Source organism: Microcaecilia unicolor, chromosome 7 (assembly GCF_901765095.1).
Source record: "Microcaecilia unicolor chromosome 7, aMicUni1.1, whole genome shotgun sequence".
NCBI lineage: Eukaryota > Metazoa > Chordata > Amphibia > Gymnophiona > Siphonopidae > Microcaecilia > Microcaecilia unicolor.
Window position 1 is genome coordinate 101082023 of NC_044037.1, and position 105370 is coordinate 101187392.

The 105370-nt window shown below is 42.5% G+C and overlaps 1 protein-coding gene across 1 annotated transcript; it reads left to right on the forward strand.

Annotated features, from left to right (window-relative positions):
* Window positions 1-17515: 17515 nt before the first annotated feature.
* Window positions 17516-97487, forward strand: LOC115475058 (trichohyalin-like). Its single transcript, XM_030210796.1, has 7 exons — window positions 17516-17622; window positions 44061-44293; window positions 56178-56256; window positions 56472-56646; window positions 57351-65275; window positions 70982-71340; window positions 96966-97487. The coding sequence occupies exons 1-7, from the start codon at window positions 17566-17568 to the stop codon at window positions 97033-97035; spliced, it is 8898 nt and encodes a 2965-aa protein (XP_030066656.1). The 5' UTR covers window positions 17516-17565; the 3' UTR covers window positions 97036-97487.
* Window positions 97488-105370: the final 7883 nt, after the last annotated feature.

The window sequence follows — 105370 nt, forward strand, 5'->3', positions numbered from 1 at the left end:
TCTTACCTGCTATCCGGTTTCTTCATTCCCTTCTTATATTTGTCCCTTGCGCTTGTTCTTTTCCAGTGCCTCTCAACCCTTTTCAACCTCCACCAGGTCCTTCACCCCTGTCCTGTTCTCACCCTCTCCCTCCAGTCTTCCTCGTACTCATCCCACTCTTTCCACATTTTCCCCTTCATATCCCCTCCATTCTGATCTCTTCTCACCACTTTCTTCTTTCCTTCCATTTTGACCCCTTCTCTCTGGTCCATGCCACTCACACTCTCTTCTTCCTTCCTATCTGCACTCTGGGCCCCTCCTCACCGTCTGCCTTCTTCCTTCATCCATCCCCAGTCTCTGCATTATCCTCTAGCCCCCTCCTCCCAGCCCCAGTATCAGACCCATTTCCAAGTCCCAATCTCTTTCTCTCACCTACCCAGCCTCTGGGTCAGGGCAATGGAAATGATAAAGGGGATGGGATGACTTCCCATGAGGAAAGGCTAAAGCAGCTAGGGCTCTTCAGCTTGGAGAAGAGACGGCTGAGGTGAGATATGATAGAGGTCTACAAAATAATGACTGGAATGGAATGGGTAGATATGAATTGCTTGTTTACGTTCCAAAAATACTAGGACTAGGAGGCACGCTATGAAGCTACTAAGTAGTAAATTTAAAACAACCAGAGAAAATATTTCTTCACTCAACATGTAATTAAACTCTGGAATTTGTTGCCAGAGAATGTGGTAAAAGCAATTAGCTTAGCAGAGTTTTAAAAAGGTTTGGCTAATTTCTTAAAAGTTCATAAGCTATTGATAAGATGGACTTGGGAAAACCCACTGCTTATTTCTAGGATAAGCAGCATAAAATCTGTTTTACTGTTTTGGGATCTTGCCAGATACTTGTGCCCTGGATTGGCCGCTGTTGGAAACAGGATACTGGGCTTGATGGATCTTTGGTCTGTCCCAGTATAAGTACATAAGTACATAAGTTTTGCCATAATGGGACAGACCAAAGGTCCATCAAGCCCAGCATCCTGTTTCCAACAGTGGCCAATCCAGGTCACAAATACCCGTCAAGATCCCCCAAAAGTACTAAACATTTTATATTGCTTATCCCAGAAATAGTGGATTTTCCTAAAGTCCAATTTAATAATGGTCTATGGACTTTTCCTTTAGGAAGCCGTCCAAACATTTTTTAAACTCTGCTAAGCCAACCGCCTTTACCACATTCTCTGGCAACGAATTCGAGTTTAATTACATGTTGAGTGAAGAAAACTTTTCTCCAATTCTTTTTAAAATTTACTACTTTGTAGCTTCATCACATGCCCCCTAGTCCTAGTATTTTTGGAAAGCATAAACACATGCTTCATATCTACCTATTTAACTCCACTCATTATTTTGTAGACCTGTATCATATCTCCCCTCAGCCGCTTTTCTCCAAGCTGAAGAGCCCTAGCTGCTTTAGCCTTTCCTCATAGGGAAGTCATTCCATCCCCTTTATCATTTTCGTCGCCCTTCCCTGCATCTTTTCTAATTCCACTATATTCGAGGTGCGGTTGCACCATGGAGTGATACAAAGGCATTATAATGTCCTCATTTTTGTTTTCCATTCCTTTCCTAATAATACCTAACATTCTATTTGTTTTCTTAGCCGCAGCAGCACACTGAGCAGAAGGTTTCAACGTATTATCAACGACGACACCTAGATCCCTTTCTTGGTCTGTGACTCCTAACGTGGAACCAGAAGTAACAAAACATCTGTTTACTCACAGTTTGTAGTTAGATTATAATCAGACAGGCTTATATATACATATTACTATACATTTGTATTATCAGCTCCTTCCATGTGCTTAGATGGTAATGGATGCTCACACCACCATAGATCCTCTCAGGTTAGGAGAGAACATGAGCTCCATGTGCTCCATGTGCTGCATCTGCTGTGTCTGCCCCCACAGGAAGTTGCATAGCAGTGTGACCTCTCTAAGTAATTCACATCAGAGGTCACAGAGTAATCACAGAGAAATAATAGGTGACAGGCAATGCATGTAAAAATACAATTACATTCCAACAAACCCCTTCTCATGCATAACTGTCATGCAATTATTTATTCATACAAAGTCCAAGCTTTATACGCAGATTCACAAAATGTTCTCTGGGTAACGGTTTGGTCATGATGTCAGCTGTCATCTCACTGGTGTGACAATAGTGTAGACTGATGACCCCTTCTTTCGCCAACTCTCGCACGTTGTGGTATTTCGTTGCGATGTGCTTGGTGCGTGACTGAACCTTGTCATTTTGTGACAGTCTGATGCAGCTCTGATTATCTTCCATTATCTGGATTGGTCTCTTTTCAGCTATTCCGAAATCCAGCATAAGTTTTTCAATCCACATCAGTTCTCTGCACGCTTCCGATACAGCCACATATTCAGCTTCTGTAGAAGACAAACTCACAATACTTTGTTTATGACTGGCCCATGAAATTTGTACATTTCCATACATAAACACATATCCACTTGTGGATTTATAGTTAGAATGATCCCCTGCCCAATCTGAATCACAGTAACATATTAGTTTTGGATTACTATTGGCTGAAATCTTTAATTTACAATCAATGGTACCCTTTAAATACCTTACCATCCTTTTAACTGCAGTCCAATCTGATTTGGTAGGTGAGCTGACCCTTCTGCTCAAAATTCCTACTGCATTTGCTATATCAGCCCTGTATGTGGTAGCTAGATATAAAAGCTTACCTATGGCTGATCTATATTGGATGTTATCTGGTAAAGGTTCTCTTACTGTTTCATCCTTCAGAAAATCAGTGATCATGGGAGTGCTTACAACTTGGGCATCTTGCATACCTAAACTTTCAATAAGCTCATTTATTTTCTGCTTCTGGCTTAGAAGATAAGAACCATCATTTTGTTTCTCAATTTCTATACCAAGATAGTATGACACATTACCAAGTTCTTTTATCTCAACATTGAGGTTTAAATATTTTACAATGTCCTTGTACTCTTGCTCACTTTCGCTTGCAATGAGCAGATCATCAACAAAAGCTAAAATGTATGCATATTGTCCATTTGTGCACCTAGTGTACAAACATTTATCTGCTTCACCTTGCTTAAATCCTAAATTTGTCAATATTTCATGCAATTTGTCATTCCAACATTCTGCACTTTGCTTTAATCCATAAAGACCTTTGTTTAATTTACACACTAGCTGTCTTTGTTTTGTATTTATGAAACCTGTTGGTTGTTCCATGTACAAGTCTTCAGTTATTTCTCCATGAAGAAACGCTGTTTTCACATCAATGTGTTTGACTTGCATGCCTTTTGAGACTGCAATGCTCAGAAGTGTTCTGATTGTCGTGTGTTTCACTACAGGTGCAAACACTTCATCAAAATCTTCTCCATATTTTTGAAGATATCCCTTTGCCACTAATCTTGCTTTATACCTTTCCACTTTTCCTTGTGCATTCCTTTTTAACTTGAATACCCATTTGCATCCTATAGCTTTCTTGCCAGGAGGTAATTTTGTAAGAATCCAAGTATTATTTTTATCCAATGCATCAATTTCTTCTTGTGCAGCTTTATGCCATTCAGCAGCTTCTTCTGCTGGCATTTTCTCAATCTCATCCCATGTTAAGGGCTCTTGAGCTTCTGCTGACTTTGTTAGGTAAGACAGTCTTGGGGGTGGAACACCTTTGTTTTCCCTGGATGAGCGTCTGACTACAGGTTGGTCTGACCTTTCCGCATCCTCTAAATCTGAGAGTTCTTCTCCAATTGATTCCCCTTCTCCAACTGTACTGTCTTCTTCAATGATCCTTTCTGTGTCTGCTTCCTCTGCCTGTTCCTCGTTAGATACAGGTGAGTTGCTTTCAGACATCTGCCTTGGTATGGCATTTATATACACTGGCATGTCTATTATGGTTCTAGTTTCATATTCTGGATGATAAGGCTCATCTGGGATAATCCAGCCTTTATCAACCCTTTTGTTTTCATCAAAATATGTAACATGTCTTATGCCAACAATGCCAGTTTTCAGATTCAAAATTCTATATCCTTTGTGTCCTGGAGTATAGCCAACTAAAATGCCCCTTTCTGTTGTGGAATCCAGCTTATGCCTTCTTTGCTTTGGTACATGAGCATATGCTGTACTTCCAAATGTTCTTATGTGTGACAGGTTTGGCTTCCTACCATGCCATGTCTCATGTGGTGTGCGCTCAGCGCCTTTAGTTGGCATTCTGTTTTGTAGGTACACTGCTGTGAGAATGGCTTCCCCCCATAGTCTTTTAGGGAGATTGCTATCTGACAGCATACATCTGGTCATTTCCACAAGTGACCTAAATTTTCTCTCTGCAACAGAATTTTGCTCTGGTGTATAAGCTACTGTTGTGATATGCTGAATGCCTTCTTGTTCTAGAAATGTGCGCATGCTTTGTGAAGTGAACTCACCACCATTGTCGGTCTGAAGAACCTTTGGTTTTCTTTCAAATTTATTGCTCACCATGGCTACGTATTTCTTCAGCATGTCTGTGACTTGACTTTTTTCTTTCAGCAAATAGGCCACACAATATCTAGAGAAATCATCCAAGAATATTAGCACAAATCTGTTATTTCCCAATGATGGGATATTAAACGGTCCACATAAGTCACTGTGTATTAAGTCCAGTACTTTATTACTCCTATTTCCTGTGTATGCAGGAAATGAGGGTCTCACACCTTTTTGAGTAACACAGTCTATGCATTTCTCCATTTTACCAGCATCTGCACTTATCTGAATGCCAGTGGCTAGTTGCTTACTGTAAAGATCCTGGATCACCTTAGAATCACGATGTCCCAGGCGGCGGTGCCAGATTTCCAGACTACATTTACCATCATTCTTCCTTACTTGCGCCATATGTGAGGCTTCACCTGAAATGTTCAGCTTATAAACATCATTATGCATAAAAGCTTCAGCATACACTTCATCATTTTTAGAGATTGTGCACTTACTGTTTTCAAAATGAATCACAAATCCCTTCTTATCTAATGTAGATACACTAAGCATATTGCAAACTGCTTGGGGAATATACAAGACATCACTTACAGGAATTTCTTTAACTTCATTAGACACTTTGCATTTTAAGAATCCAATGCCTTTTGCTTGGATCTTAGCAGTCCCTGCGTTTGCAGTTTTAAGAATACCTTCCTCTGGACACATTTCCTGAAAGAAATCTTTACAATTGGTTAAATGGCATGTACTCCCCGAATCCAAAATCCAAGTACTTTCATTTGAATTATTATTTACCATAGTCAAAGATTTTTCTGTCATTAGAAAGCCCTTGTGTTTATCTTTGTCCTTCATACATTTCCTGGTTTGAAAATTCTTTAGTTCCATTGGCTTAGGTGAGCTAGAGGGAGTGTTTTGTGTTTCCTTACACCATTTAGATACATGTCCCTCCTTTCCACATGAGTAGCAAATCAGCTTGCCCTTGGGTGGAGTTTTCTCATAGCTCCGCCTTCCTCTGTTCTTTGCCAAGAAATTTGTTTCATTTCTCTCTGACTTGCTTTGAGAACATATCTCCTCAGAATCATTTATTATGCATTCCTGCCTTAGTTTTGATGTTGCCTGTTCAAAAGATTGCCCTTCAATGGCCTCATTTACAGACCTAAAAACATCAAACTTCTTTGATAGTGAGGTAAAAAGAAATGCTCTTTTCAATGCATCACACATGGGAATTCCAGAAAGTTCTAGCTTTTGAAATGAAGACATAAGATGCATAATGTGATCATTACATTTACTTTTATCCCTTAATTTGGTTTCATTCAACTCTGCCAACCAAATTGGTTGCTGCTTTGCATATGTAGTTGCATACATAGTTCTCAGTTTATATAAAATGTCCTTTGGTGTATCTTTTCCCTCCACTAATATGGCTTGTTTCTCTGAGAGAGCTTCCAAAAGCATGCACTTCACATAATAGTTTGCATTGTCCCATTCAGCCATATTTTCAGCTGTTCTGTCTTGGTCTAAGCATATATTTAATCTTTTTGCTCGAAGGAGACATATGAATCTTAATTCCCACTGCCGATAATTAAACTCAGTTAATCTAGGCACCTTGAGAGAATAGAAAAATGGTGAATTTCTTCCCTCAGCCATTTTCTTAGCCTTCTGTCTGCTGTGTGGGGGGGAGAGAGAGACAGACTGAATCTTTCCTTTAAAACTTAAGAGAAAAATGTGGCCTTTTTTTCTGCCTGGTAATATTTCTCTTCTTTTTCAATTCCTGGACCCTGGGCCCATAACCCTTTTGTTGGATTATTTGTAGTAAATAATTAGCAGATTTTAGTATACACAGCTTCAGCTTTAGAAATGTTAATTTCTTTCTTCATCTCTCTCTCATTCACCCCAGAATAATTCACTGCTGAGTCACTTTAAAGTTGAAGTAACAAAACATCTGTTTACTCACAGTTTGTAGTTAGATTATAATCAGACAGGCTTATATATACATATTACTATACATTTGTATTATCAGCTCCTTCCATGTGCTTAGATGGTAATGGATGCTCACACCACCATAGATCCTCTCAGGTTAGGAGAGAACATGAGCTCCATGTGCTCCATGTGCTGCATCTGCTGTGTCTGCCCCCACAGGAAGTTGCATAGCAGTGTGACCTCTCTAAGTAATTCACATCAGAGGTCACAGAGTAATCACAGAGAAATAATAGGTGACAGGCAATGCATGTAAAAATACAATTACATTCCAACAGAACCTTGCATGACGTAGCTATAATTCAGGTTCCTCTTTCCCACATGCATCACTTTGCACTTGCTCACATTAAAAGCCATCTGCCATTTAGAAGCCTAGTCTCCCAGTCTCGTAAGGTAATTTTTCACAATCCTTCCACGATTTAACCACTTTGAATAACTTTGTGTCATCAGCAAATTTAATTACCTCACTAGTTACTCCTATCTCTAGGTCATTTATAAATATGTTAAAAAGCAGCGGTCCCAGCACAGACCCCTGGGGAACCCCACTAACTACCCTTCTCCATTGAGAATACTGACCATTTAACCCCACTCCCTGTTTTCTATCTTTTAACCAGTTTTTAATCCACAATAGAACACTACCTCCTATCCCATGACTCGCCAATTTCCTCTGGAGTCTTTCATGAGGAACTTTGTCAAACGCCTTCTGAAAATCCAGATACACAATATCAACCGTCTCACCTTTATCTACGTTTGTTCACCCCTTCAAAGAAATGTAGTAGATTAGTGAGGCAAGATTTCCCTTCACTAAATCCATGTTGGCTTTGTCTCATTAATCCATGCTTTTGAATATGTTCTGTAATTTTGTTCTTTATAATAGTCTCTACCATTTTGCCCGGCACCAACGTCAGACTCACCGGTCTATAATTTCCCAGATCTCCTCTGGAACCTTTTTTAAAAACCGGCGTTACATTGGCCACCCTCCAATCTTCCAGTAACACGCTCGATTTTAAGGATAAATTACATATTACTAAAAATAGCTCCGCAAGTTCTTGTTTTTTGATTGTACCACAGAAAGGCTGAAAATGGGTACAGCATTGCTCCTTCTCTCTCTCTCTTCCCTCTACTTCCAACGTTGCTTCCTCTTCCTCCTTCCCTTACGCCTCCTTCATTGCTCCTTCTTCCTCCCTCCCTCCCCTCCACCTACGGGTCCAACATTGCTTACATTTTCCCCCTCCCCTCCACCTCTGGGTCAACATTACTCCCTCTTTCTCCCTTCTCTCCTACCCATACATCCCAGTCCAGCATTGCTTTGCTTCCATCCTTCCCTCCCATTATCCAGCATCAATCTCTCTCCCCTCCTCCCCCGGTGCACAGTCCGGCTTCTCTCCCTCCCCTCCCTCCTCCAGCCCACAGCTCGGCATCTCAATCTCCCCCATATACCTCTAAACTTGTCCCCTATAGAGCAGCGGCAGCACAGCAACACACCTAGGTGGCCCGCTCCACCACACTTATGTTCTTATGCCCTCAGACCCCTTCTCTGAGGCTCAGCATTATTTCCCTTCTACACCCTACTCTTAGCATCTGCCCTTTAGTCCCATCCCCATCCCCTGTGTTAGCACCAAGCCCCTTTCTTCTAGCCCTAGAATGAGCTCCTTTCTACCACCCCATCTGCCCACATCCTCTTCCTTCTGCCACCCCTACCATTAGCCAACATCATCCCTCTTCTGTCAGCCCCAAGCCCTAGTCTCAGCTTCAGTTCTAGGGCAATAGCTTGGGGACACCTGGCATAGAAGGCAAAAGTCTTGTAACTCACCTCTCTCTCTCCTCTCCGTGGTGCAGCATCTCTCTGTCTCTCCTTCCTCCTGCCCTCCTCCATGGTCCAACATACCTTCTTCTTTTTTCCTTCCCTCCCTGACACCTGTGGTCCAACATCTCTTACATATAAGTAGTGCCATACTGGGAAAGACCAAAGGTCCATCTAGCCCAGCATCCCGTCACCGACAGTGGCCAATCCAGGTCAAGGGCACCTGGCACGCTCCCCAAACGTAAAAACATTCCAGACAAGTTATACCTAAAAATGAGGAATTTTTCCAGTCCATTTAATAGCGGTCTATGGACTTGTCCTTTAGGAATCTATCTAACCCCTTTTTAAACTCCGTCAAGCTAACCGCCCGTACCACGTTCTCCGGCAATGAATTCCAGAGTCTAATTACACGTTGGGTGAAGAAAAATTTTCTCCGATTCGTTTTAAATTTACCACACTGTAGCTTCAACTCATGCCCTCTAGTCCTAGTATTTTTGGATAGCGTGAACAGTCGCTTCACATCCACCCGATCCATTCCACTCATTATTTTATACACTTCTATCATATCTCCCCTCAGCCGTCTCTTCTCCAAGCTGAAAAGCCCTAGCCTTCTCAGCCTCTCTTCATAGGAAAGTCGTCCCATCCCCACTATCATTTTCGTCGCCCTTCGCTGTACCTTTTCCAATTCTACTATATCTTTTTTGAGATACGGAGACCAGTACTGAACACAATACTCCAGGTGCGGTCGCACCATGGAGCGATACAACGGCATTATAACATCCGCACACCTGGACTCCATACCCTTCCTAATAACACCCAACATTCTATTCGCTTTCCTAGCCGCAGCAGCACACTGAGCAGAAGGTTTCAGCGTATCATCGACGACGACACCCAGATCCCTTTCTTGATCCGTAACTCCTAACGCGGAACCTTGCAAGACGTAGCTATAATTCGGGTTCCTCTTACCCACATGCATCACTTTGCACTTGTCAACATTGAACTTCATCTGCCACTTGCACGCCCATTCTCCCAGTCTCGCAAGGTCCTCCTGTAATCGTTCACATTCCTCCTGCGACTTGACGACCCTGAATAATTTTGTGTCATCGGCGAATTTAATTACCTCACTAGTTATTCCCATGTCTAGGTCATTTATAAATACATTAAAAAGCAACGGACCCAGCACAGACCCCTGCGGGACCCCACTAACTACCCTCCTCCACTGAGAATACTGGCCACGCAATCCTACTCTCTGCTTCCTATCTTTCAACCAGTTCTTAATCCTCTTTCTTTCCTCCTATTATCCAGTATCTCTCCTTTCTTCCTTTCCAACCATGGAGTCCAGCATCTCTCTCTTTTTTCTCTCTCTCTCTCTCTTACTGGATCTGGTATATCTTCCTCCACTCCCCTCTCTCCACCTGCTATCCAATATCTCTCCCTCTCACTTAACCTCCTCCTCCTCCATCTACCTTCAAATGTCTTTAAGGCACTGACCGTTACACTACTCTGGGGACTACTCCGGGGACCTGCTTTCTGCTCTAATAGGACTGGCTAAAACATAACATAAGAATAATATAACATAAGAATAGCCATACTGGCTCAGACCAATGGTCCATCTAGCCCAATATCCTGCTTCCAGCAGTGGCCAATCCAAGTCCCAAGTACCTGGCAGAAAACCAAATTGTAGCACCATTCCATGCTTCCAATCCATGCAGTGGCTTCCCCAATGTCCATTTCAATAACAGACTATGGACTTTTCCTCCAGGAACTTGTCCAAACCTTTTTTAAATCCAGATATGCTAACTGCCATTACCACATCCTCTGGCGACGAGGTCCAGGGCTTAATTAGTCTTTGAGTGAATAATTATTTCCTCTTTTTTGTTTAAAAGTATTTCCATGCAATTTTATTGAGTATCCCCTGGTCTTTGTACTTCTTGAATGAGTGAAAAATTGATTCACCTCCACCTGCTCCACACCACTCAGAATTTTGTAGACCTCAATCATATCCCCCCTCAGCCATCTCTTTTCCAAGCTGAAGAGCCCTAACTTCTTTAGCCTTTTCTTATATGGGAGCAGTTCCATCCCCTGTATCATTTTGGTCACTCTTTTTTGAAGTTTTCACATTCCACTTTATCTTTTTTTGAGACACAGTGACCAGAATTGAACACAATACTCAAGGTGAGGTCGCACCATGGAGCGATACAGAGGCATTATAATATTTTTGGTCTTATTTTGCATCGCTTTCCTAATAATTGCTAGCATTCTGTTTGCTTTTTTGGCCCTTACTGCACACTGGGCAGAAGATTTGTCTACAATGACACCTAGCTCGTTTTCTTGAGTGCTGACTCCTAAAGTGGACTCTAGCATCAGATAACTATGATGTGGATTATTCTTCCCAATGTGCATCACTTTGCTGCCATTTGGATGCCCAGTCTTCCCGTTTCCTAAGGTCTCCCTGCACTTTTTCACAACCTGCATGCATTTTGACAACTTCAAATAGTTTTGTGTCATCTGAAAATTTTACCACCTCATTCGTTCTGCTTTCCAGATAATTTATAAATGTGTTAAATACCACCGGTCCCAGTACAGATGCCTGCGGCACTCCACTATTCACCCTCTTCCACTGAGAAAAATGGTCATTTAAATTTACCCTCTATTTTCTGCCCAGGAACTAATTCTTAATCCACAGAAGGACATTGCCTCCTATCCCATGACTCTTTAATTTTCTCAGGAGTCTCTCGAGGTACTTTGTCAATAGCTTTCTGAAAATCTAGATACACTACATCAACTGGTTTGTCTTTATCGACATGTTTATTTATGTCTTCAAAGAAATTAAGTAGATTGGTGAGGTAAGACCTCCCTTGTCTGAATCCATGCTGACTCTGTCCTATTAAATGTTTGTCTACGTGTTCTGTAATTTTATTCTTTATAATAGTTTTCACTATTTTGCCCGGCACTGATGTCAGGCTTACTAGTTTGTAATTTCCTGGATCACCCCTGTAACCCTTAAAAAAATGAGCATCACATTGGCCATCCTCCAGTCTTCAGGTACTGAAGCCGATTTTAATGACAGGTTACAGGTCACTAGCAGCAGATCAGCAATTTCATTTTGTGTTCTTTCAATACCTTGGGGTGTATACCATCCAATCCAGGTGATTTATCACTTTTTAACTTGTCAATTTAGCTTAGTACATCTTCCAAGTTCACTGAGATTTCTTTCAATTCCTCTGTATTGCCACCCCTGAAAACCATTTCCAGTATAGGTAGATCTCTTACATCTTTTTCTGTAAAGACCGAAGCAAAGAATTAATTCAATATATCCGCTATGGCTATGTCCTTCCTAAGTGCTCCTTTTGCTCCTTCCTGATCTAATGGTTCCACAGATTCCTTCAAAGGCTTCCTGTTTCTGTTATACCTGAAAAAAAGTGTTACTATGAGTTTTCATATTCTCTTTTAACCTTCTTTATCAATGCTTTGCATCTGGTTTGACAGTGGTTATGTTGCTTCTTGTTTTCTTCATTTGAATCCTTTTTCCATTTTTTGAAGGACATTCTTTTGGCTCTAATAGCCTTTCTTACCTCACCTTTTAACCACGCTGGTTGTCATTTGCTCTTTTTTCCACCTTTGTTAATACGTGGAAAGAAATACATCTAGTCTGGGCTTCTACAATGGTATTTTTATACAACATCCATGCCTGACATCTGTAGCTGTCATAGAGGCTAGTAAGTAATATTTTTAATCACATCTTTGGGGGTGGGGGGGTGGGAGGGAGTCAGTGATCACCAGGGGGAATAAGGGAGGGTCATTCCTGATTCACTCCAGCAGTCATTTGGTCATTTAGGGCACCCTTTTGTGCCTTATTTGTTCTATAAAGAGGTTTAGATCAAAATGTTGATGTTTTAGCCCTAGATGTTTTCATTTTGTTCCGTTATGGCCTGCCCTAATCCCACCCCCAAAATGCTCCTGACATGCCCCCTTGTGATTTGGACACACTGCAGATAATTTGCATAGATAAATATCTGCAAAACAGGGTTAGAAATATACTGATTTAAACATTTTGAAAAAAAAAAATCCATCCAAATGCTGTTTTATGACACTTTTTGGATGTTTTTCTCTTTCAACAATGAGCCCCCAAGTCAGTGATTTGGTTGAATTTAATCATGAGTATTGGCATTCATCAAATCTGGAGATGCTAGCTATTCATCTTTCTGTAAGAATGGTAGGATAGAGCTTAAAGAATTCATCTTGAACTTCTTTTTCACCATGAATTTGTTTAATTCTCTGAGATCCAGAATTAGGCGGAGCCCCTGATTTCTTGGGAATGAAGAAATATTTGGAGTAGAAACTCTGATTCTTCTTATGATGAAGGACTTCTAAAGGAAGAGAAAGTTTTGAGAATGTTCCAGACCACTCACAATTCCAGGAGATTGATAAGATGTCATCTCTTCTGTGTATGGAGACCATTGAGATGAGCACCTCAACCTACCATGGAGGCATCCATTGTGAGGGCTTTGTGATGTGGAAGGGGCTGAAACGGAAGTCCTCGGGTGAGATTCTGGGGAATTATCCACCATTGTAGAGAGTGGCTTAGCTGTGGAGTAACTAAAATATAGGCTGAGAGCAATCCCATGATTTGAGGGTTACCATATGGCTCCAGAAAAAGGAGGACGGATTGAGCCAGCCGGGTTTTACTTCCATTGCTTTCCATTGAAAACAATGAAAGTAAAACCCGGCTGGCTCAATTACTTCCATTGAAAGCAATGGAAGCAAAACCCGGCTGGCTCAATCCGTCCTCCCTTTTCTGGAGCCATATGGTAACCAAACAGAGCACCCTCTAGCTGTGCTTCTTCTCTTCAATGCAGCTGTAAGCAGTGCTTAATATGATCTCACTTCCAGTGTGCTCTGTGCACTGGAAACAAAATCAAATAAGTGCCACACAAAGCTGGGATGCAGGGAAGGAGTAAAGACCTTAAGAAATTAAAGCAAAGTGCTACTGCTTGTGGGGCTGTGTCTTTTGCCTTTGTGCTTTCTGCTGCTGCCACTTCAAAGCCATTGCCCTGATACACATCAGACTGCTGGGGGTTGTAGGATCCATGTCTATATTGCTGGTGGGGGGGAGGGGGGGGGGGAAGGAGAGGGTAAATGCTGAACTGTAAGGGGGAGGGGAGAGGGAAAATGCTGCCCTGTGAAGGGGAAATAGACAGGGAAGAAGGAAGATGCTGCCCTGTGTGTGTGTGTGTGTGTGTGTGTCTGTGTGTGTGGGTGGGTGGGTGTGGGTGTCAGTGGACAGGGGAAAGGGAAAATGGTGCACTGTGAGGGGGGAGCAGACAGGGGAAAGGGAAGATGGTACACTGTTGGGGGTGCAGACGGGAGAGGGAAGATGGTTGACTTTGGGAGGGCAGTGGATGGGGAGAGGAAAGATGGTTGACTGTGGGGGTGGTAGACAGGGGAGAGGGAAGATGGTATGCTGTGGGAGGTGTTCAGGGGAGAGGGAAGATGGTGTACTATGGGAGAGAGGGATGATGGTTCACTGTAGGGGCAAACAGGGGAGAGGGAAGATGTGCACTGAGGGGGGCAAACAGGAGAGGGATGTTAGTACACTGTGAGGGGGCAAACAGGGGAGAGGGGAAAAGACAAACTGTGTGTGTGTGTGGGGGGGGGTGGACAGAAGATAGGGAGGATGGTGCATAGTAGGGAGGACAGAAAAGAGGGAGGATGCTGGAAAGTGGAGGAAGGAGGACTGGGGAGAAGAAAGATGCTGCATTATAGGGAGGAGGACAAGGGAGAGGGAAGATGCTGCTCTGGGGGGTCAGAGAAGAGGGGAGCTGTTGCACTGTAGGGGGCGGACAGGGGAGAGGGAAGATACTTGGAATGGTAGAACCAAGTAGGAGAGGCTATATGGGGTTGTCAAGGAGATGCGTGAGAGGAAGATAGTGAATACAGAGTGGGGGCAGGGATGAAAGATACTGTAGAAGGGACTAGGAGGCAATGAAAGGAATGAGAGAGGGGAAATGGGAGAGTTATGGGGTAAGAGAATAAAATGTAAAGTGTATAGGTAGGTGAAAATTAAAAGCAGATGGCAAACTGGAAGGTGAGCTGAAGGATGCGAAAGAGGGTGACATTCGAGGGGAGAGAGACAGAAAATTAAAAAAAGGGATGAAACAGCTAAAAGATCAATATTTCATACAGAGGTGCAGGGGGAATTTAAAAGATAGGAAAAGAGAGAAGAAATGAGAAATGAAAAGCAGAAGAGAGAAACTGGGACTAACATGATTGAAAAATAAAATGTCCAGACAACAAAGGTAGGAAAAATGTTTTATTTTAATGTATTAACTAGAATATGTTAGCTTTTGGAATACATGTCATAGCTGTCTTTGTATTGTGTTCAGTACAAAAGGAAATGCATTTATTTTATTTTATTTTTTTAAATTTCTCTAGTGTTGCAGAATATGCCAAGTTTGACTTCTTGGGGTTTCCAGTTCAATTTTTGTCTTCATATTCCTATTTCAAATTTGTGATCTCTTGATCTGTATTTGGGACAGGTCTGGCTGTGTTTTGTGTGGGACTGAGATGCAATATTCTGTTTGCATGCAGTTTTGTGTAGAAATCTGTAGCAGTTCCACTTATTCTGTTTTACTAGTAGTAGGTGTATTGGTGTTCCAGGGTTCAGTGTAGTATTTGTAGTGCTGCCTATTCATAGGTAGGGTTCTTGCTGTTTGAATCATAGGAATTAGTGCTATTGTTGTATGGCAGGTTTGCTACATGTATGTTAGGATTTTTTTCAGTTTTTGTATTTTACAGTGTACCTGGTAGTGGAGAGATTTATGATGCTATTACTCAGATGGCATGAGAAGCAGAATATTTTTTATGTAATGACTTCTATGGAGACATGTTCTAGAGGGGCATAATTGAATGGGCCGGCCATCTATATGGGCGGCCATCTCCAAGGCCGGCCCCAGAAAGCAGCATACCAGACCGTATTATCGAAATAAGATGGCCGGCCATCTTTCGTTTCGATTATACAGCCGGAGCCGGCCAAATTTCAACATTTGGGCTGGCGTTAGAGATATCCAGTGTTAGAGATTGCAGCCATTGGTTTTCCGCCGATAATGGAAACTAATGGCGGCCATCTCAAACCCGGCCAAATCCAAGGCATTTGGTCATGGGAGGAGCCGGCATTTGTAGTGCACTGGTCCCCCTCACATGCCAGGACACCAACCGGGCACCCTAGGAGGCACTGCAGTGGACTTCAAAAATTGCTCCCAGGTGCATATCTCCTTTACCTTGTGTGCTGAGCCCCCCAAATCCCCCCCAAAACCCACTACCCCCAACTGTACACCACTACCTTAGGCCTTAGGGATGAAGGGGCACCTACATGTGGGTACAGCGGGTTTTGGGGGGGGGGGGGGGTTGGAGGGCTCCCATTTACCACCACAAGTGTAAAAGGTAGGGGGGGATGGGCCTGGGTCTACCTGCCTGGTGCACTGCACCCACTAAAAACTGCTCCAGGGACCTGCATACTGCTGTCATGGAGCTGGGTATGACATTTGAGGCTGGCAAAAAATGTTAAAAAAAAGTTTTTGGGTGGGAGGGGGTTGATGACCACTGGGTGAGTAAGGGGAGGTGATCCCAGATTCCCTCCGGTGGTCATCTGGTCAGTTGGGGCACCTTTTTGAAGCTTGGTCCTGATAAAAAAGGGACCAAGTGAAGCCGGCCAAATGCTTGTCAGGGCTGGCTTTGTTTTTTCCATTATCGGGCGAAGATGGTCATCTCGTAACCACTCCCCTGTCCCGCCTTCTGTACCCTGCCGACACGCCCCCCCTTGAAGTTTGGCCGGCTCTGCGACGGAAAGCAGTTGAACCCGGTCAAAATCGGCTTTCGATTATACCGGGTTTAGGAGATGGCCAGCCATCTCCTGATTTGTGTCGGAAGATGGCCGGCATTCTCGTTCGAAAATAAGCAGGCTAGTTAAGATCTGCAACTGTTGTTTGGAGGAGGTAGTTTGTTTTTTTTTGTAGCTGTGGAGTATGCTTACATTTAATTCATAAGAACTGATATACGGTGTAAGTCCAAAGGTCCGTGAGGGTCATGGATATAGTGTATCACATATGCGGGCACTGTCCATCAGATGTGTCTCTACTGAAAAAAAGGTTGTGAACCACTGTTCTAGAGCATTTTCTTTAAGGGTTAATTGATTAAGATAAATTAAAATATCAGAAAGTCAGATGTTTTCTGTGTGAGTGGAACAGAGAAGCCACAGCTTCCTCAACATAGCAAGATGCCATTTCCTATTAGGACATAAGCTGAGTCATGCTGGGTTTATGTGTGTATACACTTAGAAAAAAAACAATGATATACATCTGATATCCATCTGTCACTACATTATTTCTCTCCAAATTATAAGCTTATCTATGCTGTATGTAGTGATGCTGATATTCAGAGGCCTATTGTCTGGCTAAAGTTATCTGGATATTCAGAAGATTTAACTGAATATAACTGGTTACAGTGATCTGGATATCTTTAGGACAGTTATTTGTATGATTGAACTTAGATATCAGTGTTGTCTGGTTAAAATGAAGCTGTACCCCAAGCACACCTATGCTTCCCTGGATACATTTTATGGGCCACAGTATAAAATCTAGGAAGGTGGGGGGTGGGGGGGGGGGTAGGGGAGCAATTTCCAAAAGAAAAATTTTATTCTGGCAACTCATGAAGTTAACCAAACAAATGTTTTCATTATCGGCTTCAGTATGTCTACTTGAAAGGTTTCTCAATTCCAGTCCTTCAGGGCAAAAACACAGGTCTGGTATTCAGACTAACTAAGCTGTACAAATTTGCCTTGTTCTTAGATCAGACATATGCAATACATCTGATGATTCCTGACAAACAGACCTGTTTTGTAGCCCTCAGTGAACAGGTGCTTCTCTAGTGTCACTCTGTAGTATCTATCTACATTAGTTGTATACCTTCAGTTTCTGAATTGTGTCCACAGCTACCATTCTATAGATCCTACCTATATTAAATACAATACCTATCCATGATGATTTGCAGTGTATCTACAGAATCTCTCTTGCATGCATCTATCTATATTATCTGTCTACAGTATCTTTGTTTGTAATATCTACCTTTCACTTTGTCTCACTCTCTTTTTAGTTTGGACTGTGTTTCTGCCTCCTCTTTCTCTGTGGTTACTGATGACAAAAGAGGCATCACTTCCTATTCAAAAGCAGTAGAAAACAGAAGCTGTGACTGGACTTAGGGGAGAGGAGAGGCTGCACTGGACAAAGACGGGGTAACTCAGACTGAACATCAAGAAACAGAATGGACTTTCTACAGAGAAACTTTCCACGCATTTTTGTGACTGTACAGAATGCTCTGGTAAGTCAGCCCTTGTTTCATGCACGTAGAGGACTCCATGGGAAGAGGAACAGATCCTAACTCTCCAGCTTATACAGGGCTTGGCTGTCAGTGGCAGGGGAACCAAGATGGTACAGAAATACGTAGTGAATTAATTTCACAGGTACCATGTGAATCTAGCACAGCAAATGGGTCACTGTCCTGGAGTCCTGGCTGCTTGTTCAGCTCCTAGGAGAGGAAATAAAATGTCAATATGAGTGAAGACTTTCCATAAAAGAAAGGCTTAACACACTTAAAATATGCTTCCTGGAAAAAGGAGGGATATGAGAGAAACATTCAAATATTTGATAGGTTTCGATAAAGCACAGAAGGATGTTTGGGTGCACAGGGATAGCAATGGCCAGCAGGATAAAGGAAGGGGGAGAGCATCTTTATTTCTCTGGTGAGACCTTATTTAGAGTACTGTGTACAATTCTGGAGACCACACCTTCAAAAGCATAGAAACCAGATAGAGACAGTCCACAGGATGGCTACTAAAATGGTCAAGTGATCTTTGTCATAAAGCATATGGAATTAGACTTAAAGATCTCACTATGTATACTTTGGAAGAAAGGCATAAGAGGAGAGATGAAAGAGACTTTTAAATACCTCCATGGTGTGAATGCACAGGAAGTAGGCCTCTTTCAGTTGAAAGAAAACTCTGGAATGAGGTGGCATAGGATGAAAGAGAAATGGGATAGACTCAGGAGTAATCTAAGGAATGGTGGATGCATGGAACAGCCTCCTAGTGGAGATGATGGAAATGAGGACTGTATCTGAATTCATGAAAGAAAGGGACAAATGCAGAGGATCTTTAAGGAGAGTTAAAAATGGTAGAGTTTAGTAGCTGGTATGGATGGGAAGATTGGGTAGATTATATGGCCTTTATCGGCTGTCATTTTTCTCCAACTTTAACAGATTGCTTGGTGTTCCATATAATTTCACAGGGTTACAAATTAAACATTTTCAGTTTACTATCACAATGACTTCCGGACAAAAACCTATCGCCTTCTGCTGACATCACTGATCTAGAAAGGAGATAAACTCTATTTTACAAGTGGGAAAGCGCGGGGTACAAATGTAACAATTTCCAACATATCTCCAAAATCAAGGCCTCTTACTCAAGATTCTTCCTCATTTCAAAAAAAAAAAAAGCAGGAGGTTAATGTCCCATCTTGGACCTTTGTGATTTGAACAGTACGTCATAAAAGAACAATTGTAAATGAATTCCTTAGCCACCATTCTCCCTCTCTGAATCAAAATGACTGGCTTGCTGCCCTTGATCTCAAGGATGCCTACACCCATATCCAAATCATGGCAATTTCTGAGAGCCATATTCCTTTACCATTTCCAGTACAAAGCATTTCTTTCAGGCTTTCCTCTGCCCTGTGAGTTTTAACAAAATTAGCTGTCATTGCCGTGGACATCCAAAGGCAACAGCATTATACTACATTACATTATAATCTCATATCCCATAATAACCAACAAGTTCAATGCGGGTAACAAGCAAGAGTCTGAAGAATTCTACATATAATTTACAATTCAGCAAATAACCTCAAAACACAGTAGCCAAAATAGTCAGTAATTCTCTATTTGTCTAGGGGAAGGAGGTAAAAGGTTCCAACAAGATGCTGTTTGATATGGTAGGCCATATAAGGTTGCACAGTAGGTCATATAAGATTGCAGAGCCTTAACATTTCGAACGGAGGAGAAACCTAACAAACAAGAGTTTCTAGCAGATCTAAAATAACTTCCATTCAGAAAAGAAAAGTGAGCAAATCAGGTAAGCTCGAGTATCCCCATGAAAGGTCTTAAAGACCAATACAGATACTTTGAATTGTAATCTGGCCTACAATGGCAGCCAGTGTTAATTGTGATAGAAGAGGAGTAATGGGTTCATATTTATCTACTGCAAAGATTACTCTTATTGCAGCATTCTGCACTCTTTGAAATTTTACCTTCAAAGCCTTTGAACAACTAATATTCCAGGACCCTCTACTCTTTCAGCTAAGACATGCTGTTTGCCGAGTCTTGCAAACTAGATGAAATCAGGTGGGGGGGGGGGGGGGGGGGGGAGGGGGCTGGATAGAGAAGTGATGAAGGTAATTACTATTTATATATATTTAGGGGTTTAAAAAAGGATTTATCTTATGGTGTAGGGAACAAATGCACTTGAATCCACTTGTTTGCCTGTTGTCCAATAAAGGGTTAACCCTACCCTGCATCGTGCACCTCCCACCCTCTAATATCTGCCTAATGGTTAAGCCCAGGGCTTAACAGTTTATGGACTTTTCTTCCAGGAACTTGTCCAAAACTTTTTAAAACCCAGTTACACTACATCCTCTGACAACAAATTCCAAAGCTTATTTATATATTGGAAGAAAAACTATTGGTATTTATAATATACTACTTAGTAACTTATAGCACCCCTAGTCTATATACCTGGGGGTGGATTAATACAATATGCTACTGAGGCGAAGGATGAAATGACTGCATCCGTCCAAAAAACCCAAAAGAGAGGGCCTCCTCAGAGCCATCCAGCCCGAGAGCAAGGTGAGGAGTGGGGTCCCCTCATGCAGAACACTGGTCAGGCTGTGTCCCCCTTAAAAAAAATGCAATTTATATTCCCAGTCACTGGTTCTACTTAGCAAAACTTGTAGCAGTTAAATAATGTATACTGGGAATATAATACAAAAATAGTGACCCCCCCTAACTTTGTACTCTGTGGGGCTCATTTTCAAAAGAGAAAAATGTCCAAAAAGTGGCATAAATCTGTATTTGGATGTTTTTCTCACAAAAAAAACATTTTTTTCGAAACCAATTTTTGGGCGTTTTTCTATGAAGTCCGTCAGAAGTGCGTTCAAATCACAAGGGTGTTTGTCAGGGGTATGTTAAGGGCGTGATCTGGGCATTCCTAACAACTGGAAGTTTTCCTTCCATTAAGGAGCAAAACAAAAACATCCAGGGCTATAAGTTGGATGTTTTGGTCTAGACCTGATTTATTTTCGAATAAGCTACAAAAAAATGCCCTAAATAACCAGACGACTACTGGAGGGAATCAGGGGTGACTTCCCCTTACTAACCCAGTGGTCACTAACCTGCTCCCACCCCCCAAAAATGTAATTAAAAACATTACTTGTCAGCCTCAGATCTTATACTCATTAGAGCAGCATGCAGGTCCCTGGAGTAGTCTAGTGGTGGGTGCAGTGCACTGCAGACAGGTGGACCCAGGCCCATATCTGTTACACTTGTGGTGGAAACTGTGAGCCCTCCAAAACTCACCAGAAACCTACTGTACCGACATATAGGTGTCCCCTTCACCCATAAGGGCTATTTTAGTGGTGTATAGTTGGGGGTAGTGGGTTTTAGGTGGGTTTTGGGGGCTCAACAGACAAGATAAGGGAGCAACAATGAGATGTGTACCTGGGAGCATTTATTTGAGGTCCAAAAGAAATCCCTAGGGTGCCCCATTGCTCTTCTGGGATGTCTGTGTGGCCAGTCTACTAAGAATGCTGGCTCCTCCTACATCCCAATGGCTTGATTTTGTGTGTTTTTCACTTGAACTTTTTTTTAATGAAATAAAAAGATAAATTCAGAGAGCACATAAACATCTAGCAAATAACCATTAAAAAAAAAAAGGGACATTTTTCTGTTTTGAAAATGGCTATATTCCCCACTTGAATTTTGGACATTTTTTGCAAAACATCCAAAGTTGGACTTAAACGTAACATGGTAACATAGTAAATGATGGCAGATAAAGACCTGTATGGTCCATCCAGTCTGCCCAACAAGATAAACTCATTTTACATGGTATGCAATACTTTATATGTATACCCGAGTTTGATTTGTCCTTGCCATTCTCAGGGCAGATCATAGAAGTCTGCCCAGCATTCTTCTTGTACTAAAAGTTATGAAGCTAATGTCGAAGCCTCTTAAAATTTATACTCAAGCCCATCTATATCTATTCAGTCACGATCAAGGCGTAGACCGTAGAAGTCTGTCCAGCACCGGTTTTGCTTTCCAATTACTGGCATTGCCACCCAATCTCTGCTAAGATTCCGTGGATCCATTCCTTCTAAACAGGATTCCTTTGAGTTTATCCCACGTACGTTTGAATTCCATTACCATTTTAATCTCCACCACCTCCCACGGGAAGGCATTCCATGTATCCACCACCCTCTCCGTGAAAAAATACTTCCTGACATTTCAACCTCAATTCATGTCTTCTAGTTCTACCACCTTCCCGTCTCCGGAAAAGCTTTGTTTGCGGATTAATACCTTTCAAATATTTAAATGTCTGTATTATGTCACCCCTGTTTCTCCTTTCCTCCAAGGTACACATATTCAGGGCAGCAAGTCTCTCCAGATTGTAAGCTCTGTTGAGTAGGGAATGTCTCTTCATGCTCATTTGTACAGCGCTGCGTAAATCTAGTAGCGCTATAGAAATGTTTAGTAGTAGTAGCTTTTCTTTGCACCGCTTCCAGTCTTTTTACATCTTTAGCAAGATATGGCCTCCAAAACTGAACACAATACTCCAAGTGGGGGCCTCACCAACGACTTGTAGAGGGGCATCAACACCTCCTATCATCATATCGAAAATGCCCCTCTGTACTGTCATAATGTTAAAATGTACAAATACATCCTGCATCCTCAGAAGCACCTCATCAACAATGGTGCAAAGCACAGCTAAGACATTTCCCCACTGTACCCACCTTAAAAATTCAGATTCTGGCATCATCTGAGTAACATTAACATAATAAACCCTCTCCAGTACAAAACCCTACAAGTCACTCAACCTATAGAAAACATATCCCAGTCCTAGTTTATAGAATTACCCCCTAAATACAGACACACTATTACAAAATTACCCTGTAACTCCCTGAACTCACATAACAAGGGCGCTGCCTAGAAAAAGATAGTACCATAAATATTGCTCTGGGCCTAGATCATTAATATGCCTATTGGGAAAACTGAATGAGATGGATTATTACAAATCCCTACATATAAACCACATGCTAAAAGAATACCTCTTCGCAGTCACACATGCAGACACAAATAGACCCTTACCAAATAAGGAATAAGTTACCACAAATAAAAATAGAAATATGTAGACAAAAATTAAAATTGAAACCCTGAGAGGCCACACTCAGCATGCAGTGCAAGACATGAGAATAGCAGATGCATTTCATCCAGTACTGTGCAAAATATAAAGACAGCAGATGTAATGACATATTCTAATCACTTAAATAAAAATACAGTTTAGTATTCTACCTTTCATGTCTGGTGATTTTATTTTTCTGATCATACTACTACTACTACTACTACTAATTATTTCTATAGTGGTACAAGGTGTATGCAGCACTGTACACATTATATGCAGGTACTTTTCTCTGTCCCTAGATGGCTCACAATCTAAGTTTTTATGTACCTGGGGCAAGTGAGGGTTAAGTGACTTGCCCAAGGTCACAAGGAGCTGCAGTGACCTAATCATTAGTTCTGGATTCTACTTTCTTATGTTTGTTTCCTCTTAATTCTGCAGGGCCTTCTTCCCATTTCATATTTATTTTCTTTCCTCTTGCTCCCCTGCCCCCATCTCTGACACTGAACTGTCACATTCAGCTTTCTTCTATTTACTTTTGTGCATTTCTATCTACTCGTATTTTACCCTCTTCTCACCATCCAGTCTTTAGGCTCCCTCTTTTTACTGCTATAGCTTTCTCTCTCTCTCTCTCTCTCTCTCTCTCTCTTTCTTTCTCTCTAGCTTTCTTTGATTCTCCTCTCTCTTTCTGTCTCTCTCGCTCTCTCCCCACCCTCATGTCTAGCATCCCTCATCTATCTCTCCCCCTTTATCTTCTCCCACCTCCTGTGTTCAGCATTTCCTCTATTTCTAGCTCTGTCCCCTCATATTTAGCATCTCCCTTCTCTCTCTATCTCCCCACCCTCTATGTCCAGCATCTTTCCCTTGCTTCCCTTCCTCCCTTAGCCTGAGTGTCTTACACTCTCTTCCCTTCCCCCACCACTGGTCATGCATCTCTCCTCTTTTCCCTCACCCCCAGTCCAGCATCTCTCATTTCTCTTCTTTTCACTCAGTTCAGCATCTTTTCTTTCCCATCCCTCCCCCCCTCCCAGTCAGCATCTCCCCTTTCCCCTCACTACGACTACTGAGCGGTCAAGAGTGTGAAGGATAGATTTAGTCTGCATTGGATGAGGGGGCAGAAAAAATGCCAATACATTTATAATTTGGTTCAGATGAAAGGATATTATCCTCGATAGGAATTTCGGGTGTTCAGAGAAGTAACCTGTTATGACAAAACTGGGGATATGGTGGATGATGAACAAGTGCTTGAAGTTCACTTCTCCTTGCTGTGGTTACTGCTACCAGAAAAAACATTTTTAAAGTGAAATGATTTAAGGAGGCTTCTCCTAGAGGCTTGAATGGCTTTCTATCAGCTTGGACAAGATGATATTGAGGTTCCATGGTGATGGAGGGGTCTGCAAAGGTGATTTGATATTCATGAGGCCTCTCATGAATTGAAAGATAAGTGGGAAATGTTTTGCAATGAAGGAGACAATAAGCTGATATGGCTGCCAGATGGAAGCATGCCAATAAAGTCTTGAGGTCTTGATTTGAGAGGTGCAGCAAATATGCCAGGGGAATGAGATGAACTGTTGCCATCATGTGGCCCAGAAAAATGTGAGCTGAAGCTGTGTGCATTTGAGAGAGCTTGTTTGTTAGAGTTTGAAGAGTCTGTAGTTTGTCTTCCAGAAGAAAGGCTTTTGCTACTGTGGTATCTAGACATGGTCTGATGAACTGCAATACTTTCATGGGGGTAGTGTAGACATAACATAACTTAAGAGTAGTCATACTGGGTCAGGCCAATGGTCCATCTAGCCTAGCATCCTGTTTCCAACAGTGGCCAAGCCAGGTCACAAGTACCTGGCAGAAACCCAAATCATGGCAACATTCCATGCTACCAATTCTAGGGCAAGCAGTTGCTTCCTCATGTCTGTCTCAATAACAGACTACAGACTTTTCCTCCAGGAACTTGTCCAAACCTTTATAAAACCCAAATACGCTAACTGCTTTTACTACATCCTCCGGCAAAGAGTTCTAAAGCTTAACTATTCATTGAGTGAAAAAATATTTCCTCCTATTTGTTTTAAACGTATTTCCATGTAACTTCCTTGAGTTTCCCCTAGTCTTTGTACATTTGGAAAGAGTAAAAAATTTATTTACTTCTACTCTTTCTACACCATTCAGGATTTTGTAGACCTCAATCATATCTTCCCTCAGCCATCTCTTTTCTAAGCTGTAGAGCTCTAACCTCTTTAGTCTTTCCTCATATGAGAGGAGTTCCATCCCCTTTATCATTTTGGTCGCTCTTCTTTGAACCTTTTCTAATGCTACTATCAGGCTTATTTTCGAAAGAGAAGGGCACCCATCTTTCGACACAAATCGGTAGATGGGCATCCTTCTCCCAGGGTCGCCCAAATCGGCATAATCGAAAGCCGATTTTGGGCATCCTCAAATGCTTTCTGTCGCGGGGATGACCAAAGTTCACTGGGGCGTGTTGGAAGCATAGTGAAGGTGGGACTGGGGCATGCCTAACACATGGGCGTCCTCAACCGATAATGGAAAAAAGAAGAGTGTCCCTGACGAGCACTTGGGCGACTTTACTTGGTCCATTTTTTGTTACGACCAAGCCTCAAAAAGGTGCCTGAACTGACCACATGACCACTGGAGGGAATCGGGGATGACTATCTCTAAGGTCGACCTAAATTTCTCGATTTGGGCTTCCCCGACCATATTATTGAAACGAAAGATGGACGCCCATCTTGTTTCGATAATACGGGTTTCCCCGCCCCTTCGCTGGGACATCCTGCGAGGATGTCCTCAGGAAAACTTGGGCACCCCTTTCGATTATGCCCCTCATTATCTTTTTTTGAGATACTTTGACTAGAACTGAACGCAGTTCTCAAGGTGAGGTCACACCATGGAGCGATACAGAGGTATTATAGTATTTTCAGTCTTATTCACCCTTTCCTTATAATTCCTAACATTCTGTTTGCTTTTTTGGCTGCCACCGCACATTGAGCAGAAGATTTTGGCGTATTATCTACAACAACATCTAGCTGTTTTTCTTGGGTGCTGACCCCACAAGATGGACCCTAGCATCAGGTACAGTAACTATGATTTGGATTATTCTTTCCAATGTGCATCACCTTGCATTTGTCCACATTAAATTTAATCTGACATTTGGATGCCCAGTCTTCCAATTTCCTAAGGCCTTCGTGCAATATTTCACAGTCCGCACATGTTTTAACAACCTTGAATAGTTTTGTGTTATCTGCAAATTTAATCACCTAGCTCGTCGTTCTGATTTCCATATCATTTATAAATATGTTAAATAGCTCCAGTTCCAGAAATCCAGGGTTTGAAGGATGTTGATAGCAGCATTTAAAATTTGAAGCACAACAGGTTATGAAGGGGTCACATGTAAGGAAAGATCAAAGGTAGTGTCCAAGAATTAACTAATTATAGACCGAAGGCATCCATCCCATTGCTTGTTAAGGTAATGGAGGGATAGGTGACAGAAAAATTGGAATCTTACTTGAATACTTTTCTGCTGTTACATAAGTCTGTCAGATTTCCAAAAAGGTTTTAGTACAGACTATGGTCAGCTTGTTGATTACTTCTGGACAAAGGTTGCTGAATTAGGGTCAGAGCTCTCTTATTGTCCAGTTTTACCTATCCAGTGCCTTTGGCCTGGAGGACCATGGGATTTTACTATTTCTTTTGGATTCTTTTGGGCTTCATGATCCAGAGTATTTTATTTATTTATTTGTTGCATTTGTATCCCACATTTTCCCACCTATTTGCAGGCTCAATGTGGCTTACAACGTTCCGTCATGGCAATTGCCATTCAGAGTAAAAGATACAATTGGTATTACATAAAGAACATGGATAACATACTAGAATTAAGCAATCAGGTATAGAGAGATCACATTTGGGATATCAGGTAAGCGGTGATGTGTTACAGTTCCTATGATGGTTCATTGTGGTATGCCTTGTTGACGAGGTAAGTCTTCAGTGGTTTCCGAAAGTTGATTAGGTCGCACATTGTTTTCACGTCAAATGGCAAAGCATTCCACAGCTCGTGTAGGAAAAGCTGGACTCATGTGTTAATCTGTATTTTAGTCCTTTACAGTTGGGAAGTGAAGATTCAGGAATGTGCTTGCTGATCTTTTAGCGTTCCTGGGTGGCAGGTCAATAAGGTCTGACATGTAGGCCGGGACATCTCCATGAATGATTTTATGAACCAGAGTGCAGACCTTGAACGCGATACGTTCTTTGAGTGGAAGCCAGTGTAGCTTTTTTCTTAGGGGTTTGGCACTTTCGTATTTTGTTTTACCAAATATGAGTCTGGCTGCAGTGTTTTGGGCTGTTTTAAGTTTCTTGATGATTTGCTCTTTACAGCCAGTATAGAGTGCATTGCAGTAGTCTATAGCTATGACTTAGCACCATTGATTGTACCAGGCTGTGAAATATATCCCTTGGGAAGAAAGGTTTTACTTTTTTGAGTTTCCACATTTTCTTTGTTGTATTCTTCACATGGCTTTCAAGTGTGGGATTTCGGTCAATGGTAACTCCAAGAATTTTCAGGGTGTTTGAAACGGGAAGGGAAAAGTTTGGTGTGATTATAGTGGTGAATTTACTTCTGTTATGTTGTGATGAGAGTATAAGACATTGTTTTTTTTCTGCATTAAGCTTTAATTGAAATGCATCCGCGACAGACTGCAGTTGGAGGTGCCCAAAATCGCCTTTCGATTATACCGATTTGGGCGCCCACGGGAGAAAGGTGTCCATCTCCCAATTTGGGTCGAAATATGGGTGCCTTTCTCTTTCGAAAATAAGCTGGTATGTATGTTACTATGATACGTTCTTTGATTGGAAGCCAGTGCAGTTTTGCCCGGAGGGGTTTGGCTCTTTTGAATCGTGATTTACCAAACATCAACCTGGCTGCTGTGTTTTGAGCTGTCTGGAGTTTGTTTGTCAGTTGTTCTTTGCATCCTGCATAGATTCCGTTGCAATAGTCTGTATGGCTTAGTACCAGGGGCGTAGGCAGACAACAGATTTTGGGTGGGCCTAGGCAAGAAGTGGATGGGCACCAAGTGTTGTCGTCCCCCCCCCCCCCCAACTACCACCAAAATAATATCTCAACTGATGGGAAAACGTTTCTTTCCACCTTGGCAGTCTGCAGCAGGCATGCGCTGAAAAATGAGCATGCACAGGTGCCGGTATTGTGGAGAGTAGCAGGCCAAGTTTGGGATCCTCACCAGCTACCACTAAACGTGTGCTGCTTTTGGGTGGGCCTGAGCCCTAAATGGGTGGGCCCCGGCCCACCCAGGCCCACCTGTGGCTAAGCCACTGCTTAGTACCATTGATTGTACAAGGTTGCGAAATATTTCCCTCAGAGTATCTGGAAAACCAGATTAGAAAACATAATTTGAGACAGCTAAATTTCCCCAAATCTCCTCTTATTTCTGCTGTTGATATGTTTAAAAAATATTTGGTTGAGGTTCTCAAAATACCTGTGGATTCATTGCCCCCTTTTACAAGAGCCCAATATATTTTGGGTTCTGGAAGACCTGAAGGCAGAGATCATCAAGGCCAAAAGGAAGAAAATATGAATCTAACTTCATTTTTTGATTCATCTTTGGAAGTTATTATACAGAGAACTACGTTGATTATGTCTTTTGCACTTGAGTTGGACCACAACTCTGTATTGAGACTTTCCTTCAGGCATTTAGAAGAGTTGTTTTTGAGATATAAAATAAGGATTTTTCCAGACTTGGCAAGAGAGACACAGAAGAGACACAAAGCATTCAAGCTTTGGGTGCCAATTTTGTTTTGAGATTTCCTTGCTTAATTACCTTTGGAGAATAAACAGTTTCATTTTTTTTATTCTAAAGAACTGAAGGATTTTCTTAAGGCTAAGGAAAATGCAAATGTTATTGTATAATACCCATATGTTCACTGCTAGGCTGGGTTGGGGTGGGTGATTAGGGGAATTGTCCCTTTAGGGTGACATTTTATTTTCTATCAGGTTGCCTGTTTATTGGATCTGTTTTCCAGAAGTTACACTGTTTTCTAAAGAGGCTGTGGAAATCTAAGCAGGCACCCATACTGCAAGATTGTAACTGCCCTACATTTGAATGTAACTCTCCTTGAGCTTCCAATGGAAACATGTGAACTAAATAAAAATAATCACACCCTTTTATCCAATGTAGAACTGAAACTGCTGTTCCATCCTACTTCTAGGCTGTTTTTTGGCCAGTGGAAGAAAGTGTTCCAAAGTACCAGAAATTTCATCCCTCGGTTTCATCCATATCCACATGTAAACATTTACTAGGGAGCTTTGCTGGGGTCAGGGGCATAGGTGTAGTCAAATGGGAAATAGATTTTGATAAAGTGCACACATGTCTCCAACTTGCATTTTGTGTTCAGTTTTTGAGTAGAAGGGGATTCTATGCTTTCTTTTCCTATAACCAAGGCCAGCCCTACCATTAGATGGACTAGGCATCTGTCTAGAGTGACAGAATTTGGATGACAGTGGTATGCCTCTGGTGTGGAAGGAAAGCTAATATCAAAAATCCTCTTATCTCTGGTACACAAAGTCAATGCAAAAATATCCAAACCAGATCATGAAATTGCCAATCTTCAAATTGTTGTTTAACACAAATTCAAGGTTACTAGTAAATGAAAAGATTTTTTTTATGTATATATATTTTTTGATTGCCCTCAGATTTTACCACTCTTAGCTGCCAATGATAACACTGCTGCTTGGTGGACACTTCATTCATCGGGTAATACTTTTATAAATATTTTTTATGTGCTGATCAGGTGATGAAAACCTTCCTTCATCTGTGATTAACTGTGAATTGTCTTATACACATAAAACTAGTAACCAGTGCTGCTGATATAATAAACAAATCCACTTCCACTTATCGCACTTATCTTTTAATCCATGGAAACTCCTTCTTTAAAATATCAGAAAATGTTCCATAGTCTTCCCCTAAAAAAGACGCCCACAACAATTTGTGGAAGGAAAGCAGCATCATAAAGCTTCTGTGAGCTGGTGCAAAGTCTTTCAGCAAAGGTCCTTATCCAAGTCCTTCCGCATCCCACCTCCTTTGACAGGAATTCTGGGTTGGGGAGGGGGGGAGGCATGGCAGTGCTTGAGTGTGAACTTATGTTCAAGGCCCCTTGCTTTCATTTTGGTGCAGTCTCTGCCAGAAGAGGTAGGGTGATGGCAGGCCTGGCAGGGGCAAGGGAAGAGGAGATGAAATACTAGACATCTTGGGGGATGGGGTAGGAAAGAGAAAGGGAGATGAGGTGCTAGACATTGTAAAGTGTGTGTGTGGGGGGGGGGGGGACGACGACTAGATAACCAAAGACATGATGCTGGACACCTTGGAGGAGGGCCTAGGGAAGGAAAGGGAAGGGGAGATGCTGGCAACAAAGGGGGAACAGGGAAGTAAAATGGAGATGCTGGATACAAGGGATATAGGGCCTTGAGCTGCCCTGGGAGAGGGGGTGGGGGTGGAGGACATAGCTTAAGGTTCACCTAGGGTGTCAGGTACCTTTGAGCCAGGCTGGCCCTGCTTATGCCACTCTTGATTAAAAGTTGCATAATCAATAGTCATATTGCTTTTATAGCTATCCTTTGTCCTAATTTAAGTAATTTCAATTCCTGTCTAGAAGCCATTGCTCACCAGCAGGCTTAGGAGCTCTCTGTAGCATGGGGGCCTAGGGAGATCACCCTGTTTGTACTCCCCTAACACCGGCCCTGCTGGCTATTTGAAACACAACATGTGGCCATATCCACAAAAATCGGAGGCAATTTGATTTAGCTAGAGGAAGTCTGTCACAGTTAATATGTTTCATTCAGGATAAGTCTATTACCCTTAAGGAATAGGGATTGCATTGCAAATTGCACTGGACTCACATCTGGACTTTCAAGCATAGTTTGGAGGTTTTTCTTTTTATGCAAAGTGCATTCACTTGGCAGCTCCTCAGTACCTTATCTCTCTCTACACTTCTCATCAGGAACGCTGTTCATTGGGTAAATATTTCTGATCTGTAACCCTCTCCTCTACTGCCAATTCAAGAGTCCGTTCTTTTTATCTTGCTGTACTGTATGCCTGGAAGAGACTTCCTGAGTCAATGCATCAAGCTCTGTCTCTGGCCATATTCAAATCTAGGCTAAAAGCCCACCTTTTTGAGGTTGCTTTTAACTCCTAATTCCTATTCACTTGTTCAGTACCCATGTCTGTTTTAATCATTCCCACCATAAGTAATTCCTTTATCTCTCATTTGTCCTCTTTGTCTTGATTAGATTGTAAGCTCTGTTAAGCAAGGACTGTCTGTTACTGTATGTACAGCACTGTGTATGTCTAGTAGTGCCATAGAAATGAAAAATAGTAGTATGCCTTCTCCAGACGATTTTAGGATTCAAAGGACATTCAGGTCCTTCTCCATGTTGTTGTACTTGCTCAATTAGATTATAGTATTACCCTGTTCCAACAGTTACTTTTATATAATGGCTACAGCTCATTCAAATTCAGCTATTAAGTTGCTTACCCATTCTGGTACATTTGATCAGATTACCCCTCTATTTGCTGACTGTAACTGGCTACCTGTTCACTGCAAAATCAAAATTCTTAATTGTACTTTTCTGGCAATTTATTTTGGGACACCAATATATCTCTCCAATTTCTTGATCTTGTATTCTACTACTACTCCCCATGCCTTGAGATCTGCTGAACACAGTCTTTTAACTATTTCTCCACTATCAAAGAATGAATTGGAAAGAACAGGCTCATCTGCTTCCATTTATTTTGCTCCTGCTCTCTGTACCACAGGGCAGAGCATAATTACTTCTCATTTACAACCTGCTCATTATTTGGCAAGCAGAAGCTGTCTTGTGTCATGTGCACATCCTGTCATACTAGCAGAGTGTGGTTTGTTTGGTCTGTGCACTTTTCTACAGTTTAGCTGTTGCAGCTGTTTTTTTCTCTGAAAGGCTCTATCTCCTTCTTTTATTATATCAATTTGATTGTTGACTGTTGCTTTTACTAAAGGAGGTTCTAGTTTCTTTGAGCGTATAAAAAAACAAGTATTAACCTTACTGAGTGTAGTAAAACTAGAAAGAAATGCAGTGCTGCTTGCTGTGGGAATCAAGCAAATCCTGCAGGCAGTTAATGGTAAAACCTAGATTAGATTCATTAGACCAGTGGTTCCGAAACCTGATCCTGGAGGCACCCCAGCCAGTCAGGTTTTCAGGATATCCACAATGAATATTCATGAGAGAGATTTGCATGCTGTGGAGGCAGTGCATGCAAATTTCTCTCATGAATATTCATTGTGGATATCCTGAAAACCTGACTGGCTGGGGTGCCTCCAGGACCATGTATGGGAACCACTGCATTAGACCCTGGTTGTGGAGCTCACAGGAAGTTGCTGGACTCATTCTACCTCTGCTAGCAGGATGAGGTTAACTTTGATAATCTGCTAGACCAGGGGAAGGCAAGCACGGTCCTCGAGGGCCACAACCCAGTTGGGTTTTCAAGGTTTCCACAATGAATATGCATGAGATTGATAGGCACTTACTGCTTCCATTGCATGCAAATAGATTTATTTATTTATTTGCTGCATTTGTATCCCACATTTTCCCACCTATTTGCAGGCTCAATGTGGCTTACATTATGTCGCAAAGGCGGACATCATTAACAGAATACAAAATATTGTTGCAAATAAGGTACAAAGAAAAACAGGTAAATTAGAAGTAATAAGTAAGTAATGCGGAATATGTGAGTGGGGGTAAGACAAGGTATAATGTTCAGTAATAATAATGTGGATTAAAGTGTCTTAATTTAGAGAGTTCAATATTGGCTAGTACTGATGTAGATTAGTCAAGACATTATGGAGGATTCTCTTTGTAAGTCTCTTTGAACAGGTAGGTTTTTAGTAATTTTCGGAAGGTTGCCAGATCATGCGTTGAATTTATGGTGTTAGGTAGTTTATTCCATAGTTGCGTATAGGTATAAGAGAAGCTAGACGCATGTAAAGATTTGTACTTAAGACCTCTGAAGTTGGGGTAATGGAGGTTCAAAAAAGTGCGTGATGAACTAATTATATTTCTCATGCATATTCATTGTGGGGCCGGGTATCCTGAAAACCTAACTGGTTAGGTATGCCCAAAGACTGGGTCGAAAGAGAGAGAGTGTCAGCCAAGACACAGACCGGAGGTGATGTGGGGAGTTGGGCATCACCTATCTATGAAAAGCAGTCCTTGAATTCCTGGGGCTAAAACAATCTGGAGGATTTCCAACAAGGAAAGAGGAGCTGGATTGCCATAGAGCCATAGCTGCCAAGTTATTCATTCTAGGAGGTAGATTTTTGACCATTCCTGGATTTCTACCAACATCATCCTGGTGTATTATGAGACCCGTGGCCCTGATTTCAATGGATAGAATCATGGACTACAAATATTATATGGCTTTGAGTTGTAAATTTAAAACCAGGACCAGCCAAAAAATTTCACTCCTGGAATAGCTAACTTGGCAGCTCTGCAGAGCTTCAACATGTCTATTGAGATAAAAATGGGGAAGACACTGCATGCCCAGGGATTGGTAGCATGGAATTTTGCTACTATTTGGGTTTCTGCCAGGTGTTTGTGTGACCTGGATTGGCCACTGTTGGAAGCAAGTTACTGGGCTAGATGGACTATTGGTCTGACCCAGTATGGTTATTCTTATGTTCTTATGTAGAAATTAAAAAACAAAAAAAGGTATTTCTCTCTCTGCACAGAGTTAAGCTGCAGTCTTCCTGAGAGTAAGGACAAACACAGAGGATCATCCAAAGGACAACAAATCCTTACTAATAACCAGGGGTAACCTGCACAGATTTTACTCAGTAACTGGAAGGAGGTGAACTGAATATGGAGACCAGAATAGTTCTGGGGCCAAGAAGAATTCAAGCCAAGCAGGGCTCTGAAAATGTTTCTAGCAAAGAGCACATAAAGACACCATGGCTGGGAAATTTCTCAGCCCATCTTAAAGCTGTATCCATCAATAGTGTTCGAGGAACTGCATAGAGGAGTTTGAAAAATAACAAAACCTCACAGTGGCCACCAATCGGACTGTGTGCACACCTTGCACACAATGAATGAGCAGGACTTTTTAAAATCTGTTTTTTGAACAGTTTAGCCCTTTGGGGGGGAGGGGAGGAGTGGTAATATGGCCTCCGATTGCAAATGTAGTCTTATCCTAGTGTTGCTTCACCAGTTTCCTTCTGTTTGCAACTACTTTGAATGCTTTATGTTAATTTCTCCTTAATGTTTATCCTGATAGTTTATTTTCTTGTAAATATCATTACGTGATACTGTGTACAGTACAATTAGCTAACATGTGCTAGTAAAGTTGATTGTTGTTGAACACTGTTTGTTCTCAGGTGAATTCTAGGATGCAAAGGGAATTATCATAGGGCACAGAGAGCAACTGTCTCTTTGGATACAAACCTTCCACACTTTAGCTGGCACAAGTCCCAGAGCCCTGATTGCAGGTCCTGGAGGGCTCAAAAAACTCCAGAAGCAGCCAGTCTCCTGCAGTGTATATGTAGCTGCAGGGCAGTTAGTGCAAAGCCCCCCCCCCCCAAGTAATATTAGTCTTTATTGTTACTCAGTTTTTAATATCGTGTTTCCCCGAAAATAAGACATCCCCCGAAAGTAAGACCTAGCAAAGTTTGTGTTTGGAAGCATGCCCGCTGAACAGAACACCAGAGCATGCAGCTGTGATTCTTTTTAGCCCGCCGCCGTTGTCCCCTACCTTCACCGTCTGTTGCAGAGCAGCTGCATGCAGGACATGAAGACTGTCACCTGCCGCCAACCCTGATGTTCCCTTCCGCGGCCGTCACTTGTAAATGTGCAGGCAAGGCATCAAGAGGCCTGTCGCCTGCCGCCATCCCCGTTGTCCCCTACCGCCAGATGTAGAACTGCACACAGTCTGCCGTTATCCTGTCGCCTGCCGCCATACCGTACGCTGTCCCTGCTGTGTGAGTCTGCTGTGATGAGCTCCCCCTGGTGGCTGGAAGCTGCAATACCGTCACTGCTGTACAAGTGTTCCAGGAACTGCTGTGGGAGATCGTTACAGTCTCCAGACAGTGTGTGGGAGCCAGGTAATTTACAGCCCTTGTTTTTTGTGGCCCTGTGTGTGAGTCAGGCAACCAGTGTGTCACTTTGATTCTTTAGGGGGTGTCTGCTTTTCTGCTGAAGGATCTAAAGTACAAGAAATGTACAGTACCATAGATTGTTGTACATGGAAATAATGGTAGTAACAAGAAATTCTTGATAGGATTCACAGTTTGTCTGGTTATGCTGGTTTGTGATGACAACTACTGTACAGTATATAATAAATGTTCATTTTTTTTTGTTCAACAATAAATGTGAATTCTTCTTCATGGAAAAATAAGACATCCCCTGAAAATATGACCTAGCGCATCTTTGGGAGCAAAAATTAATATAAGACACTGTCCTATGTTCGGGTAAACAGAGTAGCAAAGCAGTAATTTACAATGAATTGCAAACTTATCAAATGAAAGTTGGTATAGCAAGTGGTTAAACTATACTAACCAGGATTTCACCGATTCAATGTTTGCATTCAGACCAGTCCCGGAACTTTCTTGGAACCACCACAATGTACGGCATGTAGACTGGTTAAAAATTATAAATCCTTGTGAGGATATTTGTCTGCTCTTCCTTAACTCCTTTTGGATTCTAAGCAGCTACAACTTAAAAATTAGCGAAGACCATTACTCTATAGAGAGGGAGAGGGTGAGATGGGAGAAAGAGGGACGAAGAGGATGAGAAGGGGAAAGAATGTCAGGAGGGAAGGCAGAGTGAAAAAGGATATTAATGCCTGCAGGAAGGGATAGAGAAATGATATGAAAGATCTGCAGGGGCTGGGAAGGGGTTGAGAGGCAGTTTCAGAAGACAGAGAACCGTGGAGGGGATGAAAGACAGGAGGGACATGGAGACTGGGAAAGGGAGAAAGAGAGAGAGATCAATGAAAGGGCTAGGGAGGGGAAGAAAGTGGTAGGTAGGAGGAAGGTGAAAAGAAGAAGATTGAGGACTAGAGGGTGAGAAAATGGAAGAATGAGGGGTAAAATCTAGCTATGACTGGAGAAGCAGAGAAAAAAATACAAAGGAAAGTGAATGTCAGAGGCAGATGTGCAGAAGGAAGAGATATAAGATGGGAGAAGACAAGATAAGAAATGGAAATGAGGCACTGAAAAAAAAATACAACACAAATGTACATTTATATTCCACAAATAACCAACTCTTTTGATGTGGATCACAATCATTTGTATGAAATACAAATAAAATATAATATATAGCTAACATTAAAAAAAAACTTTTCAGCTGCTTTCGAAAAGACACCCCGCCCCCTTTTACAAAGCCAGGCTAGCAGCTGCTGGTGCAGTAATGCTGACAGCTCATTCAAAATGATTGGGCTGTGTTGGCATTACCACATGGCTTTGTAAAAGGGGGGGGGGGGGGGGAATAATCTGCTGAGGAGCTTAAATCCAGAGGCAAGGAATTCCAATGTAAAACCACTTGATATGCAAATAATTGTTCCTATAATTTATTAAACTGAATGGTTTTGCAATAGGAAAGTGTAATTTCAGCTGATGATGTTGCCAAAAAGATCTGAAGCAAGATGAAAACTCTATTAATGATGTCATATAAATTGCAGCTTGACCGTGTAGAATTCTAAATATGAGCATACCTACTTTACATTTTATACCCAGGAAAAGACTGACACAGGGAAAATGAAAAAGAGAGAGTGGGATTAACCCAATTAGAAAAATGAAATGCCCAGACAACAAAACCAGAAAACAATATTTTCAGTTTTGGGGGGAATGTGATATTTCAGCAATTCCTTTTTTAGTATTTTGCATAAAGCAGGAGGAAATGCATTTATTTTTCCATTATTGTTTATAGAGTCTGGTTTATTTTTGGGGGTTTCCGTTCCTAATATGTGGTCCCTTATGACCAAGGCGAAAGATTCTGCTAGCATGTATTTCCTGTGTAGTGATCTGTAACAGTTCAGTTTGTTCTGTTTTCACAAAAGAAGGTGCACTGGTATTCTAGAGTCCATAGTAATTTATTCTTTTATCCCACAATTATCCAAAAATGAGTTTCGGTTCAATGTGGCTTACATATAATAGTTAGTAGAAGTTATAGTAATACCAGTGGCGTACCAAGGGGGGGGGGGGCGGTCCGCCCCGGGTGCATGACACTGGGGGGCTGCCGCGCGCCTGTCGGCTCAGCTCGTTCCCTGTTCCCTCTGCCACGGAACAGGTTACTTCCTGTTCCGGGGCAGAGGAAGCAGGGAACGAGTGAAGCTGACAGGCGCGCGGCACACCCCAGCAGGTAAAAATGCACCCGGGGGGGGGGGTGTCCTTTCGCCGGGGGTAGGGGGGTCGTGGTGCACCCGGGGGGAGGCGCATCGGCGATCCGCCCCGGGTGTCAGCCACCCTAGGAACGCTACTGAGTAATGCATTGCAGTGGATTACAGTTGGCAGTTGTTAGGAATTACAGTGATGTATTTCAATTACATCGTAGTGTGGAACATTGTTATTACATAATAATTATGGGGCATCAGTTGACCTCATGATTAGCCATAACATTTCTTGAAAAGGTAGGTTTTTAGTTCTTTTCTGAACTGGAGATAGTTTGTGATGTTTCTTGTGACCTTGGGAATTGAATTCCACTGTTTGGATCCCAGATAACTAAATCCAGCCATATATGTGGTTTTGTATATTGTGTTTTTCAGTTGGGTAGGTGAATTAGTAAATAGTTTCTGGTTCCTAGGTTTGCATTTCTTGGTGATAGTTCAATCACGTCCTGCACGTGTTTAGGGGGCATGCCAAACAATATCTTGAAAATGATAGTGCTAGTTTTGAAAATAATCTAGCCTTAATTGGGAGCCAGTGTGGCATTTCTAGTAAAGGGGTTACTCTTTCATACTTCAACTTTTTGAATATCAGTCTTGCTGCCATGTTTTGAACCATCTGCAGTGATTTTAGTATGTTTTCTTTTCCTCTATGTATGTTGCTTTGCAGTAGTGTACTTGGGATAGTATCAGTGTTTGTAGTAGAAGGCGAAATGATTGTCTGGGAAAGTAGTCTCTAATCCTTCTCAGTTTCCATAGACTTTTGAAACTTTTTGATACGACTGCTAAAACCTGCTTTTCAAGTGTCAGGTGTTTATCGAGAATAATTCCCAGTATTTTTAGTTGTGTTTCAATTGGATACATTTGTTGGTTGATTGTGAAGTTTTGGTAAGTGGTGGGATTCTGCGAGCTGGATAGAACCAGGAATTTTGGTTTTATCTCTATTTAGTTTGAGTTTGAAGGTTGTGGCCCAGTTTTCCATAAGGTCCAGTTCTTTTTTGACCTCATCCGATATCTCTGTGATGCTGTTTGTGAAAGGTATATAAATAGTGACATTATCAGCATATATGAATGGGTTAAATCCCATTTTTTCCAGTTTCTTGCTGAGTGGGGCCATCATTACATTGAATAGCATAGGTGACACCGCCGCTGTCTTGACTTTCTCTCATCTCAAGCTGTTCTTGACCCACTCCAATCTGGCTTTCGCCCTCTTCATTCAACTGAAACTGCACTTACAAAAGTTTCCAATGACCTGTTCCTAGCCAAATTCAAAGGTCTCTATTCTATTCTCATCCTTCTCGATCTATCCGCCGCTTTTGACACTGTTGATCACAGCCTACTCCTTGATACACTATCTTCATTTGGATTCCAGGGCTCTGATCTTTCCTGGTTCTCCTCCTACCTCTCATTTCGCACCTTTAGTGTACACTCTGGTGGATCCTCTTCCACTTCTATCCCTCTCCCTATCGGTGTACCTCAGGATTCTGTTCTCGGTCCTCTCCTGTTCTCCATCTACACTTCTTCCCTTGGCTCTCTGATATCATCCCATGGCTTTCAATACCATCTCTATGCTGATGACTCCCAGATCTACCTCTCTACTCCCGAAATCTCAACCAGCATCCAGACCAATGTTACAGCAGGCCTATCTGATATCGCTGCCTGGATGTCTCAACGTCATCTGAAACTTAACATGGCCAAAACTGAGCTTCTCATCTTTCCCCCTAAATCTACCTCTCCCCCCCCTTTCTCTATTTCTGTGGATGGCACTCTCATTCTCCCTGTCTCATCAGCTCGTAACCTTGGGGTCATCTTCGACTCCTCTCTCTCCTTCTCTGCTCACATTCAGCAGATTGCCAAAACCTGTCGTTTCTTTCTCTATAATATCAACAAAATCCATCCCTTCATCTCTGAGCACTCTACCAGAACACTTATCCACACTCTTATCACCTCTCGTCTTGATTATTGCAACCTGGCTTCTCACCGGCCTCCCACTTAGCCATCTCTCCCCTCTTCAATCAGTCCAAAACTCTGCTGCGTGACTCATTTCCCGCCAAAATCACTATGCTCACATTAGCCCTCTCCTTAAGTCACTTCACTGGCTCCCTATCCGTTTCCACATTCAATTCAAACTTCTCTTATTGACCTATAAGTGCATTCACTCTGCCGCTCCCCAGTACCTCTCCACTCTTGTGTCTCCCTACGCCCCCCCCCCTCAGGTACTCTGTTCTATAGATAAATCTCTCTTATCTATCCCCTTCTCCTCTACTGCTAATTCCAGACTCTGTTCCTTTTATCTTGCTGCACCTCACGCCTGGAATAGACTTCCCGAGCCTGTACGTCTAGCCCCGTCTTTGGCCGTTTTCAAGTCCAGATTAAAAGCCCACCTCTTTGCCGCTGTTTTTGACTCCTAACCTCTATTCACTTGCCTGTCCTTTTATCTCCACCTTCTTATTACCTTACCCCTTAGTTGTTCTGTCTGTTTGCCTGTCTTATCTAGATTGTAAGCTCTTTGAGCAGGGACTGTCTTTTTATGTTTGATGTACAGCACTGCGTATGCCTTGTAGTGCTATAGAAGTGACAAGTAGTAGTAGTAGTAGTGATATAGGAGAACCCTGTGGCACCCCACATTCAGAGATCCAGGAGGCTGAAAACTGATTAGACATCTTGACAAGATAGAATCTAGTTCTTAGAAAGCCATTAAACCAGTTTGCTGCTGCACCTGTGATTCCCATGTAGTCAAGCAGGGTTATTAATGTTGTGTGGTCTACTAGATTGAAGACGCTTGGCATATTGACTTATAACAGTAGGATTGTCTGCCCTTGGCTTATTAATCTTCTGAGTTTTGTTATCAGGGTGATTATGACTGTCTCAGTACTGTGTAATGGTCTGAAACCTGATTGGGAGCTATGATGGACTGAGAACTGTGTCAAGTGCTCCATTAATTGTTGTGCTACTAGACCTTCCATCGTTTTGGTCAGTAATGGTATTGATGCCACTAGTCTATAGTTTGTGAGTTCACTGATCTTGTTGGTGGCGTTTTTAAGGATTGGGGTGAGTATGATGTCGTGAAAAAGGTGTGAGCAAAATCTAAATAGATAAATAAGTTGGTTGTAGGTATTTTGAAGGAGGGTCAGATTCTGTCTGCCTTGATGTAATTAGTGTTGGCTTCCTATTTAGTCGCCATATATAGAATCCAGGGGTTTATGTGTATCCTTTTTTTAAGCAGGATTTTGTGTTACCTCACAACTCAGCTGACAGATATGGTGTGTATGCTGCTCCTGAGGTGACACTTTAAAGGAAGCTTGAGGAAATACCCAAGGGCAATATAACATTGGCATTGCTCCAGCTGAAGTGTATGCCATCTGGGTAGTGCATTTATGATGTGGAATGGGGTGGGGAGAGGGGGTGAAATGATAAAAAGGAGGATTAACGGCATGGAAATTAGTTTGAAGTTTATTCATGTTGTAAGAAGAAAGCATTTAATAGCAGGATTGGGAGATCCAAGTAAAGTTAATTAATTTATGTGGTGCTGCTGGGTATAAAATTGAAATTATATTAAAAGAAATTGGAATTAAATACATTTAAGAGGAGGTTTGGGGGAACTTAATGTGGAATTTAATTAAGGTTATTGGGAGGAGTGCTGAGAAGGAAAGGGTTAATGGAAGCTGGGATGTGATTGGAATTCTGGGAAGGAGGAAATAGAAACATATTCTGTGAAGAAGGGCTAGGGCATTTGGTGCAGGAATGTGAATGTGTTAAATTTGATAATTTTGCTCCCTCCAGGCCTGCCCCTTTTTTGTGGTTATTAGCTTTGTTTTCAAATTTTGCTGGGGATATGTGTTTAGCATTTTTGTTTTGGGCTGTGTTGTTTGTATTTATTTTTATTACATTTGTACCCCACGCTTTCCCACTCATGGCAGGCTCAATGTGGCTTACACATGGGGCAATGGAGGGTTAAGTGACTTGCCCAGAGTCACAAGGAGATGCCTGTGCCTGAAGTGGGAATTGAACTCAGTTCCTCAGGACCAAAGTCCACCACCCTAACCACTGAGCCACTCCTCCAGTATTGGTAGGATTGTTTCTTTTGGGTTGGGGGTTCATCTCATGGTGGTGAGAAAAGACAATGAACAATTGGCAAGTGGCCTGCATGTATAATTTGAATTACTATTTTGTTTCTGGTTTGAGATGCTTGTGTGCGAGACTTCCACAAGACAAGGTGAGACCTTGTTGACACCGCAGGTCTCTTTGGAATATATATGATGAATAACCAAATATATTTGATGGAATTTGAGCAGTTAGGGGCCCTTTTACAAAGTGCATAAGGGCCTACACCTGAACAGCATGTGCCAAATTGGCATTACCGCACAGCTAGCGCGTGCCCCAAGCAGTAATTCCAAATTTGGCGTGTGCTCAAAATACGCGGTAGAAAATATTTTCTATTTTCTACCACTGGGTGCTTACCCAACGGTAAGTGGCAGTTGGTGCATGATGCACGCTTACCGCACGGGTAGCTTGTGAGACCTTACCTCTAAGTCAATGGGTGGTGGTAAGGTCTCAGGCTGAAAATGGATGCATTCTGGTTTTCATTTTGCCGCACGTCTATTTACCGGCCTATTAAAAAAATTTTTAAGTCCGTTTATGCAACTTTTGATTTGACCTCCCCGCAATCAAAACTATTGGACATTCTCCTCACTATTGTTCAATGGCATATTTTGCAAAACTGGAAAAACGCACAGTTGCTGAATATTCATTTCTGGTGGAATACAGTCCTGCAGCATCAGAAGTTTGAGCTCGCCATGGCTGCAAAAAGTCGGATGATAGTATCTAAGAAAGAAATTTGGTCTATTTTGGACAACTACCTCCAAACTATTCAGGCCACACCTTAAACCAGTACAAAGGACTTATTTGTTAAACACCTGGATGCTTTCCCCTCCTTTTTTCTCTTCTTTCCTTTCTCTTTTTTCCTTTCCCACCTGTTGTGTTTCTTGCTTCCTATGTTATTCCATCATTGTTTTCCTGTTATTTGTATTCTTGGAAATTAATAAAATATTTGGAAGAGAAAAAAATTCATTTTTCTAGATGCCATACAATAATGGTCCGGCATGCGCCAAAAACATGTGCTGACATTGCTGCAGGCCACTTTTTGGCATGCCTTTGTAAAAGGGCCCCACGGTTGGGCACCGACTAGCAACATAGATGGTAAGGTCATTTGAAAGTCACTTGTTAACCAGTAGTTTGTAATTATTTTTTGATTGGCTGATATTGAAATAAAGCTGCGGCCAAGTTTTCTTCCATGAAAGAATGTAGTTATGTGGTTTAATTTGTGAGTGAGTACAGAAGTGGATGCGACTGACTATGTTATTAGAATATGTTTTTCATATGGTGAGTTATAGAGGGAAATGCCATAGTTCCATTGTTCGAGGGTATTGAGTATGTATTACAGAACTGGAGGTGGACAGTTTACATTGATATTCTGTACCATCCTGTATAGACTCCAGACTTCTTTTCCATATCAAATAATTGTAATGGTAATTTTATTTTATCTGTACCCTTCTCCTCCACTGCCAGCTCCAGATTCCGTTCCTTTTATCTTGCTGCGCCATATGCCCCTGGGATAGACTCCCTGAGTCAGTATGTCAAGCTCTGTCTCTGGCCATATAGGCTAAAAGTCCACCCTTTTGAGGCTCCTTTTAACTCCTAACCCCCATGTTTGTTTTTAATCATTCCCACAATAAATAACTCCCTAATCCCTTATTTGTCCTGTTTATTATGATTGGATTGCAAGCTCTGTCAAGCAGGGACTCTTTGTTACGTGTTTCATGAGTAGCGCGGCAAACATTTAGTAGCGCTATAGAAATGATAAGAAGCAGTTAGTAGTAGGGTGGTTGATACTGGCTGGGGGAGGGGAAAGGGAAGGTTATTCATAGAAGGCCCTTGGGATTTTTCTTTCAGTGTTTTTTTACAGCTAATTTAAAGGTGAAGGAGAAGGATTGAGATATACTGGTAGGCTTGGTGTGTAGAAATGTCACTTTAGCTTGCCCACTTCCATACCTGGCTTGGTCCCTGTTCCTCCTTACAAATAATTATGTGTAGAGATATAATTGGCCTTGCATGATCTTGTCTTTTTTATTTCTTTTTTTCTGTTCCTTTCTCCGTTTTCTCTGTCAATTTCTATTTCTTCTTTTCCTTTTATCCATCTGTCTTCACATCTTTCACACTCGTTCTCTTTCTCTGTTCTTATTTCTTCTGTTTATTTCTCATCCTCTCCTTATCTATCCTTTCTTCTCTACATCTATCCCTGAGACTGATCTGTCCATTTTATGTTTTTTCCATTTATAGCTAGATTTTGCCCTTTATTCAACTCCCAAGCCTTTCCTTTTTCTTCCCTCCTTCCTAACCCCCCAACTCTTGACACTGGGGTTGAACAAGAACCCACAATTAACTAACCCCCTGATCCTCCTCTGGTCTGGGAGCAGTAGAAGCATTTAATTGTACATCGGTCTTGTGGTAAGAGCTATGAGTCCATGTTGCTGTTACTATAAGACTGGCCATGTAGCAACAATTGATTATGTGCAATTAACTGTTTTGCTGCTAGACCAGGAGTACACAGTGAAGACAAAGGTTGGAATGGAAAGGCAGGCCAGGGCAGGACTGCACCTCATTCCACTGGATTGGGCAGGGGTTTGGGCTACTGATGTCTGAGTGTGGGACAGACTGAAAAGCCAGGTTTAGGAAAGTTGGTCGGGACAGGGTCTAGTGGCCCACCCTGTTCCAATGCCTATTCTCATATTCTCTACCTATTCTCTGTTTTTCTTTCCCTCCTCATCTCTCTCATTATCTTGTTCTAACCACCCTCTATCTGACATATGCTTCTTTTCCCCCTCCCTTTTTTTCCCTTACAGGACTATCTGAATACTTTTGCAACCCTAGTCTTTGGGCCATCAGCAGCGAACAACACAGAACCTTGTGGCCCAGAACTGGATCATGATGAACAGACAAGGAAAGCAGCAGACAACAGAGAACCCCCAGGCTCAGAACAGGATAGTTCACAGCCCACAGATGCAGAGTCGGACTATCAGGAGAAAATATGGAGTGCCGCTAACAGTGATAAGGGGCCACTGGAAAATCATCCTAGGTAAGGTTTTGTGGGGTGAGCCCAGCCAGGTGCCAGCCTCATTTTCAATCATTTGTATAGTGCAGTAGCTTCCAAATCTGTCCTGAGGGACCTCCAGCTAGTAGGGCTTCAGGATTTCTACAATGAATATATGCATGAGAGAAATTTGCATGCAGAAAACTTGACTGGCTGGGAGTCCCATAAGACAGGTTTGGGCGTCACTGGTATAGTATATATTGTATGTACAGAAAGTAGTATACTATGCCATACTTTGTATTGTTAGTTGAATATTTTTACTACTGTAATTGTTAATTGCTTATGTTTGATTTATTCTTATTGTACACCACCTTGAGTGAATTCCTTCAAGAAGGCGGTAGATAAATCATAATAAATAAATAAATAAACAGAAACACAGTGAGGATAATTTTATTACACAGAACTTAGGGGTCCTTTTACTAAGGTGTGCTAACAGATTTAGCATGCGCTAAATGCTAAGAAAATCATTTTATACCTATAGGTTTCTTAGCATTTAGCACATGCTAATCATTAGCGTGTGCTAAATCTGTTAGTGCATCTTAGTAAAAGGACCCCTTAGACAGGAAAGACACAAAAGAGTATATACCTGTATTGTGTGTATTTTATAAAGGCCACCTCTATTCAGCAAACCCAAAACTCAGGGCCCCTTTTACTAAGCCGCGTAAGTGTCTACATGCGCCCAACGTGTGCCAAAATGGAGTTACCACATGGCTCTTGTGGTAATTTCATTTATGGCGTGCGTCCAATACTCACGGTTGAAAAATAATTTTTATTTTCTGCAGTGCATATCGGACACACACCAAGTGGCATTTGGCGCACATAGGTCATTACTGCCCGATTACTGCGTGAGACTTTACCGCTAGGTCAATGGCTGGTGGTAAGGTCTCAGGCCCAAAATGGACACATGGCAATTTTCATTTTGCTGCAGGTCCATTTTCGGCAAAAATTTTAAAAAGGCATTTTTTACTGGTGCACTGAAAAATGATTCTGCGTGCATCTAAAACCCAAGCCGACGCCTTCACTACCACAGGCCATTTTTCAGGGCACCTTAGTAAAAGGACCCCTTATTTTGAATAAATAATTCTATAATAATTACCAACAGATAAGTCCATAAAACATTTAAATATCAATATAGAAGTTAATGGACCATCATGTAAACATCCAGGTTATCACCACATCATTGACATTCACCACGTAAAAATGTATAATCATAGGTCCTCAAAAATCAGTTTTTATTTATTTTATTATAAAAATGTATATAGCCCTCTCCATCCACCATTCTATGCAGGTGCCAATAATATAAACATAATTAAAATCAACAGAACAAAATTGCCAAGTTAAGTGTTTCTTCTTTCTGAGAAAACATTTCTAAATGCAATGTTTTGAAAAATGTGATAAAAACTGATTGAAGATCTATGATGATAAATTAAGTGGTCAATGTCAATAGTGTTGAAATGATCTGGCTGTTTATATGATGGTCCATTAACTTTTATGTTGATAATGGTTTTTGGATATATGTTTTAGTGCTTATTCTATAGAGGCAGTATAACTATGAACCTTTATAAAATAGCCTCCCCAAAAGCTCCTGCACAAAGTTACAGAGTGGAGGCAATATGAAGACAATTTTCAGAGGAATTTACCAAGCTAATTAAGCACTTGGTAAATCTCTCAGTTGAAAATCATTCAGCACTCAGTGGCTAAAAGTATGCGTAACTGTTCCCTTCTACAGGGCACTTCCTGGAAAGACTTGAGTCCACCTTCATTGCTGATGAGTGTCTATGCTAGTCACAGTGTCTGGAACATGGATCTTAGGATGATGGATAGCCACAGCTGTGAGGCCCAACAGAATTAATCAAGGGCCCTTTAACTAAAGGGCTGGTGTACGACAATGGGGCTTGCCGCATGCCAATCCGGAACTACCACTGGGCTACCTCAGGAGCCCAGCGGTAGTTCCTACCCCCAGTGCATGCCATTTCTGGTACTTCAAAAATAATTTCTATTTTTGCAGACCCGGTGCTTACCCAGCAGTAATCAGGCAGTGCCGTGTGCTGCTCGGTTACCGCCGGGCTAGCAAAGAAGCCCTTTCCGCCACCTCAATGGGTGGCGGTAATTGCTCCCCCCCACCAAAAAATGGCCACACAGCCAGTGGTTCACTTACCGCATGGCCATTTCTTTATGAGAAAAAAAGACAGCCTTTTACCCACATGCTGATGCTAACGCAGGCTCCCTTTTACCACAGCTTTGTAAAAGGACTCCTCAGTTTCTCAAAGAAAAGTATCTAAGCACTGAGTGTTGCTCCAAACAAACAAAAAAAAATTAACTTTAGTGAAACAAAAGGCAGCAAAATAACAGAAAAAGCTCTCCATGTAGAAAAATGGTCTGTAAAATTTTGTCCAAGCTTCACCAAAATTATGAAGGTCAAATTGAAGTGCCAAATTAGAGAAAATCCACACAGTATAATTTTAGATTCTTGATATAACGCCTTTCTGTGGTATAATCAAAGCGGTTTACATATTAAGCACATAAGCACTGCCATACTGGGAAAAGACCAAGGGTCCATCAAACCCAGCATCCTGTCTCCGACAGCGGCCAATCCAAGCTTCAAGAACCTGGCAAAATGCAAAAAAAAAAAAATGTTTTAATAATGTTCAATGGACTTTTCCTTCAGGAACCTGTCCAAACCCCCCTTAAACTCTATAAGGCCAGCTGCTGTCACTACATTCTCCGGCAACGAGTTCCAGAGTCCAACTACATGCTGAGTAAAGAAAAACTTTCTCCTATTTGTTTTAAATCTACCATATTCTAGCTTCATCTTGTGTCCCCTGGTTCTATTATTGTTTGAAAGTGTAAACAAACGCTTCACATCTGTCCGCTCTACTCCGCTCATTATCTTGTAGACTTCTACCGTATCACCCCTTAGCCGCCTTTTCTCCAAGCTGAAGAGCCCTAACCGTCTTAGCCTTTCCTCATAGGGAAGTCATTTCATCCCTTTTATCATTTTCGTCGCCCTTCTCTGCACCTTCTCCAATTCCTTTATATCTTTTTTGAGATGCGGCGACCAGAATTGGACACAATATTCGAGGTGCGGTCGCACCATGGAGCGATACAACAGCATGATAACATCCTCCTGTTTGTTTTCCATCCCTTTCCTAATAATACTCAACATTCTGTGTGCTTTCTTAGCCGCCGCAGCACACTGAACAGAAGTTTTCAACGTCTTATCAACAATGACTCCCAGATCCCTTTCTAGGTCTGTGACTCCTAACGCGGAACCTTGCATGACATAGCTGTAATTCGGGTTCCTCTTGCCCACATGCATCACTTTGCACTTGTCAACATTGAACTTCATCTGCCACTTGGACGCCCAATCCCTTAGTCTCGCGAGGCCCTCCTATAATCTTTCACACTCCTCCTGCGAGTGTACATACAGGTACTGTATTTTCACTGTTCCTATTCTGTAAATACCCATATTTTGGTTGTGTCCCTAGTGGATTCACAGTTTAACTCTCTCTCTCTTGATCTCTCCCTTCCTAGAATCACTTGAGTCCTCTTCTCCCATACACAAGTGCAGAAAATACATGCCAGCTGATATTCAAAGCGAGTTAACCGGCTGGAAACAGCTGACGACTGGTGAACTCGCTTGTTCGTGGCTCTCTGGTAATTTTCAGTGGCACTTAACTGGCTATATCAAAATAGAGTCCAGTTATGGCCCGATATTCAGAGGTAACTGGCCAGGATTAACGGATAAATAAGACCGCATAAATAGCTGGCCTACCTTTTTCTGCTAAACCATGGCCGGTTATGTCTGAATATTAACTTAACCGGTCATGCACCAGCGGGCTTAAAAAAATGGATATTCAGTGCTGAAGACTGGACAGGGCCTGGCATTGAATTTTCGGTTTTAGCGCTGGCGGCTGAATATCAGGGGATGGTTACTGTTCTTTATCACCAAATATACCATTTTATCCCAGAGATCTGGGGTGGGGGAGAACACTTTTCAGATCATTTTAGACAGACAAGTTCCTCCTAGAACTCTCCCTTTAACTTTTCAAGTAGAGAATGTGTGCACCTCAGCCTAGGGATGGATCACAAGCTTGTAGGCCCATGGGCCAACTACCACATAAGGCCCCCTCCCCCTTCCAGCTTGCATCTTCCAAGTACATAATTGTACTGCCCATCACACAAGAAACACAATATACATGCAACTGTGCAAGTGTTTTAAATTTATACAAGTACGCGGGGTGATCCAGGAAATTGTAGACCAGTAAGCCTGACCACAGTGCAGGGTAACGTGAGTGAAATAAAACTACAGAACACATAGATAAACATGGTTTAATGGGACAGATTCACTATGGATTCAGCTAAGGAAAGTCTTGACTTACCAATATGCTTTATTTCTTTGAAGGTGCAAATAAACATGTGGTAAAAGGTGAGCTGGTTGATGCAGTGTATCTAGATTTTCAGAAAGCTTTTGACAAAGTTCTTCATGAGAGACTCCTGAGAAAGTTAAAGAGTCATGGGATAGGAGGCAAAGTTCTGTTGTGTATTAGCAATTGGTTATTGAATAGAAAACATAGGGTAGGGTACAACAGTAGTACAATGTACTAAGATTGTGAGTCCACTAGGGACAGACCCGGTACCTGTAAAATGAAACTGTAAACCGCTTAGGTCTAAGCAGTATATAAATACTGAAATGAATGAATGAAATGGCCCTTTCTTTCAATGGAGGAGGGTGAATAGAAGAGTGCCACAACGATCTGTTCTGGGACCAGTGCTATTTAACTTATTTATAAATGATCTGGAAACTGGAATGATGAGTGAGGTGATTAAATTTGCAGATGACATAAAACTATTCAAGGTTGTTAAAACACATGCAGATTGTGAAAAATTGCAGGAAGACCTTAGGAATTTGGAAGACTTTGCAAACAAATGGCAGATGAAATTTAATGTAGACAAATGCAAAGTGATGCACATTGGGAAGAATAATTTGAATCATTGTTACCCGATGCTAGGTAAAGATCTAGAAAAAGAACTAGGTGTCAATGTAGACAATACACTGAAATTTTCTTCCCAGTGTGTGGCAGCGGTGGCAAAAAAACAAACAGGATGGTAGGAATTATTAGGAAACGGATGCAAAATAAGACCAAGAATATTATAATGCCTCTGTATCGCTCCATGGTGCAACCTTGCCTTGAGTATTGCATTCAGTTCTGGTCGCCATATCTCAAGAAAGATATAGTGGAATTAGAAAAGGTTCAAAGAAGAGAGACCAAAATGATAAACCCCTCTCATATGAGGAAAAGCTAAAGAAGTTAGGGCTTTTCAGCTTGGAAAAGAGATGAGGGGAGATATGATTGAGGTCTACAAAATCCTGAGTGGTGTAGAATGAATAAAAGCGATTCAGGATGCACTGGGCAGGGCTGAGCGCCACCATTTTCCAGGTGGCGCCAATGGAAGAGGAGGGAGGTCACCTCTCTCCTCCAACTGCAGTTAGGGGGGTAGGGAAGGGTTTAGAAGCAGAGGCTATCCCAAGAAACATATCGAAACTGGCTTTCAGAGAGCAATGTTTGAAGACAGAGATGCTCTACTTGCCCCCAAACTTGACAAACAAGTCCCTGACATTGTTTGTACACTTAAGTTCTCACATCTGGCGAGACACATTCAATCCTCTATCAGACGTCATTGGCACATTTTAGAGGGACATGAATGCTTTAAAGACAAACATCTAGTCATTGCTTATTCCCAGGAGAAGAATCTCAGAGAATTTTTGGTTCCCTCGTGCCTTCCAGAGACTGTGTCAAATAATGCAGACAGTGTACCTTGGGGACATATGCAGTGTGGAAAATGTAGCGTTTGCGAACACACCATGGAGATTACAGAATTTTTAAATCCAAGCACACAAAAAATATATATATATTGAGACATGTTTCAGATTGTACCACTTCCAATGTTACTTATGCCTTCACGTGTCCCTGTCCTCGTGTCTATATTGGTAAGACCAAGAGACCAGTCAAAACCAGAATTATTGAACACCGCAGCTGTTTGAGGAGAGAAGTTGTATCAGCACCTTTGGTAGCACACTGGCCTCTTATAAAACGGACATACTGTGAACATGTCCCTTTTGACTTCACGGAAGTGTTTTTGAATACGCTGAGCCTTTTTCCTGCATTGGCAGTGGTAAGTCTTTCATCACTTTTTACTTTTCTTGCGACTATACATCCAAAGAGCGGATTCTTTGTCCTTGTTTTGAAAAAACTCTTTTATTTTTCAACATTAGGTCCTGCATCAATTATTATTTTTAGTTTTAAACAGCACAGGACAAAACTTGCACAATCCATTTTGTGTATTTGCATCATAGACTTTTTCATTATATTCGTATCTTTTCTAAGTGCAGAATAACGGAGGTTCTGTGTCCTTATCAAATTTTGTATCAGTTTTTACAAACAAGCCTTTTTGAACATTTGTGCTCTGATACAATACATTGTACTTTATAAAAAAAAATTCTTTTGAAATATTGGTGTTTTTCTGGCCAGGATGTGCGTAGACATTTCTCTTGATACCAACTTTCTTTATGCCTGCCATGTTGCCATGAATAACTGAGCATTTTCTGCTTTATCTATAGGATTATCATTGTAGCAGATGCCTTGTTTTCATTCTATTTGTGCTTAACATTGGTATATCTATATATCACAAGGTCAGTTTATCTATGATACTTTTACTCATATGGTTACATCATACATATTATATATTATTCACTAATTGATTTTAAGTGTGTTTTATTTATTTTATTTCACTGGGTTTTTGAGGTTTAATTTCATTATACTTCATTTTGATGTTTTGTCCGCTAATGTTTAAATATCATCCTTCTTCTAATTGGTTATCTACAACACCTATATTGTCTGTTAGATTTTTAATAATTTTTTAATAATTTAAGTATTTTTTGTATAAAAATTACATAATTGAAAAATATATGTATATATGTATGAGTATATGCATTTTTATGTGTATGTATTTTTATGTATATATTCTAGCATTTCTGCAATACACTATTTTTTATGCAATTTATATTCAGTACACATTTAATTTTTTATACCTGTTTTAATTTTTATCTTTAGATTTTACATTTTTGTTTGTATGTTTGTTTCATTATCATTGTTTGGTTTTATTTCATAGACTCCTGAGGAAGGCGCTTTTTGTGCCGAAACACGGCTGTGTCGAGTCGAGTGTATATTTTAATAAAGAGATTGTTCCTAACTCACGTCGCATACTGGTGTTGTTGAAGAGCCCACTCCTCCTACTCCCCCCTTTCCTCAAACACTTGTTCCTCAGCAGCATGTTAGCATTTTGAGTTGTGATTATGGTTGGATGACCATTTGGGGGGGGGGGGAGGAGGGGGGGTGGAAGCACTATTTCTTTACGTTACTTTCAAATCATGCTATGACATCCACTAAGAGCAGGACATCAGGCAAGAATACCATGAGACAGTATTCAACCCAGAAAGGGGGATACAGAAGTGAGGCATGTCATCTCATTCATCTCAGAGGAGGTTAGTTGGAAGTTACAGCCACACTCATGGGAGGGTAGCTGCAACCTCAGGCCTTGATCTGGGACAGAGGTGTTATGACTTACTATTTGCCTATTAGCCACATGGAAAACTGAACATGAAATTTGCATTATTAAATAAATATGTTTACAAAGGAATACAGGTGCCCTGTTTATAATACTTACGTTGAGCCCTGAGGCACTGTCGCACACTCCAGATTATATCGGGGTGGTCCCGCCGTACACGGCGGAACCTTCTCCTCAGGGACTCCAGATCCCAATGTATGCCAAAACGTCTGTAAGAAACAAGTTTGTACACCAGGAGTCAGGGGATGGCCCTTCTTGCCTTCACAAAATAAAATCATTTGGCAGCCAGATTGTACAGACACACAACACTGATGATGGGGGGGGGGGGGGGGGGGGGGGGGAACGGACATGACTTTGGTACAGGTGATGTCATTGAGGCGGACATGAGGACAGAGAGTACTGTCTGTGTGCAGTATTGTTGGGAAGTGAGAATGTTTTTCCTTTCTAGTACATTGATTCTATTAATGAATGTGCGTGTTCACATACTGATTACCATTGAATGCAGACTAAAGTTAGTGCTTACATTGCTGAGGGAGCTCTTATATGTGTAGCTACAGGAGGGGTACTTGATAGGCCAGGATTGGAGGGGGGGAAACAAACAGTTACCTTTGTAAACTATCTCTTATACGACTCCAGGCTCATATTGAGACAGTCCTGGGAGGCAGGTGATGGTGGTACATGAAAAGGCACAGCTCGATGAGTCTTAGATTTCCAGCCATGCTGAAATTTGGCTTTCGCCGCAAAGACATGTTTGTCAGTGAATAACAGTTGGAAAACATGCATCGCCTTATATGGACGTCCATGCGTGATGGACGTCCTTACATGCACAGTTCCAGATATGGACGACCATCCCATATATATTGGCGAGTTAGCACGTGGACATCCTGGCATATATAAAGGGTCCTCACGTGGATGTCCATGACTTGTATGGACTTCCATGACGTGCATGGACCGTCGTCACGCATGCGGGGCCTTATCTGGTTGAGTACATGTTCACACGTGCGGAACCTTCCTTATATGGATTATTATCAAGCATACAAATCTCTTCATATATACATAATAAAATATGTATGCTCCTTATATTTCCCGTACCTGCATGTTCCGCAAGTACAGTGCATGTAGTTGCGGACATCCAGATACGGGAAATATAAGGAACATTCATAAGTGCAAAGTACAGTAACAAGGACGTGTTTCTCACAGAAGTGCCGAAGGATGTCCATCGTACAGGCCCGCCAAAGGATGGTGGGCCTGTAAGATGGACGTCCTCCAGAAGTTCTGTGAGAAACACGTCCTTGTTACTGTACTTTGCACTTATGAATGTTCCTTATATTTCCCGTATCTGGATGTCCGCAACTACATGCACTGTACCTGCGGAACAACCAAGTACATCAGAGAAGTCCAAAGTATAGTAATAAGGATGTCTTTCTCGTAGAACCGCCAAAGGACTCGTATGGCAAATGTTGGCAAGTAGAAAACATGTCTTGGGGACGTCCTTTGGCAGTTCTGGAAGATGGGCGCCCTTTTTTTTTATTATACTTTGGACGTCCTTGACTTGGGTGTTTCGCACTGCGATAATGGAATGTCTAAGGACGTCCATACTATTTTTCGATTATACCTACCTGATTTTGGACGACTTTGCGAGGATGCCCTAATTCATACTTGGACGACCTTTCGAAAATGTCCCTCTTTGTCTCATTAATTCATGCTTATGTATATGCTCTGTAATTTTGTTCTTTATAGTAGTCTCTGCTATTTTGCCCTGCACTGACATCATGTTCACTGGTCTATAATTTCCCAGATCACCTCTGGAACCCTTTTTAAAAATTGGCGTTACATTGGCCACCCTCCATTCTTCTGGTATCATGCTTGATTTTAAAGATAAATTACATATTACTAACAATAGCTCTGCAAGTTCATTTTTCAATTCTATCAGTACTCTGGGATGTATACCATCAGGTCCAGGTGATTTGCTACTCTTCAGTTTGTCAAATTACTCTATTACATCTTCGAGGTTTACAGAGATTTGTTTCAGTTTCTCTGACTCATTAGCACTGAATACCATTTCTGGGATTGGTATGTCTCCCACATCTTCATCGGTGAAAACTGAAACAGTGAATTCATTTAATCTTTCCACTATGGCCTTGTCTTCCCTGAGAGCCCTTTTTACCCCTTGGTCATCTAGTGGTCTAGCTCATTCTTATACCTGCTTTTTGCTTCTAATAGACCTAAAAAGTAAAGGTTTTTACTTTGTGTTTTTGCTCCATCACAATTTTTTTTTCAAAGTCTCTCTTTGCCTTTTTTATCAGCACTTTGCATTTGACTTGCCATTCCTTATGCTGTTTCCTATTATTTTCAGGCAGATCCTTCTTCCATTTTCTGAAGGATTTTCTTTAGCTGTAATAGCTTCCTTCACCTAACTTTTTAACCTTGCTGGCTGTTGTTTGGCCTTCCTTCCTCCTCTTTTAATATATGGATTACTAGTGAAAAAGACCCGTTTCTGGAACGAATGAAACAGGCACTAGCAAGGTTTTCCTGGGAGTGTGTATGTTTGAGAGAGAGAGCCAGAGTGAATGTGCGGGTGTGTGACAGAGTGAGACTGTCTGTGTGACAGTGTGTGTGTGAGAATGAGAGTGTGTGACAGGGCCCCCTCCCCTGTTCCTAATACCCCTCACCCAGTTCCCTCCCCTCCTTTTCCTCCACCTTCCTACACTTTGGGTTCCTTAAGGCTTTCAAAAGTCTATGTACCCCCGTGGCCCTAACGCCCAGTATCTGGATACCCCACCGCTTTCCTCCTCACCCCTCCCCCAAGATGTAATACTTTCACATCCTTCATTTTTTTAAAAAAAGTGTCCTATCTACCCTGTGTACAAATGCCCGGCATTCAGATTGTGTTCCTCTCGTAAATTTTCATTTCTTTCATTCATTCAGAACTTGCCCCCCCCCCTGAACACTTTTGGTTCCTTCAGTCTTTTAAAACTGTCCTATGTACCCTGTGTGCTAATGGCCAGCATTGAGATTGTTTTCCTGTCCCAAATTTGCATGTCTTTCAGTCATTCACAACTCCCCCCCCCCCTTCTCCAGTTTAACACTTTCGTTTCCTTCAGTCTTTTAAAACTCTCCTATCTACCCTGTGTCTTTCAGTCATTCACAACTCCCCCCCCTTATCCAGTTTAACAGTTTCCTTCAGTCTTTTAAAACTCTCCTATCTACCCTGTGTCCTAATGGCCAGCATTCAGATTGTTTTCCTTTCCCAATTGTTCATGTCTTTCAGTGGTTCAGAACTCCCCCCTCCCTCCATTTAACACTTTCGGTTCCTTCAGTCTTTTAAAACTCTGCTATCAACCCTGTGTCCTAATGGCCAGCACTCAGATTGTTTTGCTTTGCCAAATTGTCTGTCACTGAGGTCACTGAGGTCAGAGCGTGCCTGCCTAGCAGACCACTTCTGGCAGGCACGGTCCCAAGCACATCCTGTTGGAGGTGAGAATTATTATATAGGATAGGATATGTGGTCAGGCCTTCCAGGATGTTATTTTTAAACAGCATCCATGCCTAATGTAAAGTTTTAACCATTCTCCTCATTTTGTCATAGTCTCCTTCTTGAAAGTTAAATGCTAACGAATTGGATTTCCTGTGTGAACTTACTCCAGAGATTATATCAAATCTGACCATGTTATGATCACTATTATCAAGTGGCCTCAGCACCATTATCTTCTGCACCAGATCATGTGCTCCACTAAGGACTAGGTCTAGAATTGTTCCTCCTCTTGTTGGTTCCTGAACCAGCTGCTCCATAAAGCAGTTCTTGATTTCATCAAGGAATTTTACTTCCCTAGCATGCCCTGATTTATATTTACCCAGTTAATATCAGGATAATTGAAATCACCTTTTATTATTGTGTTTCCTAGTTTATTAGCCTCCCTAATTTCTGATAACATTTCTACATCTGTCTGTTCATCGTGACTAGGTGGACAATAGTAGACTCCTATCACTAACCTTTTCCCTTTTACACATGGAATTTCTATCCATAGGGATTCCAATATGTGTTTTGTGTCCTGTAGAACTTTTAGTCTATTCAATTCAAGGCCCTTCTTAAAAATTCTGCAGGCCACAAAACACATGTTTTGTAAAATGAATAGATTGTGTCCTTTTTTCGGACTGCTGTTTTGCATGTTCTGTTGTTTGATATATTGATAATACAGATTTCAAATAATCAAGAATTAACAGTGTTTGTTTCTCACAGAAACAGTGAGGAATGTCATGTGGATAGAGAGAAGAGGCAGAAGGAGCCTCCAGAAGTCTGTGATTTCTCTTGTGCACAGGTATGAGCACTGTCTAGGTGTAATCTTCAAGAACCTGAGATTATCTTTAAGCATTCAAGGATGATGGTTTAAGATTAGAGTGACAGGGTTCAGAATTAAGGTCTGGACTCAGAGCTGAAGGACAATTGATCAGGGTTCAGATTATAAGGCCAGGGTTAGATGGGTTTTAGTTTTGCTATTGTTGTGAGTGTATCTCTCTTTCTTTCTGACTTCAGGTCTCCCAGTCAATGTTGGACCTATGCACTCAGAAGAGTCACATAGAGCATACATCTTCTATTCAGTTGCATAGTGACTATACAATCAGGCTGTGTGACCTCAGAGATGCCTGTGAGGAAACATTCCCCACTAGAGCCACAGGGGACTCAGAAATACCCATTGTTTATGGCTCAGGTAAGAGCTCTGTATCACCCAAAGGAACAGATGTATTGGGGAGAGGAAAAAAGGCATTAACAGGGCAATGCTATAATTAGGCATTAACATTTACAAACACAAATGTTTAGAATATTATCATTTTCAATTGCTAGCATACCACCTAAGAGCTCTTCTGTAAATACCCACATTCTGCCTATGTGCTAGTCTGTAAAATGGCTCCTATATGCTCATACTTTGAAGGTGGGAGTACATGTGGGCAGAGTCTATGCAGAGTGTGGGCGAGGTGCATGGTTACATGTGTAAATTAGACTACTGTAATTTACATGTGTGTGTGTGTGTTTTTTTTTTTTTAAGCAATCTAGGCACAAGCATTTAGACCAGCTCTATGGCTGGTATAAGTTGTCATGCCTAAAATATATGCACATATTTTTCCTGCTTTGTTAATATTCTATGAAGGAAATTAGGCTCCAAATGACACCTAAAAATAGGTTTCCATTTAAAGAATTGCCCTCTAATTATATCTTTTCCCATTCCCGCCACATTTTACCCCATCCTGCTTTCTCTTCTATCCCACCCTATTATTCCATGTTTTAACTCATTTCTCCTGCCTTTAACCCCTTTTCCATGCACAGTGCTTTGTTTGAGCTGTTTTTTACCCTGTTCCTTCTGCAAAGTATCCCACTACCTCATATCTTATTTCATCTCCGTTTTTTGGTTTTCAGGGACAGAAACCTTGCATACAGAGCCTGAATCTCTTGAAGACTTGCAGTGTGAATATCTTACACAATCTAAAGATGAAAATAGGGAAGAAGAGGAAGTCCACGGCAAAGAAGGACCCATGAGGAAAACATTTACTCATTCAAAGGAGGAAGTGGAGTTAAAGCAGTCAAAGAATAGGGAAGAACCTATGAGGAAACCTTCAAAAGAAATAGGTTACCTACCAAGGGAAGAAGGAATGATAAAAGGGAAAGAAGACCAATCTTTAAAGGAATCAAATAATTCAAAGCAGAACAAGAATGAAATATACCTGAGAAACGGAAGACAAAGAGCTCTCAATCACTCAGTAGAAGAAGAAGATGAAGAAGAAGGGAGAGAGAAAAGGTTTCCAGCTTTCCAGAAGGAGAAAGAACAAAGCCAGTTGACACAAAAGAAAGAGGATGGCTGTAAATGGACAATAGAAAATCTAGTAAAAGAAGAAGAGAAATATTCAAGTGTGATAGATCATTTAACACAAGATCGTTTAACACTGGATCTTGCAACACAAAAGGAAGGGGAAAAATCTCTGAGCACACCTAATAATCTAATATATGAGATAAAAGAATCCTTGAGAGAAGCAGATCAACAACCACATTTGAAAGAACATGTGAACTCTCAGAATGAAGTTTATCTAACAAAGGAGGACAAACTTCCCTGGGACCATCAGCAGCCATCACAGCAAAAAAATGAAGAGGAGGAGGAGAAAAAGGAAGAATCATTACAGGAACCATTTCTGAAGGAACCATCAGATTCATCTAATAGGGAAGAGGAAGATATTCAACTAAGAGAATCAATCCCTCTATCACAAAAGAAAGAGGAAGAACATTTACTGAGGGAGCCAGCTCATCCATATGAAGATAAAAAAGAGACACCATTGAGGGAATCATCCTATCTTTCTGAAGAGGAGAAGGAAAATACACTACTGGAGGAGGAAATCTATCATATTGAAGAGAAAGAAAAAGAGATTTCACTGAGTGAAAAGTATCATTCATATGAAGATTTGGAGGAAGAGACACTACAGAGACAATTCTATCTCTCTGTACAAAAAGGAAATGAGACCACCTTAACAGAGTTCCTTTGTCTGTTACAAGAGACAGAGAAAGAAATAGCACAAAAGAAGCCATCGCATCCATTTAAAAAGGAAAAGGAAGATATTCCAGTGAAGGAGTCATACCATTCATCTGAAAACAAGGAGGAAGAAATACCACCAAGTGAATCAATTTCTTTATCACAGGAGACAGAGCAAAAGATTACACTTAGGGAGTCATCCCATCCACTTAAAAAAAAAGAAGATACTCCAGTGAGGGAGCCACATTATGCCAATGAAGAGGATGAGATAGAGAAACTAGTTCATGAACCAATCTCTAGATCACAGGAAATGGGGAAAGAAATGTTCCTGATTGAGCAAAGCCAACAGTTTGAAGATAAGGAGGCAGAAACACCTCTATGGGCGCCATGTTATACATTTGATGAGATGAATGAAGAAACAGCAATGAGAAAGCCTTTTCATCCAACTAAAAAGGAGGAGGAAGAGAGAGCACTAACAGAGCCATTCCCTCTATTACAGATTACAGATAACACAAAAGAACTGAGAAAACCATCAAACACATCTGAAGATGAGACATTACCAAGAGAGACATCCTATCCATCTGAAGAGAAGGAAGAGACACCACTGATGGGACCAATTTCTCCATCACAGGAGACAGAGAAAGAGATACCAATAAGTAATTTACACCATCAATCTGACAAGGAGGAGGAGGCATGGACATCACAAGAGGAACCTTACCTTATATATGAAGATATAGAACTAGAAACATTATTGAAAAAACCCTTCCACCAGTATCAAAAGAAAGATAAATCACTGGAGGGGCCATCCCCTCTATGGGAGCTATCCTATCCATCTAAAGAAGAGGAGGTGGAGGAGACCCCTTTGAGAGATGTTTACTGTCACTATGAAGAGAAGAAAGAGGAGATACCATTTCAAGAGTCATCCTATCTATCCAAAGAGAAAAATGATACACCAACCTGCAAAACATCCTATGCACCTGAAGAGAAGGGAGACAAATCATCAAGGGAGCCATTATCTTCATCAAAAGAAATAGAAAAAATGACACAACTGAAAGAGACATCCCATCCTTCTGAGAAGGAGGAGGAAGAGTCATCATCAACAGATGAAAACCATCAACTTAAAGAGAGAGAGGAAGATACACCACTGAGGAAGAAATGCTATTCACATGAAGAAATGGAAGATGAGATATTATTTCAGGAACAATTCCATTCATCTGAAGAGAAGGAAGAGATATCAGTGAGAGAGTCACACCATCTCTTACAGGAGAAAGAAGAGTCTCTAATGAGGAAACCATTACATTCATTTGAAGAAAAGAAAGAAGGAGTACCACTGCAGGAGCCATTTTATCCCTCTGAAGAGAATCAGAATGGAATGCTATTAAAAAATTCATATCACCCCCCTGAAGAGTTGGAGGAAGGTAGTTTACTGAGAAAGCCAACCCATTCATCTGAAGATGATGAGGAAGAAACATCATTGAATGGACCAATCCTTTCTGCACAGGAAACAGAGAAAGAGATGCCAATTAGCAAGTCAGACCAACAATTTGGAGAGAAAGAAGCAGAGATATCACTAAAGGAACCATACCATGCACATGAAGAGGTGGAGAAAGAAACACCATTGAAAGAATCCTACCATCTACTTGAAGAGGAAGAGAAATTCCTTGAAGAGCCTGTCCCTCTATCACAGAATAGAGAGAAACAGCTGCAGCTAAGGGAGCCATCCAAATCACTTAAAGAAGAAGAGGAGGAAACTCCTCTGCAAAACTTGTCCCATCCCTATAAAACGGAGGAAGAGGAGATATCAATCAAAGAGTCATCCTATCTATTTGAAGAGAAAAAAGATTCACCAGCATACACCTATGCATTTGAAGAGAAGAAGAAAGACAAACCAGTGAAGGAGCCAAAGTCTCCATCTAATGTAAAAGAGAAAAAGACACTAATGATAGACCCATGCCATTCATCTGAAGAAGAAGAAGGTACACCATCAACAGAGGAAAGCCATTCATTTAAAGAGAGAGAGGAAAATACATCACTGAGGAAGAAATACCATTCTTGTGAATTGCTAGAAGAAGAAAGATCACCACAAGAACAATTCAATTCATCTGAAATGAAGGATGAAGAGACATCTCTAAGAGAGTTACTCCTAGTGCAGCAGCCATATTTTTCATCTGAAATGAATCAGAAAGAAATGTTACTGAGAAAGCCATACCATCCATCTGAAGAGTTGGAGGAAAATAGTTCATTAAGTGAGCTGACACATTCATCCAAAGATGATGAGGAAGAGACATCATTGAGCAAACAAAATCTTTTACCACAGGAGGCAGAGGAAGAGATATCTATTAGCCAGTCATACCAGCAACTTGAAGATAAGGAGGCAGAGGCATTGCTAAAGGAAACATACTATGAATATGAAAGCATAGAAAAAGAAAGACCATTAAATATGCCCTCTCATTTATCTGAAGAGAAATCCCTGGAAGAGCTGCTCCCTTTATCACAGAATACAGAGGGAGAGTTACATCTGAGGGAGCCATTCAAGTCATTTAAAGAAGAAGTAGAGAAGGAGGAGGACACACCTCTAACAGATTGGTCTCATCCCTATAAAGAAGAAGAAGAAGTGCCATTGCAAGAGTCTGAAGAGAAAGAGGATAACCTAACATGCAAGTTATCCTATGCAACTGAACAGGAAAAAGAAGAGAAACCACTGAGAGAGCCAATCTCTCCATCAATAGAAACAATTACACCACTGGCTGAGTCTTCTCATTTATTTGAAGAAAAAGATGACGAAACATCTCTGAAAGAGCTACTTCTGTTACAGGAGACTGAAGAAGAAAATGCAATTAAGACACCATCCCATTCATTTGAAGAAAGGCTTGAAGGAATATTATTGAAGGAGCCTTCTCCATCTGAACAGAATCAGAAAGAAATGTTACTGAGTAAGGTAAATCATCCATCTGAAGAGTTGAAGGAAGATAGTTTACTAAGAACACCAACACATTCATCTGAAGCTGAGGAGGAAGGGGCGTCATTGAGCAAACCAGTTTTTTTCTCACAGGAGGCAGAGGAAGAGATGTCAATTAGCCAGTCATATCAGCAACTTGAAGAGAAGGCGGCAGAGGCATCAGTAAAGGAAATATACTATGTATATGAAAAGGTGGAAAAAGAAACACCATTAAATACCTCTGCTTGTTTATCTGAAGAGAAATTCCTGGAGGAGCCACTCCCTCTATCACAGAATACAGAGGGAGAGCTACATCTGAGTGAGCCATCTAAGTCATTTAAAAAAGAAGAAGTAGAGGAGGAGGAGGAAACTGATTTAAAAGATTGGTCTCATCCCTTTAAAGAAGAAGAAGAAGTGCCACTGCAAGAGTCTGAAGAGAAAGAGGATAAATTAACATGTAAGTTGTCCTATATATCTGAACAGGAGAAAGAAGAGAAACCACTGAGAGAGACAATCTCTCCATCAAAAGAAACAATTACACCACTGGCTGAGACTTCTCATTTATCTGAAGAAAAGGTTGAAGAAACATCTCTGAGAGAGCTACTTCTGTTGCAGGAGACTGAGGAAGAGACGCCAATTAAGACACCATCCCATTCATTTGAAGAAAAACTGGAAGGAATATTACTGAAGGAGCCTTCTCCATCTGAACAGAATCTGCTATTGAGGAAGCTATACCATCCATTTGAAGAGATGGAAGAAGATAGTTCACTGAGAGAGCTGACATATTCATCCAAATATGATGAGGAAGAGACATCTTTGAGGAAACCAATTCTATTACCACAGGAGGCAGAGGAAGAGATGTCAATTAGCCAGTCATACCAGCAGCTTGAAGAGAAGGAGGCAGAGACATCGCTAAAGGGACCATTCTATGATTATGGAAATGTGGAAAAAGAAAGACCATTAAATACACCCTCTCATTTATCTGAAGAGAAATCCCTAGAAAGGCCACTCCCTTTATCACAGAATACAGAGGAAGAGTTACATCTGAGAGAGACATTTAAGCCATTTAAAGAAGAAGAAGTAGAGGAGGAGGAGAAGGACACCCCTCTAAGAGATTTGTCTCATCCCTATAAAGAAGAAGATGTGCCATTGCAAGAGTCTGAAAAGAAAGAGGATAAACTAACATGCAAGTTATCCTATGCATCTGAACAGGAGAAAGAAGAGAAACCACTGAGAGATCCAATCTCTCCATCAAAAGAAACAATAACACCACTGGCTGAGTCTTCTCATTTATTTGAAGAAAAGGATGAAGAAACATCTCTGAGAGAGCTAATTCTGTTGCAGGAGACTGAGGAAGAGACTCCAATTAAGACATTGTCCCATTCATTTGAAGAGAAACTGGAAGGAATATTACTGAAGGAGCCTTCTCCATCTGAACAGAATCAGAAAGAGATGCTACTGAGGAAGCTATACCATTCATCTGCAGAGATGGAGGAAGATAGTTTACTAAGAAAACCAACACATTCATCTGAAGCTAAGGAGGAAGGGGCATCATTGAGCAAACTAATTCCTTACTCACAGGACGCAGAGGAAGAGATGTCAATTAGCCAGTCATACCAGCAACTTGATGAGAAGGAGGCAGAGGCATCATTAAAGGGACCATACTATGCATATGAAAAAGTGGAAAAAGAAACACCATTAAATACATCTTCTTGTTTATCTGAAGAGAAATCCCTGGAGGAGCTGCTCCCTCTATCACAGAATACAGAGGGACAGTTACATCTGAGCGAGCCATCCAAGCCATTTAAAGAAGAAGAAGAAGTAGTAGAGGAGGAGGAGACTCCTTTAAAAGATTGGTCTCATCCCTTTAAAGAGGAGGAAGAGGTGCCATTGCAACAGTCTGAAATGAAAGAAGATAAACTAACATGCAAGTTATCGTATGTATCTGAACAGGAGAAGGAAGATAAACCACTGAGAGAGCCAATCTCTCCATCAAAAGAAACAATTACACTACTGGCTGAGTCTTCTCATTTATCTGAAGAAAAGGATGAAGAGACATCTCTGAGACAGTTACTCCTGTTGCAGGAGTCAGAGAAAGAGACTCCAATGAAGACACCATCTTATTCATTTGAAGAAAATGATGAAGGAATATCACTGGAGGAACCTTCTTCATCTAAAGTGAATCTGAAATGGATGCTACAGAGGGAGCCATACATTCCATCTGAAATGATGGAGGAAGATATTTCACTGAAGGAGTTGATCTATTTATCAAAACATGACGAAGAAGCATCATTGAGCAAAACAATTCTTTTGAAACAGGAGGCAGAGAAAGACATGTCAATTAGCCAGTCATACCAGCAATTTGAAAAAAAGGAGGCAGAGGCATCACTAAAGGATAAAAATGTGGAAAAAGAAACACCATTAATTATGCCCTCTCATGTATCTGAAGAGAAATCCCTGGAGGATCCACTCCCTCTATTACAGAATACAGAGGAAGAACTACATCTGAGGGAGCTATCCAAGCCATTTAAAGAAGAAGAGGATGAGATCTCTATGAAAGAATTGCCCCATCCCTATAAAGTGGAGGAGGAGGATATACCATTGCAAAAGTTACCTCATCTATTTGAAGAAAAAGAAAATACAGCAACATGCAAGTCATTCGGTGCATCTGAAGAGGATGATGAACCACTGAAGGAACCAATCTGTCCTTCAAATCAAAAAGAGAACAAAACACCACTGAAAGAGCCATCACATCCATCTGAAGAGGAGAAGGAGGAAGAGACATCATCAACAGTGGAAAACCATTCACTCAAAGAAAGAGAGGAAGAAATATCACTAAGGAAGAACTACTATTCAAGTGAAGAGTTGGAAGGAGACACACCACCACAGGAGCAATTTGATTCACCTGAAGAGAAGGAAGAAGAGGCGATCCCAAGAGAGTCATTCTTTCTGTTCCAGGATACAAAAACAGAGGAAGAGACTCCAAGGAAACCGTCACATTCATTTGATGGAAAGGAGGAAGGAACACCACTAGAGAAGCCTTCTCTATCTGAAGAAAATCAGAAAGGGACATCACTAAGTGAGTGGTACCATTCACCTGTTGAGAAGCAAGAGTATATAATAGTACAAGAATCATCCCATCTATTAGAAGAAAAAGAAGACATACCCCTATGGAGGCAATCCTATTCTTCTGAAGAGGAGGGGGAAGAGACACAGTTGAAGAAGCCAGTTTCTCTTTTACAAGACAAAGAGAAAGAGTCACCTTTCTGGAAGCCAACCCATTTATCTGAAGATGAAAAGATTCTACTAAAGAAGGCAATTCCTGCATCACAAAAGGATTTACTACTAACAGAGTCTTACTATGCATTTAATAATAAGATAGAGGAAATACCAAGTGAGCCCTACCATCCAGTTCAAGAGGTAGAGGAAGAACCACCACAGAGAGAGTCATATCATTCATTTAAAGAAAAAGAGGAGAACCTAGTACTGAAGGAACTAATCCTTCCATATAAAGAAGAGGAAACATCAAAGATGGAGCCATTACATACATGTGAAAAAGAGGAGGAGCTTGTACCAATAAAGAAATCAACTCTATCTGAAAAGCCAGTATTGAAGGGGAATTCTCAACTATCTGATCAAGAGGAGAATGAGACACTTTCACCTGCAGAGAACAAAGAGAGCCCCTTAACAGAGGCATACAATCCATCCATAGACAAGACCACACTGAGAATGGTAGCCTTTTCATCAGGGGAGACAGAAAAAGATGCAGTGTTGAAAGTATCAGTCTATTCATCAACGAAGGACCAGATGGCACCAAGGGATGCAGCCGATTCACCACCAGAGGAGTTGGAGGATAAAGACAAGGCATATGGCTTTCCAGAACAGGTTAGTATTTAGGTTATTCCTTAATATATTTCAATCTGAATATTCCTTCCTTCCCAAGCAAATACAGTTTTCTCAAATATATTCAATTTACTCTCTGTTCAAGGTTGGCTTCAGGATCTTCTTACTGACACACATGGCTTCAACATTTATTGCCTTGAAAGTGAGAGCACACCCTGGGAGTTTCAAGTGAGAAGCTCAGGCCCTGAACTAAGGACTTAGTACTGAATTCAAAATAAAGGTCCCCCATTTGCCTAGTCTAGTCATTCATTTCCATTCCATTAGTACTTTTTCTGTTCAATTCTTGGGTTGGGACTTCAAATCCCTGGGTCAACTAGGACTGGGAATACTCCAGAGGCAGCATTCACAGCTCCCCAGGGTGTAAGGACAATGTTGTTGTAACGTTTGTGAGCCCTTGGCCCAGAGGTGGCCACGTGAGGATTAATCAACCACCTCTGGGTAGAAGAGACCCCGAGTCAAGAGTATCCAAAGAACTGGACTGGAATGCAAGTGGAGGTGAACTAAGGTAGCTTTATTGGCAGCAAAGGAAACATAAGCCAAAAGGGCAAACAAATGGCACAGAAAAACAAGAGAGGGAAAAGAACAATAAGCACCCTAGCTGCACATCCCAACACTAGCTAAAGTAAAGCAAAACATACAGCATACAATAATGCTAAATAGGAGGACAGCCCAGCTGAACTGGAAAAGCAAACCCAAGAACACAAGACGCTAAGTAAAGACCCGCCCCCGTGGGACAACGGAAAGCAAAGGGCACTTAGCTGGAAGCGGTAAGATTGCTGGCAGTCCGATAAAGGTTCATTCTGTCAGGACTGTCATGTAAGCAGCGGGACCCCCGCGGCAAGTTCTCTTGGAAGCAGGAGAGTGTCACAGGTGTGGCCGTGACCACCCTCAACCTTACCTTCTTTCTGGGGGTCAGCAGCTCTGCTGGCTTCTGTCTGTCTTTGTGTTAGTCTTGTCTCTGGCTCTGTGTGCTGATTACTTCACTAGACCTCACCTGTGTGTGCTATGCCTCTCTGGGGAGCCAGCATCTAAGATGGCTGCCACCAGCTCTTTGCCAGCTTCCAAGATGGCTCCTGCTTGTCTTTCCTGTGGGCTCACTTCCTATGTGTGTCAAGCCTCTCTTTGGGGTCAGTGTACTTCCTGCTTCTGTCCTGCTGCTGGTGACTCATCAGTGAGAGCCTTCATAAGGAAGTACTGTGCTTGCAGTCAGAGCCTTTGCATAAGTGTTATGCTCTTAGGCCAGGTCAGGTTAGTAAGTGTCTGCTGCACTACTGCTTAGCCTCTCTCTGGGTTCCAGCCCAGCTTCTTTCTGTGTCTGTGTCTCTGTTGTCCTTCCGTGGGGGGGGTCTTCCCTGCCACTGTCTGTCTGTGGACTGCGGGTCCTTCCTGGCTTGCCCTGTGTTTGGGGTGAAGCCTCTGTTCCTGGCTTACCCTGTGTTTGGGGTGAAGCCTCTGCTCCAGGCTTACCCTGTGTTTGGGGTGAAGCCTCTGTTCCTGGCTTACCCTGTGTTGGGGGTAAAGCCTCTGCTCCAGGCTTATCCTGTGTTGGGGTGAAGCCTCTGTTCCTGGCTTACCTTGGGTTGGGGTGAAGCCTTTGTCCGGGTTTGTTCTCTGTCTGTATGCGAAGCCTCAGCCTTTGTGAGTTCCCCAGTCAGTGTGTGGAACGGCTGTGGCTTCAGACCCTTGGCCTGTATTCCTGGTTTACTCTGTTTGCTCTGCTGCCTGCCCAAGACCCTTGGCCTGATATTCCTGGTTACTCTGTTTGCTCTGTTGCCTGCCCAAGAGCCTTGGCCTGTTCTTCCTGGTTTACTCTGTCTGTTCTCCTGTCTGCCCAAAGACCCTAGGCTGATATCCCTGGTCACTCTGTTTGCTCTGCTGCCTGCCCAAGACCCTTGGCCTGATATGCCTGGTTTCTCTGTTTACTCTACTGCCTGCCCAAGACCCTTGGCCTGTTATTCCTGGTTTGCTCTCTTTACCCTGAATCCTGCCTTGCCTAGTCTGTGTGCCTACCCTGCTTGTATATCCTGATTCCTGTCTCTGTCTAGCTAGTGTGTATTTCCAGGGCGTGGTCCCTGTTTCCTGCTGCTACCTAGCTAGTGGGTTTACCCGCTGGGTATTCCCTGATCCCCAGTCTGCCTTGCTTGCATGTTGCCCTAGTCCTGGCTCCTACTAGCTTTCGTATGTCTTGTCTCTTTGGTTTGTCTTCTGGTTCTTGCTAGTGGCGGTGCAGCAGCTCCCTGTCTGAGTTTAGTTCCTAGTCTAGTCTCCCTCGTGTATCCCAGACCCAGGGTGGGTCCTCGGGATCTTCAGTTCCTGCGTATCCTGCAAGTCCTGCCGGCCACCTGCACTTCGGAGCTCAACTCCGGATGAACGGTGGCTAAGTGCAGGTGAAGCTGTTCCGGTTTCGTCTGTTCCAGTTGCCTGCTTTGTACTACTCCAGTCCAGAGTTCCAGTACTGCTCTTCTGTGTATCCCGTCCCGGGGTGGTCTTGCCTGCCGCTGCCGCTCCTTGGCAGTGGCCCAAGGGCTCACAAACTCCAGTTCCACCTCGAGGACCTGATAGAATGCCAAGGCCCTCGAGAACGCGACAGAGAGGAACAGCAGCCAAGCAAAAGAAAAAAATAGTCTCTAGTAGACCTGCACTGCGGGTAGGGAACTCGAGCGGACCACTCCACTCTCTGGAGGCAGACACTGAGGCGTCCAAGCCAAATACTCCTAGGGAAAACAGGTCAAAACAGTCTCTGAGGTGCCCGAGCCGAAGGCTCCCAGGGCAAACAAGGTTTAAACAGTCTCTGAGGTGCCCAAGCCAAAGGCTCCCAGAGCAAACAAGGTTTAAGCAAGCAATGCCCAAGCCAATGCTCCCAGGTCAAACAAGATTTAAGCAAGCAATGCCTGAGCCAATAATTCCAGGGCAAAAGGACACAAGCAGGCACAGTGTAGCAAACAGGAACCAGAACAGCCCACGTGGATCCCTCTGTGCTCTGAACACAGCCACCTTGTCTAGAGATACTTTGAGACATGGACACGGCCCCAGTTACCTCCAGCACTCCATGTCATCCCAGCACACACAATCCAAAACTCAGCACAGAGCCAACTCACTGCAACCAATGACCAAGGACTCACTGCTGATATCTGGAATCTCAGCTGAAGTACAAGAAGCTCTCTGGACTTCAAGGCTTGGAGGCAGGCTATACTGGAACAGAGCAAGAAGGTGAAAGCTGCAGCAAAGCTTCAGGCCACGGCCCCACATGGAGAAAATAGTTAGAACTAGCAGAGCCTCAGGCAGGCCTGAGCTCAATCAGGAATTATTGCCAGAACACTGAGTGCACACAGAAGCCAGTTTAAGATGGGCTCAGCACTGATGACATCACCAACTTGGTTTCCACCCCTCTACAGTGACCCCACAGGTCACTGACTAGAACTGCAGATAAATTTAATGGGTCTAGATGGAGCTAGGCACTGACGAGCAAGGCACGGACGTTGACGACCGTGACAGTTGTAGTCATTATATGGGAGTGAAACCTAGATGGATGTAAGGTTCTAAAGCAATCCAAGCTGGATGGCCCCTGACCCAGAATGATTGCTGCAATGACCTAACTAAGAATGTTTGTGGGTGGAGGGAGCGGTTGAAATATTAAAGAGGTGGAAAAGTTCCTGGGTACTTAAAATGAAGGCTCATGATACTGGATCACAGACTGGTTCCGAGTGAGCTAGATAGACAAGGAGGAGGAGGAGAGAAACACCAGGTAAAAAAATATTTCTCCTAAGGGAATTTTCTTTTCTAAATGTATTCAACTGACTATCTTTCCAGGAGCAGAATCCCACTTCTATCACTTAATTTTTTGGGAACCCAGGAAATAAACTCACAACACTTGGCTCCAAACCCAGGACTGTGCCAGTGAGTTTAAAGGGAAGTTTCCTTTCTGAGGAGGTCCTTATTCATGTAATATCCTTGTGTACCTGTCTTTCCAATAATGGAGGATCCTTATACACATCCCTTTATCTCCCTATCAGACTTATTTTTGAAAGAGAAGGGCGCCCATCTTCCGACACAAATCGGGAGATGGGTGTCCTTCTCTCAGGGTCGCCCAAATTGGCAAAATCGAAGGCCGATTTGGGGTGTCTTCAACTGCTTTCTGTCGCAGGGATGACCAAAGTTCACGTGGGCATGTCGGCACCGTAGCGAAGGCGGGACTGGATCGTGATTAAGAGGTCCTCGGCTGATAATGGAAAAAAGAAGGGCGTTCCTGATGAGCACTTGGCCGACTTTACATGGTCCATTTTTTCTTGCGACCAAGCCGTGAAAAGGTGCCCGAACTGACCAGATGACCACCGGAGGGAATCGGGGATGACCTCCCCTTACTCCCCCAGTGGTCACAAACCCCCTCCCACCCTAAAAAATGTTTTTTAATTTTTTGCCAGCCTCTATTCCAGCCTCAAATGTCATACCCAGCTCCATGACAGCAGTATGCAGGTCCCTGGAGCAGTTTTAGTGGGTGCAGTGCACTTCAGGCAGGCGGACCCAGGCCCATCCCCCCCTACCTGTTACACTTGTGATGGTAAATGTGAGCCCTCCAAAACCCACCCGAAACCCACTCTGTCCTCATGTAGGTGCCCCCCTTCACCCCTTAGGGCTATGGTAGTGGTGTACAGTTGTGGGGAGTGGGTTTTGCAGGCTCAGCACCCAAGGTAAGGGAGCTATGCACCTGGGAGCAATTTCTGAAGTCCACTGCAGTGCCCCCTAGGGTGCCTGGTTGGTGTCCTGGCATGTGAGGGGGACCAGTGCACTATGAATTCTGGCTCCTCCCACGACCAAATGGCGTGGATTTGGTCATTTTTGAGATGGCCATCCTCAGTTTCCATTATGGCTGAAAACCGGGGACGACCATCTCTAAGGTCGACCATCTCTAAGATCGACATAAATATTGAGATTTGGGCGTCCCCGACCATATTATTGAAACGAAAGATGGACGCCCGTCTTGTTTCGATAATACGGGTTTCTCCGCCCCTTCGCGGGGCCGTCCTGTGAGGACGCCCTCATGAAAACTTGGGCACCCCGTTCGATTAGGCCTTTCCACGTGTTCTAGTTGCCCCCTTACTCTACAGAATGCAGCAGGTTGTGTGCTCGTGGGAATGAAAGTATTTGAGTATGCTTTTGCTACATTGAAATGTTCGCAATGGTTGCCGGTGAAATTCCATGTACAGTATAAAATTTTGACTTTGATCCATCAATGTATATATAGTAAAATTTCACAATATTTTATTAACTCTATGAATATGTATGAACCACAATGAGATTTACATTCTATATTGATGAAACAGTTAAGTGTGCCTGTTTATCGTTGACACGGAATCGTACCTTTTCAATAGCTGGGGGGAATTTGTGGAACCATCTTCCAGGTTATTTAAGATTATGTTCTGACTATCAACAATTTAAGAAATTGTTGAAAACTTTTTATTTTGTACAAGCTTTTATTGATGGATAAAAGAATGGGTCTGTTTCCTTGTCAGTTTTTCCCTATTATAGTTTTGATAAATGAGATTTATGATTTATGTAATTGATATTGTCTGTTAAGTATTTTTTGATATTGTGAATGTTTTATACTGTAACCCGCTTTGACTTTAAAGCGGGATATAAATCCATGAAATAAATAAATAAATCTCAGCTCACATGACTTTGCCACTACAGGCCAGCCTCCAGACTCTTGATGTCACAGCCCAGAAGAGTCGAGTTTTGCTACGCAGGAAAGCGTCGGTCCGGCGCAAACAAATTCCTGCACCAAGTCCCCAGTCTGCTCCGGAAGGTTCTCTGATAGTGTCACACTCCCAGTCACAAGAAGAGCCTGAGTTTTCTCTACCTAGAGTTTTTCCAAAACCAAGGCTGCCACCAGTCATGGCCAGGCAGCAAGGATCCTTACCAATGGAGTTACCACAACCCACCTTGCCTTCCCATACACAGCTGGATCTAGAACATTCGGTTAGTGAGGCATCTTCCACCAAGGCCACCAGTGCAATACCACCCAAGAAGATACGACCAGGACATGTTGGGTAAGACACATTTCAATACTACTTATGCTAAACTCTCTGTATAGCAGGAAGAATCCTGATCTAGAGATCCTTTAGAACTGGGACCTAATCAGTAGCCTAGACTTAGTATCCATGCTAAATATTTTCAATCCAGAGTAAGGAGAAACAGAAGGCATGATGGCACAAGTTTATAATAACACAAAAACTAAAGTAGACAATTGTTTCTTACACAGACAGAATCAGAACAGTGATTTATTTATTTGTTACATTTGTATCCCACATTTTCCCAATTATTTGCAGGCTCAATGTGACTTACATAGTACCATAAAGGCATTCGCCAAGTCCGGTAGAGAAACAAATACAAGGTGATGTTGTGGTCGAATAAGGTTCATGAGTTTTGGGCGCAGTGGGGATAGAAGAGAGGAAGGGTTATGTGGTGTCCATTACGAGCTGTGGTTTTGCTGTATTGCAGAGTTCAGGCATTTATGTTGGGTTGGTAGGATATGCCTTTTTAAACAGGTAGGTTTTTAGTGATTTTCTGAAGTTTAGATGGTCGTAGGTTGTTTTGATGGCTTTTGGCAGTGCGTTCCATAGTTGTGTGCTTATATAGGAGAAGCTGGATGCAAAAGTTGATTTGTATTTGAGTCCTTTGCAGTTTGGGTAGTGGAGGTTTAGGTATGTTCGTGATGATCCGATTGTGTTTTTGGTTGGTAGGTCTATGAGGTCTGTCATGTATCCTGAGACTTCACCGTAGATAATTTGTGGACCAGGGTGCAGATTTTGAAGGCAACATGTTTTTTGATTGGGAGCCAATGCAGTTTTTCTCGGAGGGGTTTGGCACTTTTGAATCATGTTTTACCAAATATCAGCTTGGCTGCTGTGTTTTGAGTGGTCTGGAATTTCTTTGTGAGTTGTTCTTTACATCCCGCATAAATTCCATTGCAGTAGTCTGCATGGCTTAGTACCATTGTTTGTATTAGGTTGCAAAATGTTTCCCTCGGGAAGAATGGTTTCACGCACTTAAGTTTCCACATTGAGTGGAACATTTTCTTAGTTGTGGAGTTCACTTGGCTGTCAAGTGTAAGGTTACGGTCGATTGTAACGCCGAGTATTTTCAGGCTGTCCGAGATAGGGAGGGTGTAGTCTGGGGTGTTTATAGTTGTGGGTTTGTGCGTATTGTGTTGAGATGAGAGGATGAGACAATGTGTTTTTTCAGTGTTGAGTTTCAGTTGGAAATGCATTTGCCCATGAGGCCATGGTGTTCAAGCTGAGCTTGATTTCGTTGGTGATTTCTGTCAGATCATGTCTAAATGGAATGTATATTATGACATCGCCTGCGTAGATGAATGCATTGAGGCCTTGGTTGGATAAGGACTTGGCTAGTGGGGTCATCATTATGTTGAAAAGTATTGGTGATAGTGGTGATCCTTGAGGTACTTCGCGGTCTGCTTTCCACGGCAGTTATATGTTTGAATTTGATTTCACTTGGTACAGTGGGGGAAATAAGTATTTGATCCCTTGCTGATTTTGTAAGTTTGCCCACTGACAAAGACATGAGCAGCCCATAATTGAAGGGTAGGTTATTGGTAACAGTGAGAGATAGCACATCACAAATTAAATCCGGAAAATCACATTGTGGAAAGTATATGAATTTATTTGCATTCTGCAGAGGGAAATAAGTATTTGATCCCCCACCAACCAGTAAGAGATCTGGCCCCTACAGACCAGGTAGATGCTCCAAATCAACTCGTTACCTGCATGACAGACAGCTGTCGGCAATGGTCACCTGTATGAAAGACACCTGTCCACAGACTCAGTGAATCAGTCAGACTCTAACCTCTACAAAATGGCCAAGAGCAAGGAGCTGTCTAAGGATGTCAGGGACAAGATCATACACCTGCACAAGGCTGGAATGGGCTACAAAACCATCAGTAAGACGCTGGGCGAGAAGGAGACAACTGTTGGTGCCATAGTAAGAAAATGGAAGAAGTACAAAATGACTGTCAATCGACAAAGATCTGGGGCTCCACGCAAAATCTCACCTCGTGGGGTATCCTTGATCATGAGGAAGGTTAGAAATCAGCCTACAACTACAAGGGGGGAACTTGTCAATGATCTCAAGGCAGCTGGGACCACTGTCACCACGAAAACCATTGGTAACACATTACGACATAACGGATTGCAATCCTGCAGTGCCCGCAAGGTCCCCCTGCTCCGGAAGGCACATGTGACGGCCCGTCTGAAGTTTGCCAGTGAACACCTGGATGATGCCGAGAGTGATTGGGAGAAGGTGCTGTGGTCAGATGAGACAAAAATTGAGCTCTTTGGCATGAACTTAACTCGCCGTGTTTGGAGGAAGAGAAATGCTGCCTATGACCCAAAGAACACCGTCCCCACTGTCAAGCATGGAGGTGGAAATGTTATGTTTTGGGGGTGTTTCTCTGCTAAGGGCACAGGACTACTTCACCGCATCAATAGGAGAATGGATGGGGCCATGTACCGTACAATTCTGAGTGACAACCTCCTTCCCTCCGCCAGGGCCTTAAAAATGGGTCGTGGCTGGGTCTTCCAGCACGACAATGACCCAAAACATACAGCCAAGGCAACAAAGGAGTGGCTCAGGAAGAAGCACATTAGGGTCATGGAGTGGCCTAGCCAGTCACCAGACCTTAATCCCATTGAAAACTTATGGAGGGAGCTGAAGCTGCGAGTTGCCAAGCGACAGCCCAGAACTCTTAATGATTTAGAGATGATCTGCAAAGAGGAGTGGACCAAAATTCCTCCTGACATGTGTGCAAACCTCATCATCAACTACAGAAGACGTCTGACCGCTGTGCTTGCCAACAAGGGTTTTGCCACCAAGTATTAGGTCTTGTTTGCCAGAGGGATTAAATACTTATTTCCCTCTGCAGAATGCAAATAAATTCATATACTTTCCACAATGTGATTTTCCGGATTTAATTTGTGATGTGCTATCTCTCACTGTTACCAATAACCTACCCTTCAATTATGGGCTGCTCATGTCTTTGTCAGTGGGCAAACTTACAAAATCAGCAAGGGATCAAATACTTATTTCCCCCACTGTATGTTCTGATGGATAGAAAACCTTTGATCCAGCTAAGTATGTTTCCACCAATCCCGAAGTAATCTAAGAGTCTTAGTAGTATATTGTGGTTTACCATGTCGAATGCGCTCGACATGTCGAATTGGAGGAGAAGTATGCTTTTACTTGTAGCTATTTCCTGCTTGAATTTGGCCAGTAGAGTGATTAGCACAGTTTCAGTGCTATGGAGGGGGTGGAATCCTGATTGTGATTCATGTAATATTGAGAACTTGTTTATGTAGTCAGTAAGTTGTTTGGTTACCATGCTTTCCATCAGTTTGACTGTTAGTGGGATAGATGCAACTGGGTGGTAATTGGTGAGTTTGTTTGTTTTTTTTCTTGGTATCTTTTGGTATTGGGGTGAGTAGGATGTTGCCATATTCCTTAGGGAAGAGACCTTGTTGGAGCATGTAGTTTAGGTGGGATGTAAGGTCTGCTATGAAGCGGTCAGGGGCGGATTTGAGTAGGTAGCTGGGGCAGACAGCCAGTTTGCAGTGGGTGTTGGAAAACCTATGAGTCGCATGGGCGACTGTTTCGGCGGTGAGGAGAGCAAAGTTTGACCAGGTTCAGTCCACTGGGTATTCTCCAAAGGTTGGGTCCAGGCCGTTGATGAAGTATTCGATGTTGGTGTTGTCCTGAGGAAGTGTATTGCATAGATTTACAATTTTTTTCATTGAAGTATTTAGCAAGTTTGTCTGCAGATGGGATGTCTGTGTTGGTTGTGGTGACTGAGGTGGTGTCTAGTAGTTTATTTACGAGTTGGTAGAGTTTCTTCATGTCTTTGTAATCTGGTCCTATTTTGATTTTATAATAGGACCTTTTGGTCTGTCTTATTGCATATTTGTATTTTCTTTGTGTTTGTTTCCATGTGTTGAGTGTATGATCATCTTTTATTTTTTTCCATGCTCGTTCGAGTTTCCTGGATTGTGTTTTTAGTTTTTTCAATTTGTCGTCGAACCATGGTATCGAGTTTTGTCTATGTGATGTTCTTGTTCTTAAGAGTGCTATTTCGTCTAGTATGCTTCTGCATCTTTTATCCCAGTCCAAGAGGTAGTGTATGGAGTCTGTTTGTGCTGTCCACTCGTTGTTGTATATCTGTTGTCAGAATGCTTTAGAGTCTATTTGGCCTCTTGTGCTATAGGTTGTGTGTTCTTTTGTTCGTTATGATCCGTTTTTCTGCCAATTTAGGAATAAGTTTAGTTTGTAGTGATCAGTCCAAGGTGTTTCAGTCCATCTGATATCTGTTATTAGTAGGTTGTGGTCTGTGGACAGTTTGTGTGAGAAGAGGTCAAGTGTGTGCCTTTTGACGTGGGTAGCTTGTATGCGAGGCCATTTGAGATCGCATGAGTAGAGGAATTCCTTACATTCTTATGCATTGGTGGAGTTTGGATCTTTTAGGTGAAGATTTATGTCTCCTAGTACTAATATGTTGGAGTTGGTTACGCAAGTATTTGCGATGAAGTCCGTGAAATTTGATTGGCTTTCGCTCCAATTACCGGGTGGTCTGTAAAACAAGACGCAGTTCAGATGATCAAGCAGGGAATTGTTGTGGATTCTGATTGAGGCAATTTCAAGTTGGGCCGTGATGTACTCGGCAATGGTTTCAGTGGTGTAGTGGGAGTGGTAGATTAGTGCTATACCTCCATCTCTCTTTTCCTTTCTGGTCCAGTGAGTGATTTTGTATCCTGGAGGGCATAGGTCTATGATTATGGGGTCCTTTTGATCGTGGATCCAGGTTTCGTTGATGAAAATTAGATTGAGATTTTCTGATGTGATCCAGTCTGTTACTGTTGTTGTTTTGTTTACTATGGATGTGGCGTTAATGTAACCCATTTGAATGTTTTGGTATGGGGCTTCTATGTTTGGTGTCATGTGGATTTTTGTTAGTTGTCATTTCTTAGTTAGTGTGTGTTTGTTGTGACCTTTCTTTCCGTTTTGTTGATGTTGTCCGCATGTTGGTATTCTTCCTTTGTTTTGGTTATTGCCAGTTTGGTGAGGTGTGGAGTGTCTGATACTGAAACCAGGAGAGGTTAGTAGCCATGACCACCTCTGCTTTTTAAAAAAGGAAGGGCCATACTCAAATACATTTTTAATGAAATATCATCTTTAAGAACATAAGAATAGCCATACTGGGAAAGACCAATGGTCCATCTAGCCCATTATCCTGTTTCCAAAAGTGGCCAGTCCAGGTCACTAGTACCTGGCAGAAACCCAAATAGTTTCAACATTCCATGCTACCAATCCCAGGGCAAGCAGTGGCTTCCCCCATGTCTATCTCAATAACATAGACTTTTCCTCCAGGAACTTGTCCAAACCCTTTTTAAACACAGATATGCTAACCGTTGTTAACACATCCTCTGGCAAAGAGTTCCAGAGCTTAAATATTTGTTGAACAAAAAAATATTTCCTCCTATTTGTTTTAAAAGTATTTTCCATGTAACTTCATTGAGTGTCCCCTAGTCTTTGTACTTTTTGAAAGAGTAAAAAATTGATTTACTTCTACTCGTTCTACATCACTCAGGATTTTGTAGACCTCAATAATATCTCCCCTCAGCCATCTTTTTTCCAAGCTGAAGAGCCCTAACCTCTTTAGCCTTTTCTCATATGAGAGGGGTTCCATCCCCTTTATTATTTTGATCGCTCTTCTTTGAACATTTTATAATTCCGCTATATCTTTTTTGAGATACGGTGACCAGAATTGAATGCAATACTCAAGGTGAGGTCGTACCATGGAGTGATACAGAGGCATTATAGTATTCTTGGTCTTATTTACCATTTCTTTCCTAATAATTCCTAGCATCCTGTGTGCTTTCTTGGTTGCTGCTGCACACTGGGTAGAAGATTCCAGTATATTGTCTACAATGACACTTAGATCTTTTTCTTGGGTGCTGATTCCCATGGTGGCCCCTAGCATCGGGTAACTATGATTTGGATTATTCTTCCCAATTCGCATCACTTTGCATTTGACCAAAGGGAAAGAAAGACAGGTGATCCCACAATATGTAAAAATTGCAGGAACACCATGCATGAGTCTATTCAAGAGCTTATTTCCGCTCAGTGGGCTGACCCTCAGGGGTCTTTAAAAGTGGCTAGGGCAATGACTCGCCTCTATCCGGTGGCTCCTTCTTCCCTGGAGGCCTTTTCTCTGCCTAAGATGGATGCCTTGGTGACTGCTGTGACCAAGAAAACCACTCTCCCGGTGGAAGGGGGAGTAGCACTTAAGGATATGCAGGACAGACGTCTTGAAGCTTCCCTACGGCGTGCCTTTGAGGTGGCCATGTTAACCTTATAGGCTGCTGTTTGTGGGTCTTATGCAGCCAGAGCTTCTCTGGCCTGGTTTCAACAGAGTCTGGAACAAGATCAGAATTCGACCTCTGGGTCTTTGGCTGCTGCTCCGATGGAGTCAGCGCTTGCTTATTTAGCGAATGCTCTTTATGATTTGGTCAGGGCCTCGGCCAAACAGATGGTTCTGGCGGTGTCAGCTTGGCGTTTGCTTTGGCTGTGTCACTGGGCTGCCGATATGGCTTCTAAGCAGCATCTCACGAGGCTTCCCTTTCATGGGACGTTGCTTTTCGGGGAGGATCTAGAAAAGATAGTTAAGGATTTGGGAGATTCTAAGTCTCACCGTCTCCCTGAGCACAGGACTAGGTCTGCTCCTAAATCTAATGCGGCTAGACCTCGATTTCGTGAGATGCACCGTTATCGTCCAGGTCGTACTGCTTCCTTTCAGCGTTCCGAGTTCCAGCAGGTCTTCCTTTCGGAACGATAAAAGAGTGTCGGGAGTTGCCAACAGATCTCAGACTACCAGTAGGCCTCCCCAATGATGGGGTGCAGGTCCATTCCTCGAATATTGCTATAGGGGGTCGGCTGTCCCTCTATTTTGAGGTGTGGGTCACTATAATGTCCGACCAGTGGGTCTTGGATATTATAAAAGATGGCTACAAGTTAGCGTTTGCCTTTCCCGTCGGAGACGGATTTTTGGAGTCTCACTGTGTCACATCTTCCAGGAAGCAGGCCGTTCAGGATACCCTTCAAGCGCTGTTGGATATTGGGGCAGTGGTTCCTGTTCCATGAACCGAATGGGGCACCGGACGGTATTCAATTTACTTTGTGGTCCCTCGCAAAGGGGGCGTCTTCAGGCCTATTCTCGACCTCCAGAAAGTGAACGATTGCCTCTGGGTGCGTCACTTTCGTATGGAGACAGATTGATCGGTGAGCTCCTCTGTTCAGCCAGGAGAGTTTCTTACTGCCTTGGATTTGAAAGAGGCCTATTTACATATTCCCATTTGACTCCCTCATCAAAGGTTCCTGCGCTTCGCAGTTTTGGGGCGCCATTTTCAGTTTTGCGCTCTCCCTTTCGGCCTAGCCATGGCGCCTCATACTTTTTCCAAAGTAATGGCATGGTGGCAGCCTCTCTTCGGAAAGAGGGAATCAAAGTTCATCCGTATCTCAACGATTGGCTCATTCGGGCGGATTCAGCTCAGGAAAGTCTGACGGCGACCTCTCGAGTCATCAAGTTTCTTCAGTCCCTTGGCTGGGTGATCAACTTTCCCAGAAGCCATTTACTTCCCTCCCAGACGTTGGAATATCTGGGGTGCTATTCGATACGGCTCGGGGATGGGTCTTCCTGCCGGAGAGCAAGAGGCTCAAGCTTTGTTCGCAGGTTCACAGTCTGTTGCAGTCCTCTCATCCTCGAGCTTGGGATTACGTGCAAGTTCTGGGATCAATGACGGCCACTCTGGAAGTAGTTCCGTTGGCGAGGGCTCATATGTGTCCTCTCCAGCGCGCCTTGTTAGGTCGCTGGTCTCCCATGTCTCAGAATTATCTTTGTCGTCTGGCATTGCTTCCGGGTGCCAGAAGCAGCATGGCCTGGTGGCTCTGTGCCAGCAACCTTCGGAGGGGGATGCCTTTAGCATCACCTCCTTGAGTGATTGTGGTGACGGATGCCAGTCTCTCAGACTGGGGAGCACATTGTCTTCATTGGGTGACTCAGGGACTGTGGTCTCAGACGGAGGCAAAGTGGTCCATCAACTGCCTGGAATTGAGAGCAATCAACCTAGCTCTCCGGGACTTCCAAGATCTTCTGCAGGGTCACGCGGTTCGAGTCCTGTCAGACAACATGTCAGCGGTAGCTTACATATATTGCCAGGGAGGCACTCAGAGTGTAGCTTTGGCCTCAGAGGCAGCCAACCTGCTTCTTTTGGTGGAAGACCATCTTCTTTGTCTTTCAGTGGTGCACATTGCGGACCAGAGCAACTTGCAAGTAGACTTCCTCAGCCGGAATCTTCTCGACCCAGCGGAGTGAGAACTTTTGACGAAGGCCTTTCGGCTAATCTGTCAGCAGTGGGGCACTCCATTAATGGATCTCATGGTGAGCAAATGGAATGCAAAGTTGCCAGCATTCTTCAGCAGAAGGCGAGAGTCAGATTCGGCAGGTCTGGATGTTCTCGTTCAGCCTTGGCCAGCTGTCGGTCTCCTCTACACCTTCCCTCCTTGGCCGCTAATCGGACGTCTCCTACATCGGATCAGGAGTCATCGGGGTCTTGTGGTGTTGGTAGCCCCAGACTGGCCTCGGTAACCTTGGTATGCCAATCTTATGCGACTGCTTGTAGAGTCCCTGCTCTGGCTTCCGGTTTTTCCGGGGTTGCTTCATCAAGGCCCAGTTCAGATGGAGGACATCTCCCGCTTTGGTCTTACGGCTTGGATCTTGAGAGGGTGAAGTTGAGGAAGAAGGGTTATGATGAGTCAGTGATTGCTACTTTGCTCCGTGCTCGTAAACGTTCTACTACTTCAACTTATGCCCGGGTATGGCGCACGTTTGAGGAATGGTGCACCGAACTTGCTTGGTCTCCCTTTAAGGCCTCGATTTCTCAGATTATAGCCTTTCTGCAGGATGGTCTAAAGAAGGGGCTGGCTTATAACTCTCTCCAGGTGCAGGTTGCTACGCTAGCTTGTTTCCAAGGGCGGCTTGCGGGTGTTTCGCAGCTCATTCGGACGTGGTGCGGTTTCTGAAAGGTTCGCTCCACCTCCGTCCTCCTTTTTGGAGCTCTTGTCCATCTTGGAAGTTGAATTTAGTCTTTAGTGCTCTTCAGGGAGCCCCTTTTGAGCTGTTGCTTGCCACTTTGGTGAAAGATCTAACTTTGAAGACGGTGTTTCTGATGGCTATTTCCTCGGCATGCAGAGTTTCAAAATTGCAGGCTGTGCCTTGTCGTGAGCCCTTTTTGCAGTTTTTGGATTCGGGCGCCACCTTGCGGACGGTTCCTTCCTTTTTACCTAAGGTGATTTCAGCCTTTCATTTAAATCAGCCTCTTTTTCTTCCTTCCTTTCGAAAAGAGGATTTTCCTCAGCACTTTGCTCAGCTGCATCTTCTCGATGTGCGACGTTCGCTTATCCAGTATCTGCTATTGACTAATGAGTTCCGGTGTTTGGATCATTTGTTTGTCCTCTTTGCTGGGCCCAGATGGGCTTATGCAGCTTCCAAAGCGACGATTGCTCGCTGGATTAAAGAAGCCATCTCTTCTGTGTATTTGCTGAAGGGTTCTATTCCTCCTCAAGGTCTGCAAGCTCATTCGACTCGTGCACAGGCGGTTTCTTGGGTGGAGACTGCAGTTCTTTCCTTGGAGGATATTTGTCGGGCAGCTACTTGAGCTTTGTGCCATTTGTTTGTTAAACACTACAGGTTTGATGTGCAGGCGAGGAGGGATGCGAGTTTTGGAATGGCGGTGCTCTCTCGGGGAATGGCATCTTCCCACCCTGTTTAGGGCTGCTTTGGTACATCCCACCAGTTCCTGGATTCATCTACTGCTAATGCTAAGGAAGGTAAAATTATGTATTACCTGATAATTTTCTTTCCTTTAGTTGCAGCAGATGAATCCAGGATCCCTCCCTACTTTCTCATACCTCGCTGTTTTTTTTGGCATTTGCAGACATTTAAGCAGGATAGAAGAAAAAGAAGCAGAATTTGATAGAAGACAGTTAATTTTAACCGTTCATTTGACTCCTTTTCAGTTCATGGAGTTGCACTTGGTTACATTTTCAGATTGTTTGTGTTTGGCTTGTTGCCCTTTTGCTGTGAGGAGAGTGTTCTATTTCTGTCTCCCTTTGTTTCTCTGCTTTGGAATATGACCTATACTGAGGAGACAGGGAGCTGGGCATCCAGGGTCACTGCTTTCAGTGTTCTCTATCTCCACCTGCTGGTAGGCGGATACAACCACCAGTTCCTGGATTCATCTGCTGCAACTAAAGGAAAGAAAATTATCAGGTTATACGTAATTTTACTATCCCCTTTATCATTTTCATTGCCCTTCTCTGTACCTTTTCTAATTCCACTATATCTTTTTTGAGATGCGGTGACCAGAATGAACACAATATTCGAGGTGCGGTTGCAGCATGGAGCAATACAAAGGTATTATAATGTCCTCGTTTTTGTTTTCCGTTCCTTTCCTAATAATACCTAACATTCTATTTGCTTTCTTAGCAGCTGCCGCACATGGAGCAGAGGGTTTCAACGTATCATCAACGATGATGCCTAGATCCCTTTCCTGGTCAGTGACTCCTAATGTGGAACCTTGCATTACATAACTATAATTCGAGTTCCACTTTCCCACATGCATCACTTTGCACTTGCTCACATTAAACTCATCTGCCATTTAGATGATCAGTCTCCGAGTCTCGTAAGGTCCTCTTGTAATTTTTCACAATCCTCTTGCGATTTAACAACTTTGAATAACTTTGTGTCGTCAGCATATTTAATTACCTCGCTAGTTACTTCCATCTCTAGATCATTTATATAAATATGTTAAAAAGCAACGGTCCCAGCACAAACCTCTGTGGAACCCCACTATCTACCCTTCTTCATTGAGAATATTGACCATTTAACCTTACTCTCTGTCAGGGGCGTAGCTACGGGTGGGCCTGGGTGGGCCCAGGCCCACCCAATCTCAGCACAGGCCCGCCCAGTCTCTCTGACCCGCCAATCGGTGCCTGTCTTTTTAGGCGTCAGCAGCTCACTCTTGGTTTCCTCGTCCAGTTCTCATTATTCCATCGGGCTCCGCCTCCCAGCTCTCCCTGAGTCAGTCAATCGGCACCGAGGCAAAAAACGAGGAGTTTCCCTCCTGTCTCCTGGTTCTAATGGCTGAGGGGCGTAGCTAGAGAACCAATCTCGGATCAGGCCCACGCCCACCCAGTCTCTAACTCGCCAATCAGTGCCTGTCTTCTCAGGTGCTCGTTATCGTTAGGCTGCACACAGCAGCATTTCAGCCACGTGCAAACCTGAGACTGCTTTATTGTTGCTGCAGGGTGCTTGGGAACAAGTCGGGTGTCAGGGCGGGGGACCTGTGCTCCGGTAAGGCAGTATGCGGTTAGAGTGACTGTTTTATCTTTGCGATGCTAAGTGAAAATTTTGGCATCCCTACTGGGTTTTCAAAGAAAAGAGGAATGGCATAAGATTTCACATCAAGGATCCAGATTTACTGCTGACAAAGCAATGGGCAGGCACCTGCGAGGGGAGGGCTGGTACTAGCAGTGTGAAGTGGCCTATTTGTAATCCAGGGCTGGGCAATCTGCATCTCAGTGTGTCTTTATCATAGTGGGTGTGGTTGCTGCATGCTGGTAACTCTAACCCGTCCCCTGCCTTTGAAAAACGGCAGTGTTTTTAGTTTAGGTAACTTTGTATTTGGTAGAAAGACTAACAGGTTTAAACTGCACTCAAAATTTCACTGTACTTTTTAAAGCTCATAAGAAAATGATCTGTGGTTACAGGAAGCTACGGATTCACCCAGTCGCATAGTAGAAAACAAAGTGAGACCCTAGAGTTTAAAATAAGCTGCCAAAAACCTTGATAAACAGAGTGAACGATCCATAGGAAATGTTGTTTCTGAGATAACCAATCTTTGTTATAACACATACTTTTACGATTTTCTAATCCTATTACGTCCCCATGGGGCAATGTGTTTAGCAAATTAGGATGATTATCTATGTGTTATTCGAGCACATAAGTACATAAGTAATGCCATACTGGGAAAAGACCAAGGATCCATCGAGCCCAGCATCCTGTCCACGACAGCGGCCAATCCAGGCCAAGGGCACCTGGCAAGCTTCCCAAACGTACAAACATTCTATACATGTTATTCCTGGAATTTTGGAGTTTTCCAAGTCCGTTTAGGTGACATAGGTCACAGATGACAATTCAGCCACCCCACATGGCAGGAAGTATAGCGTTAACATCCTACAAATGCTTGAGTAGTTCTGATTTCTTTTGTGTCCAAAATGCAGCCTGTGCACACTGGTCTGCTCAGGTCTCCCCTGCAGTGCATCAGACAGACAGTGTGTGTGACTGTGCCCTGCCAGCACTGAGAGCTCCTGGGACCTGGATTCCCTAAACCTGTGGCAAAGTCGGGATCATGAGTGGAGGACCCAGAATAATTTTCCCAGCAGGGCCAGCACTGATCAACAGGCACTGCAAGCTTGGGCCTCTAGCAGCACAGTCTGCACAAGGTACACACAGACTACACACCCATCAGGTGCTCAGGAGTAGTAGACCTTTACCTCAGTCTGTAGGAAGCTCAAGCCCAGGTTAAAAAAAAAAACTGAAAAGAGAGAGAAAAGAAATGTTTACATTTATGTGATGGGGGTGGGCTCTGCACTACCCAGGCAAAATGCTGGTGGGTATTTTGGTGGAGATGCTTTTACAGTGCCAGGTAATAAAATGTTTAATGTTGGTGGGTTTCTGGGCGAGGGTGGGCTCTGCCCAGGATGTAAAAAAGAAAAAAGTTTTATATTTAATTATGGTAAGCATTAGGGTGTGTGTGTGGTGGTGAGATTGGGAAGGGCAAGAGAGATGCCAGACTATAGGGGACATATAAAGGGTAAGGTAGGACTGATGTCAGGCTACAAGCAGGGAAGGTTATGGTTGATTCTGGGCTATAGGGATGGATGGGGGGGGGGGGGGGGGGTAAGGAAGGGTAGGATAGGGCAGGGCTGATGCCGTATACAGGACAATTTCAAATTTTTGGTCCTTTATTCTGTAATTGATGAGGGTTGTCATGTGACTGAGGTGAGAGATTCTGCTGGTATGGCATGTAGTTTGTATGGGGGATCTAGGAGTTTGACTTGTCTAGCTTTTCCAATGGGACACATATTGCTGTTGTGTATATTCACTGCTACCTTTTTAAAGGTACTGTTATTGGTATTCATGCTCAGAATTGGTGATAAGGTTTGTAATATAGGCTCTGAGAAGCTTCTTTGCAGGATTTAGTGTTGCTTCACAAAGTATCTGACAGTGAAGGAATTTTGTGTTGCTATTACTGAGGTGCTCCCAGAATTTGAATACATTGTTTTTATGGAAAGCTGTAAGAGGAAACATTCTAGTTATATTCTGTATGGTACAGTAGGTGGAAAAAAATCTTGATGCTGACAATATGATTTTGCATATGTTTATCATTAAGAATTCTTGAACTTTCCTTCATGTGGTTTTTGATATGTTAACATTTGTGAAAAATTTAAATGTATTAATTTGTGCAAATGAATGGTTATTGAAATGATTATTGAATTGAGTTTTATATTTTCCTTGCAACCTTTTTTTTTTTGTAACTAAATGATATTTGGGCTCTTTTTTGATTCTGTCACAGACTGCAGTGTTCAGCGTGTCACCTAAATGAACATATCTGTTGGGTGTGTCCCAGCCATTGATCTAGATTGTGGGGTTTGGGGCTGCAAAGCTTTAGTAAGAAGGTTACTTTATTATGCTTCTGCTACCCACTTTTATGGAAGGACAGCTGTTTCCGTGCGCAATAGGCGCACTTTGCGGCTACCACCACTTAGTAAAAGAGCTCCCAAGTGCACTTTAATTTATACTACTCATACCTATATACATAGTGACCACCCATATTAGCTCTGGGCCCACCCAAAATGTCAAGTCTGGCTACGCCACTGCTCTCTGTTTACTGTCTTTTAACCAGTTTTTAATCCACAATAGGACACTACCTCCTATCCTATGATTTTCCAATTTTCTCTGGAGTCTTTCATGAGGTACTTTGTCAGACGCCTTTTGAAAATCAAGATACACAATATCAACCAGCTCACCTTTATCCACATGTTTGTTCACCCCTTTAAAGAAATGTAATAGATTGGTGAGGCAAGATTTCCCTTCACTAAATCCATGTTGGCTTTGTCTCATTAATCCATGCTTTTGAATATGCTCAGTAATTTTGTTCTTTATAATAGTCTCTACTATTTTGCCCGGCATAAAATGTAGCATGATAAAACCATATAAATGTTACATTTACATTGAAACATGGTCCGTGTCAAGTTAAGATAGAAGAATTGTTAATAAAAGACTTTCTCCCTTTCTCATCCACTCCATTGTTTTTCTTTGCTTGTTTGCTGTGTGTGGAGTGAAGACTCTTGTTTGTGTGCTTTCTGTTGACCTGTTTTTATAAAGGCACATATGTACCTATGTTTTCTTTATAAAATAACTCTCTGTTTCATGGCAATCAACAGCTTTAGTCACGCCTTCAAACAATATACTGTTGGTCATCCAATGTTCATAATCTATGTCTGACTTATCAATGTTCTATTTCTCCATCGTTTAAAATTTTCAGGGTCTCAGCAGTGACACTTGGTAGACATCAACAAATCATGTCACCAAGATTTACTCCCCTTCATCGTCATTTGTCCTTTAATGTTCCATGTAATATTCAAGGAATCTCTGTCTTAAGTTTTTTGCAAATACTATAGTACTCATGTTTTTCACTTGTCGGCTCAGGGGATCATTTTTCGGACATGACTCATGTTTTGCTATTGCTGTATTAAGGAAACCCCCTAGAAAAAAAGCCTGTTGTTGTTAAAACACCATATCAGGGCCAATGTTACTAGGGCTTCAGGAAATTACAAGCAACTACTACTTAATCTGTAAATTAACTTTTCAACTGGATCTACTGGACATACCTTCCATACACGTAAAAACAAGATGATCACTCTCTATTCTTTAAGGAGGAAAGACTTCAGATACTCTGCATTCACAACAATTATACCCCCGTGAATGACAGACTGCTTAGAATCTCATGCGGCAGTGTTGAATTGCTCTATGAGATACAATGCAGGCTCCTCATAAGTCTGAAAACCTCCTGAGTTACACAACTGTAATTCTTTTAGCTAAATAAATAGTTTAGCGATTTTACTAACTATGAATGATTTTCACTTATCCTGGCTGTGATATTGTCAATGGGGTGTGCTCAGTCTCTGTTTCTCGGGAGCTTCTTCAGGAGCTTTTACCCTCGAATATCAACAACTGCCCTTCGTGAATCTAGCTGGTTAGGAGGTTTTCAGACTTATGAGGAGTCTGCATTGTATCTCATTATAAAGCAACTACTACTGCAAACTTGACTTTGGAGCGTCTAGCTTTTGCAGAGAGTTTTCCTTTCCCTTCCACTGAATCCTAGGCCACTACATGGAAAGCTACTCTTCAGGTAGCACTGGACAAGGCAGCCCCATTGAAAGAATATACTATTAATATCAAGCAGGATCACCCATGGTTTTACTCTGGGCTGCAAAAGCAAAAAAGACTAGTCTCTGAAGCTGAAAGGCAATGAGGTAAAACTAAGACTCAATCCAACCAGTCAATATGTAAAGGTTGCCCCTGAGGATATAACCTGATGATTCATCGGGCTAAAAAAGAAAACCTTTCATGCCATCTTCATTTTCATGGAAACTGTACACATCATTTATTCCAGATTGTTTCCAAATTGACTTCTCGTGTTGCTCCACATGTAGAACTAACAGGTCCCTCTCCTGAGCATTTTGCAGCATCTTTATAGGTAAGATCTGAGACATTCAAGCCAATAATCAGGCCATTGATCCAGGTAGCAATCCTACCAAACCCACAGAGGAAAACTGACAGATGATTTCATGATGCCAGTCTACACTGATGATTGCCTTATTGACCTTCAACAAGATGATCCAAATGAGCCCTGAGAAAACATTAGGCTCCAAGGGAAACTCATTCACTAGCAGTTAAATTCTAGTTTACTGGAAGAGAAGAAAACAAAGGTTATATACATATCATAAGTACATAAGTAATGCCATACTGGGAAAAGACCAAGGGTCCATCGAGCCCAGCATCCTGTCCACGACAGCGGCCAATCCAGGCCAAGGGCACCTGGCAAGCTTCCCAAACGTACAAACATTCTATACATGTTATTCCTGGAATTTTGGAGTTTTCCAAGTCCGTTTAGTAGCGGTTTATGGACTTGTCCTTTAGGAAACCGTCCAACCCCTTTTTAAACTCTGCTAAGCTAACCGCCTTCATCACTTTCTCCGGCAACGAATTCCAGAGTTTAATTACACGTTGGGTGAAGAAAAATTTTCTCCGATTTGTTTTAAATTTACTACACTGTAGTTTCATCGCATGCCCCCTAGTCCTAGTATTTTTGGAAAGCGTGAACAGACGCTTCACATCCACCTGTTCCACTCCACTCATTATTTTATATACCTCTATCATGTCTCCCCTCAGCCGTCTCTTCTCCAAGCTGTATAGCCCTAGCCTCCTTAGTCTTTCTTCATAGGGAAGTCGTCCTATCCCCGTTATCATTTTAGTCGCCCTTCGCTGCACCTTTTCCAATTCTACTATATCTTTCTTGAGATGCGGCGACCAGAATTGAACACAATACTCAAGGTGCGGTCGCACCATGGAGCGATACAACGGCATTATAACATCCTCACACCTGTTTTCCATACCTTTCCTGATAATACCCAACATTCTATTCGCTTTCTTAGCCGCAGCAGCACACTGAGCAGAAGGTTTCAGTGTGTTATCGACGACGACACCCAGATCCCTTTCTTGGTCTGTAACTCCTAACGTGGAACCTTGCATGACGTAGCTATAATTCGGGTTCTTTTTTCCCACATGCATCACCTTGCACTTGCTCACATTAAACATCATCTGCCATTTAGCCGCCCAGTCTCCCAGTCTCGTAAGGTCCTCTTGTAATTTTTCACAATCCTGTCGCGATTTAACGACTTTGAATAACTTTGTGTCATCAGCAAATTTAATTACCTCGCTAGTTACTCCCATCTCTAAATCATTTATAAATATATTAAAAAGCAGCGGTCCTAGCACGGACCCCTGAGGAACCCCACTAACTACCCTTCTCCATTGTGAATACTGCCCATTTAACCCCACTCTCTGTTTCCTATCCTTCAACCAGTTTTTAATCCACAATAGGACATTTCCTCCTATCCCATGACCCTCCAATTTCCTCTGTAGCCTTTCATGAGGTACCTTGTCAAACGCCTTTTGAAAATCCAGATACACAATATCAACCGACTCCCCTTTGTCCACATGTTTGTTCACTCCTTCAAAGAATTGCTTAAAAAAAAAAAAACAATCTAGATCCTACAACTCCTGCAGATTACTGTCCAAGCTTCTCTTTATTGCATAGCTAGTAGAAAAAGTTGTTTTTAAGCTCTATAATTTCCTTTAAAAAAAAAACCCCAAAACCAAAACAAACCCCAGAACATAATCCCCACATCTTTAATAGCTTAGGGATATCAGCATTACAGTGATAGTCCTCAGCTGGTTCTATCCTTAAATCACCCATTGAACCTTCCGTGTATTGTACGGCACTGAGATCTTTGCTTTGTTCCCCGTGACCTGTGGGGTGCCTCAAGGGTCCATTTTGGCTCTTTTGTTCTTTCATGCATCAGTTGCAACACTAGTCTAAGGCTTCAGGATCAGAGTTTACCTGTATGCTGATGATATCCTCTCTTATAACACTGGTCCTCAGTCTTCTTTAAGTAGTCTCAACTTTTGCCTTATTGCAATGTCAACTTGGCTCAGGAGGCATAAATTAAAATTAAACCCACAAAAATCTGAGGCCATTTGGTTCTCCAGAAAAAGGATATCCTTTAACCAGGGGTGTGCTGATAAATGTTTAATAATTGACTCTCTCTCCCCCATAAAACCCAACCAACCAACCAAACAAAAAAAAGTTGTATATATGTACGTAACTATATTATAGACATTATTGGTACAAAGGATATGTATAGGCAGCAATCAATTTACAAATAATATTAAAACATACAATAGTGGGCTGGCTTGGCAAGGAAGTCAGTGTCCAAGAAGGAATGGTGATGGAGAAGAATCAATATATGGCTGTATGGCTGGGGGGGGGGGGGGGGGGATCAGAGAATGGCTGGAACACTGAATTGATGAACATTTTTATGTGTATGTGTGTGTGTGTGTGGGGGGGGGGGGAGGGGGGAGGGACTGAATAAGGAGAGGAGGAAAGTAGAGCCTCAGTCAAGGAGGTACTATACAGGGAGAGAATCCAGGATCAGGGGTCATGATGTAGAAAGGGGAAGAGAGAGGATCAAGAATGGGGTGGCAAGGGGTAGATAGGACATAAGAAGGGGAGGGAGGTTGGGGGACAAGATTTGGGATGATGACTGAGGAAATAGGGATGACCCAGAATTGAAGGTGGCCAGAAAATTGATACTTTCTTTTGTAACCCAGGACTCACCCATGCGCTAGCTGCTGCCCCGGGCCACAAAAAATAAATATCTTTACATAAACTTCACAGTTTTTGCTCACTCTCAGGCCACTTTTACCACACATCTCATTTCCAGTCCACTTTCAGTTGAGTTGGGGTGGGCCAATGGTCCGGAATAGCAATTGGAGGGTTTGAGAGACACTTTTCCAGTTTGGGGTTCCACTCAGCTCTTCAGTCCAGGAACCACACTGCACCCTGAAGGGTTTAACCACAAACCTCAATTTTTATTTAACTTCTGCAAAAGACATTTTTCAACTTCAATGATTCTTCTCCACAATCACTTAAATAGACTCTTATTTAAATCAACATCAAACTTCTGCAGGTCCGGAAGGGGGGGGGGGGGTCACCAATCGCACTCCACTTTCCTTACAGGTGTATTTGCAATGGATTTCTGTCCAGATTATTCACTTATTCACAAGTACTCCTGTCCATGCCTATCCTGCCAACCAGATGTAGCCCCAGGGCTGTACTCTCCTCCACCGATTCACTCCATTACCACCAGGCACTGACCTTTATGGCTGGCCTTCTTCTGTTGGTGAACTCACAGAGCAGTACCCCGACCTTGAGCAGACTTCTTTCTGCCCTAAATCCTGCTCACAGGCCAGACTCCCCAATCGCACTCCACTTTCCTTACAGGTGTATTTGCAATGGATTTCTGTCCAGATTATTCACTTATTCACAAGTACTCCTGTCCATGCCTATCCTGCCAACCAGATGTAGCCCCAGGGCTGTACTCTCCTCCACCGATTCACTCCATTACCACCAGGCACTGACCTTTATGGCTGGCCTTCTTCTGTTGGTGAACTCACAGAGCAGTACCCCGACCTTGAGCAGACTTCTTTCTGCCCTAAATCCTGCTCACAGGCCAGACTCCCCAATCCGCACGAAGCTCTGACTCCTTTGCCAACTGTTGCTAGTGGGACAACAATTGTTTCTAGATTTTAGCCCAAGTTTAAGGTGGCACTTCAGGATCCCCCTTCTCCTTGTTCAGGTCACTTGGCAGGGGCTTGCAGGCAACCAAAGACCCCTCTAAAGGGCAAACACTTAACTTTATCTCCTCCTAGTCTCATCCACTCCCCTTGGGCTGGGCTGCTACCCACCCATGGACCTCCCAGTCACGCCCCCCTGTGGCTCTCTCTTAGTAATCCCCATATAATGGGGGATTACACTTGACTCTGAAATTTTTGTCTGTGACCCTGCTAATCATTGCCATGAAACAGCAGTAGTATGCTGAGCCCTATCGGACGCAGTTACAAGTGACTTATCCTTTCCCCAGCAGTGATTCCGCTTTAAAATAATCATGTTTTATAAACCAAAGCATAGCTACAAAACTTACTAATGGGTAGCACTTTGTGAATAGACTTTTCAGCACATGCTACCCTGCCCCCTGCCCAGGGGTCTGCTGGTAAATGTTTAACAACGGGGCCTCTCTCTAGGCGTAGCCAGCCCTGCAATTTGTGGGGGGGGGGGGGGCAGGGGTGGACTGGTGGGGGCAACACATGCCTCTCTCCCACCCCCCCCCTCATGTGGGCATGCTAGGCAAGGCCTTCTCTCGCATGCACGGGAAGTCCCAGCCCACTGCTCAAAACTGGAAATAAGGAGCGGGGAGCAGCAGCAGTCTATTTACTTGGCTGACAGGGCTCAGCATCCCCACCAGCAAAGTAAAAGAGAATTCAGGAAGGGATCTGAGCCCACATTTTGGGAACTAATCTAAATCTCAAAAAAGAGCTTAAAAGGATATTTGCGTAATAATAATCATATAGCTTTATAAAATATCCATAAACATTCCTGATGTAGCAAAATAATTGTTAAAAGGAGGAGAAAAAGCCTCACATTATAAGGGAACACTCCGTCATTGGTAAACCAATATTAGGGAGGTCTCTTAAATCATCATGGGCAAAAACCTCCTTTCTTTATTCTAAAGGTATGGCTACTGCTCAAAATACTTCAACAAGTGAACCGTCTATATATTTAATCAACGGATCATGCACTTATCTTTTTTGCTCAACAGTCTATTAGACACCCTCCTCGGCCCGACTTTGGCCTAAGTTTCGAATCCTTCATCAGAGTCCGTGGTGTCTGACTTTCAAGATCTGTTAAGAAAGCACAAACAACATCAGCTAATTTTTTAGAACATAACTTCAGAAATTACTCAACTTTATAAATCTTACAGGGTGCTCCGTGATCTCTTCACTCCTACTCAGCACTGCTCAAAACATGGCCGCGCTTTATCTGTGTTGACGTCAGATGCCTTTGATTAAACCCCTCCCTTAAAGATGTCAGTCAAATGACGTTACGATCTAATCTGCAATCTCGTACCATACTTAAAAAAATGTATTCCATTCTACTCTAGTATTGATGCCAAAAGGGTGTAATGTATTTAATCTAAAAATCCAGCGCTGTTCTTGTCTTAATAGGAGAAGTTTCCTGTCGCCTCCTCCTATATGCCATGCAGGACGCTGAAGCACAAAGCATTTTAGGCTCTCAAAAAGATGTCCTTCTTTATTGCAATGAGCTGCCAAAGGTGCTGTAGTTTTTTGGATGTTAATATCGCTCTTATGTTCTATTAATCTCGTAGAAAGTGTACGAGACGTCTGACCTATATACAATTTATTGCAGCTGCAGATAATACAATAGACCACCCAATCTGATGAACATGACGTGTTTTGCTGTAAAGTATATCTCTTCTTAGATTGGGGATCAATAAATTCTTGTATATCTAACATAATATTACACATACCACATTGTCCGCATCTTCTGTGTCCCGTCTCACTTTGCTCTTGCAAATTTGGCACTTGCCTTAAAGCTGAAGGTGCAAGAATTTCTTTCAAGTTATGACCTCTACTAAATGCCAGTCTCAGTTTGCTGTTCTCAAAACCAGGTAGAGTCTGAATAACATGCCAGTTAGATCTTATAACTTCAGCTACTTCATTGACCCTCGTAGACCAACGTAAGACACAAGTTAGAGTGTCTTGTTCATCTTCATCTTGAATTTGTCTAGGTCTAAGGAGATACTCTCGATTATTATATTTTGCTCTCCTGTAGGCTTGCTGTATCACTTTTTTAGGGTAACCCCTATCTTTCAATCTGATGCTTAGATCTTTAGCTTTACATTTGTATTCTGAAAGATCTGAGCATATATGCCTATAGCGCAAGAATTGAGAAAAGGGTAAACTATCTTTTAATTTACTTGGATGACAGCTATCATAATACAATGTAGTATTTCTGTCCGTTTCTTTTCGAAAAATGGTGGTCTGAAATCCATTATCCATTCTAGTGACAGAAAGATCCAAGAAAGAAAGTCTTTTTGTCACATTGCATAGTGAATTTTAAGGATGGATGACATTGATTCAGAAAACTTTGAAAATCTTCTAGTTCTTCTCTTGTTCCTGTCCATAAACAAAAAATGTCGTCAATAAATCTTAGCCATAACTTGACTTTATCAAAACATGGAGACACATAGACATATTTCTCCTCAAAATCTGCTACAAACAGATTCGCAACAGAGGGTGCAATAGTTACCCCCAGTGCTTTTTTTGTGCCGGTACGCGACGGTACGGCGTACCGGCACCTTTTTCTCCTCCTCCTCCTCCCCTCCCCTCCCATTACTTCCAGCGATTCTCCGCCTCTCTCCTTCCCTCCCATCGACGTGCAGTGATTTTTCCGTCCCTCCCCTGCCCTCACCTCTCTCATATCCAGCGATTCTTCGTCCCCCAGCGTCCTCCTTCACTGCCTGCCAGCCAGCGTCAGACTCAGAAGCGAACGGTGCAGGCAGCGATTGGCTGGCAGCGTCGTAGTTTCCCTCTGCAAGTCCCGCCTATGCGTAAACAGGAAGTTGTAGGTGGGACTTGCAGAGGGAAGCTACGACGCTGCCAGCCAATCACTGCCTGCACCGTTCGCTTCTGAGTCCGACGCTGGCTGGCAGGCAGTGAAGGAGGACGCTGGGGGACGAAGAATCACTGGATATGGGAGAGGTGAGGGCAGGGGAGAGACGGAAAAATCGCTGCACGTCGATGGGAGGGCGGGGAGAGGCGGAGAATCGCTGGAAATAATGGGAGGGAAGGGCAGGGGAGAGAGAATTGCTGGAAATCAATGGGATGGGAGGGAAGGTCAGGGGAGAGAGAATTGCTGGAAATCAATGGGATGGGAGGGAAGGGCAGGGGAGAGAGAATTGCTGGACATGGGAGGGAAGGGCAGGGGAGAGAGAATTGCTGGACATGGGAGGGAAGGGCAGGGGAGAGAGAATTGCTGGAAATCAATGGGATGGGAGGGAAGGGCAGGGGAGAGAGAATTGCTGGAAATCAATGGGATGGGAGGGAAGGGCAAGGGAGAGAGAATTGCTGGACATGGGAAGGGCAGGGGAGAGAGAATTGCTGGACATGGGATGGGAGGGAAGGGCAGGGGAGAGAGAATTGCTGGACATGGGAGGGGCAGGGGAGAGAGAATTGCTGGACATGGGAAGGGCAGGGGAGAGAGAATTGCTGGACATGGGATGGGCTGGGAGGGAAGGGCAAGGGAGAGAGAATTGCTGGACATGGGAAGGGCAGGGGAGAGAGAATTGCTGGACATGGGAGGGAAGGGCAAGAGAGAGAGAATTGCTGGACATGGGAGGGAAGGGCAAGGGAGAGAGAATTGCTGGACATGGGATGGGAGGGAAGGGCAGGGGAGAGAGAATTGCTGGACATGGAGGGGAGGGCAGGGAAGATAGAATTGCTGGACATGGAGGGGAGAGAGGAGAATCGCTGGATGGGGAGGGGAGGACAGGGAAGAGAGAATTGCTGGACATGGAGGGGAGAGAGGAGAATCACTGGACAGGGAGGGGAGGACAGGGAAGAGAGAATTGCTGGACATGGATGAGAGGGGAGAGAGGAGAAATGCTAGAAATGGATGGAGAGGAGAGCAGGAGATAGAGGAGAATTGCTGGACATGGATGGAGGAGTTGGCTAGGAGAGAGGAGAAATGCTGACTTGGATGGAGGAGAGGGGAGAGAGAATTATTGCTTTATATGGATACAGAGGAGGGAAGAGAGATGAGAAATGCTGGACATGGATGGAGGGGAAGAGAGAGGAGAAGTGCTGGACATGAATGGAGGGGAGGAAAGAAAAAAGAAGATGCGCATGGATGGAGATGAGGGAAAGCGAAGAGGAGAAAAACTGCACATGGATGGAGAAAATAGGCAAAAGTTGGATCCATGTTATACCTCCTCCAGTCAATTCCATGGAGGAGGACCCAGCTTTTACTTATGGATGCAGGGTAACAAAAGAAGAAGAAAGGAGGAAAGTAAAGAAATAAATGGAAAGGAAGCCCTAGAAACGGAGTTAAGAGAACAGATAGAGAGCAGCAGAATCAGAGACTGGGACCAATATGGATAGAAAAACAAAGTCACCAGACAACAAAGGTAGAAAAAAAATCATTTTATTTTCATTTTAGTGTTTGGAATTTGTCTTATTTTGCACTGGGTATACTGGAGCTGTAACAGCTTACAGAAATTATTTATAATGAAAAAAAATCACATTATTTTTTTCTCCTATACTAGTATAATATTTTCAATGATGTCTGTTTATATGCGCCATGGCTGGTATAAGGGGTGTGGCTAATGTGGGTGTGGCTATAATAGGGGCGGTGTCATGTGTGGTGACCCCGCCCACAATGAGTACCGGCACCTTTATTTCTACAAAAAAAGCACTGGTTACCCCCATCTCAACTCCTGTTATCTGCTTAAAAAGTCTACCTTCAAATTGAAAGAAATTGTTTTTTAATGCCATTTTGGGAGCCAGTTGTTAAAGTAGTCATGTGTGTGTGAGGGGGGGGGGGAGGGGGCTACTTTAACAACTGGCTCCCAAAATTTAAAAAAACTTAGCAAACGGCTCTTGCGAGTCAGTGACAGCCCGCTCCAGCACACTACTGCCTCTGCCTCACCTCACCCATGCCTTCCTTCCCTCCTCCATCCTCCCCTCTCCTCAAGCTGCATATTCCTTGCTCACACAGTGCAACAGCTGAGCCCCACTCAGCCTATCACTCTGTTTCTCTTATGCAGCACCGTGACTGCAAGGAGCTTCAAGTCTCATGGCCAACACTTCCAGCCTCTGATCTCATGAGATTAACAGTCAAGACATGTCAGCTTTAAAATTTAAACTTACTCATTGCACGATGCTATAGAGAAGAAAACGATTCGTGGGCTGCCACACAGTAGGTTCCACCTTTCCACTGTTGATTTATTTCCAGAGACTGCACCCCTACAGCTGATGTCATCTGCCTCCCAACTCATCTATGTTGGGCATGAGTTTCCAGTTCTTGTGCAGAAGAATGGGAGTGTGTTTGGGGGGTGGGGGGGGGGGGTGTGAGAAATCTCTACCTTCTGTCCTTAGGGCTATCACAGTGCACCATTAATATTCCACTGGGAAAGTCTAAAGAGGTTAGGGCTCTTCAGCTTGGAAAAGATATGACTGAGGTCTACAAAATCCCGAGTGGTGTAGAACAGGTAAAAGTTAATCAATTTTTTACTCTTTTAAAAAGTAAAAAGACCAGGGGACATTCAATGAAATTATGTGGAAATACTGTTAAAACAAATAGGAGGAAATATTTTTTCCCTCAATGAATAGTTAAGCTCAGGAACTCTTTGCCAGATGATGTGGTAACAGTGGTTAGCATATCTGGGTTTAAAATAGGTTTGGACAAGTTCCTGGAGGAAAAGTCTATAGTTTGTTATTGAGAGAGACATGGGGGAAGTCACTTCTTGCTCTGGGATTGGTAACATGAAATGTTGCTACTATTTGGGTTTCTGCCAGGTATTTGTGGAAGCAGGATACTGCGCTAGATGGACCATTGGCCAGACCCAGAATGGCTATTCTTATGTTCTTATAATTTTATCAGTGAACTGATCTTATCTGGTAGGGGATGCCATGATCTGAGCATCTTTTTGAAGAAAGAACTTACTGGTGTTAGCTTGCATAAAATCCCTTGACAGTTGACACCCTTAATTTATTGTCTTCCAGGTTTGGAATGGCTCACCCTAAGATGATGCAGGAACTTCAGTCCCGCTTGCAAAGACCAAAACCTAAGTGACCTTTTCTTGGATGATCCTGGGAAACTTCAGGAAGTTGTCTCATAAGAACTGGTTTTGGAGAGCCTATAAGATGCAAGCCTACTAAAGCACCAAACTCTTGAATTATAATAATGCAGTCAGGAATCAAAGAAGAGATGACTAGGACGCCTTTGGTTAATAATCAAGCCATCAATCAATGAGGAGACGCTCACCTTTCTACTAAACAATGATCTAGTTAGCAGCCAATCAGAAGAGCCCTACTGACTGTTGTTCTAGCTAGCAAATATGTAGGAGAGACCTACTGCTGGCATGCTATTGGCTGAGGATGTAGCACCATATAGACACTGGAGTCAAACCATACCATGGCTCCCCCATTGGACAATTGCTTATAAATATTTGCAATATGAATACACAGTAACTCCAAAATTCCAGTCACCTGGAGTGGTTAATAAAAGCAGAAACATTTAACACAGTTTTATTTTTCAATATATTCAGTTGCTATTCTAATTTCTATTTGATTCTGGTTTAATTTAGGTACTTTAGCTTGTATTTTATTCATGAGGAAATATTTGTATGTGAAGTATATTGAAAACTCCTCCTTATTGTTACAAATAAAAGTAAATTGATTGTGACCACCATAAGAATCCCAGGTAGGTATCCCACTGACACAGGACAGACAACTAAAGACCAAATCTCAAAACCCAGGCAAACATCATGCCCATATATATAACAGAAGTTATTACTTTTAAGAGATAGCATGATAGAGAGGAAGGATGGGGGGAGGGGAGGGTGGAAGAGAGAGGAAGGATGGCGGGGTGGAAGATGCAAAAACAGGATGCAGAGATAGAGGAAGGACAGACAAGAAGAGGAAGAGACAAACAGAGAAAAAGAGAGACCAAAGATATAGAGAGAGATTAGTGAGGCATGATGAAATGGAAAAGGGAAGGAGGAGGATTTGTGTGCTGTAATGTGTGGACAGTGGGGGTGTAGAGACGCATGTGTGGTGATATAGGTTTTATATGTTTGGGGGGGGGGGGGGTTGTGATGGTATGAAACAGGGGCGTAGCCAGACACCCAATTTTGGGTGGGCCTGGGCCCAAGATGGGTGAGCAGAAGAACCCCGCCTCATCCCACAGATGATGTGGTCTCTCCTCTCACCTGCATGCCATATGGTCTCTCAAATATCCTCCCTCTCCTGCATACCTTTGAAATAGCAGATTTTCACCAGCAACAGGCAGCAACTAATACACACAGCTGATGTTGGCTCCATACCCTTCCCTCTGATGCAACTTCCTGTTTCCGCCTAGGCAAGAATACATCAGAGCGAAGGCTATGGGGCCGGTGCGAGCAGTATGCATCAGTCACTGCTCACTGCAGGCGAAGATCTGCTATTTACAAGGTATGCAGGAGGGACAGCTGTTGGGAGTTTTCGGATGGTGGGGCTTGGGGATCCCTGCCAGCCACATTATAGTTATGCTGGTACTAGGTGGGCCTGAGCCCAAAGTGGGTGGGCCTGGGCCCACCCAAGCCCACCCTTGGCTACGCCACTGGTATGAAATGGGTAGAAATGTAGGTGTTAAGGCCCATTGCCAGGCCAACTGGTGCTCTGGGCAGTCTAGGGAATAGTAACCAACCCCTTCGATGATGTGGCTAGCCCATGGGAGTCCCTCTCTAATAACGAAGTTGTCTGCTGGAGGGTCATATAAAAACTCTGAAACACTTCTGCCACTAGAGCAGAGGAATGGAGCATTGACACCTTGCCCCTTTATAAAGCACATCAATGCCCCTTGGACCTGGCATCCTGAGCGGTCTCTCATCTCATCAGTCAACTCTGGCAGCCCTGTGACTTTTGTGTGTAGTGTTATGTGCGCAAGTGTATTTGTGGAAAGTATGTGAGGGGATGTGGTGTGTGAAGCTTTATGTGGGGATTTGCATATTTGGTGGTATATGAGGAAGTATGGGATGTGATGTGTGTATCAGGGGAATATATGGGATGTGATGTGTGTATCAGGGGAATATATGGGATGTGATGTGTGTATCAGGGGAATATATGGGATGTGATGTGTGTTTCAGGGGAATATAGGTGGGTGTGTGTGTGTGTGAGGGTTGGAGGACTTGTAACATGATGCAGTTGGAGTATGTCAGGGAGGATTGGGTCCAAGTACATTTATGTGTGTTTACATTCGTGTGTAGAAGTATATGAGTGTGTTTATAGGGGCGTTTGTACAGGGTGGGGCTGGAGTACATAGGAATACTTGTGCGGGTTAGTTTTTTGGGTTGTATATGTGTATGTGTGGTAAGGGCTTGGGCAGAGGGTGCTGGGATGTATATGTGCATGTGGTGATAAATATGTGTATGGAGAATGAGGATATGGGCTATTTCTGGAAGATTTGCATAAAGATGTATGTTGTGGGGGGTTGAACTGTGTGAGTTGTGTGTGTAAATCTGGGTGTATTCTGGATTTGCGTGTGTAACTTAATTGGTTAACAAGCCCATCAGCGGTGATAATTACTACTTAAGCAATTATTTAAGCTAATTGACTTTAATTAGGATTTACCTACACAAGTTGCTAAGTGTATTCTATAAACTGGTCCACGTAAATTCTACTGTGCAGATTCCAAAAGTGGGCGTGGTCATGGGTGGAGCACGGGCGGGTCACATTTAGTCACTGCTAGGTATATTCTATAAACTGTGCTGAAAAATTATACTTAGGCTTATTCCATAAACCATGCCTAGCTTTAGGCACAGTTTACAGAATAAGCCTAGGTGTATTTTTTTAGTGCCAATTCTTTCCAACATTCCATTTGTTGAAAAACATTACAAGGGATAGAAAGATAAATACAAAAAGGAAGATGTAGGAGGCAGAGGGAGGGAATGAATAAAAGAACAGAGTGGCAGAAGCAGAAGAAATAAGGAGAAAGACACAGAAATGGGGGGGGGGGGGGGGGATAAGAATGAAGAAAGGAAGAAAGAGAAGGAGACAGGCAGTATAGAGAAAAATGAAGAACAGAGAGAGTGGGGAGAGGAGGATAAAATAAGGAGAGGCTTAATGGGGAAAATAGACCTATGGGGCAAGGTTAGAAACTGAGATAAAGAGAAAGAGGAAAAAAGATATTGACAGAGAGGAAACAGAGGAAGGGGAAAGGGAGACAGAGAAAAGCAGGGATGAAGAAACACGAGAAGAAGCATAAAGTCATGGAAGAAAAATATTTTTTTTATCTCAGTAGGTGTGGGTTGAACCTTTGCACCCACACAGGGACTCCCCTGAAACTCCTGCTTGCATCTTTACAGAAGTTTCCTCATACTGAGAATTCTGTGCCTGCTCTTACAGGAACAGAAGGAGCCCAATGTTGTGGCTAAGGCAAGAAACAGAGGGGAAAGATAGCACGAACAGCAACAGGTTAAAATTCAGTGCTGCAGCATCAGCCAGGGCAGCAGATAAGGAAAAGAAAGAGCTACCATCCCTTTCTGAATTCTCTTGTACTTTTCTCTTAAGAACTTCCTACCTGAGTTCAGGATCACTCTATTTCTTGTATACAAATCTAAAAAAAATCCTAAAACTTATCACACCTTTGGTCTTCTTCTCCCCATTATTGTGGACCATAGTGGCCCTAATTGTTTTTCCTTTTGGTATTGTATTTTCTTATATTGCTGTGCAAAGATTCATTTTGTGTTATTTTTAAAATTTCATTAATAAAAAATTAAAAGAAAATTTCCTAAAACCATTACAAATGACAGTTAAATAATGGATTTTCCACGTTTATGCACTTTTATCATGGTTTCAGCAGATTATTGCTGCTTTTCCCCTTACTGTCTCCTCTGTTCTCTCTGTACTTCTTGTTGAGTCAAGATTCTGCATCTGCTTTTCTCCTGAGTGCCTGCCTCTCCTCAGCATTTACTACAGCTTTGTTTTATGCTTCTGTCTTTTCCATCTATGGCCTTTTTTTCCCCTCAGAATATCCTAAAGGTCATCTTTGCTGTTAAGTGTAGTCGATTTGGTATTGACTCATAGCGACCCTCTGGATATTTGCCATGAACTATGTTTGGTCTTCAGTCAGGCAGCTAATCGTTGAAAGAGCACCATCCATAGCTGTTGTTCGTGTATTGATTACAGGCTTTCTTCTTGCCCTTCAGTCTTGTTAAGCATGATGATTTTCTCTAAATCTTTCTCACCACATGCATATGAAAGTCACAATCTTGCCATTTGAGCTTCCAAGGAAAGCATAGGCTTAACCTTCTCCAGTACCGACTGATTTTTTTCTTTGAGCATTCCACGGTATACACAGTGTTTGCCTTCAGCACCATAATTCAAAGGCATCAGTTTTCTTTCTGTCTTGCTTCTTCACTGTTTCTACATAGTAACATAGTAAATGACGGCAGATAAGGACCTGTATGGTCCATCCAGTCTGCCCAACACTGTCTTGCTTCTTCAGTTTCACATCCATATGACACTGCTGAAATACAATGGCATGGATGAGTTGAATCTTTGAATGCAGAGGTGGTGGAGATGAAAATGGTAATGGAATTCAAACATGCATGGGATAAACATAAAGGAATCCTGTTTTGAAGGAATGGATCTACGGAATCGTAGTAGAGATTGGGTGGCAACGCCAGTAATTGGAAAGCTGGGCAGACTTCTACAGTCTACGCCCTGCTCGTAACTGAATAGATATGGATGGGCTGGAGCGTAAATTTTAAGGGGCTTTGACATTAGCTTCAGAACTTTTATGGTCTGTGCCCTGAGAAAGGCAAGGACAAATTAAACTCGGGTATACATATAAAGTATCATATACCATGTAAAACGAGTTTATCTTATTGGGCAGACTGAATGGACCGTTCAGGTCATTTACTATGTAAGACCTTGCCTAGGTCCTTCATAGCCATTCTTCCAAAAGTGATATATTGTTGGATTTCTTGACTGCTTGTTTCAAGGTCTGCTTATTGTCCCTGCTTTTCCTGGCCTGTCTATGTCTCTCTTCCCTCTGGGTTGTGACCTCATCCAAGTCAACCTGGACGAGTTGATTTTGTCTCTTTTTCTACACATAGAATTGTAGTTCTGATTTCCTAAGATGAGCAGGACCTCAATTTCTTGCATGCAGTGGGGTAAATCCAGGACTGAAGCAGCCTGAGTGAGGTGGCAATCCTAATCCCCTCATTATTAGTCACTGTATCTCTGTTCATTTTTTCCCTATGTAACAAGATTCAAGAGAGTTATGGATGAAATGTGCTAAACTTCTTTCCCATACAGACAAAATGGGGGGAAAACCCTCAGTACTTCTGGACTTCAGTGGTAAAGAAAAAAAATGACAATGTACAGAAGAAGATATAACAAAAGAGAGGGAACAAAGTACAAACTAAAGTCCAAACAAAAAAAACAGCACCACGGGCCTTTAAAAATGGAACACAGTTCTTTAATGAATGAGCCTTGACAAAAAGACCCGACACGGGCCGTGTTTCGGTGACTAGCACCTGCGTCAGGGGTCACAGTGATGACGTGGAAAACTTGGGGAATAACTCGAATATATTCCTCTACAATATATTATTCCTTACCCCACGTCTCATGTAGTAAAAGCTACAAAGCACCAAGGCACTTTCACTTTCTGTATCAAAATGGATGAGATGTACAGAAGAAAACATGAGTGATTGATTTACTTTTACTTTTGGTATTATTATTTGTAATTTTTGAAGTCTAAACACTATTGGAAAATATGTAGATGGAGAATACCCAAGCCTGAATGACTGGTGAGTTTGCTCACCAGTTTTAAACTTCTGTTCATTCAACTCCTTTTATATTTGCTGCCCTGTGCCAATATACCTCTCTACATAAACAGCAGCTTGACTTTAAGTGCTGATTTCAGCACCCAAATGTCGGCGTCAAAGCTTATACCTGCTGAAACCAGGTGTAATTCCCAGTGCCCAATTTGGGTAAACATCTCTGGTAATCTACAACACTGTGTGCAAATTTTAGGAACACCCCTGTTCTGCCCATGTAACTCCCATGGCCACACCTTGTTTTGAGTTGCGCTCCATGGAATTTGAGCACTAATTGTTATAGAATAGCGCGTAGCAAGATGTGCGCCCAATTCCAAATTGGTGCCAATTAGTACCCAATTATTTAGTTGGGCGCACATCTCGGATCGGATTCTATATATGGCACTTGGAATTGTACATGCACATTTGGTCACATGGCCATATTGTAAGTGCAACTTATTTATTTATTATTTATTTAGATTTTGCTCACACCTTTTTCAGTAGTATCTCAAGGCGAGTTACATTCAGGTACTCTGGATATTTCTCTGTCCCAAGAGGGCTCACAATATATGTTTGTACCTGAGGCAATGGAGGGTTAAGTGACTTGCACAAGATCACAAGGAACAGCAGTGGGATTTGAACCAGCCACCTCTGGATTGCAAGACCAGTTCTTTAACCACTAGGCCACTCCTCCACTTAATTGAATAACGAGCCAATCAGTGCTGATAATTCGGCAATAAGCAATTATCTGCACTAATTGGCACTAATTAAAATCTACATGCAAATCTATTTGGGTGTATTCTATGAAGAGGTGCATCTAAATTCTAGCACATGAATCAGAAAAAGGGGTGCGCTCATGGCAGGAAAATGGGCAGTTATGCTGTTGGTTTGTCCTCCATCAGTGAGCACTGTTTATTCTATCATCTGTTTGGTTTTGGGCCACACCATGATTAAAGTCATACGATACTCTGATAGACTCCCTTTGAGGTAGATTATATTGTTTTTCATCGGCAACGTTCTTCTTTAAACTCTTGGCTTTGCTATTTATGGCTCTTTATCACTTCCTTTTTTCAGTACATACTACTTAAAGTTAAAAAAAAAAAATAAAGTCCTTTGTTAATTTGCTTGTTTTAAGCTCCATTTGCTTCCTTTGTTTATCGGGCTTAGCATATCATTGTCCCGGTTAGCCTCTTTTAGGTGTTCATTAAGTTCCGTCTTTTCAGTATATGGTTTTAGAATTTTTTAAAAAATCTTGAAATTTGGATAGATACGTTACCTATGGTCTCCATTTATATATGATATATGGTTTAGTTCACCAATACGCAGTCACTCATTAGTAGTTTCATCTAAATATTTTGCGCCTTTATTCATTGTGCCAAAATGCAACTCGAGTCCAGCCACGACATAAGCACTATTTACATCTTGAGAACAGCTGTCTACACTGGTGATATTGAAGAATATGATGCGGATGCATTCGGCAGCACGTTATTTAGTGTTGGCAACAAATACACACTAGTTTTTCAAATTCATTTATTTTTTCTTATGCCCTGCCCCCTTAGCCACTTCTTGAAATTTAAAGAAGTCTTTATTAAACAGTTAGAGACAAGACTGTCTTTAGCATATTTAGTTTTTTGTTCCATTTGATCGATGTTGTTTTATTTAAAGACATCCCCATGTTTATAGTTGATTTCAATGCACTTTTCTAAATATTAGCTTCCATGTAATGTATATGCACTGCTTCTTTTCAAACATACATCACAGCACAACAAAAAAAAATTTTCATGTGCTACTGGGCAAAAACCATTTGTCCTATACTAAATTCAGTGTGCTTATTCCAAATCTGAAGTCAGAATTGTTGTAACAAGTCAGGAAAATTTGTTATGCGTAAGTTTGCCCAAATGAATTAAGCACTTGGAAAGCATTGAATAATTTTTTACAGAATGAGTTTTACTCCAACAATTACCAGATCTACATCAAAGTTTTTGTAGTAAACAGTATATGAAAATGGAATGGAATAACAACATTTCAAAAACGTCTCGTATTCCAGTTTAAAAGTCTTACTTCAGCAAGGCCCAGTACTGTTAAAAGTGCTTCAGGCATCTACTTTTGCGTTTGTGACCAATCATATTTTCCCGTTGCAAAAACCAGCAGTAGTCCCCCATCATGTTGGGATTCCAGCGGCCTTGATATCTGTTCTCCATTGTAGAAATGTCTTTATGGAACCTCTCTCCATGTTCGTCACTTTCGTGTCCCAAATTGGGTGGGAAAAAGTCAAGATGGGAATGTAAGAAATGCATTTTTAATGACATTCGACAGCCAAGTTGTTCATATGCTTTAAGCATGTTGTCTACTAGTTCAACATAGTTTGCAGCTCGTCTGTTCCCAAGGAATTTCTGCACTACTAGCACAAACGCATCCCAAGCATTAATATTATAAGTGAATAGGCATTGCATGTATAACTTAAAAATCTAGACGTGTCAGGCAAATTCAGAGTTCATATTTGGAATCGGCGGGTTCAATTTAGTATAAATCACATGTTTTTCTCTCAGTAACAAAATCATTGTTGCATATTATCCCAACTATTTATAGATATCATTAGGAACA

What these genes read in the sequence shown, in the direction of transcription:
- LOC115475058 (XM_030210796.1), top strand. Translation starts at nt 17,566, where the DNA reads ATGGACTTTCTACAGAGAAACTTTCCACGCATTTTTGTGACTGTACAG. An exon ending in TGACTGTACAGAATGCTCTG is followed by an intron (nt 17,623 to 44,060) that starts GTAAGTCAGCCC and finishes TTTCCCTTACAG; the next exon opens with GACTATCTGAATACTTTTGC. An exon ending in GTGATTTCTCTTGTGCACAG is followed by an intron (nt 56,257 to 56,471) that starts GTATGAGCACTG and finishes TTCTGACTTCAG; the next exon opens with GTCTCCCAGTCAATGTTGGA.